Genomic DNA, 144,179 nt, shown 5'->3' on the forward strand with positions numbered 1-144,179 from the left:
CTAGTGTCTTCGTCTTGTTTCTGTTTACAGGCTGAGATTGCATCCCAGTCTTCCTTTTTAGTGGCTAATAATCTAGGCAAAACTTGTATTAATAATTCAGGTAATTCTTTACATTTATCTCCAAGACCGGTACCTGGTACTCGTATCTTATCTTCAGCTTCTAGAGCTGTCCAATCGATCTTTTTCTCTCCCACCTCCCAATCTTTTTCCTTGAGTTTTTCGTATACCCCTGCGGGCAACAGGACTTTTAACATTTTAATAATATCTGGATACGTGTATTCTCCCATACGGAGCATGTCTTTTAATTCTCGGTGGAACCCTGCTGGATCTTTGTCGTGACAGGGAATTAATTTCTTCATCTCTAAGAGTTCCATCTTGGTAACTGGGGTGTAAACAAATACTCGTTGCATTTCACCACCCGTTGTCCTAACTGGGTGTACTTCTCGTAGCGGATGCTGTCTGTCTATGTAAAACGGTTTACTTTCTGGAGGTGAGACATGAACAAAATGCGGATTCAGAAACGTTCTATATTTGTAGCGCTGTTCTAGAATGACACTAATTAAATCGGTACCTAAACCTTTCCATCTATACTGGAGTAGCTCGTTCAGGATATCATGTAACGGACCTGGATCAGAATGTTGACCCTCATACAGTGTAATGAGGTGTTGGATCATATACATACCCACCAGTCGCTGCTCGGCTGGGGGCAGTTTCAGAAACATTTGTGCCACTATTTCGTCTGGAAAAGTGGTAGAATCAGTAATCCATCGGACTGCTGATCGGGCTAGTTCTTGTTCATGCATAGTACCTAATTCACTATAACCGATTCGTGATTTCAGAATTTGATCGGTAGCTTGAAATACTTGTTCTAGAGAACCTTGTTCCGGTGCTGGAAGATGAAAGACTTTCTTGTGTTCTAGGCGTAAATGTCGGTCTGGAATTCTAGATTTACCCACATACGCTATTCTGGCGGGATTCTCGTCGTCTACCTCTTCAGTAGAAGAGTCATTTTCTTTCTCGCTTCCTAGAGCTTCTTTGCGTTGTTCGTGTAACCTTATTACTTCTTTACGTATTTTCTTGTACATACTCTCTATACTATTGAGTGTCTTGTGCTTACCCTCGGCTATATTATCACTCCACTTTGTCAGAATTTTCATTTCGGTCGGATCTTTAGTCGGGGAATCTTGTTCCCTAATTAAACAATTGATCAGAAACTTTAATAGCATAAACTGGATCTCAGATTTCCTGAGAGACATGACTTCAGCAATACTTTCTGGATCTTGTCCTGTACGAATGAAACGATACATTCTGTCTAGATCTTCTTTCATATTCGGTAGAGTGACCAAATACTCGGACACCTGTCTTATACGTACGGAATATATAACCATACTATCCTCGCCTGGGACTGGATCATAACAGCATTCAGTAAGAAGTCGCCTGATTTCTGCAATGGACTTATATTTGGGCGTACGCTGTAACGCACGTTCATGTAACTCGACTGCTCCTAAACGTCTATTTGGCGGCGGGGTACCAGGAGGACCTCCTCCCGCGGCCCCTAAACTGGAATCGTCGACTGATACTCTTCGCGCTGGCAGAGTGACTGATGTGGCGGGAATTTGTACTACGGGCTGGACCGGGGGTACCGTAGCAGGTACTGCAACAGGTGCCCCGGTGACTGGAGGACCATGAATTACATTATTTACAGGAGCTGGTGGAACAGGATTTGCATATTCTGGGACTTTGTCGTCCAAATAGGACGAGAGAAAAATATCAGCTGCGGTCGGTTTGTGACGTAGCTTGGTCGGAACTAAGGGTGGCGGAAAATTACTGGATGCCTCCGGGGTTGCTTTTGGCAAGCCCTTGGCAAGAAGAGGATACATACCCTTAATGAGGGCATTCCTCTGTCCGTCTGACTGTTCGGCTTTAACTCGTTCACCTATTTCGATTAGTTCCCTTTCTTGGGCTCTTTCTAAGGATTCCCTACTTAATTCTGACTTTCTGATTTCTTTTTCTGTTCTTTTATGAGATTCTTTGCGCCATAACTCGATGGCATCTTTCTGTGACTGTCTGGCTTTCCTTTTCCATAATACTTCTTCTACTCGCATGATGCACTCGGCATCCCATGTACCCGATACGGGCCATCTGTACTTTTCTTCTAACAGTTTGGTGTACTCCACCCATAAATCTAGATATAATATGGCACTTATGCCATGCTTTTGATACATAAAATGACCTGGACTGTCCCTAGACGGGACAGGAACTGCTTCTTCTAACAGACCTTTCCTAGTTTTTAACTGACGTAATTTGGAAAACAAAGGCATGACTGGGCTGGAGTCTAGACACAATACAATACACAATGAACACAATAATTACACCACTTTCATACCACGACATTGAAATACATGAATGACATTTAAAATAACAGTTTTGACAAAATACTACCTGGAATACTGAAAACAGAATACATGAATTTCTCGAGAACAGAACGGACTAGAACAGAAACTAGATGCACTGCTAAAACAGTACGAAACTTACCGGTCTCATAAAGAGACACGTCAGGACCCGCATCCACCTAAGTGGACACTTCGTGTTGGATCTGTGTACCCAAACCCACGGACCAGAGACAATGCAATTGACCCTGTCTAGATACTACCCCAGCAACGGTACTCACCGGGCAGCAAGAACGGAAGGCCTCGGACTGGACTGGACTGCTACGACGACGGACGGACAAACTTCGGACTTCTGTTACGGGTGGGCCTCCGGATACCTCGGACCTTGGACTCTCAGCTTGGGCTCTGGTCGGGACTCGCCGCGTTCCTCCACCGCCTCGTCTGGATGCTGGACCGCAACCTCCGTCTCCTCCGTGGGCCTGAGGGATACTTGAAGCAGAAATATCTGCACGTGCACGGTATGGTTCCGTCACGGCTGCAGAGGATCAGGGGGCTTGAGTGGCTTCACCGGCGCGTGGGGAAAGGGCAAGTCCCTGTTCGGGCGCCATTATGTGGTAAATAAATAAATAATACCTCTATTTTTGACTAGATATAACAATAACAGATAGCTCAATAAATAAGAGTCAAGATTCGAGGTAGTAGGAGTTTGCAGGTTTTAATACAGCATAAAGGACAGGAACAGGACAACCTGCACGGGCAAGATCTGGGATGGCTAGCCAACAGGGGGGCCCCGACAGCTGTCGGGCAGGAGCTGGAATGAGCGCGCTGGCTTTTAATAACAGTACACAAGTATATATAGTTAAAACAATTGCATTACAGTACATACAGTAGGCGTAACAGTGGGTGGGGCCTGTATCAGTCGCGAAAGATAAGGCAGAAAGTAGGTGTAACAAGAGGCGTGAACATAGACATGTGATGTAAACGTAACGGAATATGTCATAAATGGGGCGGAAACATGGAGGGGGCTACCTAAGGAGCCGGGACCTCTAACCTAGTGGTGCGCGCAAACTGACAATGACGTGTTACCAGGGAGAAGCTGGGGGCTATGACTTCTGAGCTAGAAGGAGAGACTAAAGTCTGGAGAGTCAGAGCGACATGTACCTAAACGCTATCTAGTATCTGATGTTTAGAGAACATATTGATAGAATCCAAAAGTTATCAGGGTATAGGCTACCAGACTCTAAGACTGGTGCATGCATTATTCTACATGTAGTGCGTGTTGGGGAATATTAAATGACCATAAATACAGTATTTCTCTTACATGGAGACGTAAAGGCTAGACGATGACTGAAACTATTGATGCGATTCAGTAGCTTAGGAATGCAGGGAAGGAGGGCTGGACTGATAACTAGAATCATAACATACTCTTGGCAGACTGGAGGCAGAGCCAGGCCGAGCCGGGCACTGTGAGGCAGGAAGTAAGTGAAGGGTCAGGGATATAGGTGGGGGCTGTATCGCTCCTCAGCGAGGGTTCAGAAAACAGGAGCTGAATCCGAGTCCGGGCCCTTTTGAGGCCTAGAAACGGGGACTTTCAATGAAATAACGTGCACACTGAGAAACGTGGCAACGTAGCTTTACATAGGCCTAATACTCGTAGCTTTCACGAGAACTGGAAACTGGCATACTAGAGATGGACACAACTGTAATTGCGTCTTTAATCGATCATGGGGAATACATATGCATATTAATCATGCACATATAACATAGGATGGGGAACACGTAGGGACACAGAACATGGCAAAATTTACTTTTCCACAGGGAGTTAAGGATGATTTGAGGGTTTAAAGGCGGTTAAAGGTGAAGTGAGGTAAGGATCATTTTTGGTTTTAGGAAGTGGGTAGAGGCAAATGGATGTAAGGAATGAAAAAAGGGGGTTGTCCATTAAAAAAACCACACACATATATATATAAATATATCTATAAATACACATATAAATGTATATATCTATGCATATTTATATACATATACATCTGTGTGTGCACACATATGTATATTTCTTTATTGTCTCAGGATTAGAGTGCCGCATAAATTATGCATAAAGGGAAGCAGAGAACTCTGGGTACTTCCCAAGTTTACGTGGAGAGTAGCTCCTTTCTATGGAACACTCTACAACACAACTGACCCCTAAATCTGCTCACTTCAAATGTCCATTTTTCTAGCAAAGTTTTTAAGCATAGAATTTTTACGGTTCAATCCACATGCTAGAAAGTGATTAAGGGCCTCATTACAATGCTAGTTGGACGAGCATCCAACCGGCATTGTATCAGAAACGGGCCTGCCCCACAAGGAGCCAGCAGTCCCACTTCCTTAATTAGGATGTGACTGCCTTCACAGCGGTCGGAAACTGCATATTTCATATTGCAGCTTGTCCTGTGGGCTGCAGCACAAGCCACAATAGGAGAATTACCCTTTTTGAACATCCATACACCGTGTGGCAGGCACCAAGCTGTGCCAGCCACATGATGTATGGATGTTTGCAGGGGTCCCTTCGGTGCCCTTCCAGGCCTCATAGCGAAGGCAGCAGGGGGATTGGGGCCCAAAGTTGATATCCGATAGCCGTTCTATGACAGTTGGACCTCCATAGAAAGACTGTCAGAAATATGCATCGTAATCCCCACAGTGGCGTCTGAGCAGGCACCTCCTCCATTTTGAGGATTACGATCCACCTTCCACTCCAATGGGCTCCTTCAGCCTGTCTCCTGCGGAGCGGATTCCCGCCACTGGCATCGGTCTGACTGCCTGTATCCTAATATGGTGGTTGGACTAATGCCTCAGATGTAAGGCAGAACGCCACCGACGAGCTGTCAGACGGCTTTCTGCCGGACATCGTAGTGGGGCCCTAAGTGTTTGCCCATTTTTAAAGTAAAGTCTTTAAAACAGGACTAACTACTGCCATCCTTGCAGCGCTAAAAAATATAAAAATATATAAAAAGCCTTTTACCATTCAAGGCAATATATTACTGCTTTGAATTGGGAAAATATCATCTATGCCAACCTGGAATCAATAAAAGCAACCCCTGGCACATGATTTGATCCTATTATAGCTCTCCAGAGAGGTATAGCTTTGTCCAGACATAAGGTGACACCCAGTGCATTTCACACGTAAGCACATTTATATGCATACATATATAAATATGATGTCATGTGATCAAGACCCGACTGAGGGTCGAAACGCGTCATGGCGGACTGGCTGGTCGATAAATAAAGAAATTTCACGATTGGCACAAGAAACTGGGTCTACTCTTCGTCTTTGCTTGCCACAGGCAGTTGGGACGTTTCCAGATACATATATAAATATGCAAGAAAGAAGAAGTTGACCCCATGCGAAAAGCATTCACGGGCGGATATGTATTTGGTAGAAAACAACTTCAGCAAATCCACATGCCCAGCAGTACAGTGCTGACGTGTTTCGCGCTCACGAACTTTGTCAAAGGCATACTGCGCACAAACAACAAGCATTGCTTCCAATTATTGCAGAGAATTCTGGGACTGGAAGTCCATGTACTCCACAAGTGGGTCGTTGTGGCCGCACATAACCAAGAGATTTAACTTGCTAGTGAAATTCACAAAAAAGTAATTCTCCATTGCTGTTACACCCTGTTGTTCCACATATTGCTGTCCAAATAAACCAGCTGCGGACCTGCTTTTGTCGCAGGGATGCTACTTCACGTCCAGGCTCGCCGTATCACTGCAAGAAAGAAGAAGTTGCCCCCAGGCGAAGTGCAGTCACAGGCGGGGATTTATTTGGCAAAACACAACTTCAGCAAATCCCCCTGCCCAGCAGTAAAGTGCCGACGCGTTTTGGCTCACGCCCTTTGTCAAAGGCATACAGCGCACAAATGAAAAGCATTGCTTCGAGTTACATCCCCTGTTTAAATAACATCATTCTCAGGTGAGCAGATTTAATTATTGCAGAGAAGCAGCTGCAGCACTGTCTAGAGGACTAAGAATGAAGGATTACCACTGGGACCAGAAAACCAGCTAAGATATATGTCTAGAGGAGTATGAATGAGGAATTACAATTGGGAACAGTGATGCAGCTGTGGCACTGTCTAGTGGACTTAGAATTAGGAATTACCAACAGGACGAGAGAAGCAGCTAGCAGCACTGTGTAGATGATTTAGAATGTCCAGATCTATGTAGGGGAATATTTCCTACCTCAATAGGTGCAAATACCATGCTTTTGTGACATTATTATAAAGAAGGAATATAGAATGGAGCTCATTCTGAGTCCTGTGCAAAATGTGCAATGTTTCATATTAACTCTTTTAACCTGTTAACATACTGGAATACTGCGTAATTCACGCTCACAAAGTGGTATTGCACGGACTTTTTCATGCACAGCTTATTTGCACCTGTTGTACAATATAGCACACGATAAATATTTAATTGGGTGCCAAAGTGACCCACTATTTGATGTTAATGGTTGTTTTTAAAAAATGATGCTTGGACAACAGAATAAGGTTGTGTGAGTCCAGTATGTGGATGAACACAGTCTCCACACTGTACAAGTTGCTCAGTGTAGCTAGTCCTTTTACAAGAACAAATGGGAAGGCCTTTATTGAGGTCCTGAAGATAAAGCACTGCTTTTCTAATCATGACAAGCACACTGGCATTTGAAAAAGCGCACGCTATATCATCTGTTAGTAAAAACAGTGACAATCGGGTACAATACACTGCGCTTTAGGTTCTGTAATTGAAGAGACCCTAATGGAACATACGTAAAACAATCGTCAAGACTGCACATAATTAAAAGAGTGCACAAACAGAAAACAAAAAATATAAATTCACCCGCTCCTAATTAAACTAAGTAAAATGTTGTATCTGGAATGAGGATATTGCATACACTTTAAACAAACTCAAAACTAAAGGAACATTACGAGAATAAAAATGGAGTCTCCAACGAAAATAAAAATGACGTAAAAAGTGGCCACATTCACAAAATGTGAAGAGTTAATAAATAATGTTTGTCATCGGCTAATAGGCTTTGAATTAGTGCGTTAAAGTTGTTTTAAATAAAATGTAATAAAGGATTTTATCTACAAAAAGTGCACATAAACAGATAATGTTTCTCATTGGCTGCTAGGCTTTGAATTAGCCCATGAAAGTTGTTTTGAATAAAATGGAGAAAAAAAAGGATTCTAGCTCCAAAAAGTGCACGTATACTGTATGTTAGTTAAAACAGTGATATTAGAGTACAATACATTGTGCACATCGTGCGTAGGGTTATGTAACTAAATAGATCAAAAATGAATATTCCTTACAAAATCCTGAAGCCTGCAAAAAAATAAAATTATGTGCAAACACAAAGGTAAAACTTATTTAGAAAAATACTCCAGGAGAGGACCGAGATCTGAAAATGCAGGTCAAATGAATGTTATAAACCAAACAAAAGCTAGCTTTTACAAATACATACATTTGAACAAATCGCCAGCAGAACGGTTTAAATAAGACATAGTTTGAAATGTATATAAATAACAGGGAGGCAAATAATACTTTTCTCGATATGAATATAGGCATAACTGAAATTGGATATGAATCACACTGTGTTGTATAGAATACTAAATGAACTGGATAAGGATGTGAATGAATTGGATATGGTGAATTGTGTGTATAACACATACTGAAAAGCACATGACACTGACAGCCAATCACAGTGGAATTCAATGCAAGTTGCAGAGCTCACTTGGACACTGAAGGGGGCAGCTCAGGAAGAGGAGCGGTTGTGGACAGGATCACATGGAAAAACAGGTGCAGAAAAAGACATCACAGATTACAGTCACACCCTTCCCTGCTGTGCTGTTTGGATCACAAGGCCGTCAATCTCATAGAGCTGGAAGCCTACCAATGACGGCCCTGTATGTTGGCCTGCTCCCGCCCATACCTTCTCGGGAGGGACAGGTCTCCTGGTAAAGCGTTTCCTGCCATATGCCCACGCTATGGGTGCCTAAGCGGCTTTTGGTGGACAGTGACTGGCATGATTCACTGCCTGACAGTGCCGAAAAGCTACTCAAGTCAGCAAGCTGAGCCCCCAGCCTGACTCCTGAGCCCCGCAGCTCCCTCTGACAACATTGTGAACTGTGTCCTTTCCCAAGGGGCACATCTAAAGTATCGTGGAAGGTGAGTTCTTAGGTCAGTGGGCAACCTCCAAGCAGGCGGTGGAGGGGGTAGAAAGCAGAGAATTCACTCAAAAACCCGCAGGACAGGGGAGTGAGGAGGCCGCAGCGCATGCGCGCCGGTGTGTCTCTGGCACTCGTGCTCCGAAACTGTCACAATCCCATGGCCAGCTCTGCACTCTTCCCGGACTCACCATGGCACTGGTGACGCTACGGCACATCCACCCCGAGCGCCACCTTATTCGCGAGCACCAGTGAGGTAAGTCCGACAGGATGCCGGTAGGCGAGGTTGGGAAAAGACCGGGTCAACGAGGCTGCCGGTTAGGCCGCTTGATGAATAATGAGGCAGCCGGTTTCCTATGCGCCCGCAGCAGGGGAAGGGAACTGAATGACCAGGGAATCTGATGCGGACCAGTGTCAGGGTGTAAAATGTATTCAAAACTCGAATACATCCCGAATACATCCCTCTCAGGGATGGACAGGATGTTCATGTTGTATGTCTGACACGAAAGTGCTATTCTTTGTCTTTAATGCAATTCTTCCCCTCATATTTACCAGTAAGTAAGCATGTAGTACAAGGATTTAGTTTCTCGTTTCACCTAAAAATGAAGAAATGTTTGCATTGTTATTTTCCTGTCTCTGTCAGACACCCTTCTACTGTCAATGTAGAAATAAGTGAAATACTTTCAGCCCAGGCGGAAGGTGAGAGTTGGACACCCTCTTAAGGAAACTAGCCCCTTGTGCATATACTAGGTTGATGTGAACTTCTCTATGATGCTTACATGCCTGGTAAAATATGTTTGTCCACCTCTCTCTATTTCTCTTTATTTTTTCCAGCACTGATTGCAGCAGGACGAGACCGGACACAATGTTCTGCATTTAATATATCTATACCAGCCTGTTATATGTTTCATTTCCTGCTCTGTGCACCCCTCGCTTGCACATCGGAAAGGTGTATGTGCTAGCCACGTGTGCCATAGGATCCCAGAACATTCTCCCATCTGACTGCATGCATGACCCCGAGACGTATAAAGGTCACTATTTATCATGCCCCACACTCTTTGTTTCCCTGGCGTGCTGCTTTAAGAAAATGCCTGTCTCAACAGCTGTTCCAGACTGTATCTCATCTGCTTTGCTGCTCTTAAAGACGCAGTCTGCAGAGTGGGGCAAAGGGCTCCAGATGTGACCACACAAATCCATGTTGCTCCAGAAGTGCACAAAATACTGTCTATGCTCGCTACCAATGGCCACTATATTTCAGATTTGTAATTAAAGCTGTTCTCCGTGCTCCAGAATTAGATCAGGACGTCATACTCCAATGAGGCCTGCTTGACACTATTATCCAAATGTGGTAGCCACGACTGAGCGTCATATGCCAGATGAGCACATAAAGTTAGGACGCCATACTCCACAATGTTAGAAATTGACACAATACTGCCCTGCGGAACTAGGTTCAGATTTCTAGATGTGGAACCCATCACTGGACCCAATATTCTAATCAAGATGTTTGCTTACAATTGGGAGCCATATTCTATAGAATGTTAAAGCAGGACACCATACTCCTGATAGGGTCTGCAAAACGTAACCCAGCTCTTTAATGTGTCACCAACAACTTTCCCAATATTTTAGATGTATGCAATACTCCAGGATATTAGTGCAGGACACCATACTCCCAATATGACCTGCAGTACTGGGCACGATGATGGCCGCCATATTGTAGACGTTCACTTGCATTTAGGCGACATTCTGTAGAATGTTAGAACAGGATACAATACTCACAAGGTGGCCTGCAGAACGGGACGCAATAATCTGGGCATGGCCTGCAGAACTGGCTCAATACTTAGGTAGGCCAACAGAAATGGACGCTGTATGCAGGTGAGAGTTGCAGAACTAGACACAAAACTAGGAAGGAGACACAGTGCTCAAGCAACTGGGCACAGCTTTGGCCCGCAGGACTGGACGCAATACTCCAAACTGGCCTTACGTATTCTCCGGAGTGGCCTGCAGTGCTAGAACTGGACACAGTACTCAAATCTCAGGCGAAGTGTCGGACTGGGACAGAAAATAGGCCCGGGCACCAAAATATAAGTGGCCTTATTAGCAGGTAGCAAAAAATGTAACCCCCAATTTTCAAATTGGGTCGTTTTGAACATATAAAAAAAACATTGTATAGCTGTTTTGCAAAGTATAAAGGGCTGCATGCATTTGTGCTTGTTGAAGGCAATATTTGTGATATTAAGAAAGTTAACATTAAAACCGGGCCACAACACCACAAAACAGGCCCACACAGAGGGCTCTCAGACCAGCTCTTTCAACACGGCAAGATTACCCAATCGGTCAGTCAGACTCTGCTCCGGCATGGCCTTTAGGCCGCAATACCACTGTGTAAGCCTGCAGAACTAACCAAGTACTCTGAACTTGGCTATGGCCAGCAGAACTGGACAAAATACTCTGTGTAGACCACAGAACTGAATACACAATTGCAAGTGTTACCTGTCGTACTGGACATGATGCTACACTTTGTCTTCCTTCCGGCTACAGTAAACAGTTGCAGCACATGTGTGTGGTCTAAGATGCTGGAATGACGTCTTGGTCAGTTAAACATCCTTAATCTTTGGTGTGATTTGCACGTTGTGTGTTTGCGTCTGATAAGGTAATACAATTTCCATTACAGGTGAATTCAGTCGTGCTGCCCTGCTGCTTAACTAGTCCAAAGCTGAGATTCCCAGTGACTCCTCACTGTCTTGTGTCTTCCCTACCTCCCTAGGTCTGCGGCATCAGAGACCCTTTCAGCCTCCCTCTCCTCATACCGCCCTCTTTCTTCCACCTCTTGCTGTACAAAGCTTAACGTGTGTATGTGTGTGGCAGGTAGCACAACTGGCGCAGGCAGGCCATATTCACAGACTCCAGTTCTTTGTTCTGTCCGCTGAAGAGTTGTGAAGGGGGTGGTGAGCAGCAGAAGTGAGAACCAGTTGTTCCAGAATGGCTACAACTTGCTTCATCCCCCACCGTCCGTAGGTGTTTCTATGTTTACTGCAGATTGCAAAGCTGCACTTTCTAAACTTTAGTGAAATCGATGCCTCCGCTCTCCGAGATCGCATCTCGGCGAAAGTCCTTTCTGGCTCCAATCTAAAGATCAGTCTAAGATTAAAAGAGGAAGCATCCCCCAAGCAATTCTTTCCCTCTGTGCTGATTTCACGCTGGTGTCTACGCCAAGTTACGTCCATATTCCACGTAGATTCGTCCGTTCCTCGCACATTTGTATGTGGATCACAGAAGCAAATTGTTATCAGCTGGATCAACATGAGCAGTGGGCAGCAGGAGTCTAAGAAGCTGGCGCCGGTGGGCAGTAGTCACTATGAGTAGTTGACCCTAGCAACCAGTGTAAGAAGCTGGCACTGGTAAGCAGTAGGAGGAGCCCAGCACTAATGGGCAGTGTGGAAAGATGGCACTGTTTAACATTGTAAGATGTAAGCACCGGTGGGCAGTATGAGGACGCAGCACTTAAAGGTCAGTATGTGAAAATGGCATTAGTAGGCACTATAAGAAATTGGCATTGATGGGCAATGAGGAAGTTGGAACTGGTTAACAATGTGAGAAGCTGGAATTGGTAAACAGTATGCGACAAACTAATATTTGTTGGCAGTACAGGAATAACGCATTCATTGGCAGAGCAGGAAGCTGGCACTGGTAGGAATTTCAAGAAAAATGCACAGGTGCTGGTGGTTTTGTGGGTGCTAAGCAATGACAGGAAATGTAGGAGCAGGTACTCTGGATACTTTATGCTTCTATATAACCAAATTACTATGCAATAGCCAACAAAGCAATCAAAAGAGAAACTCATCCAGGCCCACACATTGCAGGCATGATCACGCAGCTGAATCGTGCCAATGAATTGAATGAATGAATGAATGAATGCCTCCTGCCTTGAATTCAACAAAGGCTAAGGATGAGAGGCTGAGTCAATCTAGCGGAGTTTAAACCTGTGACCATGAAGTCAAACAGATTCCTGTGGTGTAATGATTCTGCAAACTTTTCTCACTACTGATCAGTGGTAAAGTGCATGTGCTCCTGTAGTAAAATGTGTTATGGATTGGTGTTTCCATGATTGGCCTATTTGATTTATGTGTCAGTCCCTAGTAAAGTGCACTGCACGTGCCAGGGCTCAGAAATCAAGTGTTGTTGGAGGGCTGCACTGGGTTGTGTCACCCACGCAAACAGCCCATAAAGTGTAACTCTGGCCTGCCGTGGCAGAGACTGTGTGCAGCCTGGGGCTGAGATTTCAACTTGGCAAGTGCACACAAGTGCACACATTTGCAAGTTCCTAAACCTTCCCTTTGCTACACATGAGTCGCCCCTAAGGGAGGCCCAAGGTACCCCCATGGGCAGGGTGCATTGTATGTGAAAGGTAGGACATGCCCTGGTGTGTGTGGCATGTCCTGATAGTGAATTACAGCCTACTTGGTGTTTCACTATTGCAAGGCTACCTGTTCCCCATAGGCCAGAGTGGGCAGTTTGATTATAACCTCCTATAATCCTAACTAACTCAGGGAACTAGGTAGAAATTCGAGTTTAGTATGTCTGAACTCAGAATGATAAAATGCATCTTTTAGTGAAGTTGATTTTAACATTTTGTGTTTGAAAATACCACTTTTAGAAAGTATGTATTTTCTAACATAACTATCCAGCCAGCCTCTGCTGTCTGTCTGTCTGGTTTGTGAGTGACAGGGCCTGGGGAGACTCCAGGAGGCTGGGTGAATCAGCACAGGGCTCAATAGACCTATCTGTTCATAGATGGGTGGGAGGAGTGGCACCTGGGTCTGAATAGGGCTGTGCCTGCCTTCCTCAATGCTGGCTCCACCTCCTGTGGTGCGTCTGATGACCATGGCCCACACTAACAAAGGAAGAAGCTGCACACTGGTAGAATGCACCCAAAACTGGTTTGAACTAGGTACAGGCTCCTCGAGGATAAAGAATTTGCTATTATAAAGATTGAGGCCCAAACCCCAAGACTTTAGAACTCGCTGGAATCAAGGAACCTTCCAAGAAGAAGAGCTGCCATGAGGAGTACTGCCCCTTTGCTGTGTTGTTGCTTTGTTGAGTTGGCCTGCAGCTGCTGCTTCTGACTTGGGCAGTGAAAGGACTGGACTGAACTTTCTCTACTTGTGCTGGGTATCTCCAAGGGCCTGAAATCGAGCTGGCCTCCTGTTCAGAAGTCTCAGGAACTGCAAAGACTTCACCAACCTCTGGGTACCACTCCCGGAACCGCTGTTTCAGTTGCCACAGAGGAGGGAACTGCGACCTACTCTGTCACCGACCCCGTCGCTGGCCTTGTGTCCTGAAGGCACTGCAGACCGCACCGTCTGCATCTTGTTCTGCAACCCTGGTCTCACCGACTATGATGACCGATGCCTCCATGCCGCTGCTTGTACAGTAACTTGTGGACACCGCAGCCTGCACCACCTCGCCGGCCTGGTCTCAACAACATGGTCTCCACTGGCTCGACACCCGTGACCGCCTCGTGATACACAGCTGTCCGGATCAGCCAACGCCAAGTCCCGCCAACCGGCTCTATTGCCTGCATCGCAACCTGCCTGCACCGTCTCACCCTGCACCGCACGCCTTGGTTTCACCGACACCGTCTGGACGATCATCACTGTTAGACCTGGCATCATTGGCATGAGTCTCTCCTCCATTTTTTTCTGTTTGCCTCCTCTGTTTACGATGTTTTTGCTGGTATATTGCTTTGGGCACTGTGCCACTGCTGATCAGTGCCACAGTGCAAGTGCTCCCTATGTGAAATTACTGTATTGATTGAATTCCATGTTTGGCTTATTTGGTTTACTGTCAGTCCCTAGTAGCGTGCACCAGGAGTGCCAGGGCTTGTAAATACAAATGCTGCTAGTGGGCTTGCAGCACGTGTTGTGCCACCCACAGAAGCGGCCTAGTAAAAGTATGTCTAAAGGTCTGCCATTGCTAGACCTACGTGCAGTCTGGTACTGTCACGCGGACTGAGCAAGTACACCTACTTACCAGTCCCTAAACCTTCCCTTAACTTCATGTTAGTCACCCCTATGGTAGGCCCAAGGGCAGGGTGCATTGTAAGCATAAGGTAGGACAAGCCTGACAAGGTTGGCATGTCCTAATAGTGAATTACAGCCATATTCGTTTTTCACTATTGTAAGGTTACCTGCACTCCATCAGTTAGAGTGGGCTGCCAGGATTATTAATGCTATAATCCTAGCGGGCTCGGGGAGCATGGTGCAATGTCGAGTTTGGTATCCCTGAACTCAGGGTTTAATAACGCATCCGTTTGGGTGGATGGTTTTTGGACTCTGTGTTTGAAAATGGCACTTTTAGAAAGTAGCTATTTTCTTGTCTAACTGTCTACCGGTCTCTGCTGGTTCTGGTGTGCGTGTGACAGGAGCTGGGGGGCTCCAGAGGTCTGAATGAGTCAGTGTGGGATGAATGAGGCATTTGCATTGAGAGTAGGGGAAGAGTAGCTCCTGATAGCCTGCCCTGCCTGACACAATGCAGGTTCCACCTCCTGCCAGGCGACTGATGACTCTGTGCCTGCCAGGGACGATCCTGGCCCCACCTCCTACCGGGCGACTGATGGCCCTGCCCCTGCCAGTGACAATGCTGGCTCCGCTCCTGCTGGGCGGCTGAAGACTCTGCCCTGCACCGTGAATAGGCCAGGTGCCTCGGCCTGGCAACACCCACAACAAACCCAAGATGGGGGGAAATTCCCCTGCATGGACCAAGGGATCAAAGCCAAAAAGGGGTATAAGAGAAGGACCTCTAAACCAAGATTTTAGATCACTTCTGACAAAGAAACATGAACCAAGGACAAGAAGCCTGCTGATCCAAGGACTTGCCTACCCCTTCTGCCCGTGTGCTTTTTGTTGGGGGAATCCTGCAGTTGCTTCTTTATTTTTGCCAAGGAACCAGGAGAGAGGAACTGAGTGTGTACTCTCAAGCTTTGCCAAGGAAATCTCCAAGGGCTGGAAGAGTGCCAGCCTCCTGTTGAAGTCACAAGGCCAAAGGACTTCATTTATTTGCTGAAAGTGCTTGTTGCTGGAACCGGAAAATCCAGCACCTCTGAAGAATCCAGCAATCTCGACGCCGACGGCCGCCGCCGAATCCAGCTCGACATCGTGAGTGCAGCTCCCGTATCCCGCACCTTCGACGTCGGCCGCCGGGCCCGATCGACGCCAGTAGCGACGCCAGTGGGTAGCGAGTTCGGCTCCAGCTCCAAGTGACCCTGTGTCGACGCCACCGCTGATCGCATCGACCCCGAGCCCTCTCGACGTCGTGAGCGCTGCTCACTCTTGCAACATCGACGACGCCGTATCCTGCTTCACCTCGTGAGCGCTGCTCCTGCCTGACAGCTGTCGACGCCGCTGCAGATCGCCCCGACTCCGAGGCCCGATCGACGCCGAAGACGCGACGCCGGACATCTCGACGCCGCTGATCATCGAGTGCTTCACTTTTCCAAGGTACTGTGTTGTGGGGGTCTGTGCGACTCCGGGCTCGACGTAGCGCTCCTCGCGGTCGACGCCGAACCTTTGGATTAACTTTGCCTCGACGTCGTGTGACTCCCGTGTGGGTTACACTGTTGCCAAGATCTGTGTTTTAAAGAGGAAGAGTTGCTTTTGTTACTAAATACTTTGTGCTAAGAAGAAACTACGCTTGAACTATTATTTTTCCTTCCAAGAGTATTTATTAAGATTGTGGTATATTTTTGTCGTTATTTGGTCTTGTGCTAAGCCTTATATAAACATCCTTATTTTTATAATACTACTGTGTCGTGTCCATTTGAAGTGTATTCACTTTATTACTGTATGTGGTCATAGATGCTTAACGCACTGCCTCTGAGATAAGCCTGTCTGCTTTGCCAAGCTACCAAGGGGGTGAGCAGGGGTTATCTAAGTGTGTGATCCCCTTGCCCTGACTAGAAAAGGTGTGTCCCTATTTGTCAGAAGTGTATACCTCTGCCAACTAGAGACAGCCGCTTCTAACAATCACCGAGCCGCTGCCTGCACCGCATCAAGAGGACACCGCGACCTGCACCGCTTCCACTTTGCACCGCAACGGAAGTCATGACCAGCTCGCACTGCTGTGTAAGCCGCAATAAGAAAGGTACTGTTACTAAGTCTGTTCACGCTGTTGCTGGCCCGTACAGACGCGGTCAGCTGGAACTGCGAGACTCTGTGTTTTCAGCATCGCGGTAGGCTCGGACCAAGCTACCGACTCGTACGAACTGTGTTTTCAACGTATTTTTGCAATTTAAAAGACCTCTTGGGAACTATCTATTTATAAATTATTGTATTGTGGATTTTTATCATCTTTGGTCTTGTCTTAAGTATATCAAAATGTTGGATATTTTTCTAAACTGGTGTGGTGTCCTTTTGTAGTGCTTACACTGTATTACTGTTGGTTATGTGCAAATACTTTATACACTGCATCTAAGAGAAGCCTAGCTACCTAGGGGGGTGAGCAGGGGTTATTTTAGGAGTGTAACTCCCTTATCCTGACTAGGAAGAAAGGTCCCTATTTGGACAAAGGTGCAAGCCCTTGCCAACTGGAGACCCCCATTTCTAACAGTATCTGAATGAAACAACATGCATAAAGATTATGATGTCGGTATTATCAAAAATAGGCAAGTCAAGGTTGAAAGGACTATGTAAAACGTTGCAATTTCAAAATATAGTTGAGGCATCATTTACACACATTTGTATAAACAATGAGACTTTTTGCAGCTGTTTGTCACAAAAGGTAAACGTACAAAAAAAATGCAGCACATTTTTCCCATCCCCAAAAAAAGTCTACAAAAGTTAAGCTTGGTGACAAAAATTCTGCTTATATTTTCAAACTTGGTTGGCTTTGATAGGAGTGGAAATTATCTTACACTATACCCCTTCTATGTAATTGTGCCGATATATTAATTTCTTAATTCCTACAGTAAAAAAAAATGTATATCCTTTCAATTTAGTTATGTATCTATATCACCTTGAATGCTAAGGCAATTCCCGCTGGGTGCTGAACTTGGACTTTTCCCATTGTTCATGACAAGGCGAGCTCGTCATAAGCCAAGGGCAGGTAAAACCCATGATGAGCTGGCCTTGTCATTAGCATGGAAGTGGTTAAAAATGTATTACTTTACTCCTAATTTAGAGGAAAAAAAGATTAAAATATTTAAAAAAATAATAAATACAACCTGTGACTCTTTCCAATGCACTACTGTCTCACCCTGTACCTCTCTCAATATATCCTCTATCTCCACTCCCGGACTCATCCCAAACATTCATTCTATAACTGTGATCTCAAAAAGAAACCTTTCCCCCTCTATCCCTGCATTGTTCACCCAAAACCTTATTTTGCTACTATGATCTCCCAAGCAACCCTTTCTGAATTCATCCTTCATGTACCCCAAACCTAATTTTACTACTATGAGTTCCCTAATCCCTTTCTAGAGACTCTTCCCATCCCATCTCTCCTTTTACTCATTCCAAGCCTCATCTTACTTCAATGACATCCTAAATAACACTTTCTAGACTCTCCCCTCTTCTATCCGTCCATTATCCTATTCAATGACCCCCACTCAAATTAACACATATTTTACTACACTAACCCACCACTAATCCTCTTTAGGTTCCGGAGCAGCGTGCTACTCGCCGAAAAGCACTTAACACCACTTAAGGGATCTTACTACTATGATCTTCCAAATAACACCTTCTAGACCCTTCTATCTTCTATCCCTCTAATATCCTATTCAATCCAACTAACAGACTCACATGTCTACCACTCAAATTAACACACATTTCCCTATACTAACCCACCACTAATCCTGTTGGGTTCCAGAGTAGCGTGCTACTTGACGAAAAGCACTTCGCCTTGTCAGAGGTAGTAAGCGCTATGTAAATACAATTCCAAAATATCTATTCTAACTGCATATCATTTGCCTCATCTTTTCCTCTTCAGCATCCTCTTTTCATTGTCTCCTGAAATGCACTTGCATCTTTTTCACTTCATTCCCAACACACAACACACCCACTCACCTGTAACACTGCATTTTCCTATATTTTCATCTTGTAAATATTTTGATAACTGTATACCCCTTCACACATTTGCACAGAAACCCAATTGTAACTGAAAAACCTGCCCATTGCTCTGTGTGGTCTACATAGGATGTGTTTATCATGTACTTAAACAACGTTTTGACTCCCTGGAAGGCGCTGTGAGAAATTTGCACAGCCTTCACCATCAATTTCTGAGCTTTAAACCATGGCCAGTAATAAAAATCCGGAGGAGACTCAATTCAAAATATGTACTGTATAAGTGTTATATGCTACATAGAAAAACATCTTGGATATAGCTAACTATACATGTTTTAGTTAATGCAAGATTAAGTAAAACATGTGAAATATAAATAGAAACTTAATTGGTGACATGGATCACCATAACGTTGTTAGTTAAATGTAGGGAATTCTTTGGTATAATGAGCCAGACTGAGGCCAAATACTTAGTTGACTTACAGGTGTATGCATCAAAGTAAATACCGGGAGCAAATGGGCAGATTCTCAGAATCTGCCCCTTTGCTCTCTGTATTTTTGCATTTGGGATGCATCATTCCAAATGCAAAAATCGCAATTTAAGGAATCTCTAAATTGCGATTCCTTAAATTGCGATTGCATTTAAGGAATCCCAAATTGAGATTCCTTAAATGCAATGCATGAAATTAAAAAATATAGCGAATTTGCTAATAGGGGGAGCAAATTACCATGGTAATTTGCTAAAACTTTGAAAAAAGCACTTTTGTGCATTTTTCAAAGTTTCATGTTTCGCACACACATGCCCTTAGGGCATGTGTGTGCGCAATATTTGTGCATAGATCAATTTCAGGGGTGCAACAGGGTGTCATTTTGACACCCTTGCACCCTTGAAATTGCATGAGCAATTTGCGAGTACCTACTGGCACTCGCAAATTGCTCATGCAATCTCCAATACATTCCTATGGGCCTGTAGGCCCATAGGAATGAATGGGACAGCATTCCTTAATTACGACTAGCAATTTGCTAGTAGCAATTAAGGAATGTTAAGGAATCGCTATTTTAATAGCGATTCCTACATGCATAGGCTTTTGCTATTCCTAAATAGCGATTCCTTAAAAATCGTTATTTAGGAATTGCAAAAGGCTACGTTGATGCATCTGCCAGTTAGTATACAAAAAAGTTCAATTTGTGAAATCAAGGAAACTGAGAGTAAGTGGTCCACAATTCAACTCGATTTAAAATCTGACCAACGTCTAATAGATTGTTTTGATCAAAAAAGTAAAGGAAAATAATCACTTTTCTCACCAGGCCTACAATGCAAGCAACTTGAATTTTTCCAAATTAAAAGCTCAGTTCCTTGAAATTATGTAACAGTGGTAAAGTGGTAACAATACAATAGCCCCTAATGTGCAGCAAAGCAAACACTACCTTCTGCACAATAAAACGTCACAATATATTACCTAATTTCAGTTTCACTGCATCATTTGCATGGCATTTGTAATCTGCCAAAAGCTTATCCGTACAACTGAGTACTGTCATTTGAGCTCCTTGGCAGCCACTAAAACAGAGCCAGCCAGAGTGAATAAGCTGCACACAAAACATGGGAGCGTCCTCCTATATATATGCTTTTAACTTTTAACTTTGCGTGTATGACAGCTTTCTTAAGATCTTCGAGGTACTGCATGCATTAAGTCCATTACAAAATAGTAATGTCTTTTATTACTTTGGCATGACTGATGCGTTCTCATCCCTATAAAGTGTCACCTATTGGCTATAAATTACACACAAACGGAGATGAAATGTCACACGTAAGCACGCTGAAAACATTGAAATAGAGGGAGACGGAAAACTTGGTTGCTGCCCTGATGCCATTGTCATCAGCCAACATCAGCTTTTGAAGATCTATTTCAGGTGAGGACACTCATAATTCTCTGTTAAATGTGCCTACCATAGCACCTTTTCAACTCCTGTGAGGCTCTAGGAAAGAAAAAAGGAGGAGTGTAAAAGAGTGAATTGCAGCATCCTCAGCTGATCAAGATTTCCCTGCCAAACTGGAACCTTCCCGGCTGCCCCACTTCTTGGGAACTGCACAAATCGCCTCTTTTTCAAGACCAAAGCAACAAACAAAATAATGTCAGAAGCAAACAGCCCCGCATGTGGAATGTGTAAATGCAGTCCACAGTGTCCGTCTTGGTTCTCCCCCCCCCCATTCTCACTGCATTTCTAGTTAAGTAATTTGCTTTTGGCTATGCTGTGACTCTGCTCATGTGCTCCCTGCAATTGCACCTCTAGTTTATTGTCAGTTTCTCTACCATAACACATATTTCAATACTCCAGGAAGACCTTCCGAGTGCATGCGGCAGGGTGTGCCAGCCGGTGGAATTTATATAGACTATCCTAAACACTCACCCAACCGCACGTTCTGCGCATTGGGCTGGTTCCGGAGTATGCCTATGATGCCCGAATGTCTGACATGCTTTCCTCGACGCCTGCCATGCTTCCTCCATGTTGACAAGTGTGAACTCGTCTATTAAAGGGAGGGGAAGGCAAGCAGGATTGTGGAGCTCGTAACATACTTTCACGCCAGTACTAGAAGTGTTCTCTGTTGTTACCAGCAGATAATCTGAGTTTAATGTTTTTTCTTTGTGAAATGATGCACAGCAAGTTATCAGAGGTTTTAATTATTCATGTATCAATCATTACTGAAGTATTCATTTAGCAGATGGAATAAAAACAATCACAGTTGTTGCAGTAATCACTATTTTGACTCATACATTTTTCCCTTCTTTTAGAGCTTGCTTGTGAAGCCAAATCAAGACATTCTATGTTTTGTGACTGGTGCACGCACAGTCCACTACTTGGCTTTAATCCTTATCCATCAAAAGAGTTTCTGAATGCATATGATGGCCAAGTCCAAATGTCTGTTTCCAGACGCAAACACCTGTGGAAATGTGTTCTGATTTCCCCCCCTTTCATTATCCTTTGAGGCATCTAAAGCAAACGTGGACTTTGGTATACTGAATTCACCTGGATTTGGACAGGCCTAGTCATCCTATTTAGATGATGGGTAGAATGCATACATATATGAAGGAGTAGTGTAAATACAGAGGATTGACCATGCTGTTGTCTAGGAAGGTGTGATAGCCTTGTGAAAGCTCATAAAATTCAAGGGCCTCAGGCTTCCACAAAATCATCTGATAGCACAGGGCAGGCCTCTGTGCCTTTAGAATACCACATTTCTTTCCCTTCCTGGCTTATTTATCATGGCATATTAGAAAAGACTATTGAAAACATTATTTTCCCTGAAACTTTGTCAATGATCAATAAAGTGTTTTCCTATACCAATACATTCTACATTGATTATCAATAAATAGATATTCTTCAGATTGACAGTTCTCGTTGTCATCTTTTTTGTGTTTGTCGTGTCAGACCCTGTTTTCGTGGCCACAGGGCAAGCAAGTGCTACTGGGCCTGAGGCCTGCAGTCATTTACCTCTGGTGTACAGGGGTACAGTCACCTATGGCTCTGCAAACTGGGGCAAGAACAATCTCTTTAACACTTGATGTCAGGTGTAGCAATGGCAAACAGTCACAGGCTTCGGCGGGTGGAAATGTGAAGGTGTGCATACTCAGAACTCAGCGACTGGCCTGCAGTAACTTACCGTCCAACACATTGCTTTACTTTGCTTAGGAAAAATAATTTTATACACCTGCAAAACTTAATGCTTCACAAAACAAGCTATAGGTACAATTACTTTACTGAGCTACTGTGCCTTTTGTCCTAGTCCTTCTCTTCCTGGTGTTCCCATCCTTCTGGTTTTGAGCTCTAGGGGCAGTAACAGGGGCCAGGTGCTGATCGCCTTTTTGAATAGTTTGTGCGCGAACTTATCTCAAGCAGACGCGTGACAGTTCCCATCACAGTGGAATTGGCTCGGCCCACCGCAAGTGGTCAGCAGAGACCTCCTGCTCTATGTTGTGAACCCCAAATTGCAGAGCACACCCACAAAGATTCACATAGCTCCACGGGGATCTTGGTTATTACACTGCCTTCATAGAACAGGTAAAAAGACTAGTGCCTCGCATCTCTCTGCAATGAGTTATTCTCATCTAGATCCTGAGTTTTAGGAGTCAAACAGTCTTACCAGATAAGCTCTTATCTGCAAGGATTATTTGTTCATGTGTGGACCCTCATCCTTCCCCTGAAAGCAGTCGACATACACAGTTATTGGTGTTTTCTAATAATAAGTTATGTAATATGTACAATCAGCACACAAATCATCTTTATCAAACTTAGAGAATATATGTTATAATAATTTCAGCAGTCATACTGTAAAATAAAAAGAACATAAGAAAAAATAATTTTACATCTCACATCCCTACAATATATTGGTAATTAATTGGCTTAGCCCGTTTGCTGCGTGCATCGGCCAACAGCCGTCGCAAGCACTACCTGCGTAGTGCTGCGCACGGCCGTTGGCCGACGGGGACCCGCCCGTGCTCAGAAACTCCTGCACTGTGGCGGATTCTACGCCACTTTTAAAGGGTTAAGTCATACCTAGCACCTCTATGGATAATATTAGCAGATTTATGGTTATATTAGTGCATAATTAGTATTTTCAATAACTATTTTACTCCAATTAATATCATACCCCTGAATACCTTTAAAAGCTTGTTGTTGCGCGCTAGCATTTCCCCTAGCAACCAGTCCTCTAGTCTTCCCCTCCTGAAATCATAAGTCTGTTTACACCTTTCTCCCCAATAATTCTCAAAGGACAAGGTGGGGAAGTTGTAGTCCAGTCTCTCGTATCTGTACCACAGAACAAACCATGTCTCAGAGGCATGTCTGAATGGTAGGTAAGTGTATTGAAATATGCTCTCACGTTTGCTCTGTCTTGGGTTGGATGACTTTGTAATTCTGCTCCTTACACATAGCTCTGAACAGTTGAATGGACGTTTCCTCTGCTGCATTGCTGATATTTTTGTTGGTGCAAGTAATGCCAGACTACTTAAAAGATAATATTACCATCTTGCATGCTCTGTTAAGTATTATCACTACATTTGGTAATAGGTTACAGCAGGTAGCAGCAGAGGCATCTGCCGCAGAACTTGGAGGTGTATGGATTCCAGTAAAGACACTGGCCTCTGGCTTTCTATGAACTTGCTTCTAGACTTGAATGAGACATGGAGATTGGGCCTTAGACAGCAACACAGTCTACCTTGTTTGCAGTCTCTGATGTGGCACACTACTCCCATGGCACAGTTTCGCACATTGTAACTTACCACATTGTAATTCTAGATGCAGTGTAGCGTCATGCGTAGTGCTGAATACACTTTGAAGGTGTATTGCAGTATTATGTCCTTTTCAGCCAAACCATGGTGAAACTAAGATAATGTGGTATCTTATTGTCCTCGTGCCTTTCTCTGGCACTTGTATGATCGGTTCTTAAGGGTGCCACCCCACCAGCTTTTTCCAACATATGAAGAGAGTGTCAGGCTGAGCAAAATTCAATTTGACACTCTTCATGTTTGGGTCAAGCAGCTAGGCGCGGTACATGTGCTAAGTGCACAGGCACCTGGCTGCCTGTTATGAAATTTTCCATGATAAAGATTTCAGATACCTGTGGGTGTGAACTCCTCAGCCCGGCAAAGCACTGGAGGTCCTTCCCCTCATGACGTAGGGTTGCGTCACAAATAGACGCGGGCGCTTCAGTTTTTTGCCCTGAAGTGCCCAGGACTGACTGTTGATCAGTGAAGCCTTGTTCCAATGTGGGTTGGTTTGGAGTTAGTAGTCCTACTGACCACATCCCACTCTGACTAGTATTGGCTGACCCATAATAAGGTTAGCGAATGAAAGGAGGCTGCAATCCCAATCCTCCAGTAACCACGAGGCCTCCCTCCAACCAGTGTTAAATGTATTATTTGGCTGCACAAGTGTGTACTCCGTGTTTCCCTCATGCCTGCAGTTTGGTAGGTTATTGCTTAACTGTGTGCAACCCCAAGCAAGCCTTCGTCCAACTAGCTGACCCCAGCACACTTTACTGAACCCTGCTTTTGTACCTTTATCATGAAGGGCAAATGATGTTATCTGCAAAGATGCAAGTTCCCCCTGTTGTAGTTAGGACTGGGACTGGCTAAGAGCTTCTGAAACATTTTCTTACCGGACTGGTTAGATTAGTGTACGGCACATGCAAAGCATTCTCTATGGATTTTAACAGAAATGCATTTGACAGGCTAGTACTCGATATCATTGACCCATGTGGGCTATTTTATTAGTGAATCCTTTTTTTGTACAGTGCGCATCCTGAACACACGTATTTCAAGACGCTCTCATGTGTTAATGATCTTACTAGCACATACAAAGCACCTTGAAATACTTAAGCTCAACATATGTGATGTACAATAGACCTTTGTGAGCCAACAAATTATCATGGAGTGCGAAGCCAAGGGTGGATTCTGGCTCGAAGATTCCATTCACCAGTCAAGCCTTCTGAATAACTGCCATGTAAATTATACCACAAAAATCTTATAATATAAGGTGTTCAAAATAAGAAAAAGTGGATTTCTTTAACACTCTGAAGCTTCATACCTTAGTACACCACATAGAAGAATTACAAATAAGGGTTTTTAAACATACACTAAAAAACATTCCTGCTCTCATGACACTATCAGTGAACTTAGAGGTAAGTCAGTTATGGATACCCTATATGTAGGGCCACTGGAATAATGTGATTCAGAGTTGCTGCAGTTTTTTAACAAACATTTATGGATTTGCTGCATAATCCAACTTTTCTGGCATAATCTGCCGATTTGATAAAAAAAATGTTTTTAGTTCAAAAGGAGGATAAATTACTAAAATGATGGCTAAATGGTTTTATGCACAGTTGAAGGCCCTATGCAAAGTTTAACTGGTCATCTTTTGGATGGTTTTGTATTTGGTTATGAATCTGCTACTACTGAGGTGAAATCTTTGCCCAGACATTATTACCATGTGTTAAAATTTGAAAACTGTGAAGTAATAATATCAAAAAATGTGGCTTCTCATGCAGCATAATTTGCCTTTTCTTGCTACATAATTTAGTCATACTGCTCCATTATTTGGTGCCATTATACCACAATTCCAGTGGCCCGGACTATATAGTATAGATGTTTGGGCAACATTTTAGGTTATGAAATCAGACATAAGGTTTTTGTGCTAGAGGTGGGTGAGCCACTCAAAACTGAAACCAGGCTCAAGCAGATGATTGCTCTGGCTCAGCTCAAAGTCTTCTTGTTCCTTGAAGGCCAAAACAAGTCGAACTTTAATTTGGGTGCTTGCTGCCTGCCACTCAGGCTGCCACCTCATGCATCAAGCAATGAAGACAAAACTTTGATGAAAAATGTTTGATGTAAAACAGACAAGAGAACAGCAGATACCAAGCTAGTGGGCGAATTGTACAGTGCAAAACAAGAACTCCCGGCTTCCATGCTTGGTAAAATTGTGTAATCCCATGCAAATATATATTTCACCAAGGCTCCTTTTTCTACATTATCACATTTGAGAGAGCCTTCAAATATGAGCAATCAGGATTTATGCCATCCAATAAGCACTTGTTTTCTGTTCAATAGACTATAAGGTTGTTCCGTAGTCAATACAAATCTACACTGCAAAAATGTGAGTACACCTATTATTTTATGTGTATTTGTAAAGCGAACTATCAATCAGGAGGAGATCCTGGCACTGAGCCAATGAGTGTGCCTAGCCATGCCGAAGACAAGGCAGGATGATGAGTAGAAAAGCAAGGTTTTCAGATTCTTGCTGGATTCAGGAAGAGAAAAGAAAGCTCTGGTGTGTTTTGGTTGAATGACCACGCTGGAGAGGATGGGTTACTGTGTCGTTGATGGTTGGTTAGTATGCATGTGGGGTTCTGGGTATGCGAGTGATGAATATGGATGGGTGCATGAGGGCTTGAGGGAGGTGCAAGTGAAGACTCACTTTGTGGAGTGTGGAGCAGTGCGGTCAGTGGGGGTTAGGCTTGAGAGCGGAAAGTAACGGTTAGGGGAAGACCAGGGTTCCCTGCACTGGGCGTAGTCCAGGCACAGACAGGCTAGCCATGGTACACTGAGAGCAGCTCCTTGGATGCTCATTTTATGCAGCCTTGTGATGAATGTGTTTGGGAGACCACATTGAGATGCTGAGAGGTCTAGGAAGATCAGAGCTGCAGTCCCTCCTCAGTCGAGTAGGGCTTGGTAGCTGCGATAAGCGCTGTGTCAGTGCTGTGCTATCAGCAGAATCCGGTTTGAGAGGAATTGAGTAGTAGGTCCCATTCCAGATGTGAGGAGATTTATTGATTGATGTGTGTTTTTTACTACCTTGGCTGAGAAAGAGAGCAGGGACATTGGTTGGTAGTTGTTGAATTCACGGGGGTCTGCCAATTGTTTCTTTAGTAGGGCATTGACTTCTGCTTGTTTTTCTGTCCTTGGGGAAGGTGGCCATGACAATTGAGGTGTTGAGTATGTGGTTGAAAATGTGGTGAGGGCATCGGTCGATTGGGGCGCCTGAGTGGACCGAGCACATGATGGAGGCAATGTCCTGTGGGGCAAGCAGGCTCCATTCGGTTAGTCAGATGTCTGTGATGGTAGCAGGGTCTTTGTGCTGCTTGAAGAATTCAGTGGCCTTGGGCTTGGGTTTGAAGTTTCTGTAGCGGTTGGGGATCTTGTTGTGGAAGAAGTTTGCACTGTTGTTGCAGAGTTCCTGTAAGGGGGTAATGTTTGTTGTGGCTGATAGGTTGGATGATTCTTTGATGATATTGAAGAGTTCATTGTTGTTATTGGGGCTTGATTCAAGAATTGAGGATAAGGTATTTTTCTTTGATTCTCTCAATTTTCCATGGTAAAGGTCCCGGGCTGTCTTGAAGGCGGTCGTGTCCTTACTGGTGAGGCATCTCCTTTCCAGTAGTTTACAGTGTTGTATAGTGGTTCTTAGGTTTTCAGTGTACCAGCTAGCCTTCTTGGTGGACCTTCTGTGGGTGTTGTTGCTGATGGGAGCTACGCTGTCAGCACAGTTGGTGACCTAATTGCTGAAGTTTCTGACGTTCTGGTCTATGTTGTTGGAGGAGATATGGTGGGTGGTGTTGAGGGTGTTGATTCTTGTGTCCTATGAGACTTTGATCCGGCTGTGATGGGGGCATTGGGCAGACTGGGGGTGGAGGTCCATGAGCTGGTGATGTTGAAGTGACCATGGAGTGGTCGACCAGGACTGCCATGGACAAGTTGGGTGAGTCCGATGTTTATGCTGTCGAGGAGGTTGGTAGTGTTTGTCATTCTGGTTGTTAAGGTGGAAGTTAAGGTCGCTGAGGAAAATTTAGATGTTGTAATCTATGGCTAGGGGGGTGTTGAATTTGTAGAAGAATGGATGTGGTCCTGGAGGACAGTAACATGTGAATAGATAACAAAATAATGCAGTAATACTGTCACAAATGTGCTGCATAATTTGTCTTTTCTTGCTGCATAATGTAGTCAACCCTGTCGCCAAATTTGGCACTCCTCTGCCGCATAATTCCAGTGGGCCTGTGTATAATAGATCAACAGTCCAGCAGTGTCCCCTTGTCACAGATATTCTTTCTGCACATCAAGATGGTACCTTCATAGTACAGTGACATTAAGCACTGCTAAAATGGGACCACAAGTGTGCTTCAAGTAACATTGAATTTGGAGCTTTAGTCCAGCAACTGGCCTGTATACACCTTCCCATCATTCTCCAATCCCTCCCCCATTCTGCAGGTTTAGCACAAGCTTTAACCAGTTTTGATGCAGTTTATATCATGAATTAACAGATATTCTTTCAATGGGTCCCAGATGTTCTTGGGCCACAGAGTCTGAGGAAATGGTGGAATAGTATAGTTCTAGCTGGCCATTGCAGTACATCATACAACTCCTCATGTATCTCCTCTCACTCCTCAACCATCGCTCATCAGTCCTTATCCATTCCTTATCCTACCTCACTCCTGACTTTCCTTTCATCTCTCAGCCATCTCTTCTTCTTCACTCCTCATTCTTTACTTCTCTTCTATCACCCTCAGGTCCTGGTTTAAATTTTTGGTGTAATCTCACTATAGGGGTTCTAAAAGGAGGAATTATTACCATCCACTGTACCACTCCATATCAGATGAACTCACAAAATGTAACCGGATGGTGCATCTAGCCACTGACCAGAAAATCAACGTGAGTAGGGACGGGACGGACGCACACATGTGTTAAGACAAGACCCTCACTCACCCTAAGGTGACATGCTTAATCATTGGGCTCCCTCTTGTACACTGGGACAGCAAGGTACCCAGTGTGGGCTACAACACACCCGCATGAGAGGAGCGTGAGGTGTTTTATATCATCCAATGTAGTACAGAGTGAGGGGCAGAGTGCAAAAAATGGATGTGAATTGAAACTGTCTCCTGGTTGACAGGGTCAATCCTTTCATGATGTCCCCAGTGGATAGAATAAAATAAGACAAGTGAAAAATAGGGATATGGATGTTCCTCATTAGGATAAGGTCAACATGTTTCTGCCTCAATTGACCGAAAAGATTCTTGGCATTCTTCAGGACCATTAACTATGTCACTCTGCTTGATTATGGAAAAATAATATACAAAGATTACCATACTTTTACTGATATGGAAATAGTGGTACCAGCTTGTAGTTGTAGGGATATAAAAAACACACATTAAAACACGGTATGCATTTTTACAGACCCAATTAGCAAAACACCAGTGTCTTTCACCATCACTGCAAAAGTGTGTGATTATAAATATATACAGTTAATCGTGAGAGGTCTCACCAATTGGAGACTACTATTCGACCTCCATCTTCATAAGTCCATTAGGTAGCAGGTCTCAGGACTCTAAAGGTATAAAAGTTAAAGTAGTACATTGTGAGACAAAACAAAAGTATTCTGGTCATCAATCCCTTATTAACCCCTTAATTGCTGCCGTCGGCCAACGGTCGTCACGGCCACTACCTCCCCAGTGCTGCGCACGACCGTTGGACGTCCAGTTCAGCACTGGATAATGGACAGCGCAGCACTGGGGAGGTTTGTTTACAAGCTCTAAAGGGGTTAAAGTCGGAGTCTGCTTGCGCTACGGACGAGGGCCAAATGTTACATTCCATGTTGGATCTAGGCTCCTAGATCAAAGGGCGGTGTGTGCTGGAAGAAAATTGTCCCATGGCATTTAGAGGGTGTGGTAATCATTGCCACTGAGCCTATCTGATATATCCATGATTGCATTAAGTGTTTCTCTTTGTCACTCCTACCATATTAGTATGCTACACTCCATCACGTTTCAAAACCAATACCCATTGATAGCACATCTCTTCATTAGTAGAGCCAAAACGAAGTAGTGCATTGTTAACAGTGAGCCATACCTTTAACCGGGTGACCAAACACCCAGGAGTGTCTGGCCCCAGCAAGTGACCCATCTGTAACTTAGACATGTGTCAAAATAATACTGGGCATATTGCCCCTGGTTGCCTACAGCATGGATTGATAGTCTCCCACCACACTCTGAATGGAGTGCCTGTATCCAGGTAATGTGTCAATCCTGCTTATATACCAGTAGTGGAGCATGTGGTTGGCACATGGTAGTCGGTTAATTTTATTCTGTGCCTGAAATGCAGCAAGGAACACATATTTATAAACATGGCTGACCCGAAGTGACTCGTTAAGCAACGTATCTCTAAAGAAAAAGTAGAGGCACTTAGTAATGAATTACAGAATACATGTAGTGCTCTGCCTGAAATACGGCAAGGACCATTTTTTTTTTTTTTTAATAACCCAAGGATTGCCTGCAGTGCAAGTGAAACAACAAGCGCGCTCTAAATGTGCTAGTAAAGCAAGGTGTGTCAACAGAAAGGGCTACGCTTAGTATTAAAGTGCCGATCGTTATGTTCAGTGGTGAAGTCAATCAGAAAGGGAGGGATACTATGAAGTACCTCATCGCGGCATGCACCAACAGTGCCTTACCTTAATCTCCTGGCCGCTACAACATTCTCGAAAGGGGACAGTGGTATTCTGTCCTTCCACTTTGTGTGGCGAGTCCAAAGTGATCAAAGGATCACTTCAGGTTCACAGGAATGCTGGGAAATGTAGTTCAAGGGTTCCCGGTATAAGCAGAAGGGAAACAACCGCTTTCTGGATAGTCTATATTATAAATCCTAATAAAGACGTGCTTATAAGAGGAATGACAGTCCAAGAATATAATGTACTTTGCATAATAGCATCTAAACATGGTGCCAGTTACTAGGGATAAGCTATTGGACATGCTAAAGTTAGCTACAGTCGCATGGCTACGTGTAGTGATGCCCAAAATACTTGGAATATTCACATCCGTGGAGTTGGCATAGGTATATGTATAATCTCACATACAGATATGAGTTCAGATTGTGATTAGAATACGTATATACATGCAGGTAATCATGAGGTTCTTGATGGGTATGTAAAGCATGAAAAGTTTTTAAAGTGAAACAAGGTTAGAAACACCATCTATCCCTGTATCATATGTATTATAGGGAGCACCAAGGGATATCATTGTTCAGTCCTATAATGTGATTCCTAGTGTGAAAACACCCAATGTTTTCTCCTGAAGAAGATTCTTTCTAGGGGACACATTTGTGTGTCGCAATTAGGCTTGTCAATGACCACCCAAGATAGATCGTCCTCCGTGTGGTTCATTTCTAGATAGTGTCTGGTCAGTCATGTATTTGACTTTTTGCATCTGTTAGAGCTACGATGCTCTACAATTCTGTGTTTGACTCTTTGTGTGGTCATGCCAATAGACTTGAGTGAACAAGGACGTGATCATATAGATCACACCCCATGAATTGCAATTAGTGTGGTTATTCAATTGCCAATGTTTCTGTAAGCCCGGTTCTAATTGTTTAGTCTGTTTTGTGAAAGGACACTCTGAACAAGACCCACATGGGAAGTGTCCTACCACTGGGGGTCCTCCCTAAAGTGGTTGTTGGCTCTCCTGTAATGGTTTGCATTTAGGTTGTGTGTGTACTAATAGGTATTTAAGGTTACTGCTCCATTGTAGGGCAAATAAGGGTCTATCAAGGGGTAATTCTCCTGTTTTCAAGATATGCCAATTTTTGTTTATTGCTCTCTTAATATTATCCGTAAGATGGCTAATTGTTGTCTCACACACACCATTCAGTTGTCTTCTCTTTGTGGTGTGTCTCCAGGTGGACCCCCCTATTAGTATTGCGTTCCTTCTAGGCCTCTTCACAAATTAGGTGATCAGGGTATTGTCTCGCCTGTAGTTTGCTACTGAAATTCAAGGCATGTTGCTTGTATTTAGCTACCTCTGTACAATTTCCCCTCAACCTTAAGAACTGGCCAACAGGGAGATTGTTCAACAGTGCACTGGGGTGAAAGCTCGAGTAGCTCAGTAGAGAGTTGCGTGCCATGGGCTTTTGGAAAAGTTCAGTGTAGGTTCTGCCATCTTTAGGATAAAGACGTAGATCAAGGAAGGACACCTCTGCAGCACTAGATTCACCAGTAAAGCGTAGATTACGGTCTCGAGAATGTAACCAACAGGAAAAAGTATCTAGAGACATCGGTTCTCCTTCCCAGATGACCAGAATGTCATCTATACAACTCCTCCACAGTTTCAGGTTTTGTTGAAATAGGTTGGTGACATAGTAGATATTCTTGGTTTCAAAACAATGCATCTATAGATTGGCCATGCTAGAAGCACATGTGCTGTCCATGGAAGTTCCCGTGGTTTGCCAGTATAACTGTCCCTCAAACATGAGGAAATGTTCTTTTAGTGCTAACCTAGCACAATGCATGATGAAAGAAATGGGTGTCAAGTCCATGCATGGGTATCGTTCAAGAAGGTGGTATATGGTTTCCAATGTGTTGTCTTGAGGAATATTAGTGTACAGTGATTCAACATCATATGCAACCATCAGGTTGATGTGTGGGTCAAAAGTTACTGTTTCCAAAAGCGATAGTACATGCTTTGGGTCCTGAAGGTAGGATTGCATGTCAGCCACTATGGGACGTAAGAAATGGTCTACAAATTGTGAGAGGGATTCTAGGAGAGAACCAATGCCCGAAACAATTGGCCGCCCCGCTGGTGGTTTTTTATCTTTGTGGATCTTTGGTAAGATGTAAAAAGCTGGTATATTTTTTTTTTCTTATTCTTTTTTATTAAAGCATTAAAGCAAACGTGGCCAGTAAGTTACATCATTCTTGAGTCTATCATGGCATCCATAGTACATCGACATTTTAGTACATTCCTCACATGCAAAGCTTAGAAAAATCAATTTTAGTCTATGTCTTCCGAGTCAGTCTGTGGGGCCTGCGGAGGCTCGCAGATGCTTCCTCTAAAATCGTTCCAGCATGTCCATACTTCCCCCCATTTTCGAGGGCACCTTCTTGCTGCGTACACAGTCTTTTCTTGCAGCATACACCAATCCATGTCGCTTTGCCAATCCGCCAATTTCGGTGGATTGGGGGCACCCCATAATCTAGCAATGTTCCTCTTTGCCACCATCTGACCAAGTGTTTCCCAGATCTTCCCCTTCGGAGACAGGTCCGTGGGCTCCCAGATGTTCAGGAGACATCTCTTTGCCTCTGGGCGAATCTCAACTTCCCACACCTCCTGCATACATTGCACCACACGTCTCCAGTATCTCTGCACCTTCGGGAAGTCCCATAGTACATGGAAAAAGGTGCCCGTCCCACCACATCCCATCCTGCATATCCCTTCTCCACCCCTCCCCATCACTTGTAATCTTGTACATGAAATATAAACTCTATGCAATATTTTCAGTTGGATTAGTCGCAGTCGGGCGGAGATCGCCGCCTCCTGTGGGGAGGCCAGAGCATATGACCATTCTTCCTCATCTATCTCTAGCCCGTCAGCGACCCACTTCTCTTTTAGGTGGAGGAGCGTGTCAGGGGGATTATTGATTAATATTTTGTAAGTGAGAGAGATGGCATGTTCTGTCATGCATCCATCTAGTAGTCTGTCCTCGAGTGGGGAGGCCTGATGTAGTGTCGTCCCCGGTGGAATGTTCGTCTGCAGGGAGTGTCGCACTTGCATGTATCTGAAGTATTCAGTGCGTGCAAGCTCGTGTGTTTCCTGCAATTGGGCAAACGTATAGATCCCTTTAGGGCCCCAGATGTCTTTGATTTGTGATATTCCTATCAGGTCCCAGTTACGGAACCCCTTAGTGTGTCCCAAATTACCAAGTTTTTCGGAGGCCCATAAAGGAGTAGCCATAGTGAGGACATCCGATCACCCGAGTTTCCGCTGTGCAATGTGCCATATCTGTACTGAGTGTTTTGTCGGTCCCGTGAGTTGGTGTTTACCCGGTTTGGAGTAGAGTGCAACCTCATAGTTCCCCCCAGGCAGTAACCATCTGTCCATCCCATATCCGGAGTCGTCCCCGTCACTGTACGTCCCTTGGTTAATAGCTGAGAGGTGTGCGGCCCAGTAATATTTACGAATGTCTGGGAGGGCTATCCCACCGTCGTACCATCCCAGTGTGAGTTTGCGCAGTGCGATCCTGGGCGCCCCGGCCCAGAGGAGGTCACGCTGCGCCGCTTCAATTGCTACAAAATACGAGTTGGGTACCAGGTCTGGGTAGTTCTGTAAAGCATAAAGAAATCTTGGCAGTGCTATCATTTTAAAAAGGGCTGCTCGGCCCAGCAACTACAATGGAAGTTGCTGCCAGGATTTAACGTCACTTTGGAGCCGTCTTAGAGGTGGCAGTAGGTTTCTTTCGTACCTCAGGGTTTTATCTGTGGAGACAAAGACTCCTAGATATTTGAAACCGTCCTCCGCCACTGTGATAGGGCAAGTGGCTGGGAGCCTCGGGGGGTCACCACGGAGTACGTATAGGTGAGATTTGCTCCAGTTGATACGAAACCAGAGTTACGTCCGAAGCTCATGAAAATATCCAGCGCCGCCATGATAGATCATCGCGGTTTGGAGAGGTAAAGGAGGATATTGTCGGCGTACAGGGAGATCTGGTCTTCCCATCCCTCCGCCCAGGCTATCCCCTTAAGGTAGACATCCTGCCTTATCCAGGCAGCGAGCGGTCAAGGGAAAGCACGAATAGGAGGGGGGAGAGAGGGCAGCCTTGTCTAGTCCCTCTCTCCAAGGTGAAAACCTCGGAAACCTTATTGTTTACAAGCACCTGAGCCAGTGGTTCCGTATAGAGGAGACGGATCCACGCTAAGAAATTGGGTCCGAAGCCCAATTTACGAAGTACTGCAATCATGTAGGGCCACTCTAAGGTGTCAAATGCCATAGTGGCATCAAGCGAGACCACCACTGCATCTTCTTGTAACCTATGGCGTTGCCCGAGTACCCCGTTGAGGCGGCGGATGTTAAGTGCGGTGTTACGGTGGGGCATGAACCCCGACTGATCCGGGTGGACCAGGGTGGGCAGGACCGATTGAAGCAGATTTGCGAGCGTTTTGGCTAAGATTTTGGGCTCCGCGTTAAGTAGCGAGGTTGTTCTATATGAGGCACAGGACTGTCTAGGTTTCCCTTCCTTCAGTATTGCCACTATGGTGGCAAGGCGTTGGTCTCGTGGCAACATTCCCGCCTCTCTGCTTTTTCAAACATGTGTTTAAGGTGTTCACTAAGGGCATCCGGCTTTAGCTTGTAGCGCTCTATTGGGAGGCCATTGGGCCCTAGGGCTTTGCCCGGGTGGAGGTCTGCTATAGCCCGTTGAAGTTCAGCGACATCCAGTGGGCTATCAAGGACTACCCGATCTTCACGAGATAAGCACGGCATTCGGATATCCGTCAGGAGGTCTACCGAGTCTTCCTCAGGACGGTCCGACTCCCGGCTGTAGACCTTTGGTAGTGTTGCGCAAATTCAGCTACTATCTCCCGGGGTTCAGTAACAACAGTTCCTGAAGCTGTGTGTATTTCTGGCACTACTTTATTAGCCTGTTGCTTTTTATCAAGCCATGCTATAAGTTTCCCAGCTTTGTCTCCCTGGTCGTATAGCCTACCCATCTTGTGTCGAGCTACCGTTTGGGCGTCCTGCGTAACTAGGTCCCTATATTCTGCTGTTTTAAGCTGCAATCTATGGTGCACATCCGTGGCCCCATTTTCACGCGATTCCTTCTCCAGCACCGCAATATCCACTTCTACTGAGGCAATCTGTGTTTCTCTGTCCTTCCGCTTGCCTGCAATGGCCGATAGCGCCTCCCCCCTGATCACGGTCTTAAAGGCCTCCCACAGGGTGACAGGGGAGTCAACCGATCCAACATTACTGTCGAAATATTGGGTGATTGACCTGGTTAGCTTCCTCCTAATCTCCTCATTCTTCAAATGCCAGGCATTTACTGGCGCGACGCAGCCCTCCCGCCGAGTCCCGAATGTTATGTGTGTAAAGACCGGTGAGTGGTCCGATATGCCACGGGTTAGGTGTGTTGCTTCTTGCACGGTTGTGTCTCGTTGTAGTAGAGTGAGGATATCGTCAAGGCGTGAGAATGATTGATGTGGGCCGGAGAAGAAGGTGAAGTGATTATCTGCCGGGTGTAGCAGCCGCCAGACGTCTGTGTGTCACGATGTCAATGGCTATGTACCACTAACCTCTGAGAGATGTCAGCAGGAACGATAGATAGACGATATTCCCCCCTCTTCTCCAGAACGCACAACACACAGTGTAAAACAAAACACAACTATGTATTTATGCCCCCTAGGGAAAAGGGAAGTGGATAAAAGAATAAAGGCTGTTCCAGAGAGGCTTCTGAACGTATGCTCGATTGTTCGTCCACCCACACTCACGCAGGTCTCTAAGAACCCCCAGAAGTACTGCAGATGAGGAAAGAACAAGAAACCATTGGTTAGGGACCCATCAAACCCACATGAGTTAAATAACAAAACATTCAGTCATGAAAATACTAACTAATGTGGAGGACTAGAACTCAAGAAAGTCTCTCCGTGAATCAATCCAATTAGCTGAAGCAATCCGTGTGGTTATTGAACAAACACTTCAAAATGTGCAAAGGAAAATATCTGAAGTCCAAAATCAGCAAGGCAAAAAACAAATGAAGACAAAATCAGCAAGGTGCCTCTTAGTACAGCAAGTACCGGTACCGGCACTTAAGGGTTCAAAGAAAAGTAATCCACAAGAAAATACGCCAGTGACGGAGACGACAACGCGCTCCTGCGCGGGTCTCACAAACGTCACGGAGTAGCGAGACAGCCCGTCTTAAGCGCGGGTACTCACAAACGCAACTGGAAGTAGAATAGAGTCTCTGCAACTGTAGCTCAAAAAAGGCTGCAATAGTCGAGGCCGGTGGAACATGAACAAAGTACCTGAATAAGTCTTGAGGGAACAAGAGATGGCTCCGTCGCTCGCTCAAAAGGGATCCGGATTGACAAGCCCAGAGCAGCGACCTCGGAAGTGCTTTGTAGACACGGCGCTTCCGAGGCTATTCACACTGTGCCTCTGGGAACTGTAGTTCCACATACGCCAGGCTCCCTCTGGTGGCGGTTTATGGATACGACTTCGTCTGACAGACATGACACACGCTGTAAATCCCCTTCCTTTCCTGGCACCCCACGTCATCGCTACACTGTGAGCCCGAAGGTGTCCATGAAGTCCGCCAGCCATTTCTATCTCTGGGAGGACTCCTGTCCAGGGTCCCGGACACTACAGTGTTGTAATCTCCTCCCATGACCAGTTGACCGTCGGGGAGGGAGAGCAGCAGTTTGCCCAAATCTGTGTATGCTTGAGTTTGGAGGCCAGGTGGGATGTATACAGTAATTAGGTTCAGTGTGTGACCTTCCCATCTGCCGGTCACTGCTGCAAAGCGGCTCAACGGGTCGGACTCAGTGCGGTCTATGTGTATGGGCAGTGAGCGACGCAGCAAAATCCCTACGCCCCTGGAGCCGGAGGTAAAGCCGGAGTGGGTCGCAAGAGTGTATCCCCATCTATTGAGGGCCTGACAAGTGTTCCCCATAAGATGTGTCTCTTGCAGCAGGACTGCATCTGGCTGGTATCGTTTAATAAACTGCAGGACTATGGTACGTTTGAGTCTATCTCCTAGCCCATTGACATTCCAGCTCAGAACTTTAAGACTTTTTTCCCATCTCTTAACCATAACCATTGCTGTGTGAGATGACCTGTCCCCGTACCTTGGAGCCCTCATCGATCATATCTTTACACACTTTACTTGGCCGTAGAACCTTCCCAACTCCCCTACCCCCCCAGCTCCCCCCCAAGCAGTCACAATTAACACAAACATAGCTGATTACTGTAGTCATGGAGACCCCCCTTCCCCCTCAAAGTCGCGCAACATACCCTCCCTCCCCTGTGAAACAAACCCCCCCACCCTGCTCCCTGCTCTGTGGGTTTCAAACTACCCACCACCCCAATTAGCAGAGCGCCTGTCGCCCAACCCTGCCCCGGAGAGAGAGGAAACCCCCCTCCGAGGAAACTCTGTGCGGGAAACGCGGGCCGGCCCCAACCCTGGCCGCTATACCCGTGCTGCCCCATTATGTTAAGTCCCTCAGGTCTACCGTACAGTTAACAACTGTTAGGAAGTCTCAGAGTCCCCGGGCAGGCATGTATGCTACCCAGCTGGACCAGCCCCAACATTTCAATGACAATTGTATACGTTACTGTTAGAAGAATTCTGGCGCAAATGTTCGTGTCTTCATCGTGCTGTATTGTCCTGGTTCGAGTCCCAACGGGGACTGTTTGACCTGGAGCGCCAAGATCGCTGGCTTTGTTCATCTCCTTCCGGTTTCTCCGCCGCCGAACCAGGGGAGGAGGCCCTGGTGTCTCTCCAGTTGCCGCTGTCTCGCCCTGCCTGTGCTTCCAGTGTCGTAGTGTCCAACCATTCCTGGACTGCTGTTGGCGACGTGAAGAAGAGGGATTTACCTCCTGAGATTATTTTCAGCTTGGCTGGGAAAAACATCGTGTATTTGAATCCGTGTTCCCGAAGCGTCGCCTTGACCCCCTGGAAGGAGCGTCGTTCCTGCTGGACCTGCAGCGTGAAGTCTGGGAAGAATCGGACTGTTGCCCCTTCATATTTCAGGTCTCCCTGTTGTCTCGCGGCCTGAAAGATTGCATCACGATCCCTATAATTTAACACTTTCGCAATAATTGTTCTCGGCGGGGCCCCTGGTTTGGGTGGAGGGATCGGAGCTCGGTGAGCCCGTTCGGTGGTGAAGATCTTTGATAGTCTCTTAGGTTTGAGGTGGCGGAGGACCAGGTCTTCAAGGAATAGTTCCATACTATCCCCCTCTATTCTTTCCGGTACACCTACCACGTGTATGTTGCTCCTCCGGGCCCTCCCTTCCTGATCCTCGAGCTTCAAGGCCATCTGTCGGTGTTGGTGGACAAGCTTGTTTACCCTGCCCTCCAGTCGCTTTTCGGAGGCTTGTAGCTCCTTGATATCCGCTTTGTTGGTCTTCGACCTCTCTGTGGTTTTTCCTAGGTCTGCGCATAGCAGGTTCACCTCGATAGAGATTTTGTCCATTTTAGTCTTGAGGTTGGTGCCAAGGGTCTGGATTGCGGTCATTATGGAGGTCAGTGAGGGTTCCGCCTGGTCCTTGCCATCCTTTGCCGCCCCACCGGGCTGCGGCTGCGTTATTGGAACCGCATATTGGTCCAGCTTGTTGGTTTGGGTCACTGTTCCCCCCTTGGGCCGCATGGCGGAACAGGGCGCTACTAAGTCAGGTGTTCGTGCCTCCTGTTCGGGGCAGTAGCAGTTTATGGGTCTGCGCCGACGCAGGCGTCTAACTAAAGTGTGGCCAGCGGCTGCCGTCGCCACGTGGTTCGCACCGGGTATCTCCCCGGGCCGAGGCCTGCCCACGGATGTATTGCGGTGTTCTGGTCCGTGCCCCCCGGAGTAGAGCTGCCCAATGCCTCAAGAGGCCCGAGCCCTCAGTGCCCGGTCGTGCCAGCTAACGTTATGGGCCCTTGTCCGTCACCCGCCGTGGCCACTTGCGCCCTGCGCCACCTTCAGATCCTCTGGGGGCCTTTACGCCGCTGTAGCCGGCTGCCACGTGTCCCACAGGACGCCCCACCGCTCTGTATCAAGGCTGATATGGCCAACACCACTCTCCGGGCTAATGTTGCGTCGCCTGTCTGCACCCGGTGTCCAAATGGTGTCTGTGTGAGACGGCAGCAACCCACGCGGTCCACCCCGCATGGACGGCGCCGGATCGCGGCCCCTGCTCGGGTAACAGGGCCTCACCGTTATCTGTGCCCGTTCCAGGTACTTTGCTGACTCCAACCAGGGCCGCAGCCCTTGCGCAGCACGCTCGGCGCGGCCATGCCCCCCGCCGCCTCCTCGTCACGTAGGCCTCGCTCCCGATGTAGGCCGCAGACCTGTGCCTCGATTAGGGCGGTTGGCGGCACTCTGGCTCCGGATCTCCACCCCAGGCAGGCCGCCGAAACTCCGGTCGCGGCGCTTCGCTTCCGATGGGTCCCGGGGCTCCGCTCCAAGAGCGACGCTGCAGTACTTCGCCTGAGGGAGCTGGGGAGCCAATGGCAGTGCGCTCCAGCGAGGATACGGGGCCGGATTTGATAGGGACAGCAACGGTCCCGGCGGAGCTCGGGCTTTAGGCGGCCATTTTCGTCGGCGCCTGGCCACGCCCCCCAAAGCTGGTATTCTTGAATGTTTCTGGATAAGAAACTCTGCTTCTCCTTTCGTGATCCAATCTCAGTCTCTCCCATCATCAATTAAGGTTTTTATCTCACATTGCAATCTGGTAGTGGGGTCCGGTTGGATGGGTTTGTAAAAATGGATCTCCCTCAGCTGCCTCAAGCATTCATTGCGGTAGACCTCTGTATCCAGTGTGGCTCCGCCCTTATCAGCTGGTTTAATGGTAATGGTGACATCATCGCCTACCGCAGCCACACACTTTCTCTCCTCTCTGGAGATGTTGCAAAACGGTCTTCTTTCGTGGTCTTTGTTAGACTCATATTCCTTCATCACAGCATTCTCGAAAGTAGAGCCTTCCGATGGTACCTGTTGCAGTGTTGGTGGAAAAGTTGATTTGTTTCTCAAATCCACATTGGAGTTTGAAATGGGTATTCAAATTTCAGTACTGGAGAAGAAAAAGTGAAGGCGTACTTTGCGAAAAAAAACTCTGCTAGTTCCTTGTGTACCATGAAGTCTTTGCCCAATTTGATGGGCACAAGACCCAACCCTTTTGCTAGGTCTTGATTTTCCGATTCTGTGAGTGTCTTACTACTCAAGTTAACAATCAGTTGTCAGGTCGCTTGTGGACGCCATGGGTTCTCTCGGCATGCTACTGGTCACCCTCTGTTCCAATTGTTTGGTGGACATGGAACTGTGGTACCTGTCAATGCTTGAAATGTCCATTGGGTGAATGGACATTTAAAAATGTGGGGGTCTGAACCTCCGTCAGGGTAACGAGGCAATTTACTCCATCACTCTGGTGGAGGACGGGCTGACCGACAAAATATAAAGGAGGACCTAAATGACTCACTTCCTCCTCTACCCTCACTCCTTATACCTCACCATCCATCAGCCATCCTCTATTCCCCATATATGTAATCTCTAACGTCTGAGTTCCAATATCACTTCACATCCCTCACTCATACTTTTTGTTTCATCCCTCACCCTGGAGTTGTCCCTCTACATCCCTCATTCCTTATTCCATCACTTTACCTGCCACTCTTTTTTACTTTTCTACTCACTCTCAATCACTTATGTGTCAAATTCCTTTCAATGAATGTCATTAATTATAATAATGCCTTATTCACCTTAATGCCTGTCATAATAATTTTAACATGGGTCATATTAGTTTCAACATAGGTCATATCCATTTCAATATAAGCAATATTCATTTTGATATGTAAAATATTAATTTCAAAAGATAACATTGATTTTGACAAGTTTTTTTTTTATTTCAGCATTGGGCATATTCATTTTAAGGCATGTTGCATTCATTTCAGTGTGGCTCATATTCATTTCAATGCTTGTCATATTCATCTTAGCGCATGCCATGTTCCTTTCAATGGATGTTTCATTCATATCAACACATCTTATATTAATTTTAACATGAATCATAACCATTTCAACAAGTATCATAATCATGTCAATGAGTATCATATTACTTTCAATGCAACACGTATTCATTTTGAGGAATTTCATGTTCATTTTAACGTTACTTTTATTAATTTTAAAACATGTCACCTTCATTTCAATGAGGCTTATATTTATTTCAACTCATGTCATATTCATTTTAACATGGTATATTCATTTCAATCAATGTAATATTTATTTCAATATATGTCATATTCATATTAACATATGTCATAATAATTTTAAGATGCAACTTATCTATTTCAACATATATCATATTCATTTGGCTATGTATCATATTAATTTCAATGCATGCCATATTCATTTTGACAAATGTCATGAGAATTTCAGGTTTGGTCATACTTATTTTAAGACATGTCAAATTCAGTTCAATGGGCCTTATATTCATTTCAACACAAGCCAAATTCATTTTAAATCAGCTTCTATTCATTTCTGCATTTCTCATATTCATTGCAATCTGGGTAACATTAATTTCATCACAATTCATATTCATTACAACATGTGTAATGTTCATTTTAGTGTATGTTATATCATTTTCAATGTGCATTACATTCTTTCCAGAATAAAATATATTCATTTCAATCTGTCATATTCATTTCAATGTATGTCATATACGTCTTGGCATATGTCAGTCATTTCAAGAAATGTCGCATTCTGTTTGATGCATATTATATTCGTTTCAGTGATTGCTATATTGTTTATAGTGAGTGTTATATCCATTTCAGTATGACTGATATATATTTCAGTATATCTCTTATTCAATTCGGAGTGTGTGTTATTCATATTAATCACTAAGTTACATATTCACTCTGACAGGTTTCATATTGGTTTTGGTTCAAGTCAGATTAACTCTGCCAGGTATCATATTTATTTTGACATATATTACAATCATTCTGGTGTGTGTTATATTCGTTTTGCAGCATGCTATGGATTTCAGGAGGTGGCCTATATGGGGATCTGTAATTTTGACATGAACGGCTTCCCATACAAGAGGGGTCTAATACTTTTGATAGACGGAACCAATATTGAATGTCCGACTATGAGCCGTCTGATTTGCAAGATTCTGCTTATGCATAGGATTGCCTAGGATGGGGTAAGGAATCAGTTGAAGTTCCAGTAGATCAGAGGGGTCCCTATGTTACATCACATGTTTTGGGTTCTACTGATCAGTTTCTGGTTGATACAGGAGCTACTCATAGCGCCTTGTCTAAACACTTGATTCCAAGGGCTCCCCTATCTGACTTAACTATTACATCGATAGGTTTTGATGGAACATCTTCCCTTAGACCATTGTCACAGCCACTTGCACTTCATGTTGATAAGTTTACTGCTCCATGTCTGTTTTTGCTTTCCCCAAATACACCAGACAATATTGTGGGTCTTGACATGCTCAAATATTTCAGGGCCACGATACGATGTTCTCCGGAAGGAGTACGGGTTATTTTAAAATGACAACCATCCCATGATTGAGAGATCTTGTATTGTTAAAGAGGACATTGCCCTAGCTTCACTCCCTAGTACTTTGTGGGCTACTTCAGATACCGATGTAGGACAAATGGTTATTCCACCAGTACATATTAGTGTCAAGGAGGGTGCTATACTGCCGAGATTGCCTCAGTATAAAATTTCTCAAGAAGGAGAAGAAGCACTTACACGTATTGTACAAGACCTGATTGAAGTGGGGGTGGTGGAAGAAGTTCCCTATAATGTCTGCAATAGTCCAATTCTTCCCATTTTGAAAAAAGATACTGACACTAAGATTTATATATTTATCATTGATTTGAGAGAAGTCAACAAGATTGTAGTACCACAGTACCTCGTAGTGTCTGACATAACATTGCTTACCCTGGTCCCTCCAACAGCAACTACATTTTCAGTAGTGGATTTAAAGAACGCTTTCTTCTCGATTCCTATTCATCCTGATAGCCGATATTTGTTCGGTTTCACTTTGAACAACAGATCATACAGATTTTGTAGAGTTCCTCAAGGGTACACTGAGAGTCCGAGTATATATAGTCAAGCCTTAAAAAGACAACTCGATTCCTTTATTTTGCCTCAAGAAGTGGCTCTCATACAATATGTCGATGGCATCTTGTTGGAAGCTGATACACCTGAGCAGTGTGAAAAATGTACTTTGTCCTTACTTTCTTTTCTTGCGACACATCACCATAAAGTATCACAGAAGAAATTGCAAGATTGTAGACTGAAGGTGACCAATTTAGGACACCTTCTGTCTAAGGAGGGCCGTGCACTGACATCAGATCGCATTCAAGCATTTCTAGACACTCCAGTACCTTCCACACAGAAAGATGTCCGTGCATTTATTGGTTTAACTTCTATTTGTAGGCAATGGATATTGGGTTTTTCACACATAGTCAAGAGTGCTAGCAAAGGTTTAACAAAGAACACTCTGATTCCTCTTCCTTGGACAGATGAATGTCAAAATGCCTTTCGCCAGTTGAAACAAGGTCTTTGCTCTTCACCAGTGTTAGGCACACCAGATTATACGAAGGCCTTTACACTCTATGTACACGAGAAAGATGGATGTGCATTGTCAGTTTTAGGACAGACACACAGTGACAAGCAGCGTCCCTGTGCATATTTTTCTGCAGTTCTTAATCCTGTTGCTCGTGCGTTGCCTCGATGTTTTCGTTCAGTTGCAGCAACAGCTTTGTCCATACGTCAGAGTGAAGGGATAGTTTTGTCACACAAACTGTTGGTGCTAGTACCCCATGCAGTAGATGCCCTTTTGAATCAGACCAAGACTCGAAACTTAACTAGTGCTCACTTGACAGGATACGAATTGACACCGTTAGCACCTCATATTACATTGAAGAGGTGTGCTACAATAAACCCAGCCACTTTGTTGCCATATCCTGCAGCTCAGTCTCAATCAAAGGAGCCTCATGATTGTATATTCTTTACTGAGGAACAGACAAAGGGTCGCATTGATTTGCAAGATACGCCCCTTCCAGATGTTGATGGGGAGCTGTAGGGTTGATGGGCCCTGTTTGAAGTTACCGGATGGCACAACCTCAGCTGCATATGCAATCACCACACTTGAAACAGTAGTGGAAATAGCTCGCAAACCACAGAAGTCGGCTCAAGCAGCTGAACTAATAGCTTTGACACGAGCGTGTGAGCTTAGTACAGATTTATGTGTGAACATTTACACAGATAGCTGCTATGACTTTGGAGTGGTTCATAATTTTGGCCTACTCAGGAAGGAAAGAGGCTTTCTTACATCCCACGGGATGCTGATAATGCACGGAGAATTAGTACATAATTTCTTGACTGCACATACTTATCCGAAGAAAGTTGCCAATATGACAAAATAGGACAAGGAAATGCCTTTGCAGATCTTGTAGCTCGTGAAACTGCAATACAGCGAAGCACTACATCTATGTAGGTAGTACAATCACAAGCTGAGCATTGACATGATGTTAGAGAGGAAGTATTGGATATACAGAGATCTGCCTCTGTGGAAGTACTTGAGCAGCGGTCCAAAGAAGGAATGGTAGATGAGGGTTGTTGGCGTAACAAAGAAATGAATAAATGGAAATTGCCTGCAGCCTATTTACAACCTATGGTTCCAATGGCACATGGGCTGGCACATGTTGGAGCTCTAGCAATAACTAAATTGCTTACACATGTCTGGGAGCATCCTGAAATTGCCAGCACAGCTAAAAGAATAGTACAGTCCTGTTTGATCTGTTGGCAGTACAATCCTGGAAAAGGTACAAGAACTCCTACAGGAGGGTTTGCTACACCAACCGCACCTTTTGAAGTTTTACAGATGGATTACATCCAGCTTGAACGCTGCAATAATCTAAAATATGTCCTAGTGGTGGTATGTGCCTTCAGTAAATGGATAGAGGCGTATCCTACAAAGGATAATACTGCTCTTACCATAGCAAAGGTGCTTCTGAAGGAATTCTTTCCAAGATATGGTGCTTGTAAAATTTTGTGGAGCGACAACGGACCTCATTTTATTGGGCAAGTTGTTGAGTTTGTTCTGAAAGGATTAAGGATCAAACAGAAATTCCATACAGTCTTCCACCCACAATCAGCAGGATTCGTGGAAAGGTATAATGCTACCTTAAAATTGAAGCGGGCGAAAATACTGGCTTCCACGTCCCTAAAGTGGCCGGATGCATTGCCTTTGGCACGGTTATCCATAAGATCAGTACCACACTCACGATCAGGTCTTACACCGTATGAGGTAGTATTTGGAAGACCGATGAACATTTGGGGAGTTCCTAAGCCACGCCCCATACATGATGTACCTTGTGTTCTGTTGAATGATTTTTTTGGCACAATTAACTGATAGTTTGACCTCTATTCATCAACAGGTTCGAGAAGCTCTTCCCGACAGATCTACAGGTGAAGCCCATGATCTCCGTCCCGGTGACTATGTTATGATAAAAGTGTTCGACAGATCAAACAGCTTGGAGCCGAGGTGGCGAGGCCAGGAGCAGGTGCTGTTGGCTACAAGGACAGCAGATCGAGTGACGAACAAAAAGAATTGGCTCCACACCACGAATTGCAAGTGTTTATCGCCTACCTTGCTGGAACCTCCTGTGCTGACTGACCATCGAGAGATTCTGGAGATGGAGAAAGATCAAGCTATCTCATCTGACGAGTCTACGGAAGTCTTCCCGGACCACACGATTTCTGGAGCATCGCGATACAATTTGAGACCGAGGAAAGAATCTGCAGTTTTGAATGAGACTTGTTGAGCTACCACCCTGGGTTTGTGAAATGGAGAGCCAATGAGGCAAGGGGGAGGGGATCAGCCCAGCATTAGTGAAGTGACACCCGTCTTGGCCCGTGGTGAAGAAATCAACGGCTACCCAAGGGAGAAGAGCTCCAACGATTGTTTGACAGGTTCTTAGAAAGATCGATCATCGCTGTCATTGAAATGAATAATAGGAAAATGATTTGTGCTGTAGGGTTTGTTGTTGCCCTGGTGATTTTGGCAATAACCACTTGCTTCATTGAGAAAGCAGTTCCTGCTCGACAGCTTTTTGTTGCTACTACTTCAGCTCCACTGGAACACTACTATTACACTCTTCCTTATGAGCAGAAACATCGACAGTCGTATTTGAATAACACATTCATTCAGATGTTGCATCATACCCCTAATGCTACAAATATTACCAATTGTTGGGTATGTGGGATGATACCAGCACACCAGAAGAAAGGAGGAACACCTTTTATTCCTCTATCGTTTTCCCATAATGGTTCAGGTCAAGCTTTGTAGGCCCTTTTGTTTGCTTATGGAAAGCCTTCAGTAGATGGAATCATTTTTCAATTAAATAAAGAATGTTACCAAGATGAAAATGGTTATCTTCAAACTAAAGGGACTAAATGGGAATGGGATGAATACCAACCGGACAATATTTCGACACCATATGTCTTGACAAATGTGAGGAATATGAAGAACATTGGACCCTTTGTGATTTCTGTAACCAGAGCAAAAGCAAATTCATGTATTGGCAGTGTTGGGATAATTCCCGTAGGACGAAGTGAATGTATTTCTGTACTGAACATTGAGGGCATGAATAATAGTAGTTTTACATCGTCGCACAACACCTACTTTGTGTGTGGTAATAAAGGATATTATAAATTACCTGTTGGATGGTCAGGGGTATGCTACATATAATTTTTGTTAGCACCTGTGTTTTTAGCACCTGCTTCATATCATCTTGACCTGAAACTGTACAATGATCTTTCTAAGAATAGATATAAACGGACACCAAGTACTGACGAGACTGACCATACAGATACCGCTCTGCAACAATATGTCGATTTCAATTTGGGTTTGTTTTTCTTTGTGGGTGCTGCATTGAATAGCAGAAAGGTCAGACAATTGACTCGCGTAGTGTAAGCTGTCACCAATCAGACAGCTATTGCACTTGGGAACATTACAGAAGAACTGCAAATTGCAAGAATTGTAGCACTCCAAAATAGGATGGTGCTCGACGTGATTTTGGCTGATCGAGGTGGTGCATGCCGCATCATCGGTAGCAGTTGCTGCATCTTTATAACTGATCACTCACCTTTAGTTTATGACGCAATCTCTAAGCTGCATAAGATTGCTGCAGACATTCACCCAGAGACTGGTACATGGACATTTTCAAACTGGATATGGACACTCTTTGTTACTTGGGGCTGGAAGCTATTAACTATTCTATGTATACTACTGGTGATACTATTTACATGCTGTACTTGTATACAATGTGGTCCCATGATTTGTTCCATGTGCCTCACTGTTTGTACACCGGCCAAAAGAAATATTGCAAAAGAACAACAAATGTTAAATAGTGAAGTTACTGAAATGATGAACATTAATATACAGGATGCAGATTTAGATTACCCTAGATAGACGAATGTCTTCAGCAAATGCTGAAATGGTAGTCTGTCGTAATTTAGCAATGATTAGGTTAAGCAGTAGCAGAAGACATCTTGTATTTAGAGACTATCTTTTTTTTGTCAAATCTGTTTATTGCCATTTTTGAAAAAGATATCACAGTGCATTAGACATTGCAACAGTATTTACGCAGTATGCGGGCATGGCAAGCGTGCATTGAAAGACATTACATTATGTGAGTAGAGGGTTCTAGACCTTGAGTAACATGAGAAGGAGGTATACCCGCCCAATACTAGCAAAACATAGGCAGTCGGGGCAGCCGCCGCAAGATAGGTCCATGACTGTCCACACGCGAAGCTGATGCACATTAGCATAGTTCAGGGTGGATCTTCGCTACACCAGGTTTGCGCACAGATATGACTTCATACAACAGCTGTAAACAAACAATGAAGAAAAAGCAAAAGAGAACAATAGCGGCATAATCGATAACATTGATACCGGATTATACTACTCCTCTCCCCCCGAGCAGCCACCCCCACGCGCGCCCCAGCCATGGATGAACTCGCGCCCAGAGCTTAGAAATCCCCAGTAGAGATTGACAGTGTCCATCCGAGTGGTTGAACAGGAGATCAGCCCACTGCACACCCCAATCCTATAGGGCGCCACTTAAGCTCCCACACTTCCTGTGTCCCCAGCCCCACCCAAGGCTCTGAGCATGCACTCCCAGTGCTCCGCCATCGGTTCCTTGCGGAGCCCCACCGTTTACTCCCTGCGTAGGGCCGTCCGCTCCGCCCCGGGCCAACGCCTGAAGGGAGGAAGTCCACGCCGGCACACTTGGTGGGTCACTCGCTTTCCAGTGCCTCATAAGGATGCGCGTGGCCACCACCATCCCCAGGTCTAAGAAGCGGGAAGACGCCCTGTCTTTAGGCAGCCTCTTAAATTGATGCAGAATGTATTACAGCCATTCAAGGGGTATAATGTGTCCAGTGCATTCACGGAGCCGCTCGCCGATTACGCTCCAGTAGGAGCCCAGCTTGGGGCAGCTCCCTAAGAGATGAAGTATCCCCGCGTCCAGCTCTCCACATCTAGGGCAGGACGCATCCGAGCGATGAAAGTATCTGTTAATAAGCGCAGGCGTGAGGTAGGCTCTCTGGAAAACATAAAGTTGTATCTGGCAGCAGCACAGATTTCTGGGGATGCGCACCGGGCTTTTAAGAATTCTTCCCCACTCCTTGTCCGACAATTGCCTGCCCATGTCACGCTCCCATTTATCCCAAGCTAGTCCCTCATGTATCCTTAACGACCCCGCAAACCAACGGACCAGATGCCTACCCCTCCCCATGACGTGCAGGTATTGCATGGTTAGGTGCTGTTCAGGCTTCGATGTCACGTCCCCTCACCGGGCTGCCATTTTTGCCACTATGGAACGGTGTAGCAGGAACCCCCCAGGGGGGAGTCCATCTTCTGAAACCAGTGTCTCATACGTCACCAGTGCACCATCCCTAAAGAGGTCCCCCAGCGGCTGAATATCCGCCTCTTTCCAGTGTTCTAACATTGGCCGCACAAGGACTCCGCCTCCCAAAAAGACCTCCAATGGTGCCACGGGCGCATATGGGAGTGCCCTGCGGATAAGGAAGAGGGCTCTGCGGAAGCATTTATACGCTACTGCCAGCAGCAGCGGGGTGGGTCTCGCAGGCACCGCCATTGGATGGAAAAGCCTAGTGATTTGTTCCAATGAATACGGCGGCTCCGTTGTGGCGGTATCGTCTCTAACTCTGTCCGCCAGCCAGCGGGCAATCCATTGAAGCTGCACGGCTAGGTAGTAGTGCTCAAAACAGGGAGCGGCCAGCCTGCCACTGTCCATTGGCAGAAACAGCTTCGGAAGCGCCAGCCGATGCCAGGATGTGCCCCAGATGAAGTCCTGCAGCATCGCATGGAGTGACGAGAAGAAGGAGGGCGGTATATAAAGAGGAAAATTGGCAAAGTAGTACAGGAGTCGGCGAAGCATGATCATTTTGGCAAGGGCCACCCTGCCCGTTGTGGTCAACGGAATGGAGGTCCAAAAACGAATCTGGGATCTGAGCGCTGCCACCGCTTTACCCAGATTCCCTTCGAAAAGATCAGCTGGCTGTCTATAGATCTGAATTCCTAGATACTTGAAGGTGTCGGCCTTCCATTGGACCCTCGTGCCGCCAAAACAGTACCCCGGGTCTTCGATACCCTCATGGAATTCATAGAGACAGGACTTGCCCGCATTTACCTTGAGCCCTGGGACAACCACAAACTGCTCCAACAAGTGGGTCAGCCTCTCCGGTATGCGTGCCACATTGTGTACGAACACCAGCGGGTCGTCTGCATAAAGCGAGACCTGGTGGGTCGCATCCCCCAGGGGAATTCCCGCTCCCAGCGTCTGCCGCAGCGCTGTCGCTAATGGTTTCACAGTCAGCGCAAACAGCAGCAGGGACAGGGGACATCCCTGACGGGTGCCCCGGCCCACCGCCACCGTTTCAGTGTTTGTATAGAGGAGCTGAACCATCTGCAAGAAACCTAGGCCAAGGTCATAGCGCGATAGCACCGCAGCCAGATACCCCCACTCCAGGCAGTCAAAGGCCTTCTCCAGATCTATTATCAGGCACCCCGCCCTGCGCCATTCCTTTGTCGCTTCAGACACCATCCTAAAGAACCTCCTAAGATTCAGGGATGTAGATCTCGCCGGCACAAACCCGTTTTGTTCAGGTTGCACTAGATGAGGGACCACTGCCGCAAGCCGCTCTGCTAGTATTTTCGCGAAGATTTTATAGTCCGCATTGAGCATTGCCAGCGGTCTATACGATCCTAAAGCGGTGAGCTCCCTGTCCGGTTTGGGTAGGGAAACCAGGAACGCTTCCCGTATGGACGGGGGGGAACGAGCCTTTGCCTATGGCGGTGTTATACAGTTGGAGGAGTAGGGGCGCCAAAATGTCCCTGTTTGCCTTTTAGTATTCGGGAGTTTTGCCAGCTGCCATTTCCCTGATTGCTTCTCCCACCTCCTCTATCGTGAGTGGGGCGTTAAGCACGCCCCTGTGGTCCCCGGATGCCACAAGCAAGGTGGCAGCGTCCAGGAACGCGTCCAGCTTTTGCCGGGAGCCAGTGCCGCGGGACTTGTATAGCTGCTTATAGTGGTCGGTCAGAGCACGGTGGATCTCCTGCTGCGTATAGACCATCTCCCCCTCTGCTTAGTGCGCAGGTCGTTTAGCGTGCGTGATTGCTCACCCGTCCCCTCACCCTCCCTCTCATGGTGGAGGAGTTCCAAACTCCAGACTCGTCAAGGAGGCCGTTAACGTTTTGCGTATACTCCATGTGGCCCCCATGCAATGCCCACGGATAGCTGCTTTATGTGCCTCCCATTCCACCAATGCGCTGCTCGCTGTCTCTGCGTTGTCCTCAAAGTATGCTAAGATGGCCGTCCCCAACGAACTCAGCATCTTCGAGCGCCGCAGGCTGTAGACGCCACGTGGGCACTGGCGATCGATCTGCCTCCCAGCTGATCCTGAACCATAGCGGATTGTGGTCTGAGTGTGTTCTTCCTAGGTATTCTGTCTTGGCTAGGAGCAGGAGTAACGACTGGGTGCCTATAATCCGATCCAAACGGACATGTAAATAGTGGAGAATAGTAGGAGTAGATTTTATCTGTGGGATGCTGCGTGCGCCAGAGGTCGCACACCCCCCAGTGCGTGAGCCAATCCCTAAACGCTTGCGCTGTAGACGCTACTGTCGCAGCTCGGAGGGGGGGGAAAGACCTGTCCAGGGGCGTGTCTAGTACCATGTTGAAATCCCCACCAAGCAGCCAGTGGAGTCCGGTGTATGGGTGAAGAATGTGGTTCAGGCTCTCTAAAAAGAAAGTCTGTTCTGTGTTCGGGGCATAAAGGGATCCTAGCAGGATTTCCTGACCATTCAATCACCCCCACGCTAGGGTATACCTGCCCGCAGGGTCCACCCACACTTCCATACAGTTAAAGGGGACGCCCGCAGCGCTTGGGCAGAGAAGGTTGTACCGAATGTCTGTCCCCTCCAACGCCTGCACAGCTTGTCTAACTCAACCAATGACATATGTGTCTCCTGGAGAAGGGCAATCCCCACCTCATGACGTTGCAGGTAGGAAAACACTGAATAGCGACGGGACAGGGTGTGCATACCGCGAATATTCCAGGTCACTATGTTAGTGTGCGTCATGTGTCAGGTCTTCACGCACGCGCACAGGAGCAAGGGAGCGCCCCACAGGGGGGGACTATGAGCGCCAGCAGGGAAAGGGAGGTCAGTGTGCCACACCTGAAACATGTTAACTAACACAAACAGTAGAACAAGAAGGGCGAGTCCCCGGTGGGGCATACGTCCAAACTTTAACTAGATCCACCTCACATGAGTGAGTTCAACTCAGCGTGGCTGCTGTCTGGGTGCGTGCGCTGCCAACTATCGCATTACCCAACACCCCTAACTCATGCCACCTGAGTGCGCGGAAGGTGCTTTGGAGTGTCTAATACCTCCGACTGCGCCTGGTCAATGTGGGGCGCCTGCAAGGGAGCCCGCCAGGGAAGTAAACATTCAGCACCTGCTAACCGCGGCCCACGAGCTACATCTTCCATCGAGCAGCATCGCAGCGCTCGCAGCAGTACTAGCATATGTGGAGAAAGCAAACATAGCACAGCAGCGCGCACAGCATTAATATGAGCAATACATCTCAGTCAGGTGCCAAGTCAAGGGTGAGGCCCCCGGTGCATTCGCCACAGGGCACATTACATAAGGAGGTCGGCTGTTTGCGGTGTTACCACAGGCATGACCATGTTGTCAGAGAGCACAGTGGATGGGGATGACAGGCCGCTCATGTCTGGCTCACTTCGTGTCTACAAGGTCAGTCGGGCTGCGCCCTGCGCTGCTCCCAAGTTCACACCCGCTTTGAGCGCTCCCTGCCGCTCGAGCCGCATTTTCTCCGGGCTGGGCACAGTTGGGCCAATACTCTGGCCGTGGCGGGCGCCTCATTTCCTGCGTCTTTTCGACCGTTGCACCTGCCATTCACCATCCCCCTCCGTGTTCTCGGGTCTTGTGCCCTTCCATTGCCCGTTTCCTCCAGCCAGTCGTAGGCACAAGTCCCACCATGCCGCCGACGACCCAAGGCGGCTCAGCCCGCAGTCCGCCGTGCTGCCCAGCCGACACGGATCCCAAGCGGCCGCCTCAGAGCCTGCAGTCCAACACCCGAGGCCACCAGTTCAGGTCCACTGGGTGATAGGACACTGCCGCAGGGCTCCTCCGGTCCACCCCAGGCCCCTCTCCTCACCCGCTCAGCTGTCTGTCTCCACCAGTCAGCTGCACCTCGCCCGAGGGGGCCATGAACCTCCGCCGCTCCCAGGCTCCACAGGAGGCGACACCCGGCCCAACTCCCGGCCGGCTGTAGGGGCCGCCGCTCCTCCGGTCCGCATTGTATGCCGCTCATTGATCATGATCAGCAGCCATGCTTCACTGGTCTACCCGCAGCTCCGCGTGGATCTCAGGCCGCCCGGGCTTCGAACGACACCCAGTGCCACACAGCAGTGCCCGGCAGCCCCAACGGCCGCCAGACGCTTTTCGCGCCACTGCTCCACAGGCCTCGGTATCTCAGTCCGCCGGCGGCCTCCACTCTCACAGCCTCAGCCCCGCTGCGGGTCCCGCCTCGCTCCCCAGGCTCCCTGCGACGCCCCTGCACCAGTCTCATGCAACTTGGGCTATAAAAGCACCTCCGCAGGATAATTTCCAGGATAAATAGGGGCAAAGCACCGGAGCTCTTTTCGGACACGTCCGCCATGTTGGCTGGCTAGCCACGCCCCCCTCTGTATTCAGAGACTATCTTGTCCGTTTTACGGAATCCATTTTGTATTTGTCAGCCATTTTGTTTGCCATGTGCTCTGTCCTACCTTCCTGTTAACTGCTGTTGAAATCTGCGTAGAGACAAGATATATTTATCCTCTTCTGCTTTGCACATGCTCAGTTGAGCATGCAGCCGTCTCCAACTTGTAACTGTCAAGATGTGTCCACCAGAATTAGCTAACTGTCAGCCCTACCCACTTGTTGCTAGCACACTCTCTGTATGACCTCATATGTATTTGAAACCAACACACTTGTACCGCCTTCATTTCAGCCCCTGTGTGGGTATAAAAGAACCAAGCTCCTTCTAGTCAGTGTGCTACCTGTTGTGTACCGAAGGCTGTTGTGTGAATGTAATTCCATCTCATGAGGTTTAATAAACTCTGTCTTTTCTATTCCAGTTTCTGCGACAACTTCTTATTATTGGTCTAAGGACTCTAAGCAGAGAAGGGTGAATCCCTTGCACTAGTAGGCCTGGCTGAGGCTTGCTACCACAAGCCTGGCTAAGTCTGTTAACTCCTTTGCCACGGCCGCGATTTCGTGGCAGTGCGGCACTTCTGCAAAATGGGCGGGGCCACGTCAGCCGACGGCAGCACGCAAGGGGTTAAGGCTGACACATCAGTAGAGACAACTTGAAGGATGGATTTTAGCTCACAGAAAAGAAAGTTCTATAATTTCTTTTCTATATTAGTTATGATCAATTCAACAGTGGCAAGATGTTGGATTAATAAATTGCCAATCTTTTAAATCTTTGAACTACATTTTTAGCTCCTTCCTAGCAATATTTATTTTAAAATAACATATTCCAATGTTAGTCTACAAAACTAATAATCTACACTGGGGCAATTCAAAATTGGCATTTTTTCCTCACACCAGGGCTTATAAAATATATTTTATAATGTCCCTGCTTATTGTTGCAAGACACCCCCACCCAAGGTACCTAAGTGAGACCTTAGGGGTGATTTATATGTAAAAATAGGGTAGATTACCACTTTGGTAGTACTATCACCAAAGTTAAGTTTGCATGTAATTTAATTTTGAAGATAGTCTGCAAAGCAAGGCTGCTTTTAAAAATGACAGCAGGCAACTCAGTAGTGCACACTCCAGTAGAGGAAATCTACTGTGCCTCCAAACCCCCATGCCCTATTGTATACTAAGGACTTACAGGGTCTGTCATTGCCAATTGTAATTATACTGAATTACCATGTACCTTTTTCATCAGAGCTCTGGCCCTGGACCTGGTTAGCAGAGCCTAGGGCATGCTCAGAGTCAGTTACCACAGGTATCAGTCAAAAAATGGGGGTGAACAGGGCAAAAAGGATAACTTTCTGACAGTGAGTCTCTGAGTAACTCTGTGAGTGGGTGTATCAGTGTCTGAGTGAGAGTCTTAGCGGCTGTGTGAGTGCCTGAGTAGGTGAGTGGTGGCTGTCAAAATGTCTGTGTGGGTGTGTCAGCAGCTGTGTCAGTGACTGGGACACAGCAGACCAGCACCTGTCCCATTATCTAAAAAGAGTCCACAGTTGTGCTTAAAATATCTACCCAAGTTCAGTACTTTCTATTGGTTAATTACTAAGTGGTATCTCCTTGGGTAAATATTAATATGTATTCTACACTACAACTGCTCAATGGAGCATGAGGAAAAGCCACCAGTGATGCAATGTGATTGTTACTCATGCGTCTCTATCCAGAAATTTGTGATAACTTCATTATTCTTATAAAGAAATTGACGCAAGTACAAAGACATAATTTTCCACCAAACTAGGGTCCTTTTTCCTAACTATATATAGAAAGAAAATCTTTGTTTGGTAGAGATATCCGCATATTTCTCAGTGATGTGATCTATGTACTGCTACTCGCTTTCTTGTCCTTGCGGTCTCAAGGGGGTTGTCATGGCTATGTGGAATGCTCCCACGTTCCAGCCGCTCACGACAACACTCTGGAGATAGTTGATGGCCAAGCAGGCTAAGTGTTTCTCACTGTGTAAATGAGCCATTACACCAACTTATGAAACCTACTCTATCAGTGTATGTGTACTTCCCCACTACAACAATTTGGCAACGATTGCCTGCTCTCCTTTGCAGTGAGAATCTGACCTACATGTGAAATTAATTGACTTGGATCTAGGTCTTCGAAGCAGTGACTTGACCAAGGCAATAGTTTCACTCTGCTTCCCACAGCAGTGTAAGCTACCCTACTTGTACTTCATTGATATACCCTATTCAAGGTCCTGTTTTTCTTACATTACTGTTTTGTGGTGGCAGCCATTCTCGGGAATCCTGGAGGTGGGCGCCAAGGACCCTCGCGCTCTGTGGTTCTGATTCGCTGATCCTCTGACTACGTCTTTGTTGCTATGCTGCATGCCTTGCATCAGGCACTATGCGTACCACCATTTTAGATCAGCATTTGCTAAATAACATGCTGATACACAAACCAGTCATTCTTAGCAGTTCGTCATGGTGATCTGTATTTTTTGTGACCTTTTTCTCTATTAGATGACAGCCGATGGCTTGCTGTTTATTCATTTAGCCCTTCGGCTCCATGAGTCCACACTTCAGATCATCACGGTGATTTGCAAGTATTGGTCAGATTATCAGCGTTCTACACTGGATTTGTGCAAACTGTACACCTGTATTTCTTTATGGTGCAGGTGCATAATACAGTGATCTGCACACCACAAATTTGAGTTGTCTCGGGTCTAGTTTTCACTATTTAAAAACAAATTAAAAAAAAAGTTGTTTGATAATCTGTGCACAACGATTTTGGCATTATCACTGGATTTGTGTGAACGTGTACTACGGCGATCTGCACTCCTGTTATTCTTTATGGTGCAGGCGCATATTACGGTGATCTGCACACCACAAATTTGAGTTGTCTCGGGTCTAGTTTTCACTATTTAAAAACAAATTAAAAAAAAAGTTGTTTGATAATCTGTGCACAACGATTTTGGCATTATCACTGGATTTGTGTGAACGTGTACTACGGCGATCTGCACTCCTGTTATTCTTTATGGTGCAGGCGCATATTACGGTGATCTGCACACCACAAATTCAAGTTCTGTGATAATCTATGCACATTGGGTTTGGCATTATCAAAATTACTTCACGACTTAGCACTTATATATATTGTTTTATTTAACTCAAGTTTTTATGCTTAGTTATTTTATTCAATTGCATGGTACTTTATAGCCTGTATGTGTTTTGCTTTCTAGCAGCCTAAGCCCCTTTTCACAAATATGTGCACTATGCTTAGAAAACACTTATAATCTACACTTTAAAAAAATATAATAATAATAAAGGGGCACGTTTTGTTTTTATGCTTTAATTTCAACGTACCAATATGGCAACAAGTCAAACGATTACACCACCACCCAACTTTTTGTCTGAGGGTGAAACCCCCTTCCCTTTAGTGGGAAGAGTGGATTGCTATTTTTGAAATTACATTGAAGCCATTGATGGTCTGAGATTTTCTGCAGCAAGAAAAAAAGCATTATTATTGAATTCTTTAGGTCCAAAAGGTCATCTTGTTTTAAACATTTTACAGGAGGTTGTGGGAGCTGATGGTGAGCCACTTGATAATCCTCATTTAGAAGCGAAACACAGATCAGGAACGTACAATGGCAAACAGGTTAACATAGGTGTGCAGCATCACAAATGTTATACTTTACTGCAAAAGGAAAGAGAAACAGAGGATCAAATGGTTACATGGTTGAGAGTTAGCACTCAAATGTGATTTTGGTACCATGACTAATCAAATGATAAATGATCAGCTAATTGTGCAATGCAAAAACGAAAGGATGCAAGAGAGACTATGGGCGGTTAGGAATCCGAATTTGCAGAAGTTATTTCTATTGCAAAAATAGTCGAGGAATCTGACATGCATGAGAGAAATGCAAAACATAGAAGAGAAAAGAAATAACAGTGAATGTGGTTAGTAGGAAAGAAGATGACGCAAATAATGACCACAAAGGGAAGCAAAAGAACGAGTACTAACCCTTAGCTAATAATCACAAACCGAGACTTTTCTCAGACGACAAGAACACATTTAATGGGTGCTATAGGTGTGGCTGCTGAATTTTTGGGTTGCCGTGCCAAGGATAAAGCTGGTAGAAGGTGCAGGAAAAACGGGCATCTAGCAAGAGTTTGTAAGGATTCTTCGAAAAGTAAAATTGCTTTTGTTGGTGAGACACTGACTTCCACGGACATAGTACTTTGTATGGATAATGAGCATAGTGGAAGATTGCAAAGTCCAATAGCAAGTTTTATGGTTCATGGTGTTGCGCTGGAGCTGATGGTGGATCCAGGTTCAATGTTCACCATTGTGCCATTTTGCTTATTCAACATTAAATGGCCTAATATAACTCTTTGTGACAGTGATATTACGCCGAAAGGGTATGGAGGGGAGGTCATCCCTATTAAAGGTTTTGTACAAGCTAAAATTGGATTTAAAGGGAGAGAAAAGCTGTGGGAAAAATGTATGTGCCAAATGAGGGACCAGCCATATTACATTGGGTTGGGTACAACAACATGACATGCATATGATTTTAGATCCTAGGTCTGAAGAGCAAGTACTCATGCTCCATGATGGTGACAGTACGGAATCCATCTTGGCCACGTATGAAACTGTTTTTAAGGATGTTTTAGGGAGGCTGGTGGGGTGTGTACGTGAAATTTAAGGTAAAAGAAGGGGCACAACCTGTGATACATGGAGTGAGAACGATTCAGGTGGCTATTCGAAGTGAGGTGAAAAGATTCTAGCGGACATACAGGGGCAAGACATCATTGAGCCAGTAGAAGTCTCAGAATGGCTTTCTCCGGTGGTTATCACTAAAAAAAGGGATGGTAAACTAAGATTTTGTGTTGACCTCAGATCATTCAATCAGAAAATAACTGTAGACAGTTTCCCTTTACCTAACATCACTGAGAAGATGCTGTTAATTAATGCAGCAAAGTTCTTTACGAAATTAGATCTAAGGTCAGCTTACCATCAGGTTATGCTGCATCCTGATTCAAAAAAATTGATTGCTAGTAAGGTTTAGAATACACACTATTTACAGGACAACATTCTTATCACTGGGAAAAGTGAGGCAGAACACAACAAGACATTAGCAAACGTTTTAAGAGTGTTGGACAAGGCAGGGCTTACTTTAAGGATATTAATTATTATACTTTGAAGGAGATTGATTATTTAGGGTATACCATTTCAGAGAGAGGGGTGGAACCGAAAGAGGACTTATTGAAAGCTATCAAGTGTGAGGCTATTCCCAACAACAAGGATCAGCTCAAGTCATTCATGGGATTAGTCAAATACTATTCCAAATTTGTCTTCAACTTTGCAGACAAAAGTGAGCCTCTCAGGGAGTTATTGAGGAAGGGTAAAGAATTTGAATGGGGTGACATTCAGGACATGGTGTTCAGAAATATAAAAGATGAGATTGTGAATGCTGGCATCTTGATCCAGTTTGATGCTGTACTGCCGCAAATGAAGAGGGGTATGAAAAAAAGGTTGCATTTGCATCAAGCACTCTCAACAAATCTGAAGGCAATTATGCTGTAATTGAGAGGGAGTCATTGTTTGCTGCATGGGGTGTTCAGTATTTTAGCACCTATTTGTGGGGAGCACAGTTTACTTTCAGAATGGATCATAAGCCATTGATCAAAATGTTGAGTCCGTGGGGAGCAAGTAAAGGGTCTTCACGTCTTATGCGGTTTGCTGCTAGATTGCAGGAGTATAAGTACTACAATTGAACATGTGGCAGGATGGAGAAATGTACAGGCTGACTGCTTGTCAAGGTTACCTCTGTGAGGAGGAGGATGAAGTAGTAGTGTGCTGTGTAGCCAGTGTCGATGATGTATTGGAAAATTAGTTCATATCAATTACTAAAGAGGAATGGCGGACGGCAGCTTAGAAAGTTAATGCAATGGACAATTCGGTCAAGTGCATTAGATCTGGATGGAGACAAGAGGGTGATTTAAAACCGGCATTGTGGAGTTATGCCAAGATACAGGAGGAATTTAGTGTCAGAGCAACTGATGATGTAGGGCTAAGGGGGAGAGGTATGTGCCTCCTAGGGGTTTGAGGAAAAGATTGTTTCTGTTGGCACATGATGGGAACCTAGGACAAACCATTACTAAAAAACACCTAAAGCCCAATGTTGGTGGCCAGGATTAGATGAAGATGTTAAATTGTGGGTGGAGAGTTGTAGTTTATGTAAATATAGCGAAAAGAGACTCAAGGTTGATACACATGATATGGGTTCACTTGGAGAAAATCTAAATGGTGCAGCTTGAGAAACGGTTTGTCTTTATTTTATTGGTCCCATGGATTTCTTGTCCAGTGATAAAAGATTTGCCATGATTTTAGAAGATGTCTATATGAGATGGGTGATTGTGGAGTTTGTAAAAGACATTACCACAAGCAATGTGATCAAGAACTTACAGGGTATTTTTAGACGAGAAGGAGTTCCTGGTATATTGGTGACAGATAATGGCACACAACTCACATCACATGCTATGCAAAGCTTCTTGAGATGGAATGGAATACAACATATTTGCACTTCACTCTATAATTTACAAGGGAATTGTAAGGCGGAATGCATGAATAGAGTCATAAGGGGTACTATTCAAATGGCTATGCAAGGCAGACAGGATGTTGCTAGATGGGTTGATGACATGGTATGGGCTTCCAATACTGTGATCAATGGGGTCACTGATGAGATTCCCTTTAAAAGGATGAGGGACAGAATGCCCAAAACTAAACGTACACCCCAATGGTTGATTGAAAATGGAGTGGTCAGAAAAATGGAGAAGGGAGTAAATGTGAGGAAAATAGAGGTAGGAGATGTTGTCAAAGTCAAGTTAGGAAAGAGATTATGTCATGAACAGATTTTCTGCACCAATGGAGGTCAAAGAAGTGCATCGTTGGCATTTAGTTATGGGGAATGGGCAAAAATGGAACAAAAGAAGAGTAGCTTTACATTGCAAAAAAATGAATTTGGCAAAGGGGAAGGAAAGGATGGTGGCAACCTTTTGGGGGTGTCAAGCAGAAAGGTTAGCAAAACAAGACGCATATAGCACAAATGTCATGATTCAAAGGGCAGTAGTAGTACCTCTGAGAGGCAATCATGAGTGAGTCATGTTCCTTCTAAGTTTGTTGTTTTGGCATGGAGTGTTGCTATTATTTCTTTCTGTATTTTTTGCATTTGTATTATTTTGTTTTTTGTGTGTTTAATTTATGAAGTATGGAGATAAGTTGTGATCTGTGTAATGCTACTCGCTTTCTTGTCCTTGTGGTCTCGAGGGGGTTGTTGTGGCTACATGGAATGCTCCTGCGTTCCAGCCGGCTCGTGATGACAGTCTGGAGATGGTTGGTGGACAAGCAGGCTGGGTGTTTCGGTCTGTGTAAAGAAGCCATTAATCCAACTTATGAAACCTACTCTATTGGTGTATGTGTATTTCCTCACTACAACACTCAGAATCACAACATGTAACCAATATCAGTGGGAAAACCAGTGGGGGGCTTATTTGCTAAGCTACCTATCTTCATGGAAATAGGCCGTAAGCCCTTTGCATACTACTAAGGTGGACAGACCACTGCTAAATGGAAGCAGCTTCCAAGTGATTTGCACATTTGCATATTCCTAGTAATGTAAAGGGAGAATGATGGACTCTGCTCTAACCAGGGGAGGGCAAGAAATAACTCTCTCATCACAGTCACTACAGATTACGCTCCAATAGATCTACAATGCATTCACCTCCACGAAGGATTTCTGATTATTTTTTAATATGGATTTCCCAAGAAACCACACCTGCTTTGCGTTTGTCAAGCCAAGGAATTACAATCATTTTTCCTTTACAGAAGCAGAGCTCCAACTAGGGTGCCTGCTATGTTCACATTTGTAAGTGCTTACACTTGTTTTTTTTTCTGTGAAATGTGCATCAGGACCGCAACGGAAGCTCACCTGCCTGTTTATTGAACAAGAGTCCACACATTTGCATTAGATTTACAGTGGACAGGGGAAAACATGGCGGCCAGCTAGCGAGTTGGTCGCGAGTGCTTGGAGGGAGCTGGCGTGTCTCAAGTGAGAGGAGACGCTTCGGCATGGCGGAAACGCATAGAAAAGTAATTGCGGCATAATCTTAGCAGGAATCAGACGGAGGGTCTACCTGATACGACCCCTCGGTGTTGTTTCAGAATCGTGGCAGCGGCGGTGCATGGCGGCGGAGGAAGTGGAGAAGGATCCCGTGCTGAGGGCAGCAGAGGAGGAGCCTCCTAGGGGGCCATTCGAGGAATCGGTAGGCTGCGCAAAGTGGAGCCGCGCTGCGGTGGAAATCGGGAGGGGGAGGCGAGCCGCGGCCAGAATTCAGTTCTGTGCTGGCGGGGCGGTTGGAAGAGGCGCCGGGATCGTGAAGGAGTCAGGCACAGAGGTAGGACAAGGGCGCGGACAACAGGCACAGGTACAAGCTGTTGCTACCGTTGGAGACGCGGGGGGGGAAGCAGCACATGAGGAAGTGGTCAAGGTTAAGGTTAAGACTGCTCAGGACAAAGCGAGCAGTAGGAAAGGAGAAACTGTACCATTAAAAAGGGAGGTACATAAGAGAAATGTGGGATATGAACTAAGAAACATAGCCAAGACTAAAGAGGGGAAATTTGGTTTGCAGGGAGCTGTTAGAGGAAATAATGAAAGGTGTCAGAAGACCAATGCAAAAAAATATATAAAACATAACAGAATAAGCAAACACGGAAAAAAAAATAATAACAGTTAACCCCTCGCTGAATGATTATTTCAAGCCGCAGCCCAAGACTCTGGTTCTTACAAGGGGGTCTGTTCTGGATAGCACTCCTCCAGGAAAACTTGAAGGGGTAATTAAAGAGCAAGAGCAAGAAAGTGAGAAGATTCCACAGGAAGGAGGTGATGAAAGCACTATAGAGAAGTCTGGTTCAGATAAGGTTTGGGTGGATTGGACAGAGCTTGTGAGTCCGAACAGGTATAAAATCTTAGAAAGGAGGAAGAAAGTCAAGATGTGGCCAAGACTGAGCAAGAGGAGCTGGGCGCCTGTGGAGGTCCCGGGATTTCAGGGGAAATACCCTGTACGTTAGAGAAACAAAGTGTTGAAAAGTTAGGAGGGAGTGGAGAAAGGGACAAGGACCTTTTGGAGGCAGGGGGTTCAGACTCTGTAGTTATTGCTTTTTTAAAAAGCTTGACTTAGATGTGCACAGAGGGTTCGAGGAGTCAAAGGCTAATCAAGAAGGGATTAGAGAGGCTTGTGCCTTGCTGGAGGCCAAGTACGAGGAGTTGAATGTTCGCACAGAAGCACTGGAGGAAGAAATCAAGGAAATTCAAGGCAAGGTGGGGGTACACAGCAAAGATCTGGACGAGTTTAGACATAAGGAAAGAATCTATGAGGAACGCTTAGAGAGACTGGAAAGTACGCAGCGCAGGAATAATTTAAAAATTTTGAAACTTCCGGAGGGGAAGGAAGGAGACAATATAAGGGAGTTTACTGTGCGCCTATTAAAGGCAGAACTTCAGTTAGAAGAAACAGAAGAAGAGATTCTTTTGGATATTCAGAGAATACATCGGGACCCCTTCAGACTCAATCCAAATCGTTCAAAACCCAGGAGGATTTTGATAAATTTTCTAACATACAGCTTAAAAGAAAAAATCCTTGCAGCTGCTCTCAAGAAGGGAGCATTGATGGTGGGACAGGCGAGGGTTGAGGTTCGGTCAGACCTATCTGTGGTAACTGCCAATAGGCAGTGGGAGCTAGGCAAGAGAATTGAACCATTAAGAAGTTTAGGAGCGAGTGTACAACTGAAGTTCCCTGCCTTTCTAAAAGTGATGTGGAAAAATAAAATGTACACTTTCAGATTTGTTGAGGATGTAGACGCTTTTCTGGAACAATGTCAGAATGGAGAAGTATAAGAGTAAACCGATATAAATCATTTGAGAAACAGTATGAGCCATGCAGAGGGCTTTTTTAGATCTGGTAAAAGTAGTGGATAGAAACACGACCATCAGAACAGGCACTGAAAGGACCCAGGATGGGTCTAAGGAAGAAGGTTGGGTTTTCCGGGGAGGGTGGGAGGGGAAAAAGATGGGGATAGGAGGGAAAGGTCACGGGGTTGGGTTAGGAAAAAAGATAAAATTTGTTCTCATAAGCCATTTTTTCACCTGGGTGTTGAAAAGTAGTGAGAAGATGCGGGATGGTGGTGGGTAAAGTTAAGGTATTAACCTGGATGTCCTGGAATGTAAATGGCCTTCGGGTTAAAGCTAGAAGGGATAGGATTATGAAATATTTGAGAGATCTCTCGGTTCAAATTATGATTCTGCAAGAAACTCATTTAACGGAAGCAGAATGCAAGAAATATTTAGGTTCGCAGCGATGGTTAAAGCATGTGTTTTACACTCCACAAACGGCGGTGACTAAAGGCATTGCTATCCTGGTCAGGCAAGGGTTAGATTGTCTTGCTGAGGGAAATGTGGACGATATCAAAGGAAGGTGGCTGATTGCGAATTTGAGGATAAATGGTCTTATGTATAATATTATAGGGTATTACGGTCCAAACCAAGATGATGTGGGCCCCTTAGATGAACTAATCAAAGAAATGATGGGTCTGACAGGGTTCATTGTTTTAGCAGGTGACTTTAACACGGTGCTGGATAAAAAACTAGATAGATCAGCTAACAGCAGGGCCCTGGCCAATAGCAAAATGTCACTTAGAGTAAAGGACCTGATAGTGCAGTTTGGTTTAAGCGACGCGTGGAGACTGAGGGCAGGGCAGGCATTAGGTTATACGTACTATAATAAAAAGTATAACCATAGGTCTCGGATTGATTACTTTCTAATAGATCGAAGACTTACAGATAAAGTGAATCAGATAATGCATGTGGGGGTACATCTATCAGATCATTCAGCGGTCATCTTGGAGCTTAAAATAGAATCTATTGAATCAGTTCCAGTTTGGAGATTGGACCGTACTGTTCTGTATGATTATGAGGCTATGGAAATCCTCAGGCAGGAAGTTGATGCATTTGTGGAGCAAAATGTGGGTTCAGCAAGGATAGACATTGTTTGGGAGGCGGCTAAAGCTTTTCTCCGGGGCAGACTGGAAGCTTTGGGGGCAAAGAAAAGAAGAGCTTATTTTAATAAAATAGAGGTTTTAGAGAAGGAGATTCGTCAGAAGGAGACAGTAATGGTGAATTCAGGGGAGCCTCTGGTAAAGGAAAAAATTGTGCAAGATCTGGAGCAATTGAAAGAAGAGATAGTCACAGTGGTTAACAAAAGGGTGAAAGAAAGATGGGAGGCCTCTAATTTGATGCACTTTGAATATGGAGAAGGCACTAGTAAACTACTAGCGTGGAAAGCCAGGAGGGATCGGATAAGAAATATGATTAAAGAAATAAAAGAGGGGGATTCAGGCCGTGTAGTGACAGAGACTAAAGAGATAGTTGAAGCTTTCTACAGACACTTTGAGGAGGTATATAGGGAAGATCTTGCTCCCGATAAGTATGAAATAGAAAAATGGATAAAAGCTTTGGTCCCAGTGACAGAAGAAATGCAAGAGCTGTTGAATCAAGAAATTTGCAAGGGGGAAGTGGAGAAAGCTGTTAAGCAGGCCAAGAAAGGGAAAGCACCAGGCCCGGATGGACTACCGGTGGAGGTATATAAGGTTTTGGGGGGGAGTTTGCTGCCTTTAATAAGTAAAGTTTTTAACAAGGTTTTTTTAGGCAAGGCGACTCTTCCCACATCATGGAATGAGGCAAACATTATTGTTATTCCCAAACCTGGAAAATCACCAAAGTACCTGGATTCATATAGGCCTATTTCACTTTTAAACAGTGATTATAAGTTGTTTACTAAGATCATGGCAGATAGGCTTGCTAGGATAGCCCCCCACCTTATCCACGAAGACCAGAGAGGATTCATTAAGGGCAGGTATTTAAGGGAGTTAATATTCTCTTTGATTGGAAGCATAGACCTTGCAGGTACATACAGCCTCCCTCTGGCTGTTGTTGCTCTCAACGCCGCTAAGGCGTTCGACCGTGTGAATTGGGAGTTTTTGAAGGCTTTGATAGTACATTTAAGATTGGGGGTCAACTTTGGTGGGGTTTTGGCCCGAATATATCAGTCACCTACATCGAGAGTCTTAGTTAATGGGGAACAAAGTCAATAAAAGTAATGAGAGGCACAAGGCAGGGATGCCCCTTGTCCCCCCTTTTGTTTGATTTGTATATAGAGCCTTTAGCCTGTAAAATCAGAGAGGCAGGTGGGATCCCCCCTTTTGAATGTCAGGGTTGGGTTAGAAAGATCGGGCTATATGCAGATGATATACAGCCTGATTCATGAAGCGAAATAGCGCCCGCAATGGCTGCGAAAACGCAATTGCGGGTGCAAAACACGGAATCGGCATTCAAGTACGAAATAGCGAAATCGCTAAAAAATAATAGCGAGCGGAATAGCGATTACGCTGTAAAAGTCGCAGACTCCGGGAAGTCGAGCATTAGCGAAAATGAAATAGCGACCAACCACGGAATCTGCGAATTGGATAGCGAAACGCAATATTGTCTCAATCGGCATTCATGAAAGAAATACATTAGCGAAAAATCGCTAAATCGCACATTAGCGCGGCGCAATTTAAGGACAACTCAAAGCAGGTGGTAACCATAAAAGCCATGATTAACCAAATTTTGAAAAACTGTTAGCCAATCACCAACAGGTCCAGGCCTGACCAATCACACATAAGGACATTCAGCAGCAGCAATAGGCGTTCCACAATGCCTGGGATGTACATGGTGGTGAGGCGGCGAAGGCTACAGCGAGCAGCACGGAGGAGACGCATGAGGCAGGCACGGATTTACCGGCAGCGGGTCACCTTGCTGGGGCAAACCAGAGAACAGATTTATGCTAAATACAGGCTGAATGGGGAAATGATCACCTGGCTGATACAAGAACTCGACCCCATCATGCAGCACCCAACAAGGCGAAACAATTCTGTGCCCACACATGTGCAGGTATTGTGCAGCCTGCACCTCCTGGCATCCGGCAGTTTCCAGGGCATAGTAGCCGCTGCTGGGGGGATTTCCCAGCCCACCATGTCACGCTGCCTCCACACTTTTGTTGACGCCATGCTCACCCAGCTCCACCGGCACATCACATTTCCCACGAGCCAACAGGATTTGGACCTCACAAAACTTCAATTTTATAATGTTGCCCATTTTCCCCATGTCCTTGGCTGCATAGACTGTACCCACGTCGCCATCTGCCCACCAGCTGCCACGGAGTATATGTACCGCAACAGGAAGTCGTACCACTCCCTCAACATACAGATGGTCTGCAATGCCAAGACCATCATCACTGACATTGTGGCCCAGTACCCAGGGAGTACCCATGACTCCTTTATCTTCAGGCACAGCGGACTCCACACACGACTGATCAGGGGAGAGTTTGGGGAAGGACACCTACTTGGTAAGTACACTTTGTCGACAATGTCACATTGCTATGAAGTAACTGCGCTGCACAGGCAATCAACATCTGCATCCTCTCATTCAGGTGACAGTGGCTACGCCCTACGGGAATACCTCCTGACCCCTTACCTCAACCCTGCCACACCTCAGCAACGCCGCTACAATGTTGCGCACATCCGGACAAGGAACTGTATTGAAAGGACATTTGGCCTGCTCAAGAGCAGGTTCCGTATACTGCACAAGACAGGTGGGGCCATGTATTACAGTCCTGCAGCGTGCTGCCGCATTGTGGCTGTCTGTGCAATGCTTCATAACATTGCAACCAAGCGCCGGATACCAGTTGACATCTCAGGCAGTGAATCTGAGGGGGACGACCGGCCACCAGCACATGCGCACCATGCACGCGGGGAGAACCCAGCTGAAGGCCACAGACGTCGCAACCACATCACAGCTAACAATTTCTAGCCCACCCCCTTCCCCCACCCCACATATCACAATTGCATGCAAACTGTAATGATTACACAAGGCGTATGTGTGCACCAAAATAAATGTATTTGTTTGAATCACAAAAAAATAAATGGGTCTTCGTAACAACTATATACAAAAAGCAGTATTCATGCATACTGCATGAGACGCTCCATTGCAGGCTTAAGTTCAGCCTGCGCCTGTGTCCCTGTCACAATGTCATTGGCGTCTCCGGCGCACAATTCCCAGGCGCCTGGGAGCCTCTTCCTCTTCCTGGGCAGCTGGAGGTGGGGCAGCCCTTGCGCTGCGCCTAGGTGGGGGGGCCTGCGTGGCAGAGTGGCTGCTGACACTAGAGGCACCCTCACTAGCATCATCACCCCCCACAATTGCCGGAATCACAGGTGCGTGCAGTGCGGTGACCGCGGTTGTCAAATGCTCCAGCACCCGGGTAATATCCTCGCAGCACTGGACGAGTTGGTGCTGCTGGGTTAAGGAGCGGCGCGCAAGCAGGGTGGTGGCATTTGCCGAGGCATAATTGGAGCGGCTGTAGGTGGACAGCCGGCTCAGCAACTGGTGGTGGCGCCTGCTAGCAACACTTCGGTGCTTCACCAGCGCAGCAGTGTTGTGTTCCATAGCCGTCGTCATGCGGTCAATGGCCGCCGTCATGCGGTCCACCCTGTCGCCCACTCCCGCAACATTGCGGCCGATCTTCTGCAGCTGGAGCTGGATGGCTCCCTGCTGCTGCGACTGGCGCTGGTGTAAACGCAGCATGCGCCGCTCCACACTCATGCATGCGTGGAAGTGGCCATTGCCCCTCCTGGTGGTCGGCCGCTGTGTAGCCGATGTGGCTGGCCCAGATGGTGGTGGACGAGCTGCAGGTCTTGCAGCAGCTGGTGTTGCAGGTGCGGCAGGTGTGGTGGGTGGCCTGGCCTTGGCAGCCGGTGGGCCTGAGGCGGATGCGGCAGGTGTGGTGGGTGGCCTGGCCTTGGCAGCCGGTGGGCCTGAGGCGGATGCGGCAGGTGTGGTGGGTGGCCTGGCCTTGGCAGCCGGTGGGCCTGAGGCGGATGCAGCAGGCAAGGTGGGTGGCCTGGCCTTGGCAGCCGGTGGGCCTGAGGCGGATGCAGCAGGCAAGGTGGGTGGCCTGGCCTTGGCAGCCGGTGGGCCTGAGGCGGATGCTGCAGGCAAGGTGGGTGGCCTGGCTGCTGGTGTTGGCGCTGGCGCAGGGGCTGGTGGCTGGGTGGCAGGTAGGGATTCCTCCTCCTGGGCCTCCTCGTCGATCAGCAGCCTCTCACTGTCGCTGCTATCTCCTGCACCTGTGAGGGTAAGTGGATACTCATTAGGTGCATGTGACTGACAGACGTGCAGATGTTACATGCATGCTGGGTGTCATTCCCTGGGTGGCTGTGTATTTGCGCACTTTGGAACCTTTCGGGCCGCATTGTGGTAGTACTACATTGTGGACATACTACGTCTCCCACAATGCTTCAGGGCATTTCCTGATGCACGGCATGACTAAGGGCCAATGAGTGAGCCTATTTGGTCATGGGCGGTCATAGGGACAGGGTCGCAGTCGCATGCCACTTACCTTGGGTGTCTTGGGTGGGGCGGGAGGAGTCCAGAGGGGTGACGCCAACACACGCCTCCCTCTCCAACGTGTCCTCTACCTGGTCCTCCAGGGGGGTGTTGGGTGGGACAGTCGGGCCACCTCCTCCGGTGCCTGATGCCTCACCAAGGCGCTCCGCAACCCTCTCCTTGGCACGCCCTCGGAGGTCGTACCACCGCTTTTTTAATTCCTCCAGGGACCTGTCCGCAACTCCCACAGAGTTCACACTTGCGGCAATCCCCACCCAGATCCTCCTCTTCTCCTGCTCGGGGACCCTCCGGGAGTTTGCACCGAACAGCTGGTCGTGGTTGGCCACCACACCCTCTATGAGGTTCTCCAGCTCCTGTTCAGAAAATTTCAATTTGCGCTTTCGGCCAGCGCTGTTGCTGGGTCCGGGCTGCGGGTCGTCTGACATAGCGGTCGCTATTTCGGCGGGGTCGGGATGCGCAAACGGCGGGTTGGTGGCAGCTTTCCGTCGTGGACAGTCGACTGTTAGCGTCACTGTGGTGTTTGGGGGTGGGATTTGGCTGCTTCCTGGTTGTGATGTCATCACGGTGCTCGGATTGCGTCTTCCCGTTTTCCTGATCCCGCGAGAATGCGACTCGCAATCCCGTGCAATCGGGATTGCGAGCGCAATCTCGTGCGATCGGGATTGCGAGCGCAATCTCGTGCGATCGGGATTGCGAGTCGCAATCCCGATCGCAGGTAGCCGGAAATAGCGATTATTCTGCGTTTTTTGTGGGTCGCTAACGGCTTTAGCGCCCGCATGCGAGTCGCTATTTTTTCTCAGAAAAGTACATGAATGCCGTTTTGCGTTTCCTCAATAGCGAGTCGCTATTGATCGCTATTAGGGACACGCAAAACGGCCCGTACATGAATCAGGCTGATAGTTATCCTAACATCAAATTTACATCAAACATTGGACACCATAGGCTTCTTAACGAAGAAATTTGGCGAAGTTTCGGAATATCAGCTAAATGCTGATAAGACAGAAATTATGTCGTGGAATTTGGGAGCGAAGGGTATAGTTTGTAAAAAAGAAATAAGGTACTTAGGTGTCCAAATTACTCAAGATATAAAAGATATCACTAAGGTCAACTTTGCTAAAGTCAGGAAGGAAATATCTCTGGCCTTGAGGGGGTGGGCCCATCTGCCTCTAACGCTCTACGGACGGGATAATCTTGTGAAAATGATGGCGCTGCCTAAGATAACCTTCTTATTTGATACGTTACCTTTAATGTTTGAGAAAGAGGGTTTTGCACGATTGCAGAGTGAGATTGGGTCTTTTATTTGGGCGGCCAAGGGATCACGCTTGTCCTGGAAGAAAATCAGGAGAAGACTTTTGAAAGGAGGATTAGCTGCACCGGATTTTCAGATATATGCTTGGGCCTTTGGGCTTAAAAACTGCAGAATGCTTTTGGGAATTCCTGGAAGCTCGGTAATAGGGGAACTATTATCTGTGATGCTAAGACCTGAGAGCATTAAACAAGATGGATTTATGTACAAATTTTCGGACCCAAAATACTTCAAAAAAGTGAGATTGAAAATTTTGAAGGATTTGGCAATGCTCTGGTATAGAATTAGGAGGGCCACAAGAATACCATACTTTAGCGCAAGAGCACCGATCTGGGAGTCACCAGGTGCTCCTAGCTGGACAAAAGATGCGTTGGCAAGAGGGTTAAGAGTAGAGGGTCCTCAGTGCTGGGGGATCTCTTTTTGGACCGGAGTTTATTGCCGTGGTCATATTGCGAACAAAAATGGGGGCACCACTTTTCGAAATTTAAATACCTCCAGATACAAAGCTGGGCGGTGGGGAAAGACAATCTAATAGGGGTATACAATGAATTCGAGGAGAAGCTGGCTGAAGAGGCCCCGATAAAGAAAGAAGTGGCGAGCTGGTACTGGGCATTTATTGAGATGGAGGACGGACCATTTACATTGCCGGATCACCTGTGGGGAGAGTGATTGCCAAGGATGGCTACAGAAGACTACTGGCAAGTAACTATGTTGATTCTTTATAAGGTGGTAAAACCTGCGAATTTAAGAAGGAACCACTTGTTCACTCTCCACAGGGCGTATTGGTCTCCAAAGAAGCTGGCTAAATTAAAAAACGGTGGGTTGGTGAGATGTCCTAAATGTACCAGCCCAAATGAGGACGATATGCACATGTTTGTCACATGCCCGGCGATAAAAGGCTTCTGGGGAGATGCGAGTATATGCTTGTCCACGGTACTGGCCCAGGATTTTGAGGTAAGCCCTGAACTTGTCATTACTGGCAGGCTAGATATTCAAATCAGGGATGTGGACGATAAAGCTAAGTTGGTATTCTATGCTATTCTGTTGGCCCGAAGGGAAATATGTAAGCCATGGGTCTCTGCTGATTCCCCGACATGCTTAGCTTGGATTAGGGCTATGTGGGCGGTGGCAAAGTTGGATATGAGTGGCCGGCATGAGAAGAGATACACATTTTGGACCCCCTTTTTAAATTATTATGGGTGAAGGGTATAGGTGAAAATTTAAGGCAAGGGTGTCAGTAAGTCCCATGATTAAGCTTCTCTGAAATCTCGGTGGAAATTTTGCTCTACGAAGGCTAGGTAAGGGAGTGTACTCCCTCCCAAAAGGGCAAAAGAATTTCCTATTATATGAGATGAAAACACCCTGTGGCGCAACCGTAAGAGAGAAGGGTGAAGAGGGGCAAATGAGGACAAAAAAAAAAAACACAAGAGTCCACACACTTGCACAAAATGTCTACCCAACTCAAACACTTTCTACTACTTGGTTCGTAAGAGTGTATTGTACGCTGTAGCTTAGTGATCGACCACAAAGAAATGTTTCCAGGGACGTTGTGTGCATTTGCCAATTGATTGTTTCTCATTCCTCTTTCTGCAGAAACCTGTGACAATATGAATTTTTCTACAGAGAGAACAAAACTATAAAGAGGTAAATCTCCACCAAACAAGAGAACTTCTTCTTAGGTATAGGAAGTAAGTGCTTGTTTGTTTGGTGGAGATAACCTCTTCTTCATCTGCATCAAGAACGCACCAAGAAAATTGGTGGGAAAAGTGTTGGGGTTTGCCTTTTGGTAGGCTGTTGATTATCCTGGCATAAGGTGGGAAGGCCATGTGAGGGTTTTTAGTGTTGTCCGGTGTGTCTACTGATATATTGCTTATAATAAAAACATATATTTTTTACTAAACATTTGGGAGTAGCATACCGATCACGACCCATTTTGGTGGGGTCGCAAATCTGGCCTGGTATTTAAAGAACTGAAATAGCAACATAGACACTTTAAAGGTTTTGTTTAAGGTACGTTTTTATTAATAAAGTGATAAAAGTAGATAATTATAGAGGAAAAATATTTTAAAGGACGTTTAAAGGGAGTCGCGACACCATTGCGCACCGTGCTGGCACGTATTTCCGGATCCGCAGTATAGAGACCACTCCAGTGTATTTGTAGGAGTAGTAAACTTGTACTAACATACTTTAAAGATTTTTTCACAGTAAAACGTTTGCTAAAAACTTTAAAGTAGTGCAAATATTGACAAAAAAAACCAATAGATCTGATTGGTTGAACTCCTTTCTATCATTAATAGAGGAAGATCCAACACCTTTTTATCCATCTTTTTGGTGTGTCTCTGTGATTTCTTTTGTATTTTCTCTGACAATTCTGTTTTTTGTTTTGTTGTTGTGTCTCTTGATATATATATTTGGGAGTTGAAGATGGCCTCTAGTGGAGCTCAGAGTCCTGAAGAACATGAGAACTTGTACCAGGATAAAGAACCACTAAAGGCCAAGAAGGAGAGTATAGTATGGACCTTCGTCCCGATACCGGAAGGAGAGAAGAAGGTGAATGCAAAAGAGGTAACATGCAGTCTTTGCAACAACATACTGTCGAGAGCGCCTGACAAAAATGATTAGTGTGGCACATCATCAATGATGAGATATGAAGTGATGAGGTGCACTCACTAAGTTGTTCTATAATCAAAAACATGTAATCAACTAAATAAATTCTCTGTTTGGGGTGCTACATTACATATTTGTGTTGGCTAACACAGTAATTGAATCAGAAAAGAATGCATGCAGCAGTCTGCAAGCAATGTGCACTGTTCCCTGGGAAAACTATTTTCCACTAAAATTAACAAAGGTAATCAATCTTTTCTCAGTATAAACTTTTTACTGCAAAAAATATCACAATTCATCATAGCAAAAAAATGTATCATTATTTCTGAATATACAGTACGTATTGTGTACATACAATTGTGGATACTGAATCTCTATCTAAATTGATACATTTGTATGATTTAACTTTTCGAAACAAAAAACAGCATTTGTTCAGGCATGGTCCACGTATATTAAGGACACTATGGATTTTCTTAATACATTTGAAATCATACAACAGTTTTTTGACAAAGAGTGGGTACTATGTACCATTGACGTTACAGCGTTATACACGTCAATTGCACACACAGAAGGAATAGAAGCCACTGAATGGGCATTATTGCAACTGGACTTTCCACAAGAAACTTATATTTTTTTGATGAACCTACTGCATTTTTGCTTAAACAGCTACTTCAAATGGCAGGACAGATTCTATGGACAACTATCAGGGACCAGCAAGGGATTTTCGTGAGCTCCGGCTTACGCCAATATTTTTATGGCAAAATTTGAACACGAGTACATATTGACACAAAAGAGTTGGTCTGAGGGTTTGGTACAATATTGTCGATACATCGACGACATTTTTCTAATTTGGTCAAAGAAACAATGTCTATTGGAAAGTTTGATTCATCAATTGAATACAATAAATCCCAGAATATAGTTCACTGTTTCTTTCAGCAAATCAGAAGTGAATTTTTTGGATGTTCTAATCACTAAAAATACAAGGCTTCAAAATCTAACCACAGACATATACACCAAGCCAACAGATAGGAACAGCACACTACTGTACATAAGTTTCCATCCCAGGAGTTTAATTACCAATTTCACATATTCTCATTTCCTGAGAATAAAAAGGATATGTTCGCAAGAAGATACACTGACAAGACAACTCACAACACACAAGACCAGGTTTGAACAAAGGGGGTATCCTCCAGACATTCTTGAACAAAGCATGGATAGATTGGCAATTATTGATCGAGGCACAATTCTGGCAACAGTGTCCAAAAAACAATGCACAGCTTTCACGTTTGTATCTAAATTTTCTACATCCTCCAATCAAATCAAGAGTATCATTAACAAACGGTGGGATCTTCTACAAAATGAAAAGGAATTCAATGGCATATATGAAGACAAACCTATATTCGCCTACACACGTGGCAGAAACCTTATGGATATCATCAGAACACCACCAAAATCTACGCAACAAGAAATCTACAAGGGTATACATTGCAACAAAATAACACTAGGCAACACACTACTACATCCCATTACGGGTAAAATAATTGCCCTCAAACACTCAGCAAACTGCGAAACCATGCATATAGTGTACTGTCTAAAATGCCCGTGTGGCAAAGCCTACATTGGAAAAACAGAGCGAAAATTTAAAACAAGATTATCAGAACATAAGAGTACAATACGGACACAAAATAGATTGACCTCTGTGGCCAATCACTGGCTGGAAGCACACCATAACATAGCACAGTTACGTGTACAGATAGTGGAAGTGGTACCAAAAATCGAGGGCCAGGACAATAGTTTAAGACTACTCCAAAGAGAAGCATACTGGATAGATCACTTGCAAACGTTGATGCCATATGGATTGAATGATAGGCCAGACCTCAGCTGTTTCTTGTAACCAACACTATCATTTACCTCATAATGCACAAGATACTTCGGTATCTTTGATTCAATGCGAACAGACAGGGACTGATACAACACGTAGGGGTACAGTGAAGATAATTCATGATCGAATAGAGAAGTCTTTTCGATATTTAATTTTATATTGTATTGAGTTTTTTGATTTCCATAGATTGTACATAACCTTGACAATTGTGATATATTTAGTAGTGGACAACATCCACACGATCTCATGTATTTGTACATTGTTTGAGTATATTTTGTACAACTGAAGTAATTATGTGTTGGGTACAATCACTTTTATATATTTCATATTATGACTACTTCGCATATACACTAACTGCTTCGAAATTATTAAGACAACATCGACAGGACGTAATGTATTTGTTCATCGTTCGAGTATATTTTGTATAACAGAAGTAATTATATGTTGGTCACAATCACTTTTATATATTCCATAATAGGACTACCTCGCATATACATCAACTGCTTGGACATTATTAAGATTGTGCCTCAGTACATACAAGGGAGAATTATTCTTTAAATCTTTACGGGACGCGGTGATTTCAATTTACCTATGAGATATTACCATATTTGATAAGTTCATTTGCAGCGATTATTAACATTTTGTTGCACTAGAACACCTTTTTCTCTTCACTTTTGTTAGTGGGAGTATCACGATTTTGATGACCATATATCCTGTAAACCTGCTACTCGCGGTTTGGACAGTTAGTATCTTTAAAGATTTCAGGTACTCGATTGTGGTACAAGTTGACACTAGCCTGCATTTGGTGTGCATCGATAGGGTTTTTTGTTAAGGGGAGTCGATATAAAGTTTCGCTTATTCAATACACACTAAAACTACATTTCCCACAATTCCCTCGCTGGATCTAGTTAGCCTTAGCACATCAGCACTCATTTATACCTGTATGGTATCCTTCCACGGTGTTTGGTCTAAACATTGGATATCGGGTTTCCAGGATACTGTGGTCGTCTTTTGACACAGAGAATACACACATAGGGTATGTTAATCTTTTATTTTACTTAGTTGGCTGGTTGTACATTGCACAAGCGACAGACAGTAATGGTATTTTTTATCTATAGGAGAATTTGGTTCATCGCGGATGTGTAACGTAGTTCACCAGCTTCTACTCGTGCATGACAGTACTTAGCAGGTATGCATATTGAACAGTAGGATAACATTAGCAATGCGTTAATCTATTATTATACCAGTTATGTAACTATTTTTTTGTAGATTACCTTGTTGTCTGGACATTGCCTCTAGAACATTATTAACCTTTTTTGGGTTTTTAAGGGATAGCGTCGGTGTGTGTGTGTTTTGTGTAGAGGTTCATTAATAAACGATGGTAGAGTCATGGCAAGATGGGAGTCATCTGGTTGTTTTAAATTGTGGAAGTGCTACCATCGCATGATTACTGACCAGCTAGGTTGAAAGCATTCTATTTTGCAAAGTTTGCGTAGAATACATTTATTAGGGGGTTTAGTCAACTTTGGCAACAGTAATGCATTTGCAGATAAGTTGTACACATGTACTCGTAGTTACCTATACTTTGTTCGTATTTCACTTCAGGAGCACATCGCTGTGTGCATTTAAAATTTTGAAACCAGAGTATCGTAAGAGGATTGTCTATTGCTGCATCGAGTTCAGGTACATAGTGTGTACAGTATTCAACATCACAGGCAGCACGGGAATTGGTTTTCTTAACACGTGAACACCATTCACATGAATTTTTAGATACCAGCATCCAGATCCACATTTATGGCAACACTTATCGGCTTCTTTATTCACGACTTTTTTTTTTTTTATTTATTACTTTATTCGGTTAATCAGCAATAACCATAAAAGTGCACAACATGAAAATCCATAACAAATAAGTATCATACATAATGCATCATAAAAAGGCAATTTTGTACAAAAGACTATAAAAATTGATCCATACAGATTGATTTTCGTAATATAAAAACTTTTTTTTAAAATTCAGAAATTGATGTGACAGTTGCTACTGTAGCCAATCTCTGCAGTTCTAAAAATGCTGGGCGACATCGATTTAAGTTCATTTCCTTTAAAATTGGGATACTCTATTTCCTAGGAGGCAATATATAAAATTTACAAAAAAATAAAATATGAATGTCCGATTGGGCTGAAGAGTCATCACATGGGCACTCAACTAAATCATGGGACCAGATATTCATAACAGGGAAACTCAAAAGTCTAAAAAGTATATTTAACCTGAAACGTGTCAGGACAAACCTCTCATAGTTAGACATATATAAAGTTAAATATGGCTGTAGTTTGTCCTGGGTTAATATCAATTGGTGTGAACATACAGTCTTTTTCTTTACTTCCTTGTTGGCTCTTTCTCTTCAAGATACTCCATACATTGTTTTTTCAATATCTTCCTCGGGATGTTAGCCATTGTTAGAGGATCATCATAATAATTTCGGCAGTCAATTTCAACAAGAAAACGTTTCACATAGACAAGCCATTTGATCCAACTCACATGTTCTAGGTTTAGAACGTCCATCAGAATTGCGCGATTTAATACACACTCATTAGTTGTCCAGACCCTATGCCAAAGAAGTATAGGCTGGATTTTGATTGTATCTTCAATGTGTGGCTGGCCAAGTTCCATGTGACAAATATAAGTCGAGACACTCTCAGGTACAGCTAAGATGTGCCTCAAAAACATATTTTCCACTATTTGGATGGAATTTGTGTTGGCATATCACCAGAGTCCTGAGCCGTAAAGAGCAACTGATATACAGGTCGCATTAAAAATTGTTAAAATTTCCCTGATCGTTTTTTTACCCATTTTTTTAATAAAGTTTTTTTAAGGCCATTATTGATTTGGAAAACAACAGGCTTCTTACTTTTACAGCACTTGCCCATGTGCCAGACTCATGGAACAGGATACCTAAATAAGGGAAGGTAGGGGTGGAATCCAAGGGACTATTATTTATATACATGATTTTTCTCCGTCTACTACTACCTGTGCCACAGTTCATGGAGAACGTTTTTGTACAGTTAATTTTTAGATCCAAATTTAACAAAGTTATGAAAAGATGCTATCAAGCCCTGTAGGGCAAGGGGCGTCCGAGCCATCATGACCGCATCGTCTGCATACAAGAGTGCAGGGATTGATCTTTTACCTATCATGGGCATATCCCTGCACTCTTGTAGCAGAATTCTTTCAAGGCCATTAATATAGACTAGAAATAAAAAGGGGGCCAGGACGCACCCCTGACATACCCCACGGCCTATCCCAAAGGATCTAGTACATTCCCCATCCTTCCCGTAACGGACAACTGCATTGGCACCTAAATATAGTTCCCTTAAAAAACAAATAATAGTTTCTTCCACCCCTAAACTTTCTAATATTCCCAAAGTTTGCTATGGGAGACGCAGTCAAATGCTGACGTTAGGTCAACAAATGTAAAATATATACTCTTTGCCCTGGTGTATTTTTGGTGCATAATATAGAGGTTTAGGCCCTGCTCTACTGTTCCAACCCCCTTCTGGAAACCGTATTGCAGGTCACTGATTATCCCATTGTCCTCTGCCCAACTTTGAAGTCTCCCTAAAATGACTCTCCCAAGGATCTTTATGGATGAATCTAAAAGGGAAATGGGTCGGTAGCATGCACAATTTTGCCTTTCTCCCTTCTTGAATATTGGCACAATTACCGAAGTGAACCAAGAGCCATTTATCCCATTGTCCTCTGCCCAACTTTGAAGTCTCCCTAAAATGACTCTCCCAAGGATCTTTATGGATGAATCTAAAAGGGAAATGGGTCGGTAGCATGCACAATTTTGCCTTTCTCCCTTCTTGAATATTGGCACAATTACCGAAGTGAACCAAGAGCCATTTAGACCCCTCACAAAGGCAGCATTAAAAAGTTGTACTAACATAGGCCCCCAGAGCTCAGTATTGTGTTTATATAAATCCGCTGGGATGCCATCCGGGCCTACAGCTTTTCCGCCCTGGGTTGTTCTGAGGCTCGCCATAACTTCTGTCAGGGTTACAACCAAGTTCATGTCCTTCACCTTTTGTTCCCCAGATATATCAGGTAAAAATTGATATGCCCCTTGTGCAGGGCTATACAACTCGGAGAAGTGGGTTACCCATTCTTCCTCAGTGATCGCTATTTCTATTTGTACTTTTGTATCATCATAAACAAAGGGGGCATTTACCGCTTTCCAGAAGGCGGATGGGTCTCTAGAAAGCAAAGCCTCACAGAGGGATTCCCAAGCATCCCTTTTTATTGCTGCTTTCCGTTTTTTTAGTTCCTCATTATAGGTTTTCCTCAGCCCTCTAACCAATAAGAGGTCACGAGGATTCCCATGCAGGGCATTTGTAAGATCAGAAAGTGCCTTTGTGCATGCTGAATCAAACCATTTCCTGTTAGTTTTCCCCCGATTCTTTGATTCAACCGACAAGCTATCCTTGATAGCAGATGCAATAAAATTAAAATGTTTAATTATAGACTGACTGTCTGCGTGCTCATCCAGGCAAATCAAGAAACTTTCTTGACATTTAGTCACCAGTTTATACAAAAATTTCTCTGGGGCCAGTTTACTCCATTTAAGTGAGTAACCGTTTTGCCTTCCAAGTATCACGTCTGGAACTAACTGTCTGATTAACTGTTCCCTATCTAGATCTCGAAATGGGTTTTCGATCTCCAGAGTTAGCGGTCTGACGTCCATACCTAGTGGGAAATAAAATAAATCAATTGTAGTGGACGCTCCCCTACCAATAAAGGTCGGGACAATGGGGGATCCTGTTTGACCAATTTCATTCACATACCCCAGATCACAAGAGAACAAGATTTCATTTAGCAAGTCCCCACATGTGGTATGCTCAAAATGAGTGAGGCTGATGTCCTGGTCCAGCATAAGCCCACAAATGCCTGGTCGGCCCCATTTACAAAGAACACAATTAAAATCCCCCCTCCCCAAATAACCGATACTTCTTTTGTGCTTGTGTCCATTTCATGTTTTAAATCAACACCCAACTTTTTTATAATCGAAACAATTTCAATGATTGAGATGTTGTTGTAGAAATTTATGATAATAACACTGGCAGCCTTATTAATACCTATCTTCACCAGCTGATAACTATTATGGGATAGTAATTGTACTTTCTCATATTTGAGCTGGTTGGACAGGTACATAGACAAACCACCCTTAGCCCTGCCATGTGATCCCCCCCACTGCTGGTGTAAAAATGGTTTTATATCCGCAAATATTTATGGGCTCTATTAACCATGTTTCCTGTAGGCCCATGATATCATACCTATTTACAATGCTTCCCCATATAGTATTATTTATTTTAGATTTTAGTCCTACCACATTCCAGAAAATAAGGCGACATGTTTCCTTCTTATCAATCAAACTAATAGAATTCCTAGACACAGTACCCACAACTGGAGACCCAGCCCTCGCCATATCGGCCGTTACAACTAGACCTCTAGATGTTCCACAGTCTACTTCCTTAGCTATTTCAGTTTCAAAAATGTACTTAGTCAGTTTCCCCTCTTGGGAGGTGCCTCTCTCTAGGGATACAAGATCTACATAGTTTGACTCAGCCAACCCCTCACAGGGCATGAATACTTCCACATTCGCCTTGTCTAACACATTATCTTGTGAAATAGATTTTACATTGAGACTGGGGGTATCACTAATAAGTCAATCGACCGCTTCTAGGCTTGAGAGTAGATCAAACCGGTTAAATGTTGGGATATTATAACCATTTAAACCAGGACCTACAGAACTCCCAAAATAGATGTTTCCTGTTTGACGTCTTTCAAAGGTCATGTGTGGTGGACTGGGATAGAAATGGCCTAGTTCCCACGTGACTATTCCTCCATCTCCTATTTGAGTTTGCCAACTTTGGAGGTAGGGAATCACACGTTTGTCCCGAAAATTCACTATAACCAGATCTCCCTCTATATCCTTAGTCATATGTCCTAACCACCCCACCCCTTTAACGTGTAGAATTCTCCCGTCAATGTTAGGTGGAAGCGGTCTATTTTTACTTAGCCAAAAGGCTACTTTGTTTTTTAATTCCCGATACCCTTTGATTCTCCCAATTGCAAGCTCAGGCACCCCTGACAGGACACTCACAAAGGGTGCCGCCTCCGGTGGGAAACCAATACGAGTGGTAGTTCTGTTTAATCTGCCCAGGTTGGTGCCTTGTCTGTCTAGGATTATCTGTTTTTTTAGTCTGCCCTTCTTTAATTGCAGGAATATTTGGTAGGGTAGGTCTAGGGGTTGGTGTTGGATCCTGCGCGTTAGGGAATGGTGCTGTCAACAGGGCCGGTTGACTTTGAATAATAGTTTTCGCCGCCCCGTTTATTTTACCCCGATTAGTTTGAATAAATTTCTCAGTTTGCGGATTATCCGCCAATTTCTTAATAAGTACAGCATTTGAGTTTATTACCTCCTCTATGGTCCCCACCTTTTCCCCTATTCTCTTGACTCTTTCAAGTAACGGTAATATCAGGGATTTCACTAAAAGTTTGATTTGTGGAGACTGCTGGACATTGCATAACTCCCCGCCTGATTGCTGTATATGCCTGACAAGTACTTCATGCAATGTGGTGTATATTGTTGCTATTGAAACCAATAAAACAAATTTGAATTTAAAAGTTTGATTTGTACCAATAGATCTGAAGGTAGGGTTTGTGCGAGCATTTGTGGTCCTAAATAATCCTTCGTATTTCTGGGGGCACAATTGCTAACCTTCGGGGGACTTGTATGCAGTTTTGCTGATTTCCCTAATCTCCCACTATGCTTAACGCCCCAGCGTTTCCTTTTAGAGGATGGGTCCTGTCTAATTGCAGAGGATTGCAAATTATCTTTAACTATTGGAATGGGTGGAGAGCCTAGAAGACTATCATCCGATATAATTTGCATACAGGGCTCAATACTTTATTTACCCATGGTCAAATCGGACCTTGCGGCCCTAATTGATCCGCAGTCCAACTCTGCCGGGGTACCTGTAATGTTATTTGGGTCATTTACAACCCCTGATATTGGTGGGGTTCGGGATGAATCAGTTAGTCCCGGGGAAGAGCGTTTATTACATATCGTTTCTAAGGATAAGAGACGTTCAGCCCTCACAATTTCACGTTCTATGGCTGTTGTTGCCCTCATTAAATAATGATCCAAGGTCCCCTTAAGTGATCCTCCTTGCGAAATGATCGTTTTAGGGACCCCTTTTGCAGCCATCTTATTTGCAGTATGAATACGTTTGGCAGATTTAACAATAAGCACAGAGTATCACCACGAGGAAAATAAGAAGGCCTTTAGCCAAGTCTATAAAGTACAATACTATGTCCATGTATCGGGAACTTACTTTCTTTATTCTTAGTCCAAGGCCAAGAGGGATGGCACGGCCCAGCCCAGCCTCCTCCGGCCAACGACGGCCCGCCCTTTGCCCTGGCTTCGCCCGGCGCCGCCCGCGCACGTCCCGCGACGCGGAGGAAGCACCGTTGTTTTGTGCCTCCGGGCGCGGAAGTGCTGGAAGGTGGGCGGGGCAGTCCCGCCGGGGATTGTTGGAGTTGTAGTCCCCCCGCTCAGCGGCCGCAAGATGGGAAGTCAGCGGCGGCGGGGGGGACCAGCCGGCAAGATGGCAAGATGGCAGGGCGCTTACAGCGCAAGTTTCCCCCAATACTGTGCTGCTCGCTATGTTGACGGCAGGATGAGGCAGGCTCAAGAGATCCAGGCAGGCGTGTGAAAAAGTCTTATTCACGACTTACTTCTTTCGTGTTCTATACACGTCTATATCACGATTCCCGCTTTTCTTCAATGATGCATTTGCATGAGAGATTCCTACTAACAATTAGTAACGGCACCCCCCGCAGTGTCTTGTTTCGAACAAGTTTCACTCTCTTACTTATATACATACAAATTTAATTTCATTCATGTTTTCAGGAAATCGCCCCCGACGAAGGGAAATTTTAATCCCGAAATGCATTGGGCTCCAGACTCTATGAATTATTCAATCATATCAACATGAATGTTTTTTCACAAAAGTGATTTTCGGGAGATTCAGTATCCACGATTGTATGTACACAATACGTACTGCATATTCAGAAATAATGATGAATTTGTTTTGCTATGATGAATTGTGATTTTTTTGCAGTAGAGAGTTTATACTGAGTAAAGATTGATTACCTTTGTTAATTTTAGTGGAAAATAGTTTTCCCAGCGAACGGTGCACATTGGCTGCAGACTGCTGCCTGCATTCTTTTCTACATCATCAATGATGATACTTCTGTGCACCACGCACATAATCTGTCTTGTGAGAGAAGAGCGAGAGAAGGAAAGGAGGGAGCAAACATCTTGTGGTGATGGTGCACAAACAACCACCTCATCTTTTCCAGTGCGGACGACAGAACCACCTCTCACTGTCAAGGAATTTGCTGCATCTGGACAGTATTTTGACTATAGGTGAGCAATCAATCCCTGCCATTGCACAAATCATAAACTGCAAGTATTAGCTTTCCCCCCCCCCAGTTGCTGGTGCAAGGTTTCCAGTTTTCCTTACAAAGCACTGTGTTTCAAACATTTTTTCAAGAAACTTAAAAAAAACATTAAAAAAAACAAAATGGTTAAAAATACCAAACGAAGAAAAAAAAAAAAGGTTTACAAAAACGGCTCGTTAGAACCACCAATTCTGGTTTAAGAAATAATAATTAAATGTTCCAAGTATGTTTGTAACAGTGTGAATACGTGTGAATATGTCTTGTTATGTTTGTCATTGTGTGACTGAGTATAATGGTGAGTGAGTGGATGTGAAAGTGTCTTCATGGGTGAGTGAGTGGGTGTATCAGTGAATGTTTGGGTGAGTTGAGTGGGTACGTGAGTGCTATATATAGACTGGGTGTGTTAATGGTTGTATGAATGAATGAGAGGGTGGGTTTGTGACTATATGGATGAGTGAGTGGGTGTGCGAGTAGTGGTATGTGTGAGTGACTGGATGTGTGACTGCCTGCATGGATGGCTGAGTACATGTATAAGGGGCTGTATGAAATGAAATGTAATGAACTATTTGTAAAGATTGTCATATACCTGAAGGTGTCTAGGCACTGATTCAAATTGATAGAATGTTTGAAATAAAAGATGGAGTCACCATTAGAACCGCCAGGTTTTCAGTCCTTTCCTGAACTTATAAAATTGTGATTCTTTTTTCAAGGTTATAGGGAGAGAGTTCCAAAGCTTAGCAATAGTATGTGTAAAACATTTACCGCCTCACTTTGATTTCCGTACCCTAGATACGATCAGTTTGCCACAATCCGAAGACCTAAGTGATCTGGACGGAATATACGGTTTAAAGTATTGTGACAGATACAATGGAGCAAGCCCATGCAGAGACTTGAAGGCTTTAGATAAGGCCTTACATTAGAAATGCTTGGCTATAGGCAGCCAGTGTTGTTGTGTGAGAGCCTTGGAGAATGAGTCATAGTGTGTGAGCCCAAAGAGGACTCTGGCATGTGAGTGCATGTATTAGTGAGTGAGAGGGTGCATGAGTGGCTGTATGAGTGAGTAAGTGGCTGTGTGAATACACATATTGGTGAATGAGTAGGTGTGTGAGTGGCTGTATGGATAAGTGAGTTGATATGCGAGTACCTGTATGGGTTTGTTAGGATCAGTTACCAGAGCTCATGAAAGCAGCAATCGATTGTGTGGCAGTTTTCTAGTATCCCTACCTTGTACAAAAAACAGGTGGAATAGGATATTGTCGCGATGTCCGTAGTACTGGGTATTGAGCAGCCACTAACCTTGGAAGATCGCCAGCAGGAACGATGATGAGCAGAAAGGCCCCCCTACTCCCCTCGGCGCAACTCCACACAGAGTGAAGGACACACTACTATGGACAAATGCACCCCGTGGAAAAGGGAAGTGGATAAAATAAAAAATACTACAGGCCAAATAATTTCCTCCTACTTCTGTTTCAGGAATCAAGGTTCAGCACAGAAGCATAAGGAGTCCCCTTGGCACATAACTATGCATAAGAAACAAAACAAGAAGCCGTGAGTTAGGCAAGGTCATACAAAAGACTAATCATACCAAACATGTATAGAGATTAGCTCCAACTACTCATAATACAATACGGCAGTATGCATAGGAAACAGGCAGAGGCTTTTATCTTAGAAATAGGGTGACCAGACGTCCCGGTTTTCCCCGGACGGTCCGGGGTTTTGGAGAAGTGTCCCGACACTTTTCTCCAACTTGGAGAAATGTCCGGGTTTTTGGGTAGTCCCTGGGTTATTTACAGAAATGTCCCGGTTTTTCAGCAGGGGTCGGGTGAACCTGCAAGTTAACTAGTGTTATGCAGGCTCACATTGCGACCCGCCCTCCAGGAAACAGCGGCAGAAGTTCAGTTCTTTACCTCTCCTGCTGTGCTGCTTCGCCTCACTTGAGCAGCACAGCAGGATTTAATGAGGTGTGAATCAGGGCTGCAGAGGCCACAGGGCAAGGCCAGGCCCAGCAGTAGCTGGACCCTGGAGCTCTTCACAGAACGGGAGGTAATGTGAAAATACATTTCTTTAAAGGAGCACAAATATATGTTAGTGTTCTTAAAAAAATGTATTTATATATACATGTATTTATATATACACATGTGTGTGTGTATATATATATATATTCACTGAAAAAACCATAGGTTATAGACCATATATAGTTAGGAATTAGCATTTACTAAACCTTATTTTACTCACACAAAACCATTGAAATTCCATATATAGTTAGTTGCACTAACTATATATCGCGCACCCGCAATCCACTGCTGATCATGTCACATATTACATCATTCATGACATGGTCAGTGACATCACTGATGACATCACTGATGACAACATCCAGTGATTATGTGTTTCTGTAAAGTTTAAATATGTTTTACATATTGAAGAATGAGTGGATGTATAAGTGTCTGAATGAAGGTTTTAGTAGGTGCGTGATTGACTGTATGAGTGAGTGATTAAATGCGTCTTACTGAATGCACGGGTTAGTGACTAAACTGTCTAAAAGTGTGCATCAGTATGTCTGTTGTTGTGCAAGCTGCTGCACGTGTTGATCAGTAGCTATATAAGTAGCTATATGGGTTATTGATTGGTTGCACAAGTATTTGTATGGGAGACTGAGTGTGTGTATGGCTGGCTGGGAGGTGTGTGACTCTGTGCAGATCAATGTGTACTTGTATCAGTGATTCTATAAGAGAGTAACTATGTGTTAGTATATGTTTCAAAAATGTAAGGTGTTCTGTGTTTAACTGTATAGATGAGAAAATGGAAGTGTGATTGATTCTTTTCAGGACTGACTAGGTGTGTGAGTAACTCCATGGATGAGTGGCAGAGTGTGAGTGTCTGTATAGGTGTATGAGTGCATATGATAGTGTTGTAAAGATGAGTGATTGTATGTATGAATGATTGTATGAGTGAATGTGTGTGTAGACATAGGAATCAGTGAGTGCGTATGTAGTAACTAGTATTGGTGTGTCAATGGTTTCAAAAATGATACTCTCTATTTAACACTGGGTGTAACGGAGGTTATATTAGAGTGTGAGGAGATGCATTGTATTATCACATGAATGATATCATCAGTGATGTGATCATTGATATCAAGTGAGATGTCATCAGTGATGTCATTTGAGATGTCATCAGTGATGTCATCAGTGATGTCACTGACCATGTCATGAATGATGTAATATGTGACATGATCAGCAGTGGATTGCGGGTGCGCGATATATAGTTAGTGCAACTAACTATATATGGAATTTCAATGGTTTTGTGTGAGTAAAATAAGGTTTAGTAAATGCTAATTCCTAACTATATATGGTCTATAACCTATGGTTTTTTCAGTGAATTTTCAAGGTTTTGTAAATGCTAATTCCTAACTATATATGGTCTATAACCTATGGTTTTTTCAGTGAATTTCATTGGTTTTTTAACAGCTAATATCTGTAGCTGTAAAATTTATTCTTCTTTAAATCCAAAAATATATTTTATATGTTTATGAATAATTATTTTTTTAAATATTTTTTTTTCTTCGTTCCCGCTTCGCGAATCGGGAACCTTACAGTAAAAAAATGTTCAGAAAAATAAAAAAAAAAGTTCTTTTCAGAACTACCTCCCCGTTATTAAAAAATTGGTACAATATTTGGAACTGTGCCAACCTCTATTTCTCTTAGTTCGCTTCCTAGTTCGCTCGCTGGTACGCGAACTGGAAGCGAACCAAAAACAGTAAGTATAAGGGAAGGAAACACACACTTATGTTAAAAGAAAGACAGCTATAGGGGAGTAAACTAGAGATACTATTACCCATAATCCACTACTGATGATGTCACATATTACATCATTCATGACATGCTCAGTGACATCATCAGCAGAGGATTGCGGGTTTTTTGGCAACATGCCTTATCGACGGTTTAATAACGCTGCCTTTTGCTTTATATAAGTTTTCAAATTGTATGAAATATATACCAATAGGTCTTTATGAACCTTTAGGTAGTGCTTTTGTTCATGAGGTCTGGTCGCTTCCATACACATACAGATGTTTCAAAGATGATCAAGAAGTTTATCTGAATGGAGAGGAATGCACTGAGACGCCAGATCATTCACTAATGTGTAGGCACATACAGTTACACGATTCATGCAACAAACAGCGACCAAATATGGCTTGCGTGATGCAAGGCACGCCAGTTCCTGCTATCATCCCCACGTTCAAGTTGTTGGAAAATGGTAGTTATTTGATGCTCAATAATGAAGATTGTTCTGAGTTAATTAAAAGTATTCCTTTTATCGTAACAGTAAGTGAACGGGTTATTTGCTGCAGAAATGTTCTATTTCCTCCCACACATGAACATAGGGAGTTTTCAATCTGGCCACAAATACCAACCTTGGGACACGTTTCAACGGCATGACAAGAATAAGAGCTCTTTTGTCTCAGAGAGAGGTGGCCTTGAGTTCGGCCCGTGAAACTTTCGTACTTCACATAGCGAACACCCGTACACAGGTTTGCCTTTCAATTTCAGCAACATGTTTCCGACTATCTTTAACGCATCCTCCACAAAATCCCTGGCACACTTTTTTAAAGTTGTTACCAGTGGTCTCGTGACTTCATTTGAGAAAATCTTTGGAGTCATCCCTGCTCCCTTTCATTCCATTTTCTCCACTCTGGTTCGTGGATTGCATTTTTACTTGCATTACCAGCGGACGCTCTTGTACTTTTTTACATTTTTAAATATGGATGTCCCTCCTATGCAACCTCCGACCCTGCAGCTGCTGACACTGTTCCGCAATCGCATGCTAGAATATTATGGCACAATGCCGTTGGCGATATTAAGCACGGCATATGGATTATCTTTTCGGTTCTCCTACTTCACCTGTGTCCAGCCTGTATTTCACTGCCTGACCTGTGATTTCGATTGGGCCATTGATTTGTGTCTCTGCGGACCGGTTTCTCCTGACGTCGACTTTAATCAGCTGATGACTCCTATCATTACTCACGAGTTGATTTGTCCTGGCGAAAGGATTATGGCTGTGGCATTGATGCATGGACTACTTGGTCCCTGGAATTTACTGGCGGCAGCACAGTCTTTCTTGGAACACAGCTTTCTTGAAAACCCACCGAGCTGTCCTCTGATGGTGATAGAGGATCCGGTGCTGGGAGAGCACGTATGTTCTTTTCCGCTTTTAAATTGGATGGCTGAACTGTTTTCGGATGAAGACGGTGACTTCCTGTTGGAGGCTGTTGCAGCTTATTTTGCATACACAGTTATGTCATAGACCTTTTTCATATTTCATATGCTGAGTACTAGCATTTCATTGACAATTCATTGACTTAATTGTCAAGTTTTTATTATTTACCTTGCCTATTGGCTTAAGACTCGATAAAGTACTTGGCTGTTTTATTTTTCTTTAGCATTGAATTTTCCTAGTTTTTAATGCTTTACCTTGCGGACCGTCCACATATAAACTTGCAATCTGCTCTCATGAGATGGCACTTCTATTATCTTATTCAGTTCGTTTCCGGATCATGAGGAGGTGTCATCTAGGTCCTGGATATCTTTACACCGTGTTAAGTTAGCATGGGCTCATTACCGGTTTAAACGCCATTTTTCCTTTTTTGCAACTTCTGCACACGACATTTAGTTGTTGCTTTAGCTTTCCACCTAGTAGTTCATCGTGGTTTACATGAGAATAATATGTTATTGGTCTACTATCTGCTTTACTTGTTAAACTATATCTGTACAGCGAGTGCTAAAGTTTCAAGAACAACACGGTACAGAATTGTTATGAGGTCTGATCTCCACGACTTCATACTCATAACATAAGTGCAACTTCTGCCAATTCTGGGCATGAGGCGGGTTTTATATTGCTTTGCCGAACACACATACACAACAGTTGATGCGGTTCACATGAAGAGAGAGCTGGTGTATGCTGATGTGATTCCTTCAAATCTAAGACACTAAAGTATGGGCACGCCCTAAACCAACACAAAGAGACCTTCTTAGCAAATAATATAATATGTGTATTAGGGAGGGTGAGATATAAGCAGCCGCGGGCCGTGGAGGGAGTTACGGTGAGGCAGGGAGGCGGGGAGGGGGAGAAGCAGGGTGGAGCCCTCTCTACCTTGCCCCTCCCCCTCCCCGCCTCCCTGCCCCACCGTAACTCCCTCCACGGCCCGCGGCTGCTTATAAGTGTTGCTAACTCTTATTCATTTACAGCATGTTAACATACTGTCACCATTCGCTTTTTATGTACTAGTAACTATGCTGGTAATTTTGCTACTGATAATATGTGTACTTGTATTCTCCACCCTGCTTCTCCCCCTCCCCGCCTCCCTGCCTCACCGTAACTCCCTCCACGGCCCGCGGCTGCTTATAAGTGTTGCTAACTCTTATTCATTTACAGCATGTTAACATACTATCACCATTCACTTTTTATGTACTAGTAACTATGCTGGTAATTTTGCTACTGATAATATGTGTACTTTTATTATCTAAGGTACTACGCCTGAGAAGACGGCATTAGTAAATAAACATTTCAAATACACATGTGTTCTTCTTAACTCCATGTTCTGGTTTCTAAGAAATATATAACGACCGACTGTTCATGAGTTCCACGTATCCTGAGGTACTATAAGTTCATATTCTGGATTGTCTAAACATTGAGAGTTTGTTATATCCAATGTGACACTGTACCTAGCTTACTAAGGAGTTTTTGATTACTAACGTGAGTTTTGGGACACCCTAATTCGCCGAGGTTCCAATCCTCTGTCCACAGTTCTGTGTGAGAACAGAAACCCTGCGACAGGGGCACCCCCGACCCTTGCTGGACCTTCATCACACTTGCGATACAACTCCAGCAATGCGCCACCTTTACGGCACAGATACATCACGCATCTGTGCTGTTTTTGCCCCGTGATGCGCCGCATTGTAAATGCAGCACACCATAGGTGACGGAACAGCGGCACAGAATGACTAACACATCCCTGGTGATGCGCCAGTCATCATAAATCTATCCCTATGCTTCTTATCTTGTTAGAGATGAACCGCCATATGTATCATCAAAGTTATTTGCATTTCCTAAATAGCGAACTTTAAGGAATAAATAGCGATTCTTTACCATTCCTAGTTTGCGATGAGCTATTTGCTAATTAGCCGAATGTAGCCCAATGAAGCCCAATGTAGCCCAATGTAGCCCAAAGATGGCCGCCAGACACACAAAAAAACAAATGTAGCCCAAATATCAGCCAGATGTAGCCCAACTATAGCCCAGTGACAGAATGACCAATCAGCTTCGCAAACCTCCGTTACGCGAAGCGGAGCGCTGTTACAGATATATATCTTTTTTTGAACGTTAATTTCTCAAAATCCACTGGAGCACATATATTGAGACCTAGCAAAGGCACATCGGGCTACCAGTCCCTAATATTTTGCCAAGTTTCGTGCAAATCCATTCAGCCGTTCAATTATTATTTTTATTATTTTTTTTTGCCCCGCGGGGCCCTTTTAAAACCTCCACATCAAACCTAGGGGGTCAGCGAGGATCTACTATGCCCCCTTATAGTTATTTCCCCCTTTGTTTTGACCTCCTCTTGTCTCTCGATCCTACCGAGAGACAAGATGGCGGCCGCTACGGACTGTTTGGAATGTTGACAGACGCCGGAGAACCAATCAGCTTCGCTTCACAAAGCTCCGTTGCGCGAAAAGTCCGCGAACCAGAGCGCTAACCGGTCCGCTGTTACAGATATATATCTTTTTTTAAACGTTAATTTCTCAAAATCCACTGGAGCACATATATTGAGACCTACAAAAGGCACATCGGGCTACCAGTCCCTACAATTTTGCCAAGTTTCGTGCAAATCCATTCAGCCGTTCGGGCTAAAAGTGAGGCCAACCGCCCTATGGAAAACTCAATGTTAAAAACACGTTTTGGGACCCCCCTTTTTTCTCGGCCCCCACTGGACGAACCCCCCCCAAATTTTCAAGGGCTGCTCAGAAACAAAATGTGCCATTTTCCTGAAAATTTCAGCCAATTCCGTCCACAAACGCCAAAGTTATTAGACATAGAATTTTCAAAAAACCCATAGAGAAAAAATCCTAACTATATATACCTACTGGCGACCGCCAGTAGGTAATATATATATATATATATCCCTGAAACCAAACAGAACATTTAGTCCTTTTTCTATGTTTGTGCCTGTCCCGGTTTTTAATTTTGAAAATCTGGTCACCCTACTTAGAAAGGATACATCCGGCAGCCTCTATTATCTTACTCAAGGGTTGTATCAACGTAGCCCTGGTCCCGACTGCAGAAAGAGCCAGCGTGAGAAGAATACCCAGATCACTGTTCCTTCACAGCAACTGAGTAATCGGTTAGCAAATGACGAACCAAATCCAACAAATGTCAGAGAACAAAAGGAAAACGCAGTTTCAGGGAAAGAGCTCCTACGAGGCTCTCCCTTTCTACACACCTAAATACCTGGGGATATCTGAGCGGGGCAAGGCGCCTTGAGTCTGCGGTCCGATTTGGCTGACACACCTCTCTGAGTTCAAGCACTAGGAAAGGCGCCTAGGAAACACTCGAAGCGCGAGGGCGGGAGAAATTAGGCACAAATTCGCTCCAGCTGCTCAATTCAAGAACGGAACACGGGAACCATCAGCTTACGGGAACCTGCTTCAATCACCGGAAAGATTGTCAAGCCCCGATCCTGAGAAATGGAGGGACTTTGAAGTAGCGAATCGGGCTGCAATGCCATATTCGGCTTCCGGTTTGATATTCATTCGGGCTTCTGGGACATGTAGTGTTTCATGCTCGATTCGCCCCCTAGTGGTTCCTTACGCGCTACACATTCATACCCATTCTTGTTTTCAAAGGGTCATGAAGGGGAAATCGGTTTATATGCACTGCACCCTGGCACTTGGATAGTGATCGCTACCCTCTGCATGACTATGTTAAATAAATATGCATGTGGCACTACATGTACGTTTACACAACTAAACATGCATCACTCCAATACCTGTTGTGAAAGAAAAGAGTAGAAATATTAGTTAGCATTTGATTTCCAGAATTCAAGAAACATGAGAGTATACATTGTTCATGCTGTAACAGTATACCACAATATAGTAAAACATTTCATTTTCACTTTTTACTTTTCTCAGCTTTCAAACTTTTACACCGTAAATGATGCACTATATGAAGCTGCATCCTTGAACATGAGGGCATTCTTTGGGGACTACTACTTGCACCAGCAACTTGTGCTTTAACATGGAGCATATATGTAGAAGTGATGGAGCACATTTCTCTGAGAAAGGCAAAAGGATATTCCTTAACAACTTGAAAGTCTGCATCCTGTTTTATGTGTAGTTATCATCTACACACAATAAACCAAAAGGCTTTTCTAACAGCCACCCTATTACCAAACACAAAATCATTTTCAATTCAAATGCCTTTTTCAAAACAAAATTTAGAGTTGTGACTCCATTGTGGATCTCTCAGTTTGGCTCTGTGTATGTGACAATGGCTCTGTGAATAATTTTTGGAGTGTCTAAGTGTGTGTGTAATTGGGTGCATAAGTTTCTAGGTGGGTCTGGGAGTACTTATATTACTTTCTGAGTGGGGGTGTGAGGGAGTGCATAAATGTCTCAGTGAGTCTGCGAGTGGGTGTGTGAACCTCTGATGGAGGGAGTTGATGTGTGTGTGTGTCTGGATGGGTCTGTGAATGGATGCATGAATTTGAATGGAGCTCTGAGTGAGTGAGTAAGTATGTGAGTGTTTCAGTGAGTGGGTGCATAAGCTTCTGAATGGGTGAGTGAGTGCATGCATGACTGTCTGAGTGGGTCTGTGAGTGGGTGCATGAGCATCTAAGTGCATCTGTGAGTGGTCGTGTGAGTCTCTGAGTGGGTCTGTGAGTAGCTGCATGAGTCTCTGAGTGGATGAGTGAATGGGTGCATCAGTCTCTAACTGTATATGTGAGTGAGTGTGTGAGACTCTGAGTAGGTCTGTGAGTGGTTACATGAGCCTCTCACTGGGTGGGAGAGTGGGTGCATAAGTGTCTGAGTGGAGAGGTGTGGCTCACCGGTTAGAGGCGGCAGACCGGAGAGCAGAGAACGGGCTGGGACCAGGGTTCGATTCCCGACGTGGCAGGGTCTTGGACCAGGATCAGCGGACTCGATAATTCTCACCTCGGTGCCTACTCTATCCGGGGACCACACTCGGTAACTCTGGGCATTAAGCTTGCCTCATCTCCACAACGGCCCCCCACAAACGCCAGGGATGCCTGGTTTCACCTTGGAGACTCCCAGGAGGAACTATCTCACAGGGAAAGCCAGGACGGGTTCCCCAGCGGTCTATAGCGCTACGAGGCCTGCGGTGCGGGTAGCAGTGCGCTTTACAAGACACACTTTCATTTCATTTCATTTCCTGAAGGAAGTGGCCCGTTTACGGTCACCCGGGTCACTAATAACCATCTATCTCTCAGCCTTCCATACCAAATGAAAAGTCGGTCAGACAGTAGAGAATACAAACCAATAACTGTTTATTCATATACACTCAGAGTGTAGCTCGGTCTGCCCAGTCGCTAGGAGTGCTGCAGAGAGGACTAAAATCAACAAGCATAGAGAAACATTATGTACATTTCGTAACTGGGCTAAAACACGCCCACAGTGGAATTTTCCAAGCAGGTCGACCAAACAGTGAAATACAATACCAGACTAGTGGTAGAGGGCCTCTATCTAGTCAGAAAGGTATGCGCTAACGGGAACAGTGTACTCATTACAGGAACAAGTCTAACATGGCAGAAAATAAACTTATAGAGAAGCATTTCTCGGAATCAAACTAAATCAGTTTTGAATAGCCTAAAATGGTATCTACAAAGAAAATAGTGCAGTGAATGCTAACTTTTATAGGGCAATGCGCAAACGTGAACATTTCTAATCTAAAAGACCCTCCTTTTAGCATGAGCTAAAACATTTTCTAACAGTAACAAGGAAAACAGGAAACCATATGCAATAATACAAATTCAGAACAATAGATCTGGTCTGAAGACGCACTTATTTCCGGCTTCTTAAATTGTAGCCTGTTTAAGGCTGCTGTTGCTGTTTGCACTGTTACCATAGCGCGGGGACACACTGGTCTCAGTGTAACCAGGTGCTTTACAAATGTAACTTATGAGCACTCCATGTTTTCAACATCAGCAAAGGAAACTGTAAGGAGGGAAGAATTCTCAAAAATGCTCTTGTCTATATTCATGAGGTCCTTAATTTCTTTCTGTACCATAATTGCAGCATTGATATCATGAATTGATATTTTCCTTTTAGGGGTGAAAATACTGGTGCAATTGGCGCAACAGAAAGGAAGACACTTAATAAGAGCACAGCTAAGCACCAATATAACAATCGGGTAAATCACTTTTTCAAGAATCCAGCCCCAGCTACCGAAAAGAGACCAACTCCAATTTCCACTCACCATTTCCTTGACATTCTCAAGGATATCGAGAATGTGCTTGATGATATTCTTTTCCATATTCTTGATCCCAACCACCGCTCATACACCATCACTCTTGGCTAAGATAAAATCAACTATGTATCTTGTCTGTTCAGAATATATTTACAAACTTTCCAACTGAGTGGTGATGTCACGAAAAAGTTACCACAGTAGTAATAGATAAGATTTGCAACTTGCACCCAAAATATTCTCTAGCTTTCTCACCCCGAGCCATAGAGGTGCCATCAAAAGTGAAAATAGAAGAAAGGATATATCCAAAAGTGATCCCATTACAATATTTATTGACCTCTATATCAGTCACTCCTTCATAGAATTCTTTGGTCAAAGTCCTTTTAATCTAGCGGATATTAGGCTTAGCGTATTTACACGGCACACCTAAGGGCAACACCAGCCAAGAGCTACATCATCTGTACCATATGGACATTGGAATATGTATTTACAAAAAGTAAAACCCCAGGTGTGCATAAATCGGCTTTTCATAATCTACTGCAGCATATCTAGTGTTCATTCCAAAAGTACTAGGATCTTTGTCATTCACTAAAGAGATCATATTTTTGCTGGCCCACCAAAGTGACATTCTGTTCTTCTATATAAAAATTGTCACAATATGTATTATTATCACAACCTGGATAACCCATTCCCAGTGGTTTGTCATAATATAAACAATGTCCTAGGTAGCCAAAACCAAAACTCCCTCCACTTCTATAAATTGGGGTGGACGAGTATTTGTATAATTTACGAGTGATAATGGATATGCGGTCCATAAACTAGTGACAGATTCAGTGGGGTAGCAAGCTGGATCCTTCTCCTAATAAACTCTTGTGCGTGTCTAGAAATACATTACTCAGGGCTGTCATTTTATTTCTTGTCAGGGAAATAACCTTACCCTTGTTACGTAAAGGCACATCCTGATCTTTTCCAAAACCCATGACACCCCACATAATATTATTAACAACAACACCACAAGAGCAACACATGTTATTTTCTGTTTGTGGGTCTGTTTGTGGGTCCACACCATATTATGCTGGGCAACAAGAATCACTGGCTGCTCTTCCTCAGCAACCTGTCTACCCAAGGGATGCATAACGGATGGAAAAAAAGGGGGGGTAAAATGCAAAGAAAATATACAAGTTCCCAGTGTCCGTCAGAGCCTCACTGGTACAGGCTCCTAATGTCCATCAATATGTTGGTGCTCTTGAGCACCGGCAGTGGAGCTTGCTCTGTCCTAAGCTCTTTCAATGTATCCCACGTCGATCAAGATGGCATACCTTCAAGGTATACTTCGGCCTTCCCTAACTAATGTTCAAATAACTAGAATAAAGTAAGCAAAAATCCTTCACTAATTTCAGCTAATTCCATTGGTACTATAACTCAGTACAACCTGTCTTATGCAGTCCATCCCTAATCTCTTTTCTCCTTGGACTCAGTGTCCCTCAACCGAGGGCACAGATTGTACCTGGTAGCTCCAGGCACCGTATGATCAGTGAACAAAGGCTCTCGGATAGCTCGTATTCCCAAAAGAACAGCCTCGTTCAGCACATCCTCATTTTCTTCATCCGTTTGCATCCACGTTAGCTTGGCATTGCTGAAAGGGGCAAACCTTGGCACCTGTTCACACTCTGTGTCCCCAATTCCATCTTTGACCAAGTGGTCTTAGGGTAATGGCAAAGGAATCTGCCGACAGTGGGTTGCGTGTATGGGCAGCAACCTCCACAGCAGTACCTGTCACCAACAAAACCTGCTCAGGACCTTTCCAGCGTGGCTCCAAACTTCTTCTTTCCATGGAAGTTGCGCAGCAGAACAAAGTCACCTGGCTGGATATTGTGGCCGGGTCTTTCTGGTGTAACAGGTAGGGACTCCTGCACCTGTTGGTGAATAGAGCGTAAGCTTTCTGTTAACTGGCAGAGGTAATCAAGCAACACAGGGTACTCAATATCAGAGAACCTATGAGGGCGCTGGATGCCCCAGAAGTTTGCCGGGCGTCCAAACCCAACCTCGTAAGGAGACAATCCTGTCCTAGAATGTGCTGTTGTTCTTTTGGACAAAAGAGCAAATTGTAAAGCATCCAGCCACCTTTACCCTGTGGTCTCCTGAATTTTTGCCAATCTCAGTTTGAAACCCGCTGACTGTGGATGATTGGTAGCATGAAATTTTTGTTTGACATGGAGCCCTCACAAATCAATTGAATCACTTTCGCATTAAAATGACTTTCATTGTCACTCCAGCTAACTCGGGGCAAGCCAAAACGAGGAGAGGACTCCTTGAGGAGTACCTTTGCAGTCATAATGGCTGTATTATCTTTAGTGGGGTAAGCCTAAACTCTTTTACTACATGCACATAACACCACAAAACATACTTAAGATTATTGCATCTCTCTAATTCAATATAGTCCATTTGAAGGACTACAAAAGGAAAAGTGGGAGTGCAAAATTACCAGGTGGTGTCGGGGTACCCTTCCCTGGATTATGCATCATACAGATCATGCAATATTTCACTAATTGCATGGTGTCTTAGAGATATTGTCATTCTGACATACAGGGGCTAACAGCTTACAAATTCCTTTTGCACTAATATGAGCTGGACCATGTGCCACAGTAACCACAGGAAGAACATATGCATCTGGCCACATCCACCTCTGCTTCCCTGATTTATTGATCCAACATCCTTCCTCATTTAACTGTGCTGTACTTTCCTGCCATTCCACTAATTCTTCCATTGTAGCTTTACTTTGTATCTCCTTTACATTTTCAAGGGTATTCTCAAACATCACAACTTCAAGGACCCACCTAGTTGGACCTGCTACAAACATGCGTTTCATCTTTGTTTGGGCGGTTTCCTTAGCTGTCTGATCTACAAAAGCATTTCCTCTACCCACATCATCAGTAACCTTCCTGTTGACACTAGATTTCATTATGGCCAATTTCTTGGGGCGCATTATAGCAGACAAAAGCCTCAATATGAGGTGCCCATGCTGAATCTTGTTGCCATGAGAAGTAAGAAACCCTCTCTAAACCCAGAGTCTCCAAAATGATGTGCTACCCCAAAGTCATACTGGCTGTCAATATAAATGTTAACATCCAGCCTTCGCTCAATTCGCTAGCTCAAATAAGAGCAGTGAGCTCAGCAGCTTGAGCCGACTGATAGGGGACCTGTGATGTCTCTACCACCATGTGCAATGCAGTGAGAGCATAAGCTGCCATCGTGGTGCCATCTGGTAACTTAAAACGAGGGCCATCAACATATACTTCTCTTTGGGGGTCAGAAAAGAGAACATCAGTTCGGTCTACCTGTCCCTTCATCTCTTTTTCTGTCCGGAAGATACAATCCTGTTTATTGACTGCATCATTCTCAGAAGGGAGGGGTAGTAACGTGGCTCGATTCAGAGTGGCACATCTTTTAATTGTAATATGATGAGCAAAGAGTGTCAATTCATAACTGGTGAGACATACACTGGTGAGGTGCTGTGTCTTTGTCTTATTCAAAAGTGTATCCACAGCAAGGGGTACCATGACTGTGAGGTCAGTATAAAGCACAAGTCCAGCCGATTGTCTGAATGTTGTGGCAACTCTGCAACCGCTTCCAGACAACTCGGGAGTGCCCTTGCGATGGGATAAAGCACCGCAGAGAAATAAGCACACAGCCTCTGCTTATCCCCAAACATTTGTGTTAGGACAGAAAGTGCGCAGCCAGCCATCTGGTGGACATAGAACACAAACGGTTTGCCATAGTTAAGGTGTGCAACCACTGGAGCTGAACAAAGCACAGTTTTAAATTGCTCTAAAGACTATTGGCTTTCAGATGTCCAAGGCAAATGCTCATGGACTTCTTTCGTTGTTAATGCAAGCAAAGGTTTAATTAGTAATGAATAGTTAGGTATCCACTGACGACAGTAGGAAATGATACCTACAAAAGCATGCACATTTTTTGAGTTTGTGGAATGGGCATTTTGACAATGGTACTGATGCGCTCAGTGGTCTATCTCCTACCCTCCTTCGACAGTAGGTGACCTAAGTAGGTGACCTCCTGTTGACAATACTGAAATTTAGAAAGGGAAACCTTATGTGCATGATGGGCCAAATGCAACAACAATTTGACTGTACTATCTTTGTAACCCTGTTCCGTATCAGAAGCAATAAGAAGGTCATCAACATAGTGCACTAATGGATGTATGACATTACAATGCATGCTTTTACCACGCATGCTTTTACATCGCAGTTTTTACAAAGCATACCATTACAACGCATAGCGCCTTGGGGTGCTGGATAGTGAATAGTTTAATTTACTATTCCAACTCCAGTCCCCGTGGATAGTAGGGAAGGCGTTGGATAGTAAATTAAATCTATTCCCTATCCTAGAGCGCCCCCCCAGCATGGTTTGTGTTGTAAAAGTTGCGATGTAAAAGCACTGCGTGGTAAAAGTTGCGTTGTAAAGGATGTTTCCCGCACTAATACATTACCTGGGAGAAGCGATAAGGAATCCAACTGACCTTTTAATGCTTGACTATAAATACTAGGACTATCCGTATAGCCCCGAAGAGCACGACAGAATCTAAAACTCCTACTAGCCAGAGTGAACCCAACCAAATATCTACTGTCTGGATGGATAGGAATACTAAAAAAAGCATTTTTCAAATCAATAACAGAAAATAATTTAGCAGTAGAAGGAATCATTGTCAAAAGCGTAGTAATATCAGGAACCTCAGGGAACTGTGAAATCTCATTTTATTAACCTCGCGCAGCTCAATCATAAAACGATAAACATTATCATTGTCTCCAGAGGAGTCTGAGGGTGTCCTTTTAAGAATTGGAAGAATAAGACTGTTACAAATATTGGCAGACGTTTCTTCAACTACTCCCTTTCGTATCAAATACAGAATAATCTGTAGAAGCGAGGCAATACAACATTCTCTTTAACTTGTATAGAAACTGGTGGTATATGCAACAGCCCTACATCTGTGTCACCTGTAGCCCATAGAGTGGGTGGGATATCAGCAAATTCAGCTGGGAGGGGTGCATCCTGAGACAAACTCTGTTTAGTACTCACATCCGGACCCATACTAATATAGACACCTGCAGGAGAGCAATAGATAGTAGCCTGTAACTTCTTCAACAAATCCAAACCCATCAAATTCTCACAACAGTTGGATGTCAACAAAAATGGAGATTCCACAGTGAAAGGACCAGCAGTCAATGCAAGGGGGAGTGAAATGGGGCTTACAACCGGTACACCTGAAAAAGCTACCACAACATTATTGTGGCCAGACAGAGCTGCCCCAGGATAAAGATATCAAGAAACAGAACTCTTTGTCGCACCTGTATCCACCAAAAATTCCTTAGTCGAGCCTTGAAAATCCCCTGTGACATAAGACCACGCTGATCTACAGGTATCTGGACTGGCCCCTCACCCTGTCCTTGGCAGTCCTAGCTATAAGACATACCTGTCACATCATCCATATCGTGATCATCATGATAATACTGTTCATCACAAGGGTCATCAAAGTATTTATTATCAGAGCAACCCTGTGAAACCGTAGTATTCTGAGCTCTCTCAATCCCACGATCTTTCCCACTAGAACCTCACCCTTTAGGAGCTGCAACTTTCCATAAAAGCACAGGGCACTGGTTACACCAATGACCAATGACCTTCCTCCTTACAACACGCACACTGATTTGGCCCTAAAGGTGTTGTTGAAGGCTGCCTACTGGTACATGGAAGCTGTCTGGAAGGACCACACCGTCCCCTACTATTTCCCCTAAATGCTTGCTGCAACAGCACCTTCATTTTTAAATCCTTGAGTTTCTTATCAGTCCTATCCATTTCTTCCTGATCTCAGTGTTCATAATACTGGGTCATATTCAAAATAACAGAGGGAGAAGATGTGGACCAGGTACTCTCAGACGCATGTAAATTAGTCATAATTTCAGGAAGAAGGTTAGAAACAAACTTGTCAACAAACAATCGAACTCCTCCCTAAATAGATATATCCTGCCCACTATAGTCCAAAAACGTATCTTCAAACCGGGTAAAGAAATCAGAGACACTCTCATCCTTCTTCTGTCGACAAGCTGTCAATTTGTTCCATCTTACCTTCTTAGGTGGAATAAGTGAATGCATGTATATAATAATACGACCTGGCCAAGCAAGTATCTTGGCTCGGGGTTTATTACCTGGCTTCCTTTCCTGATTCCATCCTTTAATCACATCCCATGTACCACCCAACTCCGCGACATGGTCTTGAGTATGTACCTGTCTCCAAACATCAACCAGAACAAGAAGACCAAAAAAGATTCCAATATCAGCAAGAGTCATTACATTAGAAGAGGCAGCTTCTGTTAATTATTTATAATAAGCTGTTGGATTTTTCCTAGGTCCAGGCGAAAGAGTCTTAAGGGCTAAAGCCTCACTCCTTTTCCACAGGGTATAAACCCATTGCTCCTGGAATCGGTTGGCTACAGCCGGTCTAGTGACATTACTGCGTTGATCAGAAAACTCAGGTATTTCTGGGTGATATATGGGATGGACTTCCCGCATAGGAAACTGAGTTATCTGAGTAGGGCTCCTCTCATGTAGTCTACCCCTGTAGGCAACTCAAGTTGTAACATTCCCAAATACTTGGCCTGGCTCCAAATCAGTAGTATATACACGATCTCTAATATCAAATAAAATTTAAGGCGCTTCTGTCCCAATGTGTGTTTGCCAAGGACTAATCAATGTAGCAGACATATGCTTAAGGGCATATTGCTAAATAAATGGTTCAAAATCTCACATAACTTCCCAAACATCCTCAATACCATTAATCACATTACAAGCCCACCGTCGAGCCTCGCCAGATATTACTTGTTTCCCTTCATCCCCCACTTCAGATCATACTAACTGGCCTATTCACTCCTTGAATTTTGTTTAAACTCTATCCTCAAACCCATGTACTGGCGTCTCAGCATTCAAAAGCGTCAGAAGATGAAAGACCATAGAGGGAGAAGCAACAGAGGTAACAGGCACAATTGTTGTTAACACTTGCACCGAAGGAGAAACAACGGAAGATACAGGAGTTAAAACAGTAGATGTGCTAGGGGTCACAGTTGTCAAAGATGGCGAGGACAAAGAAGGAGCGGGAGATGCCATCGAAACAACAGCCGTAAATACAGGAACAGCTGAAGCGGACATAACAGGCCGCTGTGACTGTAAGGGAACGGTGGGATATATCCTCCGCGGGCATAAGGAGGCGGGGTCCAGTATCTAACAACTCCTCTACAAAAGTATCATCTTCTTATTTGGCCACATAAGACTTATCAATATGCAACCGAAATCTCCTTATCTTCACATTCAATTCCAGACTCTTCTTTTTCTCTATCATATGCCACAGCTTTCTGTGTCAATGTTTGCATCTCTTTCCATCTTTAACCCCTTCGCTGCTAGGCCTTTTCCCCTCCTGTGCTAAGCCTTTTTTTGGCGTTTTGGGGTAGTGCGCGCTTAGGCCCCTGTAACTTTTTGACCACATAAGATATCCACGCCAACTTTGCGTCCTTTTCTTCCAACATCATGTGGATTCTAAAGGCACCCAGGGTTTGTGGATTCCCTTGGAGGGTCCCAGAAATTAACCAAAATATAGTGAAATTTTTGTTTTTTTTCAGAAAAATTGGAAAAACTGGCTGCAAATGAAAGCCTCTGGGTTTTTCCCTGAAAATGTTATCAAAAAAGGGTTTGTGGGGCTGAAATCTTCATTTTCTCAGCTTTTAGGGAATGACAGTCTTTTGTCAGAGAACCGACATTTTCACACAGTTTTGGCATTTTTCTGGGACATAGCCTATTCTTGCTATTTTTAGAGCTTTCCACCTCCTTCCAGTTAATGGTAGAAATGAGTTTGAAATCAATAATGGATCCTGGAAAGCTGTACATTTTCGAAAGGTAGACAAAATTTTGAATTCAGAAAGGGGTCATTTGTCTAAATCCATGAAGGTTTCTTTATAGAAAACTAACAGTTAAATATTGGAATAATTGAAAATTTGTTGAAAAAAACAGCCTTTTGTCTCAACGTTTTCACCTATAACTTTTTCTAATTTTGACAGCTCTTGGAAAGCAATATACCGTTACATCAGTTAGACCTTCCTGGTTGTGGGGATATATAGGACTTGTAGTTTCACCAAGAACCCGACGAACCCAGATCCAAAAACTGAGCAGCAACTTGCAATGTTATTTTTTCACTTACTTGGTATAGAGCACTTTATCTTGGAAAAAGTATACATGGAAAAATCTGTATGAAAGACACCTATGTATTTCTGAATTGGGTACAAATTATAGAGTTCAGAAACAGTATATAATTGCACATTTTCAAAATTGGGAATACTCATAATAGCATGAGAATTATTGGTCATTTTTCAAAAAGATTTTTTTTTTACACAATGTCTTTCATTGAAAGGGAGAAATGCATGAAAGCTCAATTGTTAATAACAATTGATTTACAAATATGAATTACCCTAAGTCTCCCGATAAAAACGGTACCTCACTTGTGTGGGTCGGCCTTGTGCCTGCGACAGGAAACGGTGCAAAATGCAAAGTGGTCACACCTCAATTTTGCAGTTACAAATTGACCCTTTTATGGCAAAGTGCCTACCTGTAGTTTTTGCATCCTAGCTCTGCCGGCACCTAGGGAAACCTAGCAAACCTATACATTTTTGAAAAGTAGACACCCAGGGGAATTCAGGATGAGGTGACTCGACTGCCTACCGCCAGGTTTTGTTACCCAGAATCCCTTGCAAAGCTAAGAATTTGACAAAAAAAACATATTTTCCTCACCTTTCTGTGGTGGAAAGTTCTGGAATCTGCGTGGATCAACAAATTTCCACCCACCCAGCGTTCCCCCAGGTCTCCCAAAAACATGGTACCTCACTTGCGTGGGTAGGCATAGTGGCTGCGACACGAAACAGCGCAAAATGCAACGTGGTTGCACCTCAATTTCCCAGTGAAATCTTGCGCTTTTTGGACAAAGAGACTACCTTTTGTTTTTGAGCCCTAGCTCTGCCAGCACCTAGGGAAACCTAGCAAACCTATACATTTTTGAAAAGTAGACACCCAGGGGAATTCAGGATGGGGTGACTCGACTGCCTACCACCAGGTTTTGTTACCCAGAATCCCTTGCAAATCTAAGAATTTGACAAAAAAAACACATTTTCCTCACATTTCTGTGATGGAAAGTACTGGAATCTGCGTGGATCAACAAATTTCCACCCACCCAGCGTTCCCCCAGGTCTCCCAAAAAACATGGTAGCTCACTTATGTGGGTAGGCATAGTGGCTGCGACACGAAACAGCGCAAAACGCAACATGGTCGCACCTCAATTTTCCAGTGAAATCTTGCGCTTTTTGGACAAAGGGACTACCTTTTGTTTTTGAGCCCTAGCTCTGACAGCATCTAGGGAAACCTAGCAAACCTGTACATTTTTTAAAAGTAGACACCCAGGGGAATTCAGGATGGGTTGACTTAACTGCCTACCACCAGGTTTTGTTACTCAGAATCCCTTGCAAAGCTAAGAATTTGACAAAAAACCCACATTTTCCTCACATTTCTGTGGTGGAAAGTTCTGGAATCTGCGTGGATCAACATATTTCCACACACCCAGCGTTCCCCCAGGTCTCCCGAAAAAAATGGTACCTCACTTGCGTGGGTAGGCATAGTGGCTGCGACACGAAACAGCGCAAAACGCAACGTGGTTGCACCTCAATTTCCCAGTGAAATCTTGCGCTTTTGGACAAAGAGACTACCTTTCCTTTTTGAGCCCTAGCTCTGCCAGCACCCAGGGAAACCTAGCAAACCTATACATTTTTGAAAAGTAGACACCCAGGGGAATTCAGGATGGGGTGACTCGACTGCCTACCACCAGGTTTTGTTACCCAGAATCCCTTGCAAATCTAAGAATTTGACAAAAAAAACACATTTTCCTCACATTTCTGTGGTGGAAAGTTCTGGAATCTGCGTCGATCAACAAATTTCCACCCACCCAGCGTTCCCCCAGGTCTCTCGAAAAAAATGGTACCTCACTTGCGTGGGTAGGCATAGTGGCTGCAACAGGAAACGGTTCAAATCGTACGGTAGTGAATTTACAATACCCTATTGCAAAACTACCTTGATTTTTTGGGGGTGGCACCTGAGTTTTTGGCCCGGGGCTCAGTGGCCATCTTTTGAAACTACCAAACCCAAACAGTTCTGAAAACTAGACACCCGGGGGAGTCCAGGGAGGTATGGCATGCGTGGGTCCCCCAATATTTTCCTACCCAGAAATCCCTGCAAACCTTAACTTTAGGTTAAAAAACGCACTTTTCCATACTTTTTTGGGTGGGATCTCCCTGCCGGCACAAATGTCCTACCACCCAGCGTTCCCCTTGATCTCCCGAGTAAATGATACCTCGCTTGTGTGGGTGGGCCAAAGCCCTGTGACTATGCTGGGGTGCTTAATTTGTGAAACCTAAATACTAGACTTTTTTTAAATTCATTTTTAGCCTGTTCTGCTTTGGGGCTCCCACACAAGTGAGGTATCATTTTACTCGGGAGAACAAGGGGAATGCTGGGTGGTAGGACATTTTTGCCGGCACGGAGATCCCACGCAAAAAAGTTTGAAAAAGTGTTTTTTTTCTTCTAATTTTAAGGTTTGCAAGGAATTCTGGGTAGGAAAACATTGGGGAACCCACGCATGCCATACCTCCCTGGACTCCCCCGGGTGTCTAGTTTTCAGAACTGTTAGGGTTTGGTAGTTTCCAAAGATTCCCGCCGAGCCCTGGGCCAAAAACTCATGGGAACCCCCTTGCAAAACTGAAATTGTTTTGAATGAATTAAGTTTTCAATTTGAGAGCGTGCAATTCTTGGGACAATATTGCATTGCAATTGTGACAGACATTTTCAAGTTTGCAGGAGATTGTGGATACAAAAAAACAATAGAATACACCAGAAAGACATGACCATATACTCCCATGGTTTATCAATAATATCTAAATTTAGTAAGTTATTTATAGCTATAATGTACACCTTAACAGAGTTACTCAAAGGTCAAACATTCAAGCACGGCTATCTATTCCTCAAAGACACACACATACAGGTTGGATTTGGCACGAGGGCGAGTGATGGTTCAGTACATACAATTTTATTAACAAGATATTTCAGGAAAATGAAATACTCTGTCAATAAATAAATGCATAAAAACCAAAGCAGTGACTCGCAACCCGTGAGCTGTAAAGCCACGACAAGGCACCAACCGTTTTACAGGCCATTCAGGCACCTTTCATACCTGATACACACCAGACCATTGACACCATTCGGAAGGAAAAGCAACACATTACAACATTCACAAAAAGGGACAAGGTACACCCTACTTCTGAAAAAGAAAAAAAAACAAATATTACTGGACAGCCATCTAAACCGCAAGCACACACACATACTGGTTGGATTTGGCACGAGGGTGAGTGATGCTTCAGTACATACAATTTTATTCGCAAGTAATTTCACAAAAATGAAATACACTGCGTATAATTGAAAGTATGATAAACTGAACCACTGACTCACAGCTCGTGAGCTGTAAAGCCACATCAAGGCACCAACCTCTTTACAGGCCATTCATACACCTTTCATACGTGTGACACATACAATGCATTCACACCGCCAGCCGCGGACCCATCACATTACAACACTCACACCAGCTGACAGCGCCATTCAAGGGCCCATCGCTTTCACTCGCCCACATATCTGCCACAGCAACTACACAAAATGATGGACTGCGTAGAGTGTCACTCAACTAGCAGTGTGTGTAGTGACCAACAGAAAGTAACTACTCACACACCGCCAGCCGAGCGCCAGTCCACCCACACCACCATCCAAGCACCAGACCATGCACACCGCCAGCCAAACACCACTCAGCGCACACCGACAGCCAAGTACCACTCCACACACACCACCAGCCAAGCATCACTCCACGCACACCACCAGCCAGGCGCCACTCCACAAACACCACACCAGCCAAGCACCACTCCGTGCACAGACAGCCACGTACCACTCCACGCACACCATCCAGCCAAGCACCACTCCACACACACCGCCAGCCAAGCGCCACTCCACGCACACCACCATCCAAGCACCAGACCATGCACACCGCCAGCCAAACACCACTCAGCGCACACCGACAGCCAAGTACCACTCCACACACACCACCAGCCAAGCATCACTCCACGCACACCGCAAGCCAAGCGCCACTCCACACACACTGCCAGCCAAACATCACTCCGTGCACAGACAGCCAAGTACCACTCCACGCACACCACCAGCCAAGCGCCACTCCACACACACCACCAGCCAAGCGCCACTCCACAAACACAACACCAGCCAAGCACCACTCCATGCACAGACAGCCAAGTACCACTCCACGCACACCATCCAGCAAAGCGCCACTCCACACACACCGCCAGCCAAGCACCACTCCGTGCACAGACAGCCAAGTACCACTCCACGCACACCACCAGCCAAGCGCCACTCCACACACACCACCATCCAAGCACAATCAATCAATCAGGAGTTTGTTAAAGCGCGACTACTCACCCGTAAGGGTCTCAAGGCGCTAGGGGTGGGGGGGGATTTGGGGGGGGTGCAGGTTCCATTCCATCAAGGAGGGGGTCTGTCGAAGAGCCAGGTTTTGAGGTTTCTTGCGAAGATGGGGAGCGATGTTGTCTGTCTGAGGTGGAGCGGAAGGGCGTTCCATGCCTTGGCCGCGAGGAAGGAGAAGGAGCGGCCTCCCGATCTGGTCTTTCTGGTGCGGGGGACCACAGCGTAGGAAAGCTGGGCTGATCGTAGGGTCCTTTGGGGTGCGTGGAATTTGAGTCGGCTGTTCAGGTATGCTGGTCCGGTGCCGTGGAGGGCCTTGTGTGCGTGGGTGAGCATCTTAAAGGTGATTCTCGCCTCGACGGGGAGCCAGTGGAGTGTGCGCAGGTGCTGGGAGATGTGGCAGTGTTTTGGCAGGTTGAGGACCAGTCTTGCGGCGGCGTTCTGGATGTTCTGTAGCTTGCGGATGAGGTTTTTGTTTATTCCGGCGTAGAGTGCGTTGCCGTAGTCGAGTCTGCTGGTGACCAGGGCGTGAGTGACTGTCTTTCGGTGTTCGAGGGGGATCCATTTGAAGGTCTTACGAAGGAGGCGGAGGGTGTGGAAGCAGGAAGATGAGACAGAGTTGATCTGGCGGTCCATTTTGAGCTCGGAGTCCAGGATGATTCCCAGGTTGCGTGCGTGGTCTGTGGGGGTTGGCGGGTTTCCGAGGGCGGTGGGCCACCAGGTGTCACTCCAGGCATCGGGGTTTGGGCCCATGATGAGTACTTCTGTTTTGTTGGTGTTTAGTTGTAGGCAGCTGTTTTTCATCCATTTGGCGACGGCTTCCATGCCTTCTCGAAAGTTGCGTCTGGCGGTGTTGGGCTCGTTGGATAGGGAGAGGATGAGCTGAGTGTCGTCTGCATATGACACGATGTTGAGTCCGTAGGTTCTGACGATGGGGGCAAGTGGAGCCATGTAGACGTTGAAGAGCGTCGGGCTGAGGGAGGAGCCCTGGGGGACTCCGCAGGTGATAGGTGTGGGGTCCGAGAGGAAAGGGGGGAGTCTGACCCGCTGCGTCCTGCTGGAGAGGAAGGAGCAGATCCAGTCGAGGGCCTTGTCCTGGATTCCTGCATCGTAGAGTCTGCGTATTAGGGTGCGGTGGGAGACTGTGTCGAACGCCGCTGATAGGTCGAGGAGGATGAGGGCTACTGTTTCTCCTTTGTCCAGTAAGGTGCGGATGTCGTCTGTTGCGGCGAGGAGGGCGGTTTCTGTACTGTGGTTTTTTCTGAAGCCGGATTGGGAGGAGTCGAGGATGTTGTGTTCTTCAATGAATGTGGCGAGTTGGCTGTTGATGGCTTTCTCGATGACTTTCGCTGGGAACGGGAGCAGGGAGATGGGTCTGTAGTTTTTTAGGTCGGTGGGGTCCGCTGAGGGTTTCTTTAGGAGGGGGTTGACCTCGGCGTGTTTCCAGTCGTCGGGGAATGAGGCGGTCGCCAGGGAGCGGTTGATGGTTTGGCGGAGCATGGGTGCGATGGTGTTGGCGGCTCTGTTGAAGATGTGGTGGGGGCAGGGGTCCGTGGGGGGCCCCTGATTGGATTGACTTCATTGTCTTCAGTGTGTCTTCGGTGGTGAGGGCTGTCCAGTCATCAATCGCTGGTTTCCGGGTGTCGGGGGTGGTTGGTGAGGGTTCAGTGTGTTGGTTGTCTTCGTCGAAGTTGTCGTAGATGCTCTTGATTTTGTGGTGGAAAAAGATGCTGAGTTTGTCGCAGAGGTCTTGTGAGGGAGGGATGTCGGTAGACTCGCTGGTGGGTTGGGCGAACTCCTTGATGATGCTGAAGAGTTCCTTGCTGTTGTGTGCGTGGGTGGAGATTCTGTCTTCAATCGCTTTTTTCCTTGTTTCTCTGATGAGTTGATGGTGGGCGTTGGTGGCGGCTCTGAAGTTGTTGTGGGCTTCTGTGGATTTGGTGTTTCTCCAGGCCTTTTCGAGGCGCCGGCATGTGCGCCTGGACTCTCGAAGTTCGGTGGTAAACCATCTGGCTTTCTTGGCACGGGTATTGTTGTTTTTCTTGAGTGGGGCTATGGTGTTGGTGCTGTCCGAGATCCATCTATGCAGGGTTCGGGCTGCGGTGTTGGGGTCGTCGTTTTCCGCGATGGTTGGGGTGGAGTTGTTGAGTGAGGAGGTGAGCTGGTCATCGGTGATCTTGGTCCAGTTTCTTTGTGGAAGCAGGTGCTGGTGTCTGTGGATGGTGGGTGTTCTGAAGGTGAAGTGGACGCAACGATGGTCGGTCCATGGGAGTTCGGTGGTGTGGCTGAAGGTGATGGAGTTTCCTGTAGTGAAGAGGGGGTCGAGGGTGTGTCCTGCTGAGTGCGTGGGCTCGGTCACGATCTGGCGGAGTCCAATGTTGTGGAGGTTGTCCAGGAGGGATGTGGTGTTGGGGTCCAGTTGATTGTCGAGGTGGAAGTTGAGGTCTCCCAGCAGGGTGTAGTTGGTGGATGCGATGGCCTGCGGGGAGATAATGTCCGTGATGGAGTTGGCGAAGGGTCTGCGGGGTCCAGGGGGTCGGTAGATGAGGGTTCCTCGGAGGGCTGCGGTGGGGCTGGCCAGTATCTTGAAGTGAAGGTGTTCCATCAGTTCTGTGGACTCGTCAGGGAGTGTGCTCAGGCGGAGGCTGGATTTGTGGACGATGGCGATTCCTCCTCCTGGGTGGATGGGGCGGTCCTTCCTGGAGATCTTGTATCCTTGGGGGATGGCGATGGCGATGTCCGGTCCCGAGGTGGTGTTGGTCCAGGTTTCGGTGAAGAATGCTACGTCTGGGGTTGTGCTGTCGAGGAGGTCCCAGATTTCTGTGGCGTGTTTGTGGAGGGATCGGACGTTGAGGAGGATGCATTGCAGGGTCTTCGGTTCGGTTGTGTTCTTGTGGGCGGGTTGTGCTGGATCTGTGTTCTTGGCGGTGCTGCAGGTGTGCCGGCAGCGGTGACAGCTGAAGGGTCCATGGGTGTCGGCTGGTGATGCTAGCTTGCAGTTGTTGTTGCAGCCTGGGTTGAGTGCGTGGAGTGCTGCTGGGTCGTAGCGTTGGCGGGGCGGAGGTCCAGGGTTCCTGGTGCTGGTCGCGGACGGGTCGCAGACGGGCGCAGACGTGCTTGCCTTTGACGCGCCTTCGGCGGGATAGGAAGGGTAAAAAAACGAGTGAAAACGAGTGAAGGAGCAGAGGGAGAGAAAGGGAAAATGGGCAGAAATAAGGCACAAAAGAGCAGAGGTGCAGAAAGGTGAAAGATAGAAAGGGGAAAAAAACGAGTGAAAGAGCAGAGGGAGAGGAAGGGAAATGGGCAGAAATAAGGCGCAAAAGAGCAGAGGGGCAGAAAGGTGAAAGATAGAAAGTGGAGAAAAACGAGTGAAGGAGCAGAAAGGAAGAAAGGAGACAGAGGTCCACTGGACCACCAGGGATGAGGCGCAGGGAAACCTGCGGGTGGAGGAGGGCCTCGATCACCAACACTCAAGAGTGCAGGGGCAGGGGCACCTCACTTAATGGTGGAGCTGCGAGGGTGGGAGAGCAATTTCACTGACAATGAGTCAGTGGTCTTGCTCGCCTGTCCCCGCAGTGGCCGCCATTAAGTAGGGGTCGGGGAGGGCTGGACAGCTGGGAGGCGGGAGCGGGGAGGGGAGCTGGATTGGGCCGGTCGTGCTGGGGGGGGAGGGGCCGCGGGGGCAGCAGCGGCGGGGAAAGGTAAAGGGAGGAAAGAAGGGATAAAGAAAAAAGGGAAAATAAGCAGAAATAAGGCACAGAAGAGCAGAGATGCAGAAAAGAGCAGAAAGGTGAAAGATAGGAAGGGTAAAAAAACGAGTGAAAACGAGTGAAGGAGCAGAGGGAGAGAAAGGGAAAATGGGCAGAAATAAGGCACAAAAGAGCAGAGGTGCAGAAAGGTGAAAGATAGAAAGGGGAAAAAAACGAGTGAAAGAGCAGAGGGAGAGAAAGGGAAATGGGCAGAAATAAGGCGCAAAAGAGCACAGGGGCAGAAAGGTGAAAGATAGAAAGTGGAGAAAAACGAGTGAAGGAGCAGAAAGAAAGAAAGGAGACAGAGGTCCACTGGACCACCAGGGATGAGGCGCAGGGAAACCTGCGGGTGGAGGAGGGCCTCGATCACCAACACTCAAGAGTGCAGGGGCAGGGGGGCTGCGAGGGTGGGAGAGCAATTTCACTGACAATGAGTCAGTGGTCTTGCTCCCGACCAGGCACACCGCCAGCCAAACACCACTCAGCGCACACCGACAGCCAAGTACCACTCCACGCACACCACCAGTCAAGCACCACTCCACGCACACCGCAAGCCAAGCGCCACTCCACACACACCGCCAGCCAAGCACCACTCCGTGCACAGACAGCCAAGTACCACTCCATGCACACCACCAGCCAAGCGCCACTCCACACACACCACCAGCCAAGCACAACTCAACACACACCACCAGCCAAGCGCAACTCCACACACACCGCCAGCCAAGCACCACTCCACGCACACCACCAGCCAAAGACAAATCCAAACACAACACCAGGCAAGCGCAAGAGCACGCACACCGCCAACCAAACACCAGACCACGCACACCCCCAGCCAAGCACCAGTCCACAGACACCGCCAGACAAGCACCAGTCCACAGACACCGGCAGCCAAGTGCCAAACCATGCACACCGTCAAACAATGGACACTACACGCAAACCAACATCATACTTTAGTTTTTTTTTTTAAATAAAAGAAAAACAAAAACAAATTGCAAATTGATACAAATCTACTAACTCAACAACTAAATCTAAAAAGACTACACAAATGCAACCTTTGAAACTGAACAATAAGTTTTAAAGAATAAAGACCAACCAGTTCACTTCATCACTCATTGATACTCCCAAAAATTCTTTTGCGTGTGGTACAATCTAAAACAAGCAGGTACACACAGTCCAGGGTTTGAAGGGCAGTCGGGGCAGTACATATGAACCTCCTTCCGCAAACTTCTTCGCCAACAGACTCTACATCTCCGACTGGGAAAGTCTTTTGAGGTTGTAGGAGGAATTGTATCAGGAAAGTGGCAATCTTTCAATCTGGCAACATCCTCCACCACTCCAACTCTAGGAACACTTGCCTGTTCCACTAAAACAAGGCTGCCTACTACAGACTCCTGAAACTTCACAAAAGTCATCTTTGACTGGGGACAAGATTTCTGGAACACAACAAAAGCATTAAAGATTGCCAAGTGGAAAAGATGGATAGCCAACTTCTTGTACCAAATGTAAGCCTTACGAAGAGCAGCATACGGTTCCAACCTCTGATCTACTCTGTCAACACCACCCATGTACTTATTGTAGTGCATTATGCACACAGGTTTGCGCACTTCTGCAACCTGACCCCCAAACAGGCACCGGTTCAGTGCTTTCATCATGTATTGTAGTCAACATGTAGACATCTCTCCTGTCTGAAAACTTCACAGCTAGAAGCTCCTCACAACGCAATGCACTGCACTATCCCCGAGCAAGCTTTCGACAAACAAGTTATTTTGGGAAACCTTTACGGTTTGAGCGGATTGTGCCACAAGCAACAGTGTCCACTTTGGCCAATTCCCTGAACAACCGCACACCAGTGTAGAAGTTATCGACATACAAATGATGGGCTTTGTTAAAACATCCACGACCAAGTTCCCACACAATTTTCTCAGTCACTCCAAAAGTCGACGGACAACCAGGGGGGGTTAATCCTGGATTCCTTACCAGTGTACACCCTGAAATTAGAGACATATCCAGTCTCACTGTCACACAGCATATACAGTTTGATTCCATAGCGTGCCCTCTTACTAGGAATGTATTGCCGAAATACCAAGCGGCCCTTGAACAACAGCAAAGACTCATCCACTGCAATTTCTTTCCCAGGATAAAAGATCTCAGGAAATCGATCAACAAAATGATCAATGACAGGCCGAATCTTGAAAATACGGTCACATTCAGGGTGATCTCGTGGCAAAGCAAGACTATTGTCAACAAAATGCATCATCCGAAGCAGAAGCAAATACCTATCACGACTCATGACTGCCGGAAATATAGCTGGGACTAGTAGACCAATATGAAGCCATTGATGGTTTCCTAAGCAAGCCCATCAAAAACGTTAAACCCAAAAACGTTTTCATCTCCTCCAAATTTGTGGGAGTCCACCGGGTAGCTCTAGCGTGGGGCTTAAGGCTGGCACTGTTCACCCTCAAAAAATTTTCAGCATACAAATTAGTCTGCTCTACAATCTATGCCAAAAACACATCATCCATAAACAACTTGAAAAAATCAATAGGCAAAAAGTTTTCAGTGTTCACCCTACACCCTGGAACACCAGTAAATTCAGGCAATGCCGGCTGCACCATGCCTGGTGCAACCCAGAGGTCAGAACTTTCAACGTCAAGTCTTCCAGCCGCAGGCTGCCGCACAGCTGCCTCTTGTCTCACTACACCAACTGGAAATCTAGCAGCCCCAGGCTGCAGCCCAGATGTCTCTTGCCGCACTATTGGCACAGCAATGTCCTCCGCAACCACAGGCACAGCAATGTCCTCCGCAACCACAGGCACATCATCACACCAAAAGTAGCTTCATCAGCACTCAGAATGTCTTCATCATCAGATGAAGCCATGTGTAGAGAAAACTCACTACCTGAATCTTCATCTCCCACCTCTGGCTCAGAATCAAAGTCAGTCTCTGGACCATGGTCAGAGGAAGAATCAAAAAGCATTCCAACAACTTGCTGAGCAGTAATCCGGCAGCTAGCCATTATCCTTACAAATAAAGGAGTCTGCACAAACAACTCAACAACCCCAACACTGCGCAAAGTAAGATAAAAAATGTAAGCCTTTTTCACAAAAAACTATATTTAGAAAAAATATACAATTCACTTACAAGACACAACTACACTCACCAGCACCTACTCTGCCAAGACACAGCAAATAGGCAACGATATCCCACTAGAAAGAAGAAAAAAAAAACTTACATCTACAGAAAGACACATCAAAAACAAATGCAAAACATGTTTTACAATCACAACAAACAGAAACCAAACATACTCGTATTACTACACACTTTGCAAAATAAACAATTACATTCCAATTGAACAAAAAAGAGGTCTCTTACCAAACACATGCAACTATAGAAACAGCAGAACAACAGAACCACCAGTAACGGAACCGCACACTGCAACAATCTAAAGAGAAAAAAAAACAATACACATTAGAAGAAACAAAAACAACACACATTACAACAGGCTATGTCACAAGGTATGTCACAAATGGGGTGTCTGTCCCAAAGGGGTGAAGAATGTAAATCATTTAAAACGTGGGCCCCCTGGAAGCAACCCTACGGAGGGCAGAGAGGCCAAATAAAGACACGGCAGAACATACTTTAGAAAACAAATGGGCTCAAGGAAGCAACCCTTGGCCAAGGGGTCGCTCCCTATAAAAAAAGTGGGCTTTTCTATCCCCCCCTGGGTCCAGAAACGGTAAAAAAAAACAGCCGATCTGCCCCCAGGGGGGGCAGAACAGTCTACAATATTTATAATGCCCCCTGGAAGCGACCCTTGCCCAAGGGGTCGCTTCCTTTATAAATATAATAAAATCCCAGGTGTCTAGTGGGCTTTTCTACCCCCCCCTGGGTCCAGATGCGGTCCAAAAAATGGCTGATCTGCCCCCAGGGGGGGCAGACAAGTCTAAAAAAAAATAAGGGCCACTAGGAAGCAACCCTTCCCCAAGGGGTCGCTTCCTTTTCAATTGTAAACAAACCCCTGGTGACTAGTGGGCTTTTCTGCCCCCCCCCACCCCCCGGGTGCAGATCGGCCAAAAAAACGGCCGATCTGCCCCAGAGGGGGAAGAAAAGTCGGAAAAATATTTTATCCCCCTAAGGAAGCTACCCTTGCCCAAGGGGTCGCTTCCTTTATAAATACAATTCAATCCCTGGTGTCTAGTGGGCTTTTCTGCCCCCCCTGGGTCCAGATGCAGCCCAAAAAACGGCCGATCTGCCCCAGGGGGGGCAGAAAAGTCTGATAAATATTATGGCGATAAAAGGAAGCGACCCTTGCCCAAGGGGTCGCTTCCTTCACAAATAAATATGGGCAAAAACAATCCCTGGTGTCTAGTGGGGCATTCCTGGTGCACGATCGCGACGCTGTGCGCGATCGTGCACCAGGAATGCCGTGCATTGGGGCATCAGGGGAGAGGAAACACAGTTTCCTCCCCCCGATGCCTCAAGGCACCGAAAAACGCCCCCCCCGCCCCACCGGAGCAGCACAACACCCACCTCTCTGCTGGACGCGCTGGAAACAAATGGCTTCCAGCGCAACCAGCGCTTCCTGATGACGTCGGCGCGCGCTGTGCGCGCTGACGTCACCAGGAAGCGTGGGGGGGCCAGTGGGTGTCAGCGGAAAGTCTTCCGCTGCCACCCCAGGTACAAACAGCAACATCGATGCCCCAGGGGGGAGCGCCAGCGCTCCCCCCCAGGGCTGTACTGATGACGGAGCGGTTCCGTCATCAGCACAGCCCAACCGATACTGATGACGGAACCGCTCCGTCATCAGCATCGAAGGGGTTAACTGTCTCTGTCTAGCCTCCTTCAGCCAAGTTCTGAGGAAGTCAAACATGGACTGTCTACTTCTTTTCTTTAAAAAATTGCTCTTATAAAAACCCAATTTTCTGTTCATCAAAAGTGCCCAACAACGGCAACTGTAACATGGCATTGTCCCTCGTATATTTGTGCCATAATGTACTAAACATAAAAGGGCCAATACCATGTTTCACAATTATATCAAAATTAGGGCTGCCTGCAGGAGGCGCTGGCTGAGCTTCTTCCAATCGAGCATCTGCAGAATAACAACGACAACACAAAGTGCAAATTTTACTGAAGCCAGGCATTTCAAAAAGAAAAACAAATTAGTTATTTTTACCTAGCAAAATAGTTGCAAGTAGTTTTTTAACAAAACAGCCCTCCGGCCGTACCAAACTCAAAACACAATGGAACCATATCCACAAAGAACCAAAACAAACTGACCTGATATCAGTAGTACAAATGAACCAGTTCTCCACCACCAACTCTTCAGGCCAAACTGTCAGATCCAAGGGTTTCATCGTCAGGACTCCAGTCGGGATGACCACTTGACGAGGAACCGTCCAGCATGACAGATAGGGCAGCTAAGAGTAAAAATTACTCTTCATGCAGGGATCCATGAGCCGTCAGTCCGACCTGACGATGTCCTCGTCCTTCCCCGTCTTTGGAAAGGGGATGGATCAATCACCCGAAGGAGTACCTGTTCGGGTGCCAACTGAAGGAAGTGGCCCATTTAGGGACACCCGGATCGCTAATGACCACCTCTCAGCCTTCCATACCAAATGAAGAGACGGTCAAACATTAGAGAATATACACCAATAACTGTCTATTCATATACACTCGCGGAGCCCGGTGTGCCCAGTCGCTAGGAGGGCTGCAGAGAGGACTGAAATCAACAAGCATAGAGATACATTATGTACATTATGTAACTGGGATAAAACACGCCCACAGTGGAATTTTCCAAGCAGGTGCAGCTAAACAGTGAATACAAAAAATGGCAGTAACAAAACATAGTGGAGCACTTCTTGGAATCAAACTAAATCAGTTTCGAACAGCCTAATATGGCGCCTGCAAAGAAAATGACGCAGCGAATGCTAACTTACATAGGGCAATGCGGAAATATGAAAACTTTTAATCTAACAGTCTGTCAGTGGGTGTGTGAGCCTCTGATTGGGTCTCTGAGTGGAGGCATGAGTGTCTGAATGGGTCTGTGAGTGGGTGCATAAACTTATGAATGGATGAGTGTCTGATTCGGTCTGTTCATGGGTGGGCAAGTGTCTGAGTGGTTCTGTGACTGGGCATGTGAGTGTCTGAGTAGGTTTGTGAGTGGGTCCATGAGTGTCTCAATGCATCTGTAAGTCAGTGCATGATAATATTAGTGCGTCTGTGAGTAGGTGCATAAGTGTCTGAGTGTATCTGTGAGTGGGTACATTAGCCTCTGAGTGGGTGAGTAATTGGTTATGTGAGTATCTGAGTGAGCCTGTCAATGGGTGCGTAAGCTTCTAAGTGGGTGAGTGCGTGGGCACGTGAGTGCCTGAGTTAGTCTGTGAGTGAGTGAATGAGTATCTCAATGAATCTGTGAGTGGGTTCATGAGCCTCTGAGTGGGGGAATGAATGGGGCATGAGTGTCTGTGTGGGTCTGTGAGTGGGTGCATAAGTGTGTGTGCTTCTGTGAGTGGGTGTATCAGCTTCTGGGTGGGTGAGTGTATTAATGACTGTTTGAGTGTGTCTGTGAGTGGTGCATATGTTTCAGAGTGGATGAGTGAGTGGGTGTATGAGTCTCTGACTGCATCTGTGAGTGGGTCCATGAGTCTCTAAGTGGGTGTGTGAGTGGCTATATGAGCCTCTCACTGGGTGAATGAGTGGGTGCATACTTGTCTGACTGGGTCTGTGAGTGGGTGCAAGAGTCTCTGAGTAGGTCTGTGAGAGTGGCATGAGTGTCTGAGTGGGTCTGTGAGTGGGTGCATGAACTTCTGACTGGGTGAGTGAGTGGGTGTGTGAGTGAGTGTCTGGGTCTGTTTGTGGGTGTGCAAGTGTCTAAGTGGGTCTGTAAGTGGGAGCATGAGTGACTTAGTGTGTCTGTGAGTGGGTGCATGAGAATATGAGTGAGTTTATGAGTGGGTGCATAAGTGTCTGAGTGGCTCTGCAAGTGGGAGCATAAGCTTCTGAGTGGTGAGTAAGTGGGTATGTAAGTGTATCAGTGGGTCTGTTAGCAGGTGCATTAGTATCTCAGTGGGTCTGTGACTGAGTGGGTAGGTGAATGAGTGGGTGCACATGATTTTAAGTGGGTTGGTAAGTGAGTTGGTGTGTGACTGAGTGGATCTGTGAGTGAGTGCATGAGTCTCTGAGTGCATGTGTGAGTGGGTTTATGTACATCTGCCTGTGTGAATGAGTGGGTGCATGGGTGTCTAATTGGGTCTGTACATAGGTGTACAAATGTCTGAGTGGGTTTGTGAGTGGCTGTGTGAGTCTCCGAGTGGGTCTGTAAGTGGATGCATTAGAATATGAGTGGGTCTAAGAGTGGGTGTATGACTTTCTGACTGGGTCTGTTAGTGGGCCCATCAAGAGCTTACTTTCCTTTGCTGGACAGAGCAGAGGTTCCTGATATAGATGAGGCTGTCGCCTGCCCATAATAATTCAGTTGATCAGTTGGAATTGGTAATTTCTTCAGTTGGAATTAGGTATTTCTTGAGGACAAGGAAACAGAACTAAGGGATTTCTCCTGCAACTGGGAAAAGATTGGAGCCTAAGGTCATGAAGACATGAACAGTGCCACAATACCTTGTGAATACACTTAAGACATAAACAGAGTACTCTAAGGTAAGGAAGACACACTACTAAGACTTCCTGAAGAAGCCACAACTTCCGCTTTGCTACTTACTTTTTCTGTAGTTTTGGTTGTCAGTTTAAGGCAATAACTTGTTCAACATATCCTACCCAGTGAAAATCTTACTAGTTACTATTTCCTCACTAAAGATGACCAATCTCTAGGAAAGGTTCTAAGTTGGTAGCAAAATCTTTCAGCATTGCAATCCACCAACTTCTTCCTGACTGTTTTTGGCAGCCGGGGAACCTTAGGTCCTGGTTAACTACGTGAAAGTACCAAACAGTGAAAGAAACTCGGTTTAAATAAATAAAAAGATATCCACATTGAAAATTGATCAGCAATTTAATATTAGAAAAGCTAGATTACTCATATTCTATGTTGTATATAGTCTACAATGATTCTGTTAACTTTTAACTCCAAGTTTTCTCCTACCATTTCTTAGTTTGGGATGTCATTTGCATACATCTGGAAATGGACCTGAGTAAACATTACCAGACCACAAAATGCTCCAGTATTGCACATACTTCTAATTTTGTACTGTGACTAATAAAGTACACATTGCCATATTCCTCCATGTATAATTTTACAGTCCAAAAAGTGCCAATTGTTTACTCTACTGAAGAAATGCATATTGCCAGTTTCCACTCTGCTCCTAGTAACGCATGTTAAGCCACTTTCCACAATGCAACAGAAAACATACATTGTCAATTTTACAAACAGCATACACATTGGGCACATACACCATACACACTCTCACACCAGTGCACCACAGCACAAAGACTCAGATGCACCACATATGCAACAGAAACACCTGTGAAACCATATGACAACAGCCATAGAGGCACACATATAAGCATGCACATTCACATGCAGGTTTGCACTAAGAAGCACACACGGTCGAGCACACAGAAAAGCACAAACAGCCACACATATGCATATAGTTGGGCCTCCCAGTTTTATGGTATTTATTTTTTTGACATTTCTGTCTATATTCATCCATATTTATTTCTTGCTAATTTTATCTGTATTTATCCATATTTATTTTGGGCTTGTCGAAAAATGTAACTGAAATTAGTATATTTCCGCAATTATTTAACCAGTATATATGCATTCATGCTTAAATGTCTACTAGGTTTCAATGCTGTAAACATCCACAGAAGAAAAATCAATGCACTTATAAGAATATATGCACATTTTAGAATCAACATTGTGCATATCTACTGCTGCTAAAGACTCTTTACTAAAAGTCCTTTCTTTTTTAAGCCCCCTTACCTATCAAGCCACACAACTATTAGCCTGGCAGCCATGGCAGACAGTATCTAGAATTACTCAAAAAGCAACCGAATTTCCGTTTTTATCCACATTTAAAAATAAATACAGACAAGATAATAAAAGTTTTCTGTCTGTATTTATCTGTAAAAATCAGTAAAAATGTAAAACAGGGAGCCTTCCATATAATGCACATGTATGGAGCACTTACTTGCGCACTATTAACCTACACAGATAGGAACACACACATATAACAATCGAAACACACAAATACAGGCGCACAAATATTATCACTGTCGATCCAGAATGAGCACAGATTAAATCATTCATGCACAAACACATTCGTGCTCTCTCTCTCTCTCTCTGTCGCTCTTTATATAGCCTCATCACAGCTAAAGACATTCACCGAGACTTCATTCTTATATTATTCCAGGTTCCCCAGCAAGCGAGCCTGGGAGGGCTGTGGCTAACTTCTGATTGACCTTTCTCGTTTTGTTCATGTAGTGGATTCAGTAGCGAGGATAACGGTGCAGAATTTGTTTTTCCTGGGTATATTTACCATGTTCTCGAGTCAAATACAGTTATGTGATTGTTTAACTTTGTTGCTGCTCTAAAGAATTATAGAAATTGAGACGGTAATTTTAATAGAAGTGTGAACTTAGAAAATAAAGTATTTGATTCCATTACCTTTGTCAGTTTAATGTTTAAATATTTCATATTTCATGTTTTCAGTTGTCCTTTGATTCGCATTTATGAAAGTCACAGCTAAAACTAAATGTGTGCATTTCATTTATTTACAGTGCATACTGTATGTGTTTTGTTTCTTTCAGAAACACAAGGATATGAAAAGAAACATAACTGCAGTTTGACTATGGTGTATGTTGACTATGTACCCTATCTTCATCCATAAATCCAGCAAACTATTTGTTTCCTATGCAAATGCAAGGGCCTATTCGCTCAGCAAAATATATCGCTAACATTTTTGAAAGCTTATTATGAAAGATAATTGGCAATGCTGACTCCTCCAACAATTTGGAAGAAAATCGAATGTCTGAAAATTTGAATGTCCCCAAATGCTGATATCGAACATGACTCGGGCGCTGTAAAAAAAAAGTTATGTGCAGCATCATGAGAGAGAATAGTATTATTACAAGACAGTAGTTCGTATTGTGCATTCTCTTTTCTTTCAGTTTATTTTATAGCCATTCAAAGAACTGCAAATCCCATAAGGCAGTTTCTTCTAACAAGAAAAGACGTTTACCCCACGGTGTAAGTAGGGCAGAGTCCATGCACATCACCTCTCTTCTTTCTGCTGAGATAAGCGTTTGTGCATACGCCATTGCTCATTATTAGGGTTTTATAGATTACAAGGAGTTTTTATGGTGAAGCTGTGACTTTGTTGAAGAATGCTTTACCGCGGCGTGGACCTAATTCCTGTTCAAGACTTGTTGTTGGGGGATATTTTGTTGCAAACTGAAGGGTGATGTGAAAGAGACACCTTATTGCTCAGTTAGAGTCTGTTTCATTTAATTGTTTCAGGCTCCCTGACTCGACCTTGGTGAGTCAGTTATTTTGTAAGAGCGGGATATGTTTAAAAAGAAGATCGCATTCCCAGTCTGTGTTTTTAGGTCTCGCCTAGCGACGCAGAGCATGCGCTGGCCACTTGCGAAGTCTATTGTCGTTGGTTTTGCTTCGGAAGCGGGGTTGAAGCTCCACCCATGCTTCTGTTTTGCGCGTGTCAAAAATGCACATGTTTAATTGGAAGGGAGGCATGTTTGTTCCCTCCCTGTCTCCTGTTTGCCGTGCCTGCCCGGACAAGAGATGTGCATGCGTACGGTGCGCGTGCATGGCACGCTTCCACTTTCTTTTGTATGGTATTCTGTCATCCCGAGTTTCGCGGGGGTCTCTTTTGATCACGGCGTTTCAGCACAAAGCGTGCATGGCGTGCTTTCATTTTCTTTTACTCCATATTGAAGAGCAAAGTCCTCTTGAGTGGATTCCATACAGACCAACTCAATCAAACAAAGCTTCTTGTACTCCCTCGTCCTGCTGTCCGTCTGCAATCTCTCTCTTTATCCCGATCTCGTCTCGCACCTTTTTACGCTTTGACTGCTTCGGCCCGTTCCTGAGATCTGTTCTTGGGGCCTGCCTCCTTTCCTTTTGGATATTTATCTCCACTACCCCCCTCGCCACCTTGCCCCTGGCGGACTCTGAGCTATCTACATTATCACACAATGTGAAATCGAAAGCATGAAAGAGCAGTGAAACCGAGCGGTTTCCTAGGACTCACACTGTATATCCCCAGCTCTGAACAAAAACAGAACTGCTGGAAATTCCACCTCGTGAGTTACAAAGGAAATTCCGAGTGTAGAGCGCTTTTCACATTTTTTAAAAATAATTTCGTTCTTTTCATTGGCAGTGTAAAAAGGTAAAGAGTGTGAACTTCGAGGTAAATTGAGTTTAGGAAAATGTTTCAATGCTAACCTAGATTGTTCATTCATTCACATGGTGCTCGTACTCTGCACTCCAGAAATGTTTTGGTGGGCATTGGGCAAGCTCCTCCAGTGACGGCAGTGTCTTCATCTTCGATGAGTACAGATCTGGCCCTTTTTGCAGCATGCCAATTGACTCCTCCTACCACATTCCGCCCACTGATGGGATGGCTTACATCTACATGGGCCGCAGGGTCCTGGCGCTTGGCCAACCCACGCCAGCTCAAGATCAGTGTTTCAGGAAGCTGGCTCTTCCAACCGGCACCTCTTCACCGCCTCCCGTCAGCCAACAACAACCCCGTGCCCGGCCTGCACAGAGACCTACCCTGGCACAGCCATACCAACTGTCTCCCTTCCTGCCCCGCAATATTACCCCGCGATGCAGCCAAAGGACAATGTTTACATGCCATGACTCTGCAACAAACCATACCTGCCATGATGCTCACCCAGAGCTGGGTGCAATTAAGCAGTACAGGGACCGAAGGCATGTGGCATCGCAGAATGCGCATGGATGTGCTAGAGATAGTTTTTTTTTTAAATGTATTTATTTTTCTGCACTTTGATTTATAGCACAAACTTGATCCGAAGGTATCAGAGCGCTCTACGTCAGCACCAATTGCATTACAGACAGACACATGGCTTGAATTAAGGAGAACAGGCATGCACAGCGGGCGTGCAGGTGTTTATAAAGTATGTGCTAAACCACAGCGCGTGTTTGGTGAGTTGCCTAAAACTGCACAGTCTAAAGATGGGAAGCCGGGGTGTGCTTGAACTGGTGTTACCTAGTTTTACAGTGGACCACTTGAAGTGCATGGGTGTAACATAGTAAAATCCTACTATGTAGGATTGACAGCGTCTCTAGGAATTTATTCATAAAGGGCTGCGTGGATGGTTATAAAAATGCTCCATTTATTAAACAGAACAGCGTAACATACAAACAACACCTTTTTTTATCCGTGCTGCAACACACGCGGAAGAAAGGCAAGCACCGACTCACAAGAACGTAACGCATGGGCACCAGTTCTACGCGCGAGTGAGATCTGTGTGCTAACTCTGTTCTGGAAGAGTGCAGGGCTACCCAGTCCTTTAACAAACTAGCAGGACATTGCATTTGGGGAAATGAATCATTAATTTCATTAACACACGTACTATGCGCTTACACCTCAAACCCTGCACTTTTGAGTAAAAAATAGAGTGAATGGAATAAAAATGCACACACCATGGCAATGAGTAAATGTACAGCATCTACTGTGGTCTGTTGAATCTGACCTCACCTAATATAACTAGGACTCAGGTAAAATGCTCCAATACCTTCGGTTCAAGTTTACCATGTATAAAATTGCTGGGGGGAGTTATCCAGTCTTTCACAGCATGAGAAAACTTCCTAAACCCTTTGCATGCACACATAATAAATGGCCTGTGCCGCTTGTTAAACTCGTCCCGCCTACCACACATCTAGAGCACACAGCTGAAATGCAGCCATTTATTTCTGTTTTATAAGTATATGGCCTAAGCATTAGAATTACTTATAATAAGTAAATAACATCTCTACTTCCACTCCCTGCTTTATAATTAGGATGACATCTAGTGAGATTTAATGAGTGGTTCTGTTTTTCACACATTTACAATGCCAATAGCTCTAACTCTCCCAAATGTGAGATCTATCGCATTGCAAATGCTTGTTTCGTGGGGTTGCAAGGACAAGACTCGTGGACAGGGGATGTGGAAGACCATTTAAGTCAGTAATTATACGCTAGTTTAAAGATGAGAGCTGTTTTTTATGATTTGATTACTTGTACTAGTTTGGGCTGAGCAAAGTTTTTCATGGGGCGGTTTAGATTGTATGTACATGTTAATTTATCTACCCATGGTCGACCTGTTAGCCTTAGTTTGGGTCGTCTTTCCCCAAACATTTTGCCTTTACCACTGTTTTTTCTGAATTCGTCTTTGTTGCCCTTAGGACTCCGTGCACTTTACCACAGCTAACCGGCGCTAAAGTGCTAGCACTCTCTCTTTTAAACATGGTATCAATCAATCAATCAATCGATCAGGGAATTTTAAAGCGCGCTACTCACCCGCGAGCGTCTCAAGGCGTAGGGGGCTGCTCCGGTTAGTCGAAGAGCCAGGTCTTGAGGGTCTTCCTAAAGATGTGCAGGATGGGGGTGCATGTGATGGTGATCTGCAGCTCGTTAAAGGTCTTGGCCACGATGTAGGAGAAGGTTCTTCCCCCGTTCTTGCTCTGCAGATGCATGGGGATTTGACGAGAGTGAGGTCAGCAGATCGGAGCCTCCTCATGGGTATGTGGAAGGAGATTCTGTCGTTGAGATATTGGGATCCGGTGTTGTGGAGCATGGGTGAGTATCTTGAAAGTCACTCTTTTCTCAGTGGTGAGCCAGTAGAGGTTACACAGGTGCTGGGTGAGGTGTTCATGGCAAAGGACGCCGAGGATGAGTCTGGCTGCAGTGTTTTGTATGGTCTGGAGTTTGCGGAGCAGATACTTGTTGATCCCGGCATAGAGGGCGTTTTCATAGTCCAGTCTGCTGGGTATGAGTGCGTAGGTGATGGTCTTCCTTGATTCGGGGGCATCCATTTGAAGCTCTTTTGAAGGACGCGGAGAGCATTGAAGCAGGTGGAGGCGATGGTGTTGACCTGTCGGGTCATGAAGAGGGAGGAGTCGAGTGCAATGCCGAGGTTTCTGGTGTGGTCCGTGTGGGTGGGGCAACTGCTGAGTGAGGTGGGCCACCAGGTGTTGTCCCATGTAGAGGGGGAGGCTCCAAGGAAGAGGACCTCTGTCTTCTCCGAGTTGAGCTTCAGGCAGCTGATGCTCTTCCAAGATGCAACGCTCTTCATTCCTTCCTGGAAGTTGAGTTTTGTGGTGATTGTGATCTTGGTGAGGGAGAGGATGAGCTGGGTGTCATGGGCGTACCATACTATGCTGAGTCCGTGCTGTCTAACGATGGCGGCGAGGGGGGCCATGTAGATGCTGAAGAGCGTGGGGCTGAGCGACGATCCTTGGGGTAATCCGCAGTTGATTACTGTGGGCTCGGAGAGGAAGGGTGGAAGTCTGATTCTTTGAGTTCTGCCAGTGAGGAAGGAGCAGAGCCAGCCGAGGGCAGTACCCTGTATGCTGGCTTCGTGGAGTCTGGCGGTGAGTGTGCAGTGGGAGATGGTATCAAAGGCTGCAGAGAGATGGGATCAGGGCTGCGGTGTGTCCTTGGTCGAGGAGGGTACGGATGTCGGCTGTGGTGGCGAGTAGAGTGTATGTGTATGTGTATAGGCATTTATATAGCGCACTACTTACCCGTAGGGTCCCAAGGCGCTTCGACCGCTGCGAAACCCTTCCTGGCTTCCCTGAGAGATGGTCCCTTAATGGGTATCTCCAGGGTGAGACCAGGCATCCCCGGCGGTCTGGTGGGGCCGTTAGTGAAGATGAGGCAAGCTAATGCCCAGAGTTGCCGAGTGTGAACGCTGATCAGAGTGGGCACCGAGGCGAGAGAATTATCGAGTCCGCTGACCCTGGTCCAGAAACCTGCCGCGCCGGGAATCGAACCCTGGTCCCGGGCCGTCCTCTGCTCTCGGGTCTGCCGCCTCTAACCAGTGAGCCACACTACTTCACTTCAGAGTCGTCTCGGTGCTGTGGTTACTGTGTAATCTGGATTGGGAGGGCTCGAGAATGAAGTTTTCTTCTATGAATTTCGTTAGTTGGGTGTTGACGGTCTTCTCTGTGACTTTTGCCATGAAAGGGAGGAGGGAGATGGGTCGGTGGTTCTTGAGGTCCTTGGGATCTGCTGGGGGCTTCTTTAGTAGGGGTCTGACTTCTGCAGGTTTCCAGTCGGGAAAGATGCCAGTTTTGAAGGTGGTGTTGATTGTGTGTCAAAGTTCCATGGCGATAGCGGCGGCTGCTCTATGGAAAATGTGTGGGGGGCAGCGGTCCGTGGGGGCTCCTGAGTGGATGCCTTTCATGGTCGATGTGGTGTCTTCAGTGATGACTGGGGTCCAGGAGGAGATGGCGGGCTGGCTGGCGTTGCTGGAGGAGGGAGTGGTTTTGGACTCAGGTCTCTGGTCATTCAAGTTGTCGTAGAGGTCCTTGATTTTCAGGTGGAAGTAGAAGCCAAGCTTGTTGTAGAGGTCCTGGGAGTGGTTTTGCTGGGGGGGGGGGGGTCTGGGGAATTCCTGGATGATGCTGAAGAGTTTCTTGGAGTTATTGGAGTTGGCAAGGATCTTGTTCTGGATGAAGATCCTTTTGGTGGATCTGATGCATTGATGGTATTCTGTCATGGCGTTCTTGTAGGTGGTGCGGTCATCTGGGGATTTGATGTTTCTCCAGTTCTTCTCGAGACATCTGCAGGTGTGTCTGGATTATTGGAGGTCAGCAGTGAACCAGGTGGCCTTCCTGGGGCACTGTCTGTCAGGGTTACGTAGAGGTGCGAGTTCGTCTGCACATTTGGAGATCCATCTGTGGAGTTCTTTGGCTGCGAGGTGAGCATCGGTCGAGGTGGCTGGTGCATCACGGTTGAGGGTGGAGTTGAGCTGCTCCTCGGTGATCTTGCTCTAGTTTATTTGTGGGGGGTGGGGGGGTGGGGCGCAGGTTTGGTGCCATGGGTTTGTTGACGTGGAAGTGTACGCAGTGGTGGTCCGTCCATGGGGGTTGCGTGATGTGGCTAAGTGGATGTTGCTACCTCCTGTGAAGATGGGGTCGAGGGTGTATCCTGTCTTGTGGGTGGGAGTGGTGACGAGTTGTTTCAGTCCGAGGTTGGTGAGTTGTCCAGGAGGGTGGTGGAGTTGGGATCACTGATGTTGTCGAGGTGAAAGTTGAGGTCTTCGCTGAGTAAGTAGTCCATGGAGGCAATGGCGTGGGGCGCAATGAGGTCGGAGTTGGTGGTGGTGAATGCCATTCGGGTCCGGGAAGTCTGTAGATGAGGGTGCCTCTTAGGGTCATTCTGGGGCTAGTCAGGATCTGGAAATGGAGGTGTTCGGTGGCAGGCGGGCTATCGCTCGAGCTGGAGGTCGTGAGTCGGAGGAAGCTCTTGTGTGCAATGGCAAGTCCTCCTCCTGGATGGTTGGAGTGTTCCTTCCTGTGGATCTTGTATCCGTTGGGGATGGCGGTGGCGATGTTGGGGGCGGAGGTGGATTGGTCCAAGTTTCTGTGAAGAAGGTGACGTCTGGAAAGAGGGTGTCTAGAAGGTCCCAGATCTCAACAGCATGTCTGTGCATGGAGTGCACGTTGAGGAGGATCCACCCAGGGCTTCGGTGGTGTTGGTGTATGACGTAGGGGCGGTCGTTGTGGGGGTGCAGAGGGTGGTGAAGTTATGACGGCAGTGACAGCAGGAGAACTAGCCATAGGTGGTGTTCAGCGCTGGACAGCTGGCACTTGTTCCTTCCGGGGTTGATTGCGAGGAGGGCGGCTCTGTCGTAGCGGTGGATGATCGGAGATCCAGGGTCCCTGGCACTAGTCGTGGTCGGATCACAGATAGGTGCAGTCGGGCTTGCCTTTGGCACACCAGCAGCGTGCCCGCTGCATGCTGCCACTATTAAATAGGGAAGGGGGAGGGAAGCGCAGCTGGGAGGCGGGAACTAGCATGGGGGAGGGGCCGCTGGGGCAGCAGCAGAGGAAAAGGGCTGCGAGCGGGCACGGAGGGCAACAAGCAGGTACAGAACGGGAAGTAACAGGCAAAATCAAAAACAGAATACTGAGGTGACAAGAACAATAAGAAGGAACAATATAGAAAAAGAGAGGACCAAAGACATATACGGGCAGGAACACAGAGATACAAACCAGAGGCAGACAGAGGGCCTCAAACACCTACGGGTGGTGGTGAGGCGGAGTCAGCTGCACAACAGCAGAGCTTCAGGGGGAGTCAGCAGGTCTCTCACCAGGAGGTCTGAGGTCTTGCTCGCACTCCCTTGCTGCGGCAACCATTAAATAGATAAGGGGGAGGGAATTGCAGCTGGAAGGCGGGAACCAGCAGGGGCCACAGGGGCAGCAGCGGCAGGAAAGGGCGGCGGGCGGGCATGGAGGACAACAAGCAGGTACAGAATGGGAAGTAACAGGCAAAATCAAAAACAGAATACAGAGGTGACATTAAGAAGGCACAATATAGAAAAAGGCAGAAACGGAAGACGGGACCAAATACAGATACAGGCATGAACACTGAGAAACAAACCAGAGGCAGACAGAGGGACTTGAACCCCTACGGGCGGTGGTGATGCAGGGTCTGAGGCAGCAGCACAACAACAGAGCTGCTGGGGGAGTCAGCAGGTCTCTGACCAGGAGGTCAGAGGTCTTGCTGTGGTAAATTTTGCTTAAACCCGATTGACATATTAAATGTACTTATAAGTCCCTTGTAGAGTGGTATACCATATACCCAGTGCCTGTAAATTAAATGCTATTAGTGGGCCTGCAGCACTTATTGTGCCACTCACTTGAGCAGCCCTTTAAAGCCCTTTCAAAAATGTCCCAGGCCTGCCATTGCAGCCGCCTGAATGCAGTTGTCAAACTACCAATTTGACTTGACACGATAACAGTTAGACACTCATGCACAAACTCACTCACCTAGTCACTCACAGACGGACTCAGAGACTCCAGCACCCACTCCTGCACCCACTCACCCACCCACTCCTGCACCCACTCTCCCACCCACTCACTCACCCATCCACCCACTCAGAAGCATATTCACCCACTCAGAGAAACACTCAGACACTTACACAACCACTCACAGACCCACTTAGACACTTACACACCCCTTGCTCAGTCTTTAAACTTTGTATTTGTTCTAAAGGGGCACATGTTTAGGCATCCTCAAGATGCTCCGGAAGTTTCTCCCCCTGCTCGGAAGAGCACAGGAGGATCACGGTGCAAGCCCTAATTGGCTCCAGATTGGATTATTCCAACGTCCTTTATCTGGGTCTTCCAGAATATCTTGTGCAGCGGCTACAAGTGGTGTAGAATTCCGCTGCACGCGCCATCTTCGGCCTTCATAGGCGAGCCAGAGTGTCTGGTCTCTTGCAGTCGCTCCATTGGCTGCCTATCCGGAAACGGATAGTTTTTAAGACGTTGACACTGGCTCACAAGGCGCTCTTTGGTTCAGGAGCAAAATATCTTCAGCGCAGGCTGGGCTTTTATCGCCCGGTCCGTGTTTTGCGATCTGAATCTTTGTTTCTTGCGATGGTTCCCTGAATAAAGAAGGCCCACATTGGGGGACGTTCCTTCAGGCTAAGGGCACCACAGTTTTGGAATGCTCTGCCATTGGCCCTACGCAGTACCTTTGACCTGTTGTCCTTTAGGACGGGCCTTAAAACTTGGCTTTTTACCCTTTAATTTGCCTTTCTGCTGTCTGTCGCTGCCCCTTTTCCTTTTTTGTCTCTGTGTTATGTTCTCTCTGTTATGAGTCGCCAATTAAAAGCACCGGGACACTCCAATGGAGTAGCCGTGCGCTATAGAAATCAAAATTAACATAACATAACATAACATAACAGTGTAGGTAAAAAGCAGGACTGGTGCCTGTGTCGGTGCTAGGCTCTGACTGTGGAAAATACTCCATTTCATTTTCCCTGGTGAAAGGCCATCCTGCCCATAGGACAGAATGAGGTAGGCTAGGTGTAGTATTGTTAGCCTAGTTTCCCAAGTATTGGAATTGGAACAGTGAAGTTTGGTATGTCTGAATTCACAGCATCATAATGCATCTTTTTGGGTAGATGGTTTTGTCGCTTTGTCCAGAAACCGCTGTTTGAGAAAATGGCAGAGTTTGTGCTTTAGACCTTTTTGTGAGTCTCAGCAGATCGGAATTGCCTGCCTGGATCTGGGAGACATGAGAAAGGCTTATGGAGGTCGTGCCCCAGGGGAGGGGTGGAGACAACGCCATGCTGCCCTGCACCTGTAGCGGGAAGGAGAGGCTTTGCGAGGTGAATAGGCCTGGGTCAGAGCCATAAAACAATAGACCCATCTCCCTCTGAGTGATTAAATATCCAGGCCCCCAGTATCAAAGAGAGGACAGTGAAACTGGGGGGGAAGATATGCAAGACTGATTTAGGGAGGGGTCGGAGACCCCTGAGCACAAGGAAACTTCAAAGACAATGAGGGGTATAACTGAAAGAACGATAACCCCAAGACTTTGGTTATGTTGATGATGTTGTTGTGAACGGTCTCGATATCATTCAGAGAAGTGCTGGGAGCCCTTTGAAGGCGCCGTGGAATGGTCGAGTCTCTGGCCGCTTTGACCTGTCCGCGATCGGGAAGAAAACCTCTGCCTCAGGAAAAATTGCTGAATGGGCTGCGGGAGTCACTTAACCTTTGCTTCATGCTCTGGGGCTTGTGGGAAGTTTGTAGCTCTTGACCGAGGAGATACTGAAGGGGCGCTGCAGTGGGTTGTGCCCCCCCTTCTTCCTGAGCAGGACTTTGCTGTGTGCTGCGTCCTGTACCACAAGGGCCTGAGGTGAGCTGGCTCCCTGTTTGGAAACACAGGAACATAAAAGTTTCCAGGAAGTCTCAAGTGGCGCATTGGTGGGATTGTGTCGTGGCAGCCTGAGACCTCCGAAGGGGTGCCTAAGGTGCTCGTGGGCACCCGGAGCTAATCAAGACTGGTGCGGCTACAGGTGTTGGAGCGCCTGTGGATTGTAGGCATCGTGGAAGAGAGCCGAGATTCTGGACGCGCAGGGGGTACATGTCGCAGTGCAATCCAGGCACTAGTGAAGAGTGCCGGGACATTGTGGGCACTAAGAAGGAGTGGGTCTGCGACACGTGGGTCGACGTGTGGTGGTGCAGCCAGGGAATTAGTACAGAGCGCCTGGTACCTGGTGTGCACAAGGAGGAGAGGTGAGACTCAGACGCGCAGTGTGCGTGTCGTGGTGCGACCAGGGCTTTAGTGGAGAGCGCCTGGATCATTGTGTGCAACAAGAAATGATGTGGGTCTCCAGCACGCAGGGTGCATGTGGGGGTGCAGTTGGGGTACTAGAGGAGAGTGCCTGAAGATCGTGTGCACCCGGACATGGAGTGAGACTCGGACATGCAGAGTGTGTGTCAAGGTGCCAGCCGAGGCATAGTGAGGTGCGTCTGGTCATCGGAGGCCTGAGTACGAGTGAGTCTCAGAAACTCCGGAGGTGCGTGTCGAAGGTGCCACCGGAGTTGCTGGTGAGGAGTACCGGGATCGGTGAGCATCGGGGAGCAAAGAAGTCCTAACAGCACCGGAGAGGAGGCCCAAGTGATCGGGCCCTCGAAGGCAACGTGGGGTGCCACCAGCGTTGTGTGGAAGGCTTTGTGGAAGGAGTTTGTGCTAAATGTTGGCGGCCTGGACCGGCAGTCCCGCAGGAGCTGAACTACCGGTCCAAGTGCATGTTGCCCGTAGTGACAAGATTCTGGAGTGCGGACAATCTACTGCTGCAGGAAAGGAGAGTAGGGTTGTGAACCCCCCAGGTAAAGTGAATCCTGGGGCAGGCTCGGAGGGACACTCTCTCGGCCTCTTGCTGTTGGCAGTTGTGTGCGCCTGTTGCTTCGGCCCAGATCTCGGCCAGCCCTGGTCCCGGATGGGCAGTACAGGGCCCAAAGCGCGGAGTGGAACTTGGGTGTCATTGTTGATCCGTGTTGGAGCAACAGGTAGCATAACTTCTAAAAACAGTCGTATAACACTTTGCATATTTGCTACCAACGAACTATCAAACAATTGGACAACGTCTGACACTAGTGGTGCTTAACGAACTAAGTTATGTTTCTCTTGCAGGATACAGGATCCTAGCATAGCACACTGCATTGGTTGTTTACTACACTGTACTGAATTGCACTGTGATGCATTACCTTATTCCTTCATTGCACAGAGCATGCTGGTGGCGATATGCATTGCATTGTCTTCCTATCGCACTGTACGTAATTGAGGCGTGATGCATTGCTGTATTTCTTCCTTGAACAGGGCATGCTGGTAGCGATCCAAATTGTATTATCTTGTGTTGACTCAGTACATGATCGTGACGTTTCGCATGGTTTGTTTCAGGGTGGCACTATACAGGAACCCATCGTTAAGTAGTGCAGTACTTTTTGTATTTTACAACATGTGTGATTCTAGTGATGCGACGTACCTAACCTGTTGAGAACGGTTAAAAGTCAGCGTACCTGTTAGTTAGAAGCAGTGGTTGGGGATTAGAACTGCCCAACCCACCGGAAACAATATTACCCATTGTATATGTGTGGAAGTTGTATTGTGTGATCAATTTGTATATCTTTCTATATAAAGTATACTCGTTTTATACAAACTCGTGTGGAATCCATTTTTGGTGACAACATTGGGATTGCTGTGGGTGTGGTTGCACATAATGAACACTCATGCCTTGGAGATAAACCTGGCTGCTCTAGTCAAGCTACTAAGGGGGTGAGCAGGGAGGGTCCGGGTCGCGCACTTGACAACAACGGAGCAAGCGGGAACTCCAGCGTCTAACGATATATATCTATATAAGACATTTAAACTTAAATTGTCTTAACTTATCACGTTAAGTGTAAAAGGTTGGAGAACCCAAGGGTGCACAAAATTGAAAGTTAGAATTAAAAAACATGTGCCGCATCTAGCTATGGTGGGCACATGCATTGTGATCTCTTCTATAGCATACTGTAGCATACTGTATTTGAGACAGTTACCTTATACCCAAGTGAATAAAAGATAGATTCCAAAACCCTGCCACAGTGTTAGAAGTTAAAATCTTGGTGCAGTCTTAATAGGTGGAATAGACATGCTGCATTCATGTGATATTCCAATAACCAAAGTGTTATGCATACAAAATTAATTGCATAGAACTCGATTTACCTATTGTTGTATCTGAAGGGGTCTCCTAGAAATTTAGCCATAAGTATGACTCTGAGTCTTTCAGTAGGATTGTTTAATTGGATTGAGAGTGAGGCAAAGATAGTTGGGTTTACTATAAACACATTGTATAAATATGTTCATCTTTATCGATCTATTAATTGCTATAATCTTCAATAGTACCAGTGTTTTAAATGTAACCAAGTCTTTAATTCCTGTTCCAATTCCTGTACAATATGTTCAGATAGCACCTAAGTTGATCCTGGGGCAGGCTCGGAGGGACACTCTCTCGGACTCTCGCTGTTGGCAGTTGTGTGCGCCTGTTACTTCGGCCCAGATCTCGGCCTGCGCTGGTCCCGGATGGGACCAGCGCTGGCCGAGAACATTTCTGAGGTTCTGATGGTAATATCCTGCCTATAATAAAGAGGTATTAAGTATATTAATTCTCATACTATGAAAGAGACACATTTACACTAATACATGTAGTGCAATCCAAAATTCCTACTGCTAGATAATTTGTAGTTAAATACTAAACTTGATGAATGCTTCATTAACAAGAAAATACTCTGTCTATATCTGTCTATACCTCATGTTAATATCCTTCTCTAATGTGTAGGACATGGTAATTATTCCTAATAGAAATTACAGCTGTACTCACAAGTTTAATGTACTGTTTTTATCTTCATTAAATATAATACCTCGACGTTGATTGTAGAGACTTCATAAGGATGTGAATTTAGGCTGGAGATATGGAAATCTGGTAAGGTCACAAATGATTGCACTTTAAATTCTACAACACATTCCCTTGTTTTTCAAAAATCTCTATTTAAGAAATTATACTTAGAGTGAAAAGCCACTATTCATACTTACTAGAGATATTTATATGCGATGGACAGACCTGATTTTAGTTAGTAGAAGGATTGTTTCGGTTAAAGCCCATGTTCCTAATAGTCAATTAAAACCATCGATTGAGATAAAGCAGATTATTGATTTAGTAGGTGGTATTGGAGTGCAGGTTAAAAAAACTGAGCTTGTACTATTATTGCACGATCGTTGGTCTGATATTGGCAGGGAGACCGGGCTGGTAAACTCGAAGCGTGAACGTTACTGGGATTTAAATGTGAACATTAGACATGCTGACTTACGTAACTAAACATAGACTCAGCTTCCGCGTTAATGCGTGTAGAGAACCACACATAGAAAATGGTGACGTTTATATTCAGACTAGGACGATGAGTTGCATTTTTCATCACCATCTTGAAGTGGATAACCTTGTTCTTCTTATAATTAAGGGAATTCGTGTTGAAGACAAAGATGGTAATTAATGTCCATCTAGATATATTCAGTTAAGGGTATTTCCATTTTACAGCAAAAGCTCGAAAGGGAAACATCCTTTACAACGTAACTGGTACAACGCGGTACCGTTACAACGACTTTCGCTGGAGGGCGCTCTAGGATAGGGGATAGTTTAATTTACTATCCAACACCTTCCCTACTATCCACGGGGACTGGTGTTGGAAATGTAAATTAAACTATTCACTATCAGCGCCCCCCAATGCAAGTCGTTGTAATGACTTGCGTTGTTTAAACTGCGTCGTAAAGGGAAGCGTTGTAACGGTACGCGTTGTACCGTCATACATCCGCTCGAAAGGATAGAACATAAACATAGTGTTGCCGAGATGTTCATAGATTTAATATTAATAGGCAACAATCAGCAACTTGAGTTAGATCTATATCATTATATGCCGTTAGATTTACTCAATGTAATATATTACATTTTTTGCTGTGTTCATACTCTATAATGATATATATGGGTATGTCTAGATGGAATAGCATTTACTGAATAATATAATGTTGACGTATATATTCAGACTAGGACGATGAGTTGGATTATACGTCGCCATCTTGAAGTGGATAACCTTGTTCCTGTTATAATAAAGGGAGTATGTGTTGGCGACAAAGATGGTAATTAATGTCCATCTAGATCAGGGGTACTCATAGTACGGCCCGCGGGCCGGTGGCGGCCCGGCAAGCCTTCCCTGGCGGCCCGCGGACCGTCCAAACATTGTATCCGTGTTTTAATATATATATATATATATTTCTTAATAGTGTCAGCAAACACCCCTGCGGCAGGGCGAGTCAAGAGACTGCTGCTCTGTGGGGGCCGGGGCAGGGGCCGGGCGATTCCGTGGAGCTGCAGGGGCCTACGAGGTGAACAAAGCCTCATTAACATGGGAATGGTCTTTTAAAGACCTGTCAATTGCTCGGGTGCGGCTGTGTGTGTGTGTGCTCGGAAGCTGTCTCAGCCCAGACACACACAGGCAGGATTTGAAGCTAAAGGTGTGTATAAATCTGGTAGGCTTTGTGCTTTAAACAAGGGGAAATCTAGTTGAGATTGATGCTAGCTATACCAACTATAGTTTGGCTTCTGATTCTAAAAACATCTATATTTGGTATTTTTGAGCAAACCCGCACCAGGGGGTGGATGGATGGCTACCTGGTCTTAAAGAGGTACAATTCATCCCCGTCTGCCAACCTACCAAATGGCGCCATTTGAAAGTCAGGGGGAGCTAGGGTAGAACCATTCACAGGTCAGCCTTGCATCTTTAAGGGAATTATGCTTTGGACGAGTGAGACCCTGTAAGGCCGACGGAGCTGGGCCAGCGTCAGCCACACTTGTGCAACTAAACGATGAAGAAAGACTACTAGGCTGGTCACTGCATTTTAAAAGTGCAGAAAGGCAGATGTATGCAGCAACATTATATCTATCGTCTCACCTTTAACACCTTCTTGGTTTTTACTGATAAATGACAACTCAGCCGCACTGTTTTTGTTATAGACATGCACGGACTATTTTCTCAGTTTAGGTCCTATCTGGAAATCAAATGAGGCGGGGGGAGTCAGTCACGTCATGTTATTAGGTTGGCATAGAAGGGTTTGTCATTCTGTTTGTATCTAGAAGAAAATGGAAAATGAAACACTATTTAAAAAGGGAAAAAGTGTTCCAAGAAATGGCACATGTTTTTAAGGGAAGACAAAAGCAAATATATGTTATATTAAAATGTCTATATATAGAGAGGAATTTGAGTTTGATCCTTAGTCTAGATGGGGCTAATGAGTTTTAATTAAGGGTCTCAGCTAAGGTTTGACGGGTTGGGCACCAAACCATTGGGCTGGGGCTTAGGACAGATACACATCTCCTTTCCCCTGACATACACTGGGGTGAGTGTTGGGGGGCTTAGGACAGACACACATCTCCCTCCCTGAGGGAGAGCGAGGGAGAGCCAGACAGAGGGAGAGCGAGGGAGAAGCAGACAGAGGGAGAGCAGGGGAGAGTGAGAGAGAGGCCGAGGGAGGGACACAGAGGCAGACAGAGTTAGAGTGAGGGAGAGGCAGACAGAGGGAGAGCGAGGGAGAGGCAGACAGAGAGAGAGCGAGGGAGAGCACGGGAGAAGCAGACAGAGGGAGAGCAAGGGAGAGCGAGGGAGGGAGACAGAGGCCGAGGGAGGGAGACAGAGGCAGACAGAGTTAGAGTGAGGGAGAGGCAGACAGAGGGAGAGCGAGGGAGAGGCAGACCGAGGGAGAGCGAGGGAGAGGCAGACAGAGAGAGAGCGAGGGAGAGCGCGGGAGAAGCAGACAGAGGGAGAGCAAGGTAGAGCGAGGGAGAGAGACAGAGGCCGAGGGAGGGAGACAGAGGCAGACAGAGTTAGAGTGAGGGAGAGGCAGAGCGAGGGAGAGGCAGACAGAGGGAGAGCGAGGGAGAGCGCGGGAGAAGCAGACAGAGGGAGAGCAAGGGAGAGCGAGGGAGGGAGACAGAGGCCCAGGGAGGAAGACAGAGGCAGACAGAGTTAGAGTGAGGGAGAGGCAGACCGAGGGAGAGGCAGACAGAGGGAGAGCGAGGGAGAGCGTGGGAGAGTGATGGAGAGCGCGGGAGAAGCAGACAGAGGGAGAGCAAGGGAGAGCGAGGGAGGGAGACAGAGGCCGAGGGAGGGAGACAGAGGCAGACAGAGTTAGAGTGAGGGAGAGGCAGACCGAGGGAGAACGAGGGAGAGGCAGACATAGAGAGAGCGAGGGAGAGCGCGGGAGAAGCAGACAGAGGGAGAGCAAGGGAGAGCGAGGGAGAGAGACAGAGGCCGAGGGAGGGAGACAGAGGCAGACAGAGTTAGAGTGAGGGAGAGGCAGATCGAGGGAGAGGCAGACAGAAGGAGAGCGAGGGAGAGCGCGGGAGAAGCAGACAGAGGGAGAGCAAGGGAGAGCGAGGGAGGGAGACAGAGGCCCAGGGAGGAAGACAGAGGCAGACAGAGTTAGAGTGAGGGAGAGGCAGACCGAGGGAGAGGCAGACAGAGGGAGAGCGAGGGAGAGCGTGGGAGAGTGATGGAGAGCGAGGGAGGGAGACAGAGGCAGACAGAGGGAGGAGCAGACAGAGGGAGAGCAAGGACGAGCGAGGGAGGGAGACAGAGGCCAATGGAGGGAGACAGAGGCAGACAGTTAGAGCGAGGGAGAGGCAGACAGAGGGAGAGCAAGAGAGAGCGAGGGAGGGAGACAGAGGCCGAGGGAGGGAGACAGAGGCAGACAGAGTTAGAGTGAGGGAGAGGCAGACAGAGGGAGAGCGAGGGAGAGGCAGACAGAGGGAGAGCAAGGGAGAGCGCGGGAGAGTGATGGAGAGCAAGGGAGGGAGACAGAGGCAGACAGAGGGAGAGCGAGGGAGAGCGAGGGAGGGAGACAGAGGCCAATGGAGGGAGACAGAGGCAGACAGTTAGAGCGAGGGAGAGGCAGACAGAGGGAGAGCAAGGGAGAGCAAGGGAGGGAGACAGAGGCCGAGGGAGGGAGACAGAGGCAGACAGTTAGAGCGAGGGAGAGGCAGACAGAGGGAGAGCAAGGGAGAGCGAGGGAGGGAGACAGAGGCCGAGGGAGGGAGACAGAGGCAGACAGAGTTAGAGTGAGGGAGAGGCAGACAGTGTTAGAGTGAGGGAGAATCAGACAGAGGGAGAGCGAGGGAGAGCGAGGGAGGGAGACAGAGGCAGACAGAGGGGGGCGAGGGAGGAGACAGAGGGAGAGCGAGGGAGAGCGAGGGAGGAGCAGACAGAGGGAGAGCAAGGGAGAGCGAGGGAGGGAGACAGAGGCCAATGGAGGGAGACAGAGGCAGACAGTTAGAGCGAGGGAGAGGCAGACAAAGGGAGAGCGAGGGAGAGCCAGACAGAGGGAGAGCGAGGGAGGGAGGCAGAACGAGGGAGGGAGACAGAGGCAGACAGAGCGAGGGAGGGAGACAGAGCGAGGGAGGGAGACAGAGCGAGGGAGGGAGACCTCAGAGTGAGGGAGGGGGAACGAGAGAGAGGGAGGCAGAGGGAAGGAGACAGAGGGAGACAGAAGGAAGGAGGGAGAGAGAAGGAGAGAGAGGGAGAGGGAAATTGAGTGAGGAGAGGGAAACAGAGAGGGAGAGGGTAACAGAGAGAGGGAGAGGGAGAGAGAGACAGAGAGAGAGAGACTGAGAAAGAACGAGAGAGAGAGAGATGTGTGTATGTCGGGTCTGGTGGCTCAGTGGACCAAGGCGTACCAGTTTTTTTTGTTGCTCGAGCTCCGCCCCCTCCCCCACTGACCCCGCCCCCACCGGTGCGGCCCTCGGCTACAAACCACACTGTAAATTTGGCCCCCGAGAGAAAGTTTGTGAGTACCCATGATCTAGATATATTCATGTAGGATATTGCCACTTTCCTGAAAAAACTCAAAAGCATAGAACATAAACTTAGTGTAGTCAAAATGTTCATAAATGTAATATTAATGGACAACAGCTTGAGCTAAATATATATCATTATATGCCGCTAGCTTAACTCAATGTCATTAATATACTATATATGTTGCCATGGGCATACCCTATAATGGAATATGTAGGTATGCCTAGATGGATTGGCATTTACTGAATAATATGGAAGGGGCTGCCTGGCAAAATAAGCTATAACTAATTAAATTGAATTGCCTGTTCCCAGGGTATATCCTGGATAAGGCCCTTCTTGACAGTATCTAGTAGGAAAATCCAAAAAACCTCACGCTTTTTTCTTTTGGCTTCAGAATCTTGACCGTGCTTCGGTTGAACTTTTTCAATAATAAACCATTGGATGTCATCTACTGTATGGTTCTTTCCCGTATAGTGTTGTACCATTGGCGCCGCCATTTTTCTGGTACGGATTGCAAATCTATGTTCTGTCAACCGTGTGTTAACGGTACGTGACGTCTCACCCACCTATCCCATAACACACGGGCAGATTAATGTCTTTTGTTTTGCAATTCATCATCCCTTTTGTCCATTGAATTGAAAACTCCCTGTTTCTAATTCCAAGGGTCAAACTTTGCAAGCACCGCATTTGTAAAAACCTGTAACTGGTTGTAGCTCATCAATACTTCTCTGTATTGGCTACTGTCTTTGAGGCATACGAGACCTAACCACAAAATCTTTACGGTTTCTGTTTTTTGTGATATAAAAAAGTGGTTTAAGTATTTTATCTTGGTGTTCCTTGTTAGTGTTCAATATATGCCAATTGGAGCATGTTATCTGGCGAATTTGGTCATTTAGCATTAAATGACATGCAAAAAAAACAAATTCCGAGGTGTTCTTTTTTTTATTATTGGTTAGGAGGTGCTGTCTGTCATAGTATCTAGTCCGTTTGTATGAGTCTCTTACTAGTCTCTCGTGCCAGGAGTTTGTCTTTCATGACGACTGGATTGGCATCAAAGTCTTCCATGCTGGTACAGTTACAGCAGAGCCTTAAAAACTGACCAAAAGGTATACTGTTCTTTTGGGATGCAGGATGAAAACTGTCTTAATGTAATAAAGTATTGTGAGATGTGGGTTTGGTGTATAGGTCTACTGCCAACTGTCCAGTCACATGCTTTTTTTTTTTTTAATTGGTTTCACCCCATTATACAAGAAATATTACAAAACTGCACGCCATGGCAAATTCATCAAGAAGCAATACATTAAACCTTAAAGAAACACAATAACGGCTCTAAAAAACAATACATTGCAAGATTCTTGATTAAAACTAGACCATTCAGGCAGGATACACAAGGAATAAAAAATAAACATAAAAATAGAAAAAAGATATCTCTCCAGCGAAAACAGCTTACCGAAGAGCAGAAAAAGTGCTTGTGCAATGAATACAGTGAGGTGTTATAAACTTCCTTGGCTTAATTAACATAATCAAAAAAAGGGACCCCAGGATAAGGAACAGAGTAACATTGATCCTACCTGTCTTACAGTACAGAAAATTTTCCGCTCCAACTCCTTTCTCCTTCTCCTTCATCATCTCAAGTTATATACTGAGGATTCTATATTATACATGGCCAACATCCTTGACCGCCAATTGAGAAAGGTAGGGGAATCGGGGCTTATCCATTGGGAGGCAATACATAAGCGAACGATAGCCATTGCAATGAACACAAATCCAGTCACCGGTCTCGGCCTCAATCAATCAATCAATCATGCCATTTGTATAGCGCACTACTCACCCGGGAGGGTCTCAAGGCGCTTGGGGGGAGGGGTATGCTACTGCTCGAACAGCCAGGTCTTGAGTTGTTTCCTGAAGGCGAGATGGTCCTGGGTCAGCCGAAGGTGGATGGGGAGGGAGTTCCAAGTCTTGGCAGCCAGGTAAGAGAAGGATCTTCCTCCGGCGGTGGCTCTTCGGATGCGTGGTACGGCTGCGAGGGCGAGGCTGATGGACCGTAGCTGGCGGGTGGGCCTGTAGAAGGTCAGGCGGTCGTTGAGGTACTTGGGGCCCAGGTCGTGGAGAGACTTGTGTGCGTGGGTAAGGAGCCGGAACGTGATCCTCTTGTCGACGGGGAGCCAGTGCAGGTTCCTCAGGTGGCTGGAGATGTGGCTGCGTCGGGGGACATCCAGGATGAGTCGGGCGGAGGCGTTCTGGATGCGCTGGAGTCTTTTCTGTAGCTGGGCTGTGGTTACGGCGTAGAGGGCGTTTACGTAGTCCAGTCGGCTGGTGACGAGTGCCTGGGTGACAGTCTTCCTGGTCTCGGTCGGGATCCAGCGGAAGATCTTGCGAAGCATACGCAGGGTGTTGAAGCACGATGAGGAGACGGCGTTGACTTGTCTGGTCATCGAGAGGGAGGGGTCCAGGATGAAGCCCAGGTTGCGTGCGTGGTCGGTTGGCTTGGGTGCGGTGCCCAGGGCTGGGGGCCACCAGGAGTCGTCCCAGGTGGAGGGCGAAGATCCCAGGATGAGGACTTCCGTCTTGTCCGAGTTCAGTTTCAGGCGGCTGTCCTTCATCCACTCGGCGACGTCTTTCACATTTCCTTGCCTATTATACTCCATACCCGAAATTACAAGATCTGACATAATTGTTACCGAAATCTCTAAGATAGTATCCAAGAAAGATTCAACATTCTGTAGGAATATACCCATGCTAGGGCAGGAATTAAACATATGTATAGTATCTGCCGCCTGCTGCCCACATCTGTTGCATTTCCCACCCCTTCTTCCACCCCACTTAGCTATCTTTGCTGGAGCATAATAAAGATCGAAAACAGACATAAAATGTTGACTCCTGAGGCTTCCAGTTATTAAAATCTGATTTGATATATTTTCAAAATTTAAATTTGGCCTGTACACGTTTCTCCCCAAAAAAACTCCGGATCTGTAAGTACTTGAAAAAATCTTGTTTACACAGACCAAACTTTTCCTGTATATTCGTAAATGAGGCAAGTTGACCTTCATTACAATGGTCACCCAGGAAATAAATTCCATTTCTCCCCCACCTGAACGTAGTTTGATCCTGAAAAATGAATGGAAGGATGCCGGAGACCAAGAATGAAGTATATACATTCAAGTTTGGGATCTTCAATTAGCGCCGTATTTGTCTCCACACCGAATAAGCTGCTTTAAATATTTTATATTTAGTATTTTTATAGTAGCTAGGTGCTTTGTTCCCCAGCCCTATTTCATATATAGTTGGTCTGGCAGCCAGTGAGATTTCGGCCTTAGCCCCAACTAGGAGAATCCCCTTATGTTGTAAGATGTATGCCCAGTAATATTAAAGGAAGTTGGCACCGCCCATCCCCCGGGTGTCTCGGAAGAGTCATGCATTTAGCCGCCCTTCTTGGTCTGCAGTACCCCCAAAGGAGTCTACAGGAAATCCTCTCTACCCTTGCTAAACAAAATACAGAAAATTCAAGATGAACAGTCCGAAAAAGATTTTAAAAAAATTGGAGAGGACTGACATTTTGATGACATTACTTCGTCCATGCAAAGAGAGGTGCAGATGATCTAGCCTCTCCAATTTTCTATTGACAGTATCTATCATTGGCGCAATGTTCAATTCAGGAATTTGGTCTACTGCTGCTGTAATCTTGATCCCCACTATGTTGCTTTAGAGACAATTGGGAGACCTGCAGGGAGCATACTATCTGAATGAAAGATCTGGGTTTTATCCATATTTGATTTGTACCCTGAAAAAACACTGAACCGTTCTGCCAAAGCTTTCACTGCTGGGAGCACCAAGGTGACATCGCTGGTGAGTATCATAATATCATCCGCATATGCCAAAGTCCTATACTCAATATCATTTACTCTAACTGGGTTGATATTAATACTCAAGTCTAATTTGTTAAGGGTCAATATATATAGCAAAAAGCAGGGGAGAGCACGGACAACCCTGCCTAGTGCCTCTAATAATAATGAATAATTTTTAATCCAGTCCCGAAATGTGGATCGCCACTTCCGGAGATAGATAGAGAGCCTTAACTGCTTGAATAAATTCGGTGCAGACACCCTTTCATCGCTGGACTGATCACAGATACCGCCAGGAGACCCTGTTGAACGCTTTCTCGGCGTCCAACAGGATTACCCCTGGCGGTGATTTAGTGGCCTGAGCCCAGTCAAGAAGGGCAATGACACGTCTAACATGATCTGTCAAATCCCTTCCTGGGATGAACCCATGCTGAGTGATTGAAACCAAAGGGGTGATGACTTTTCCTAACCTGGAAGCTAATATTTTGGAATAGATCTTACTGTCACAATTAATAAGTGAAATGGGCCTGTATGAAGATGAATTAAGTTCAAGGCTTATCTTTTTTTTAATACCACTATAGTAGTCTTTCGCCAGGAGTCAGGAGTAAAACCGCTTTGAGCAGATTGAAATAGAGTTGTAATATCTTGCAGAAGTGATTGCCGAAATGTTTTAAAAAATACCAAAGAGATGACAACCGGGCTCGCAGCCTTACCAGTGGGTAAAGAGGTTATAGCGCCTTCCACTTCTTCCCATGTGAACTTGGGCTGCAAGAACCTCATTTTGATCAGGTGTAACCTTTGTTGTC

Source organism: Lissotriton helveticus, chromosome 2_2, assembly GCF_964261635.1.
Source record: "Lissotriton helveticus chromosome 2_2, aLisHel1.1, whole genome shotgun sequence".
NCBI lineage: Eukaryota > Metazoa > Chordata > Amphibia > Caudata > Salamandridae > Lissotriton > Lissotriton helveticus.